General features: G+C 39.9%; 4 protein-coding genes and 1 long non-coding RNA gene across 7 annotated transcripts; 1 reads left to right on the forward strand and 4 right to left on the reverse strand.

The window, feature by feature from the left end:
- Positions 1-10,891: 10,891 nt before the first annotated feature.
- Positions 10,892-34,390, reverse strand: cd82b (CD82 molecule b). 2 transcript variants are annotated; one of them, XM_040026007.1, is made up of 9 exons: positions 34,272-34,390; positions 26,208-26,280; positions 25,064-25,136; positions 20,301-20,425; positions 18,390-18,464; positions 16,778-16,873; positions 15,849-16,022; positions 14,440-14,523; positions 10,892-12,940 (listed from the first exon to the last, which is right to left on the reverse strand). In XM_040026007.1, exons 2-9 carry the CDS (start codon positions 26,268-26,270, stop codon positions 12,863-12,865), a joined length of 768 nt encoding a protein of 255 aa, XP_039881941.1. In that variant the 5' UTR covers positions 26,271-26,280; positions 34,272-34,390; the 3' UTR covers positions 10,892-12,862. The 2 variants fall into 2 exon arrangements, with proteins under 2 accessions (XP_039881941.1, XP_039881942.1); XM_040026008.1 differs by having other exon boundaries at positions 34,268-34,379.
- Positions 34,391-35,806: 1,416 nt separating this feature from the next.
- Positions 35,807-75,840, reverse strand: tp53i11b (tumor protein p53 inducible protein 11b). Of its 2 annotated transcripts, XM_040026010.1 has the most exons (7): positions 75,715-75,840; positions 45,404-45,541; positions 40,945-41,003; positions 40,739-40,787; positions 40,318-40,414; positions 38,744-38,845; positions 38,106-38,239 (listed from the first exon to the last, which is right to left on the reverse strand). In XM_040026010.1, exons 2-7 carry the CDS (start codon positions 45,530-45,532, stop codon positions 38,106-38,108), a joined length of 570 nt encoding a protein of 189 aa, XP_039881944.1. In that variant the 5' UTR covers positions 45,533-45,541; positions 75,715-75,840. The 2 variants fall into 2 exon arrangements, with proteins under 2 accessions (XP_039881943.1, XP_039881944.1); XM_040026009.1 differs by lacking the exon at positions 75,715-75,840 and having other exon boundaries at positions 35,807-38,239.
- A 16,280-nt stretch (positions 75,841-92,120) lies between these two features.
- Positions 92,121-99,781, reverse strand: si:dkey-29p10.4 (E3 ubiquitin/ISG15 ligase TRIM25). The gene is made up of 7 exons (XM_040026005.1): positions 99,477-99,781; positions 96,383-97,335; positions 95,162-95,257; positions 93,994-94,242; positions 93,869-93,891; positions 93,350-93,504; positions 92,121-93,211 (listed from the first exon to the last, which is right to left on the reverse strand). The coding sequence occupies exons 1-7, from the start codon at positions 99,724-99,726 to the stop codon at positions 92,667-92,669; spliced, it is 2,271 nt and encodes a 756-aa protein (XP_039881939.1). The 5' UTR covers positions 99,727-99,781; the 3' UTR covers positions 92,121-92,666.
- Positions 99,782-104,941: 5,160 nt separating this feature from the next.
- Positions 104,942-130,075, reverse strand: LOC120729973 (LHFPL tetraspan subfamily member 3 protein-like). The gene is made up of 4 exons (XM_040026011.1): positions 128,555-130,075; positions 111,283-111,519; positions 109,412-109,440; positions 104,942-105,436 (listed from the first exon to the last, which is right to left on the reverse strand). The coding sequence occupies exons 1-3, from the start codon at positions 128,979-128,981 to the stop codon at positions 109,424-109,426; spliced, it is 681 nt and encodes a 226-aa protein (XP_039881945.1). The 5' UTR covers positions 128,982-130,075; the 3' UTR covers positions 104,942-105,436; positions 109,412-109,423.
- LOC120729974 lies at positions 124,480-127,493 on the forward strand. Its single transcript, XR_005695028.1, has 3 exons — positions 124,480-124,637; positions 125,296-125,307; positions 127,483-127,493. It is a non-coding gene; the product is annotated as an uncharacterized LOC120729974 (long non-coding RNA).
- Positions 130,076-144,179: the final 14,104 nt, after the last annotated feature.

Here is a 144,179-nt window from a genome sequence, read left to right on the forward strand (position 1 = left end):
TGTGATCATGAAGATGTGTTAGCTACAGGTGCTACCGCGGTCTGCAGTTTCTTTGTAGATGATAGATTCAATATTCAGATCCTCCAATTACATTTTCTTGCACAATCAAATTTTGATTATGAGTTAGAGCGACTGCATTAACGTAGTGTAATATTCTCTTTCAGTTTTTGCACTGGCCCTCCAGGGTATCGCACAGACGACTATGCAGTCTATTTAGAATCACCATTTAACCTAACATGTGTGTCTTTGGACTGTCGGAGGAAGCCAGAGTCCCCAGAGAGAAATTGGACAAAAAGGCCTGAGGATTTAAACTCTTGCTGAGGATTTGTACCTTCTTGCTGGGAGGTGACAGTGTTAACCACCATACTTCCTAATCCTAAGCGCCAAAGCTGATGTTGCATGAGACATAGCACTCCGAGTGAAAATACATAAACAGTATGTAAAAGATGGTTGTTTCCTCTAGGTCTGAAAATAAGTCACCATCTGAATCTAAATTATTGCTGACTCAGGTTTAGGGATGGGTATTGATAAGATTTTCATGATTCCGATTCCATTTTCGATTCTGTTTAACGATCCGATTCTTTATCGATTCTCTTATCGATTCTTTTTAAAAAAGGAGAACACTAAGTTCGATTAGCTTAGAACTTTGTTTTATATCTTCTCTTTGAACAAGATAGAAATTTAGGAGTAACATGGCCTTACAAACCCAGCAGTGAGGTCTTAAGAGATCCAGCCTACGGCTCTTCAATGGGGTGTCACAGGGTCCCCGGGCAAAGAAATTGTAAATGTAAAATAATAAAATAAATATTCTTCTGTAGCAATAACAAAGTATAACAAATTATTTTGTAGCAATTACACAAGAATATTCAGTAATGTCCCTGCCTACAATTAAACACATTCACTTACCGAAAATCGGGGCATCTGCTGTGGCAAATAGGTGCAAGCCTTTTACCACAAACTTAGTCACTGCTCGGTGACATTCGTCTATCCTGGCCTGAAAGGAGACGCTACCGGTAGACTGCAGCAAGAACTGCCAGCATCTGAGGCAGACAGACTCTGTCTCTCTCATCATGGTCACCTAAATGCACAGCAATGGCAGGTTTTGTAATAAGGCAGATCGCGCTAACATAATATGCACTGTTAGTTGATTATTTACCTGCCGCATTAACGGGAGAGGACGTGCAAACGTTACCGCTGCTGCTGGGTTGAGATTCACGAGTCTGGAGCGGAATTAAAAACACGACATTCATTTAAGGTTATCACGTGTTTTGTGAGCAAATGCTTTTGCATATTCGTAGTGCTTCCTCCCTTAAATGAAATATCTACTTTGCAAGTATTGCAAGTTGCCCTGTTGTCATCTGGTCTCGTAAAGTATAACCAAACTTTTGAGCGTTTAAGCCGCTTTCGCGCCGTGTTTCCTGCCAGGTAAATGACGCTCCGCAACATGGTGACGTCATTCGGGGCGACTGGACTCGATAAGGGAATCGTTTGCAAAAATGGCAAACAATTCCAAGGAATTGAAACAGTGGGAACCGGTTCTCAACAAGAACCGGTTTTCGATACCCATCCCTACTCAGGTTGGATGAGAGCAGATTTTTTTAAACCTCCATATTGAAAAAAAAAAAGTATAAAATACTGTATTTATGAGTCCAGCGCCTCTATCTAATGCTGTAGCCATGGTAAAAAAGAAAATGAACTCTATTAGTTCCAAAGTTTGTATTTATTGTACATGTATCATGTGTAATAAATATAACACGGTCATTAATAGGCCTTAAAATCAGGCAAATACAACCTCAAATTAACAACCACACATGACTGAATACACCGTGTAATTATTATTATTATTTTAACAAAACTAAGAAAAAATGCAGAGGAAGTGTACAGAAAAACTAAGTACAATGTTACTGCTTCTATCCGGTTGTTCAGTCTGACGTCACTAGCCGTGTCTGGCCCATATATCAAACGATCACTATGGCATTACTGAGAGTTGAAAAACTGTCTAAAGTCTTTCATCTTTAATAAAATGATCAGCGTTCTGCTCTACCAGGTGTAACAATTGAGTTTAACATCCAGGCATCCATGAAAACGGATTTTATGACATTTAACGGAGTTAGAAGTTAACAGGAAGTTAGCTCGCTAGCTTCTATCTAAATACAATATAGCATGTCCTGACTGCGGGGTTTTGGAAACAAATTAAAACGTACAGCTCTGTTATCACTTCCAGCATAAATGAAGACAGAAAACTAAAAAGCAGTGACGTTTGTAGGGTTACTGAAGTTTGGCTAGCTGGTATATAATGATGTGCTACGTGACCGCTAGCGACACAGCTATGTTAGCATAACATAAACAAGCTAACTTTTTTTACACTTGATAAAAGTTAACGTGATTGTTCTCGGTGGTCAGGAACAAATGTAATCGCATGGCAGGATGCTGTAAAAGGACCAAACTTCAGCCAGGAGAACAACTGCATTTTGTATTTTGTTGTACAGTTATTTTATTTTCAACTTTAATTTATATATTTTATCTTATTCTTTCTCAGTTAAATTTACCCTTCATTCTAATTTGTGTTGTAGGGGAGACCGGGGATAGTTGTAACGTGGGTCAGTTGTAACACTTCCAATTTCTCCAATCAGGGCTAAGTTTCAAATGATGTGACTCATCCTGTGCATGCCCAATTCAGTTCTGCTATCACATGTGAAAAATCAGCACATTTTGTCAAACACAGACAATTTAACATGAAAAAAAGTCATTTGTATGCCAAAAAGTAAGTTTTTCTACTTTATTTCAATTTCTAATAGCATTATCTGCTTTGCAGCTAAACTCATCAAACTTAAATTATGTTATTTGTATGTCTATGGGGATATATTCTGTGTAGGTCTTTAGAGCTAGTGTTTTAGCCGTTGGCTGTAATGTTAGCTAGTTCATGGCTATAGGAGTCTGGGTCAGTTGTAACAGCAACAGTCTGGGTTAGTTGTAACAATAATGCAGATGTTACAACTTACGACACTATTACTTTAACTTATATTACACAAGTTGGGGCAACGACATCAGCAGAGAGACGTTCACTGGTCGCATTTGTATATGCGGTTAATGCCATTGGCAACACAATTCCTCCACTGTTTGTGTTCCCACACATACATTATGCAGACCTCTGTGTCAGAGATGGACCAGTAGGAAGTACTGGTAGTGGAACTAAATCAGGATGGGTGCAAGAAACAGATTTCCTCATCTTTCTGAAGCACTTTGCAAACCACACCAAGGTAAGCCATGATAAAAAGTAATGGAATTGCAATGCTGGTGAACAACTAAATTTTTTCAGCTTCATTGTTATGTTCAAAATTGGTGCAAGAGTTGTAGGTTATAATGCCCACTGAGCCAATGAGGCCAAACTCAAGGAAGACCAGTCAAAATTAATGAAATATTCAGTTGCAGAAAATTCCATAATTTGTCTTTTTTGGGGGGTTGGAATATGTTCAAAAGCTAGATTTCTGCATTCTGTCACACACACACACAGCTATATAAATGGATGTAAGTGCATTCATGTGTTGAATAAAAAAGATTACATGTTAATGTTTTGTTAGTACCCTTATTTCATTGTGTTACATTTCACCCCAGGATATGTTACAACTAACCCAGACTATGGGGTTAATTGTAACATTTCACTCTTCGTGTTTGAGACCATACCATGCAATGGGTAATTGTGCTGCAGAGAAAATAGCTGCACTATTTAATAGCAGAGACATGTAAATACTTTGCATTACATTTTGAATCCACTACCTTAAAAGAGCTCCAATTTACAGACAGAAATGTCAAAAATGTTACAACTATCCCCGGTCTCCCCTACAGTTATTTCCTTTTTAACCTTAATTTATATTTTATTCCTTCCTAGTAAAATTTACCCTTTTTAATTTTTCATATTTATTTCCCTTTTTAATTTTTCATATTTATTTCCTATCTTATTCATAGCCTTTTCCTTTTTTGTTTTCTTTAGGTCACGAGCAGTTGTCCAAGCATTTCACTGCATATCGTACTGTGTATGACTGTGTACGTGACAAATAAAATTTGAATTTGAATTTGAATTTGAACTGAGATAATCCATCCATAATACGAGGTTAGTCATTCATATACTGCTGCATGGGCTGGGCTGTAGTTACATCCTAAGGTTTTAAAAACTGAGCTTAAATAAATGATTAGCGGTAATAAAAGCCGAGGGAGGTCAACAGTGATCACTGACTGTTTTAGGAGCTTTTTGAGATCAAATAGAAGAAAATACATAACATTAAACATGTTAACAACACAAAAGCCATATTAAACGCAGACTACTTTAGGCCCAGAAGTAGGATTCGTCGTGTCATCACTGAACAACCGGATAAGTAGAAAGAGGGTAGAAAAAGGGTAGTGGTGGGGTATCCCCCCAATCACTCCCCCTGCCAGTGGCAGACGCCCTCAGACATAGGTGCATTGGTGGTTCTTGGTGTCCGGGGATGGGCGTTCAGGTGCGCACCGGCTCACTCCTGGTGTCTGCTTGTTGGGGCCTGGAGCCTGGGGCTCGCTCAGGCCCCTTCGGAGGGGGGGGCCCTCGGCCTCTGGGCCTGGGGCTCGGTCACTCTGGCACAGCTCGCTGCCAGCGGAGCTCACGGGCACATCACTGCTACCCCCCCTGCCTTCTGCTCCGCAGCTGCTGAGTGACCCCTCATCTGGGGCTCTCCTCAGCTCTTTCCGGGAGAGTGGCACGGTTGCCCCTCCCTTGGTCTCTTGTGCTCTGAGGGTCTCTGGATGTCTGGAGTTTTGATCTCCTCCATACCTGCTTCATGCCCTGGAGGACGGGGCTATGGCTCCCCACACCCTCTAGCAGATCATTTTATGAAGGAACCTTTTAAATACAAGCGCGCTCATGCTCACAGGTGTACACAAGGGTGCTCACACACACACAAACTGCACCCTTTTTGGCTCCTACCTCAAAGCACACTGTGCGCTGACGTGCTGCACAATAATATTCAAAGTTTAGTATTTACTGTTATATTCACATAGATCATCGCGATGATGTTGTTTATTATATTGCTCTCTTTTTTTGCTTGTTTTCTCTTTTTTCTTTCTCAACAGGTGATCCAGGTGATTGATATATGTATTTTTTGTCTGTTTGTTTTTTGCCCTTTATCACTGTTCCTCTTCCCCGCTGTTTTTCTTTCCTTACCTCTCTTTCTTTCTCCCTTTTCTTTCCCCCAGTCATGTCTGTCCCATGTGTAGCAAGTGAAAATAAAATAAAATAAACAATAAAAACAAAGGTCAATCAAATGGACCAATACGGCAAGGCCGGGATGGTCCATTTGGTAAAGTAAATCCGTTGGGCATCTTTCTTGGCCTTTAGACAATAATTCTGATTGCAAAAGAACCAAACGGGACAGGGGGGGGGGGAGGAAGAAAGAGGGGAACAAGGAACCAGGAGCTGACGAGTGGGAGAACTTTCAAAGTAGTTTTGCAGTTTTCTGGTCTGAAACATTCAGATGTGGGTTAGTGAAGATGAAAGGCATCAGCACCGATCTTCCCATCAGTCTGGAAAGGGTTTAAAAGACATTTCTAAACAATTTGAAAACCATCCTTCTACGGTGAGAAGGATGATGAAAACCATCTTTCTACAGGTGAAACACTTTCAAGAGAGTTACCAATCTTTCCAGGAGTGGACGTCCCAGCAAACTGACTCAAGGTCAGACCGTGCAAAAAACCAAACACAGCATATGAGTAAAAACACCTCATACCAGCCGTAAAACACAATGACTGAGGGCCACAGGGCCTGGGTATCTTGCAGTCATTGAGTCGATGACTCAGTGACTCTGTATACGAAAGCAGCCTTGAGTCAAATGTGAGGCCATCTGCCTGATGGCTAATGCTTGGCCCTAATTAGGTCATGCAAAAGAACAAATATCCCAAGCACAGCATTAAATCTACATCAGAGTGAAAATAATCAAAGTGTTGCAATGGTCCAAAGTCCAGACCTCAACACCACTGAAGTTCTGTGGTGAAGAGTGGGCCAAAATTCCTCCACAGCGATGTAAAAGACTGATAAAATCATACAGAAAACAATTACTCCAAGTTATTTCTGATACACGTGGTTCTACAATCTGCTAAATCACAGGGTTTATTTAATGTTTCACACTTTTAGGTAAGATTTAGGTTTTGGGTGAGGTCATTTCAGCATGTGATCTCACCAGCAAGCTAGTTTTGATTTAAATGACAAAATCTCAAATTCATCAAGACAAAATGCTACACCCAGTGGATATGAAGCAATTTCCAGCTGTCATAGGATCCTCCCTGGACAATTTGCCAGTCTATCATAGACTAACACAGAGAGACAGACAGTCACTGACACCTGCTGCCAATTAAGAATCACCACTTAACCTAAAGTCCATTTTCTAGACCGTCAGAGGCAGAGTAATCCAGCCTGTGAGGACATTCTTGCAGGATTTTGTTGCAGTGAACTGATAATTTTTCAAAAATTGGGGACAAAAACTAAATGCATTCACAGTGGCATAATTCTTAATATATATATAAATTTCACATTTATTATATTATCCAGGCGTATGCTCAATATATAAAGTAACAGATCTAACATAGCATCAACTCCCAACATCTGTTTAATCTCTTCTTGAACATCTTATCAGTAAATGAGGCTAATCGCAAATTCCCGATCTAGCCACAACCTCTCCAACAAAGTTCAGATGAGTTATTATATTTTGAAGTAATAATTGGTACGTCTCATTTTGATTTTAATTTTCCATCTTGGGCTATTTGGGAATTTACTTCCACCTTTAGACGTTTCCTCCCATTTTTCATCTGCATAATTGGGCTTAAATCAGGTTTCCATTTAACTTTAAACTTTTTTTTTGTTCACATCAACATGAAATGTTGAAAATAAGATATTTTTTTAAGTACTTATGGACAGGCTGCTGCTTCACAGCTAAACAATTCTGGGTTTGAGCCATCTGGTCAGCTGAGGCCTTTCTCTGTGGTTTTTATATCTGTTTTGTTTCTGCATGGGGGATTTTTCCCCTCCAAAGTCCAAAGAAATGCTTGTTAGGCTCAGTGGTTGTGAGAGTGTGCTGTTATCCGTCTCTGGTTGTTTGCCCTGTGATGGGCTGGCAACCTGTCCGCTGTACACCCTCTATCTCACCCTGTGTCAGCTGGTAATCCCCTCAAATGTAGTGGTTTAAAATATAAAGTGTCAGGTAAAAATAAGTGCTTAAGAGTTGTACTTTTTCAAAAATTTCACCAGCGGAAGTAAAGTTTATGTGGTGCTTTTCTGGAAAATATTAGACAGGGCAGCTGACCGCAGAGTCCAGCTGTAGTTTCTTATTTCTCTCTCTTCCTCCACACTTGGTGCCAAGATTTTTCTCTCCATGCCAGTTTCCCTTTCCTCTATCTCACTGGACTTTAATAAGTTTTCACAGGCTCCCGATGGTTAGCGGAGTGCCAGAGTGATTTCAGCAGTCTTAACTCTCCACAGGCCAAAGAGGCCACATGAAGAGGAGAGCTTGCCCTTATCATGCTGGATTTGCCTGCAGAGGTGGGGGAGAGACAGAGGTATAAAGAGCTGAGGAGAGAGGAAGGAAGGTGGCTCAGTGTGAGTGTGAGTCAGAGTATCATTCTTCTGGTTTCTGCCAAGCTGCTGGGCAGGAAATGAGGCAGAGGACACCCGCTGACCTGCCGCCACTTGCCGCCTATCAGCCTATCACAGAAACAATTTAAACAACTAATGGAACTGGGCCGAACCTCTTTCGATCTCATACAGGGGGCACCGTGACTCATGCTCCTCATTTCTGATTAGAGCTCCTCGGGCTTCAAGTGCTCTGCACCAGACAGGGGATGGACCCAGCTAGTTATTTTATTAAACATATCTTTCAGGCGGACGTGTGCAACAGACTGAGTGCACACAGTTTGTTTACGTATGATCGCTTAGAGAGATTAAAAACAGGAAAGACAGTCACGGCCTGTGCAAGAGGAAGGGAGTTGGCGAGGGGGGTCAGTGTGCAGGTGGAGGTGGGGTCCGGCGACGGGTGACTAAGGGGCGATTAGGGATTTTTGCCTGAGCATGTCCCTGACCCAGTCAGAACAGGATGAGGGGGAAACAGGCAGAGGGGCGGCTGCAGAGAGACCCCAGCAATTGACTGTGTTCCTTTTTCAGACCTTGTGTGTGTTGACTGCAGAGAACACACATTTGATATGACAAATATATTCAATCATCTTTTTATATGTAAATATATTTAACATCCTGTGGGATGAATGAAGTTGCAAGATTTTACAAAAGTGGGTATTCACTAAAATGCCTCCTAATCAAACATTCTCAACAAAGAGATGGATTTAAAGTCCTTCATCAGTCTCTTCATCAATCATTCTTTCATTTCATGCAGTCTCAGTGGGATCATCATCTTTCCTCCTTCCTTTGACCTCCGCTCGCTGATTGACAGCTATGTGGAAAAAAACAGGAACGTTTCCTTCCTCGTTGTGTTCGACCAGAACAATGAGAGTGTGGGTGTGTGATCTGATGAACCAGCAGCAGCAGCGCACCACCCTGCTCTACAGGGGTCTGTAGACCTGTTTCTCACAGCCTATAGCAGAGAAAATGAAATGTATGTAACTGTACATGTGAATAACATGTAGGGCTTCTGTCAGTAGTTGTTTACTTTGTAGAATCGTGTGGGAATAGATGACCCTGGAATAATCAGTTTGTTATTTGGTGTATTAGATAACGGTGAAAAGCACCTTCATGTTAAAGAGTTTAAATGACTCGTGAAATAATTATGAAATAGCCAGCCCTATAATTAACAAAAAAAAACGATTTAAGAAGGCTGGGATCATCACCTCGTCCGATTGTACCAGCGATCCAGTCTGCTAGGTAAACCCCGTTCCTCATAACTTTTATCATTTTATGCCGACATAAAACAGCAAAATGATGAAATTCCTCAGCCTCTGAAAACTGCAAACATTTAAATAATTGATAAACGTGCTGGATAGATTGCTTTCTGATTTATGATCTTCTGCGATGCAAAACTGTTAATGTCAGGACAAATGTAATTATATGACTTTCAAGCAAAAAAAGTCTTTTGTTTCGAGCTGAACGACTCCGTCGGTGTGACTAATTGTCAGCATGGTTATCGTTTTGTTCCTTTGTGATTTCTCTGCCTTTCTTGTAACTACACTCATATCTGAGCACACCTGACGGGCTCATATTATATATGGTTTCTTTTACCGTGATTTAATAGTGTTGCCCAAATGATGTAATCAGCTTTACACCTACACCTATTAACCTCTTCACCTTGCTTAAACTCCTTTTTTGCCTTCAGAACTCATGTAATTCTTCATAGCACAGCTTCAACAAGGAGCTGGAAACATCCACCACATCACAAAGGATACTGGATTGAGATCTGGTGACTGTGGATGCCATTTGAGTACAGTGAATAGTGTTGAGTACATGTTTAAGAAAGCAGTTTGAAATTATTTGAGCTTTGTAACATGATGTGAAATCCTGCTGGAAGCAGCAATCAGAAGGTGGGTACACTGATGGTCATAGATGGATGGACATGGCTGTGGGGTTTCATCAAGCCTAATTACACTTAATTATCGTATTATACCACCAGCAGCAGCATGAAGGATTAATAGAAGGCAGGACAGATCCATGCTTTCTTGCCTCAATCTCAGATCCTACCATCGGGATGCTGAGGCAGAAATCAAGACTCAACAGACCAGGCAACATTTTTCCAGTCTTCCGTTTGAATTGTGGTCTCAGATTCCTGTTATCAGCTGACAGGAGTGAAATACTCTGAAATACTCAGACCAACCATGCCACATTCAAAGTCTCTTTTCTTCTCAGTTCTAATGCTCAGTTTGCACTTCAGCAGGTCATCTTGTCCATGTCTTTATGTCTAAATGCATGGAGTTGTTGCCATGACATTCGCTGATTAGATATTTGCAGTTGAACAGGCGTACCTAACAAACTAGGATGATTTTGAGTTTTTGCCAGCATGAAAATCTTAGAAAAGTTTTGGAAGTTTTAATTCTCGCTCCTTTTGGACTGCCCTCTCAGCAGCCACAGTTGTTTAAGTTCAGTGTTGTGCTTTAAATGATAAGGTGATGTTTGCCTCTTGAAGCTCACTGATGAGATGTAAAAGCAGCCTCCTGAGAGGACACTAAGCTGTACTCATTACACCGAGGTTAAGTGCCTTAGACAATAGTGGATTAGAGCAGCAAGGTCTGTGCTGTAATTGTCTTGTTTGCTTTAAAAGCAGCAAAGGCAGTGGTGAGGTATTAGCTTGTGGTATGACATTACATCATGGGGCTCACTTTCCTTGATAAGAGTCACTGCATTTAGATCTCATGAGACAATCTTACAGGGGAAAAATCCTGTTGAAGCAGCGAAATTTCTGCATGTGGAGCTTTTTGTTGTATTGAGCCATGGGGTAGTGAGACTAAATTAACATAAAAAAAAAAAACTAAGAAAAGAAACGATAATAAAAAAAAAGAAATTAATTAGCTTAGAGGTGCAAAACTGGAAAGGTAGTGAAATAACCAATTTCATAAGAATCTGGATGAATCCCATTAATTAAACCTGTAGCTTTTATAAATCAGGGTTTTAGAGCATAATTAATCCAGTGATGAGAAGTCTTTCATTTTACACATAAAAGGCCATAACAGGGAAATTTACTCATTTTAGCCAAGTGCAAATGTTAGGTGTACACTGCCATCTTCTGGTTGCTTTGAGTAAAACACAAAACAAACAAACGTGACATCTGAACACACAAATAACAAGCAGCCTGCGAAAGATTGACTCCAGTCTGTGCGTGAAGTCGTACCAACTTCTAACTGGAGTTTTAAATAAAATGAAATCAGCAGTCAACAGTTTCTAGTGGGTTCATGTTTATTAATAATTCTCAGTAATAAAAAGAAACAATTAATTACTAACATGGCTTAAAAGTTCCACAAAGGTAAAAGTGTACAAAGTATTCTAAACATTAAGGAAACCTTCATTTTTCTTCAACTTAAATTAATGTTTTCAATTTGGCAGCTTACGCAGTAGAAGCTGACTGTAACAGCTTTTAATCCTCTGTAATTACAGCATGTTGAACACGCTTTCGAAGGCTCATGAAAGTGCTCATTAACCATAAATTGAGCTATAATAGTGTATTGAAGTGAAAAGATGGGATTTTATGGAGAAGACGGCTAAAAAAACAAATGAGGAAGAGAAGAGGTTTTGTAAAAAGTATTTTTAGAGAAGAAAGTATAAGTGAGAGAAGAGTCAGTTTCTGAATATGTAATAACTTACAACTTTTTTTGTCTTTCCTTTTTCTCACGGACTGATACTATAAACTAACTTCTTGGAAAACAGTCACGCTATGAAAGAAATCCACTGTGGTCACACAGCTGCTAAAAGACACACGAAAAAATGACTTTTCAAAATAAAAGCCAAGAGCTGTGTGTAAGTTCAAAAACAACCATGCCATGTTAAGGAAATGAAAATATAGCTTTAAGACTGATGACAATTTACCAAGGGATCCAATTTCTCCGATTCAGACCAAAATAGTGCTGACGGGCAGCCGTGCTCTGCTCTTCATCAAGAACAGAAGGAACCGAAGAACAATAGGACGTCTTAAAACAGGAACATGTGGGTGAAAGCTTTCCCATATAAAACGCTGACCGAGCACTCAACAAGCCACGATCACTATCTAAAGTCATATATACAGCTGTTTAAAAACAACAAAAAAGAACAGATAACATGAAAATACTAAAAAAGAACATAAAGAAATAAAATATTCACTCAACACGTCATACGCATACGTACTTCAAACAGAAAAGTTCATTTCGAAGAGCCGCTCGTTACGAATCATGCGTACCCGAAAGGAAGACAGACATGATTTAGAGATGATGGGTAGGCATGAGGTGGAGCCGGTGGTGGGTGTCAACAGAGGGCTACTGGGTACGAGGAGTTGACGACAGAAGCCAAAACCTCCACCGCAGCAGCCATGCCCTGCATCCATCCTCCACCCACTGCACCAAAAATACCTTGAGAGGGTAGCATGCGCCCTCCCATTTTCCTCTCATCTCCGTGCCTTGAAGTCAGAATAACTGGCTCTCAGCTAACTCAATATCACTAAAGTGCTCTCTTTCTCTCACCAGTTAACCCTGTAGCGCCAGGTGTACATTTGATACATGAGTTTTTGAGACTTCTACATCATCAATGAATTGCACTTTTTTTTTTTTAAAGCAACAGAACATTTTTAAACATAAAAAATGGCTGTGGCAAAGATGATGCCAATTTAAATGCTTACACGCAAATTAATACTTCCTTTTATTAAAAAAATGTGTCTGAATTTTCAATTAAGACACAATAAATGAAGAATTTTCTGGCAGTACCATTTTCTTATGACTTTACAGGGTTAAGCGCATCACTGAGGTCAGCCAAGGGGACACAAAAAAAAAAAAGAAAAAAGACGACGACATACAAATGAACACTTGCATAGTATCAAACGCCAGAAGCTTCCATCAAAAATAAAAACAAATAAAATGAGGAAAATTAAGTAACTTTTCAACTTTTCACAAATATATCGCACTTGAGAAGTGTGTGTGTTTGTGTACATGTGGGCGTGAGAAATCTGTACAGCTGTGCAGACATGAGAAGCTCAAATGGTGGAGACAGCTGTCATTTGTCTCTGTGTGTGTGTGTGTGTGTGTGTGTGTGTGTGTGTGTGTGTGTGTGTGTGTGTGTGTGTGTGTGTGTGTGTGTGTGTGTGTGAGAGAGACTGGGCTGTGAGGAGAGAGAGAGGGAGAGTCCGTCCATCTGTGTGTGTGATGTGAAGCTGGCTCCAGCATCAGCTCAGTACTTCGGCACTTTGCTGTAATCTTCCCGGCCAACGTTCTTGCAGAGACACATGGAGAGGATCATCCCGAGGAGCTGGAGGAAAGAGGAGTTGTCGGCTTAGATATTGCATTTGAAACTGATGAGCAGAGTGTGCACTCAAACATGCAGGTGATAAAACCAAAGAATTTCTGTGTATTTACAACAGGCTACAATTACTGAACCACAGGCTTTGTTTTTTTCTCCAAGTCTGTCTTGAAACAATATTCACATACTTTAGTTATGTCCACTGCAGAGCTTCAACCGCACATGTCCATTTACGCTGGCATGAGAAACATGTTTCCCCAAATTCTGCTTTAATGTAATGTGCCCCTAACCCTAGTTTAGCTTCAAAAGAAGGGTATTTTTTAAAAATATTTTACACTGTCTTTTAATTTTAAATTTTTTAATCTGCTGTTTGATTTATTTTCTTTTTAAAATTTTGCATCGTGTCAGCACTTTGTGATTCCTTTCTGTGAGACGTTTTGGAAACACTACATATCCAGTCTTAGTTTGAAAACAACAGCACCGTGTTTTAGTCTAAAAAGGCAGAAACTGAGACTACTGGAAACATTATTATATAGAAAAAGCAGGGACAGATACTACATAAATAAACACTGCTTGCTTTCTGTTCTGAGGACCTCAGGCCTCTTGCTTTTGAGCCATGATTCACAACCTCAGATGTCAGGATCGTACTTCAATACCTCCCAGTTTTTTTAACATAAAGAGCCAGATTCTAATTTCACCTTCAATTTTACTGCAAATTCTAAAGGTTCACACACTCTCCTCCACCTACATTTATATATTATTCAAAAAAGGTAAGCTATATAAATACGTTTTTGCTTCATTTGTTTAACTTGGTTTTCCTAAAACTTTGGAGGTTTTGTTTTCTAAAGGCTTCTTCACTTTCCTTTTAGTGCCTCTGACATTCAGTTAAAGAGGAAGGAGAAGCTTTTCTTTTTAACCAAACTAGATTCTGCCTACAAGAGTTATGTACAGATGCTGGCCAGCTGTTTCACTCCGCTTCCAGCTAAGCTAACTGGCTGAAGCCAGAGGTATGGTAATGAAGTCCAAACTTTTAAAGGAACAGTACATGTGGCACCTGGGTGTAGGATTAAGCTGCTGTTGTCGGTGTAGTTACACATTCACCTAACAAAACAAGCAAAAGATCCATAAAGGAAAGACCTCGGGAGAAGGCACAGATCTTTTTGTGGTTATGCCACAAAAGTCTTCGACTCGAACTCAAACCCACTTTGGTGACCTTTTGTGAATGAGGAAGGAGTTAAAAGTAGCCTATAGCAGTATATATGGAGGATTATAAAGTCTATCTACTACGACAATCTAAAAACATATGTTTGCTTTCTGCCATCGTTGTGATGAACGAACATAATTTAATGCATTTATTTTATTTATCTTGTGTCTGCCTGACCTAACTTGAAACTGTATACCAGCTACGATCCAAGCAAACACAGACATGGTGCAGCTAAAAACAAATATACTGGCAGCCTTAAGGCACTCTTGATAAAAATCAGAACAGGAAGAGGCGGATACTGTACCTCCACGACTGCCACGGCAGCACAGATCCCCAGAATAACTCCCAAGTTATCCTTTAGCCATGTTTCTATGGTGGTTTTACAGCCCTACAGGAGAGAACAAGAGAGGGGGGGGGACATGCAGAAAGATGAATGATTACAGGATCACAGCCGGACATGAACTGAGCCTTTTGAAAGCACAACTGTTAGCTCTGGGTTGAGCCTGTGAGGGGAGGAATAACAGGTTTAGCTTAGCCGAGGAAGGGAGCGACTGGGGAGTGTAAAGTTTCTCAAACACGCAGACCAAACAACAGAACGGTGGAGTTGTACTGCTGTTTGGATAAATCAGAGCAGTATGAACAATTTGCCTCGGCTGCCACCGATCACGGTGCTGATTGAGTTTAACCACAGTCGTACACCGAGCTGCCAGTCTTAGTCAAACAGTTCTGTAAAGATTAAAGGTGTGACGTCTGTGTCATCTCCCTAACCATGGCCTAGACTTAAAAACAAAACAAAACAAAAATCCAAACTGGTGGGTTTTCATTTTGAAACGTGTAACTTTTGCTATGTTTATGTCTACTGTCCATTCTGCTCCACAGTTTTAGGACCCTTAAAACAGAGTTGTGTTTTAAGATCTCCACCCAGTCTTAGTCTGAAAGCTTCAGTAATCTGTTTGCTAAGACTACTGGAAAATTCAACTCCGACATCTACTTTACCTTAATGCTGATTGGGCCTTATCAGATACAAACATTAAATGTTAAAAATCGTTAAATTCCCTAAAACAAAGAATCATAAATTAAAAATCATTCCTATGCTTACGTGCAGCTGCAAAGTACTTCAAATAAGTCTATACTTCTTGTAGTACACATCCAATCAGTAAGTAAGATACTTTTTAAATGCAGTGATAATAACTGTAGTAAAACTCTGATGACAGCAGATCATCTGCCTCCATTTCATCCCATCCCCAACATTCGCCTATGTCACAGCAACCGTCTACACGTCCTCCTTCACTACATCCATGAATCTTCTTTGTGGCCTTCCTCTTTTCCTTTGTCCAGTGTATCCACTAACCCTCCTCTGCACATGTCCAAACCATCTCAGCCCTGCCTCTCTAACGTATAAAGGCCGAATCAAACACGCAGATCATCAATTCCTTTTTTTTTTTTTTTTTTTTTTTTTTTTTTTTAAATACTGTGATATTATTAATTTTACTACAGTATTTTGGGGCTGTCCCACTGCCTGGAGAAAACATTAAAGAAAATACCAAAAATAATAATAATAATAATAATAATAATAATTTGTATAAGCAGCGATATCATGGTATGGCAATAAAACAATTTCAGTCTTGGTTGTATAATTTAACAGTTGCTCGCCTAATTTTCAACTCTTAGCGCGCAGACAGGAGGCTGCAGACTTTACATTGTGTTATTTACCGTTTCATAAACTGGTGGATCCGGGGACAAGGTTGAACACAGGCCTGCTAGCGCCTTTTCCACTCCAGGCAAGGAATCATTACGACAGGAGCAGGAATACTGCACCAGGGTGCTGTTCTTGATCACAGGGTTCTCAGACCAGTTGCCCGGCCCAGTAAAACCACAGCATTTCATCTGGTAATATGGGAGAAAGCAAGGATGTGAGACAAGTTAGAAACACAAAAAACCCCACAGAGGATGGATTGAAAAGGTTTTGCTGCATTTTATTTCTTTAAAAGAGACAAAAATGAATTGGAAATGAAACTGGATCCAAAATTAGCAAATCCCTTGGCTCTGTGAATGAGTACTTGTATTATGATATTTGAGAACAATGTATTCTTGGCTGCTGCTTTCAGAAAGACCAGGAGGAAAGAGGCTTGGCAAGAAAGAGGGAAAGGTGGAAGAAGAGAGGGAAGAAACTGGGTACAGGCTGATTAGTTTAATGAGTTAGTTCATCCAAAGTGCAAAGCATACACATATTTTCACATATCCCTCAGATCAGTTTTATTTGCATAGTTCTGAAAAGGCTGTCTCCAGAAAACGGTGGATGTGATGGAACTTAGGGAGCCCACCGGATTGGATGAAAGTTAAGTTAGACGAAGGCTGCAGGTTACAGACCTACAACTATTCAGCACAATTAGTCTCTCCTGATGTATGGAAAGATGCAATCACACTGTTAGCTGCTTGCATGATAATTGTTGATTGACTGAGTTACGCATTAAAAAGGATAGAAAAGCTGCTTATAATGTATTGTAATGTGATTCTTGAAGAATTATTTAGAGTAATCACGCCTGCCACCAAAACAATCCAAATTGAAATCTAAACAAATGGGTTTTTTAGGGGGGGGGGGGGTCGACAAGGCGTGGAAACACACTGAAGCGTCAACTCACCGTCCTCTGAATGTAGTCCAAGGGGTGCTCTGTGGTCCTGTTATTGGGGTAGGTGATGATCACAGTCTTAATGATGCTGTCCATCTCATATGCCAACTGGAATTGAATATGAGTATATTATTATCAGTGTCTAAGAATCAGAAAACACACCATGGCTGTACGTAAATAAAAGTGCTTTTTATTTTAGGCATTAAAAAAAGGTTGAACACCAGCCAGAGAGGGGAAGTGAAACAGTGGTGATGAAGGAAAGCAAATAAACAAGCAACAACCCCCCAGAAATCCCACAGATGATCCAAATTTTAAATTTATGCTTCTTCGAGCACCGCCGCAGTCGGTTCTTCTATGTGACGTCTCTTGCTGGGCTCAAACATTGTCCAAATACAGCTTAGCAAGAGAACGACTCCGTGTTTATGTGTGTACGACCACGGAGCGGTGGCAGAGATGCAGCTTCTGAGGGTCTACAGCGAGAGCCTCACCCTATTCTGGGAATGGGCACCACCCTGCCCTGTGGTGAGCCTTAAACACAGGGAGGGTGTCTTGGGCTACAGATACGCAGATACACATGTACGTACACATACATGCATATAAATGCTGGAGGGCTGAAACAGCCACCACCTATCCTGAGCGCAGTGGTGAAGTTTATCAAGGGAAAGGCTTTTTATGTCTTGGAAAAGAAAGGCCATGTTTAGAGAACAAAACCGGTTTTAGATGTTTATGTGCTCCAACTTAACACTCCCTTTAGAACAACACAAAGGTGGTGCTATTACTGGTTTGACCTGTATAAGAAAGGTTTTAAGGGGGGAAAACATTAAAACATCAGGAGTTCAGAAAAACACATTTACAGCTACGCAACAGCTTTTTAAAATTTAATCCAATACGTTTTGAAAATCTTAAGCTGTTTTTTGGTGTTGTTTGTCATGGTTTTTATTTCAGCCAGCTTGTTTTCTAATTCAAGCCCCCCTGCCGAGCTAATAACATCTATCAAAGGATTAAACTTTGCCACAGTTTGGTTGTTGTTGTTTAAAACTTTTTTTTTTATAAAAGAGCAGAAATGGGCGACATGACACTTAATACGATGACAATTTCTGCCTCTGGGGTGAAAAGTACTAACGTATAGAAGATGAAGACAGACTTATTTCATATGATTAAAGCTTTAAAAACATCATTTAATGCGATTCTCCAGCACACTCGCTCCACCTCACTAATGTGATGACGAAAGCCTTCGATTACAGCAACCTACAAACTACTTCCGGTACTGTTATCACATGTCTCCTGTCCTCCTTCTTTATCTCACTTTTCACAATCCAATCACATGACACAAACTCACAAACTGAAACTTTCCATTTGTTGAACTTTGGATTCCTTACAGGTTAATGTACACACAGCCAGCGAAAGCTGTGAAGGGGAAACAAGTACCCAGTGGGCCCAAACTGTACTAGTGGGTGGAGGAGTGGTAGGTGGTAGAATGCACGAGAAGCGGGGGCAACAGGTTAAATTAGGAAATATGGTAAAAATAAAAAAGGAAACAAATATAACACAAAAAGAAAGAAGATGTGAAATTAAAAATATAGGGGAAGAGAGTAAAGCAGGATCAACTAAACTAGCTTCTTACCCGATCTCTCTGGAAGTAAATGAGAACTCCAGCAGTGATCTGGGCAACGAGGATGAGGAGGAGGCAGGTGAAGTACTGTGAGGGGACAAAGACGCATGTCAGTTTTACATAACCACTGATAAGAGATGAAAAACACCGATGCAAATCTTAAAGCAGATAAAATAATTATTTTTTAACAGGAGTGAATGAAGTAAGAAAGCTTGTATTGGTGAACATATATCTGTAGTTCCCATCAGCTTTGCACAGTTTCACAGCAAGTTTCGGTAATTATAGGCTGCTGGTTTAGTTTAGGTTTTTTATTTAGTAGCAGCAGGAAGACTTTCAACGAACACTAACATATCCAGCCACACGCAGCTGATAGATAGAAAATAGATTATTAAGTCCTGAATATCATGAAGCTCGGTTATTTTTGGGCAGCCAAAACACCAAAACAAGTGTTGACACTTTTTCTGAATGAAAAAAACCCTCTAAAAACAGATTCAGAAGAATTTAATGAGGCCAATCTCACGTTAAAGCTTATCTTCTCAGACATGGCTGCTTTGGTCCCGACAAGTTCCAGCATGAATGCTGTTTTTAGATCTTATTCCGTGCTCTATGATTTAACCACAGACCTCAAACTTGCACAGAGGTCAAACTTTAACTTGTCTTTTCAAATCAACCTGAAGTTTGTGTCAGACTCCATAGTTTCCAAGCCCTAAGGCAAGTGTGTGGGGAGAGGTGCGAGACCGGGGGCATACTAGTCACTTTAGTTTCCAACATGGTGCACAGTGAATTCATTCCCTGCGGTGAAACTGTCAACGTGGAGCTCTATTCGAACTTTCTGGGGCTTCTGAAGAAGAACATTCAGCAGAAGTGATGTGAATTATGGTGCATGTCAGCCAGCCATCTCCTGTCAGCTCAGAGCACACTCAAAACGCAGAAGTTTCTGGACCGCTCACCAGTTTTGCTTCCCTACATTTTCATCCTTTTCACGAAAATGACAATCAAGTTGCAGGTCCGCCATTATGACACACAGGAGGTGATCCAATGAATATTGCAGAGGCATAAATGTAAAGAGTCATAACAGGACTTCGACTAAGATAGCAGCCGTGCTGTAAACGGTGTAGGAGACGATTGTGAGATCAGCCAACGGTAAAGCTTTTAATGTTTATAATCTGGACCTGTTCTCTTAACTTTTTTTATTGCATCTCATCCTCACATAGTTAATGTACTGAATAGATAGAAAGTAAACAAATTATCAACTCTAATAAATGGAAATTTATTCACATGTAACAAATAGAAACAAAACAGAATAAGAGAAAAACACTTTTTGGGCAGACACATCCAGCTTTTCCAGTCTTCCCTCAGTGTGTGTGTGTGTGTGTGTGTGTGTGTGTGTGTGTGTGTGTGTGTGTGTGTGTGTGTGTGTGTGTGTGTGTGTGTGTGTGTGTGTGAGAGAGAGAGAGAGAGATAGAGGCTCTACTGCCAGCTGGTCACTGTCACTGGAAGAAGTAGGTCACAGCAGTTATTCAGTTAACCCCTTGCAGGTTTAACGCTGTAGGTCACGCACCCATCCCCACTCTTGTTGTATCCCCTACATTTTACTGGCTTTATCCCCATCCCCCCCCCACCCCACCACCTGTAAATCCACACATGCTGTGATAGCCTGGCAGCACACATTTAGCAGAAATGCTGAAGGGTTTTAATGTCAGCAGGAATATACCACATGTTCTTAGCCTTGAGAGCTCAAGCAGGTAGGTGAATGTTTCATTAAATAAAATTAAGCTTCTGTGTGTTTAAAACGATAAGAGAATAAATATAAATAAGTAGGAAACAATACCTCGAACAGTATTTACTGTTTTAATTATGCACTCGATTGCAGATAGAGGCAAAAGAGATTAAAAAGAGTTTAAAGTCAGTGTAGCTTCTCACCAGACCCAGAAGACAACGGACTTCGTAGATGGATCCAATGCAGCCAAAGAAGCCCATGGCCATCGTCAGGGAACCCACTCCGATGAGGATGTATGAGGCCACTTTCACAGTATCTGATGATTCCTCTGGAGAAGATGGAAACAGGCAGGGGCACACAGAAAGAGATCAACATATAGAATTCCTGAGATCTAAAAGGGTGGCACAAACATGATTTTTATGGTGACAGGCCCCTGACTTCTGTTCTTTTTCTCCACTAACTGTAATACAAATGCAACTGTGTCTAGCAGGCCAAATGAGACCGACTTTTGCACCACATATGTGGGGGCCTTTTTACTTCTGCAAACCCATTTTTACACACACAGGTTACAGTTAGCCAAACCTCGTTCACCGAGCAAATTTTCTATGTTGAAATCATGCAAGCTTTTGTGTGAGAACACATTCTTTTCTCACACAAAAGGTTTTTCTCTCAGAGTAGACTGAGACAAGTCAGTGTGTGGCAAGATAAATTGATTTCCCTTTCTGGTATGTAGAGTGGGAGGGATTCTGCAGGAGGAGGGGGCCGGCACAGGGAAGGTTGGAGAGGAGATAAATTGGAGCCATTATGTGACTCTGTGTGTTATCTGCTTTGGAAGAGCTCCAAAGACTCCAAGCTCAATCCACGGATGAGGCTAGATTTTGAGCTCTGTCAAATGGCTCCATCTTATCAAGGATTCCTGGGCCAAGCAAACAAAACAGCAAATCAGATAACTCACTCGCGACAGTTTGGTAAAAGAGCTGACAGACAGAAAGGCTCCGACACCTCACCTCTAATATCTGTGAATATATTTCTGTGTTGCTTTTCTTTATATGTGCTCTGTCAGATGCACAGTCAATATTAATATCTCTGAAGATTGTTAAAATCAAGCTGAACTTTATTACTCGACTTTATGACTGCAAAGAAGGAACATTAGCTCTTCTTGAACTAGCACCATGTTACTTTGAAAACCTCCATGATACATTTTATCATCTGCACTTATTGGAACAGGATGCATCATTAAACAAAAATAAATAGAAAATCTTTATGGCTGCAGCACATTTTCATATCCTGTCTTAACTATAAATAATATTTTATAGCTCACGCAACTTGTCAGAACACTAAATGGAAGCCTTTACAGCATTTACAGTAATTTCTTGTTAGTACTGAAACACCTTTAAATACGTGATATAAACTTACCAAAACTATGAACATGATGTGACTGAATGCATGTACACTGCTGATTCGACATGGGCTACCATAACAGTGCATGCTGTGGTGGTTTAAGAATACTTTCTGAAAGTGATGAGGTCACCATGTATCGAGTGTTTATGAGGTAACATTAAAAGGGAGGCAGACAACCATGTTGTATGTTCTATATCCGGTATTCAGCTGAGGCATGTTATTTCTGTCTTTCTCATAACCGCACGCCCAACCCTCCCCTCACACACACGCAACCAACTAGTAGCTGCAAAAGCAACAGATGTCCACGGGTTTCAGTAATTAACCTGAGGGATTTAGGGGACATGCATAAAAGTATACAGTAGGTACAGTTAGGAGCCGGAGCGAGAACATTTAGCAACACTAAATATATTAATGCATGTAAGATTTCTAAGGCTCTAGTTAGAGGTGCAACAAATCAACATTTACATAGTCAGACGAGAGAGAAAAGCAAAGAAAAAGTTACATGACACAGCAAGATATGTGCCGACATTTTGCTTCCTATATTGTCATCATTACATTTATTAGTGTAATTCAACGCACTGAAGTAGAGGTTCACTTGAAGAGTATGCAGCTACAGTGGACCGCAAACATGTATTTTCCATGTAGATGGTAAACCGGTGAGCTATGATTATTAACTACAGAGTTTAAATTAGATGTTCTGTGTGTGGTTTTCATGCAGCCCGGTGTTTACGCAAACTAATAACATACACCCAGAAGTTTGAGGAACTGCAGTGCAACTCTAATGCAATAACATGGGTATTTGTAAGAAGCAACATTTTAGTTCACAAACAGAATTATACAATCATGTAGACATCCAAGCCTCTGTATGAAAAATGTCACCAAACAGAATTAAAGCTGTATATTTTAATTAGCCTGCATAGTATAAAATGCTGGCTAATTTCAGTTAACGGAAATGTTTCAACACACTTAGTTTTAGATTGTTAACATAACTCACTACAAAAACCTTGGCAGCAGCTAACTGAAAAACACAATCGGGGGTACTGAGTCTGCTTAGTTCTTCTTTCCATCTTTTCATCACACATTTAGAAAAAGGAAGCCTTTTTAAATAAAAAAAACAAAACAACAGTTTCCTTGTACTCCTAAGACCAGTTGCAGGTGTTTCAAAGGTTGCAGCAGCAGAACAGAAACTGTTCTTTACAAGCTTCCTGCATCTGTGTGCTTCTGGAGTAACACCAAAAACATAGCATCCTCCTGCAGTCAGCATGTATTAGCCTGGTTACTGTGCTATTCTGTCATCTACTCTGGCAAGTTTCTATGTAGGTCTCTGTTAGATATTCTAAAATAGTTACTTCAGTGGTTTCCATGGAACTTTCCATTTAAAGAAGGAAAACTCATGGTGCCCTTCAAGACGGCTGGCGAGGGAGAGCAGGAGTTAGGATTGTTTGGTGCTGCAGGTCCTTCTGTAAACATGACCGAAGCCACACACTGAGCTTCCATACAGATGGCGAAAAGTCATACTTGACTATACGCACAGGTTTAAAAATTAAACACAGGCAGATCAAGTTTTTTTTCCTTTACTTTGCTGAATTCTGAGTTGAAAGAGTCCAAAGAAAATCTTTTTCCAGCATGTTCTCTTTTTCTCTCCCTGTGCCTCTGTAAAAGTTTCTGAATTAATATGAAGCACATTTCCAAACTGTGCTTTGGCGCGCTCTCCGTCTCACATACCTCTTCTCCCTGACTCCCAGGCTGACTTGTCTAAATAATATGCACGCTGTATTTTAGCAAACGCCAGCAAGATAAACTGAAGGCATCATGTTACAGTAAACTATTAACATCAGTGCTCTGATATAGACGAGTATATAGTGAGGGGAAGATGTCTTTTTTAACTTAAAAAGAGGGGGGGCAGGGGCACCTGAAACCACAACATCCTCATAGTTTCCCTGCCTGAAGTCACTGGGACAGCTGCAAAGGCCTTTGCTAATATAACTCATAAAGAATGGAAACTAAAAACACAAAGATCCTGTTTATAGGCAGACCAAGCTTCTGAGGGGAACGCACAAGAGTCAATAAACAGAGCTGGCTGGAGCTTTTGTTCTTCTGCAGAGTGATAAGATATTTTCTGTGAGGTTAGACATCCAAGGCGGAGCAGAGTTTGACCAGTCCTTCGAACATAAATACAAGTAGGGGGGGAGGTCATTAGACTCCTCCTAGCACGAATAAGGTATGAATGAATCATGCTATCTCTTGGGGAACAGCTGGATTATCACAACAATAGGCCTGAAGCTGAAAAGGATGATGCACACTCTACTGCCTTTATTTCCTGAAGGCCTAATTTGAGATAACCAAACTCAGCTGAACAACAACCTTGGACTCACTAAGTTTTAGGACAATAAAGGTCAATTCTAGAGATTGTTTTGATCAAACTCTAGTCTTTTCACAAACAATCGATCAAAATAGCAAATGAAAAAATAACCCCAAACTTCCAACCAAAATATAGATGACTTCTGCTCTACTTGACCTAGAATTTTCTTATCTCATTATCAAAGAACTCAACTTTTATTTTTGATCATTCAGACTTCTATTTAGCCCATTAATCGTACTTGTTAAAAATCACTGGAAAGTTCAACCGATGCCGTAAAACCAAACAATGCAAGGCGCCGAAACAATTAACAAAACCGTAATTAATCTAATTTGACTGATTCAAACTGAGTCTGTCTAAGAGCAGTAAATCTCACAGCCCTTCTAGCCTGGCACAGTGAATCAGGTCACAACCACTCATCTGAGGTTGAGTTAAATGGAACATTAGACCCTGCTTTGGCAAACACGACATATGCAGATCTCCTATAGGAAAGAGGTATCAGAGTCACGTAGAAGAAAGTGCTGCATCTGACTTCCAACATGTACCAAGTTGCCAGACAATAAAAAGAAGGAATTTCTCTTTACAAACTGAGAAAAAAACTTGACTGCTGCTCTTGGAAATGCTCCACTTGGGATGAATACACTGAAAGCATTTATAAAAGAGATTTATGGCAACTAAGAGTTTCCATCCGTGGTTCTCTGCTTTTTCAGGCAAATCTGGACATGGGCTTCATTATGCTTTCTCCAGTCTTCTTCACAGTAGTTGGAGACGTTTCTATCTTTAAGAAAGCTGATAACTGCAATAATAATGTATTTCTTACTATGCAGTGTCTACAAGTAGATATGTGAGAACATCTGTACAAATGGGAAATTTTATCTAGCACCTCTGCCATCTGTAGGACTAAGAAAAACGGGCAAGTTCAAAGTGTGGAAAGTGGAGGAGGGGGATACAACTGCCATTTTCCACCCTAAGATGAAACCTTTTAAGATGCCCTAGTAATCAAGAGCCCGTCATCCCCCCTGAGTAACCCACTTCTCACAGATGTGCCTGTCAGTGTGTGTCTGTATCTCTACAGGGTGCACAGGAAGTCATCAACGTTCATATGTGAGTCACATTTTTAGTAAGGTGTGAGCAGACCCTCGTGACTTTTTAGGAATGCGTCTCAGGGGATAAAATCTGCATTAGTTGTAGAGAGGAGGTACTTACGTAGAACAGCAATGAAGCTCTTGTTATCAAGCAGAACCCACAGTCCAAAGCCCAGGATAAGGGCTCCAAACACCTGTGGAGGTGACAGAGAAAAATCAGGCACAATATGTGCTCTAATGTCTTACACACTGTTTGTAGTTGGTTTGTTTTTTTCTTTTTTGCTCTCTTGGTCTGTCACATGTGGAATACATCTGATTGCATCTTGTCCCTTGTGTTTCTGTCTGCCTTTCTCTTTCTCTCATAACAACATTTGGAAAGAAACAGGATGTGGAGGCAGTCATTCCACAGGCTTTTCTCACAATTAACATCAGTATTCATAACAGAACTGGAAACTGGAACATAGTGTAATTGGTTCCTTAAAGCCTCCAAAAATTATCAGATTTACTTTATATACCCTTGTAATGAGGCTATGAAGCTGAGACTATCAATGTAATTAAGCGGGGCCTTGTTTGGAAATTGTGGGGCACTGTAGAGGGGGCAAATTCTCAAATAAGAGGCTCTGTTGATTCCCCAGCTATCCACTTGTATCGTTGCCCCTCCCCAACCTCCCAGCAGTAATTAAAGCCTTCGTTAAGAGCCGTTCATTTAGAGAGACTCTTGTGCTCCCGGCTGCCATCATTAGCCCACCACTTCCTGGCTTCCCCTAACCTCCCCTAGACTAATCTGTCCACATGGACAAACACTGACACAGACACACACGCTTCCTATTAGACACCAGTGGCGCATTCACATCAAAAGGTCTGCATCAGGTTTACAGCCACAGACCCACTAGAAAGGTCTGGACATCCTCGCAGAGTCAGTTTTAGGAGTCTGGGGTTGTATGAACCTCTGGACTTTATGTTGTGACCAGCCCAAGCGACTAGGAAACAAACAGAAACCATCTGTTGTAATTTAGACCTGACCGAACTTCATATCTCCTATCACAGAGAGAGTCACAGCGACATTTCCCTGTGTATCTCTACCATCCCCTGGCACCATCTGACAGTTATTCAAATATAACCCTGAAAGACATCATGCAACTCTAAGTGCGTCATAAGTGTAGGATGCAGCATACTCGTCTGTCTAGCTTAGCTAAACAAAACTGCTGACAAGGTGAAAGTTGGGTTACTCTAACAGTGTGTGCAATGCATGTGCAGATACTTACAAAGAAGAGGAGGTTGAAGAGAAATAGAAAGTATTTGGTGACTGCAACGCATCCTTTCCCCATGGCTGTGTTTCTGGGAGACAAAAGAGAATTTATTGGCTATTAACGTCAGAGAGTTATATCACAGTAAAGCGTGGGCAAGAGATTAAAAAAAAAAAAAAGAGAGAGAGATCACAAACCGACTCAAGATGAAGAAAAGACACAACAAGGAAAGTTAGCTTTGAGTCAAGGACGTCGAGAAATCTGCACAGCTGGATTCCTGATTAAACACAGCTTCAAATCTTCAAAGCAGCGTTAGCCTAGTTCATTTTTAAACAGTCACATTTCTCCAGGCTTAAATAGCTCAACCGACCAACTTATCCCCTCTTTTGTGCGACAACTGCTGCCCTGTTGTTGGAAAATATCGTGTTTTTGCAGTAACACTTGTTAATGAATGCAGTTGCGTTCTTGACAAACAAGAAGAACCACCCTGGTTGGAAAGAGCAACAGGAGGACCACCACAAAGTGACGAGTGGTGAAGTCAAGACGGCTATGTGGAGAGGATGACGGCTCGTGTGGTTACGTGTACTACTATCTCAAATCGAGAGAGACTAGACCAACCTACCAACTGATATAACACAACACGGAAACAACGAGTTTGGTTAGCAACAGTTTTTTTGCAGTGAATTTTATGAAGGAGCCTATATGGTATAAAACTACAACCAATAAACACACGACCGAACACTGCTGTGATCACATCCTCGAGGAAAGGCCTTCACTGTCTGATATTCTTGGTTTTAGAATAGAATATCATCAGCTGCACTGTTTTACAGTAGTTTACCTCATGCTCACATACAGCCTGTTTGGGTTTCATACATACACAGAGTGCACTTGGTGACTTTTCTCCAAGTAATTTTTTCCCTTTTAAAAAAAAAAAAAAGAAAGAAAAAGAAAGAAAAGAAAAGAAAAAAAGTAGGCCAGGCCAGCACCACACACTCAGTACACTTCATAAAGCCTCCCTGGTAACATGATTCAGCCTGAGCAGAACCAGTCCAACGACAATATTCACCACAGCTTTCTCATACTAAGGAAAAACAGGAAATATAACCAGCTATTGTGGTTATTCGAGGAGTCTGAAATACAACATGGAGGCACTTGTATATCTCATGACAAGCTCTCTCTTCCTGTGTCACTTATTTCATCTAAACCTTCTTCCAGTATCTGTAACAGGTAATTATGTATTTAGTTCTTTTTTCTTTTGCCTATGTTAACCAACAGTTCAAATTAACAATATGTATCTTGGAAATCCACTCAAATGACTTGCAAATGAAGACTATTTACTTTGCTGACATCTCTTAATCACATCTCGTTTCCTCTTCACTTGATAAGAAGTCTGTCTACAGATTATGCATAAAGGAAGCTGCCGTGTTTTTCCAGACAGTGTGTATGTCAAAGAAGAGAACATGAAAATTAATTATAGCCTAAAGATAATATGAAAAATAGGTTCTGCTCAACAATACTTGTTGTTAGTTAAACTTAGCCGGGTCAGATCTATGATACGTGTCACTGCCTCGCTCTCTCCTCCTCCCCCATTTCCTGTCTATCTCCTTCACTGTACAAATAAAGCCAAAAGCTACAAAACAGACTTAAAAAAAAACAAAAAAAACAAAAAAAAAAAACCAAGCCCCAAAGCTTTGATGCTGTTCAGTGTAGTTCAAACTGGTTTTACCATAAAATTTCATTTGAACTACTGGTAACTATCACATGAGTGTGAGTTACTTAGACTACACAAACATAAACACAGACAAACAAATACTTCAGATTGCTTTCTGAAGAATACTTTCAGATTCAACATGCTTTCGTGGTTTTAAGTTGTTTGTCAGATACACAGTCTGTAGAGCAGCTCTATCAAAAGCCTTTCAATATTATTACTTATTAAATGTAGCATAAAAATACTGATAGAAATACCAACACAATTTCATATTTACAAAGCTACACACAATGCAAAGCCCAAACCACACAGCAGATACCCTTGCAAAGTAGATAATCCTTAAAGGAGATTGTTGGTCTTTATGTCTAGATGGTGAGCAGCAGCGGGGATTAAAAAAGGCTTAGTTATGACAACCATTGTTTGCTGACTTAGCCCCCAGTCCATCTGAAAACAGTTCCCAACAATGCCTCAATGCTACTTATTATACTTCCGAAACAACAAACATAAATAAGATAACGTGCTAGCCTAATTTATTACAAGGCAGTAACTGAGGTTATACTCTTTTGGGAGTATAGCTTTCATAGAAGCTCGCACACTGACAAGATCAAGTTGAAAATGCATTTAGAGAATTCTTTTTGCGTAGCTTACACAGTCAAAGCTAACTTCCTGGAAGCATGTGAAAATAAAGGCTCGGCAGTGGAATGGGAAGTGGAGCTAAACAGCCACCCAGGAGTGGGATTTTACCCATTCATTACAAGTAGAAAATATATATATGCTGCTGCTGATGTCAAAAGGCAGTTTACTTGAAAGGTTATTTTTCATCTCTCCAATTTGAACTAAGTGAAGGCTCAGCTTGGTGTAAAAACAATGTGCAGGATAGAAAAAAGAAAAATTCCCCTGAATAAAACCGCGACAGAATTACCTGAACTTTCCGGCCCCGTGATCTCACACATTTTTTCCCCCCCTCTTTACAGCCTCCATCTCCCTCCCTGTGGTTTGGCGTAAGGTGCGAACACCTACTAACAGTATTTTGGGTGCAATAAAAGGTTAAAAGCATTACGCTGAAATAAGTGTTTGTACAAAGGGTCAGTTCACAAGCATGGGTTACAGAGACGAGACAGCACGAATGGCAGATGGCAGCAACTGTGTCTGAAATTGACCCAGCATTGATCAGCTATGGTCGTGTTGAACACAAAATGTCAGGCAGTGTGCCAAGCTCCCTCTACTACCTCCTCCTAACATGGGTCATATTCCCATTTAATATGACCCACTTACGCATCTGTGAGGCCACAGTGTTGGAACGAATGAACCAGACACCATCCTGGTACTACTAAAGCTCTTAATATCGTGCCAGAATCCTGCTTTAACATTTGAAAAACTGTTGATCACCATGCACGAACAGGTTGTAGGTTGTTTGCTGCTGCATTTCAGTGACAAAACAAAAGAAAACATCTTCAAAATGCATGCATTCCTAGAAACAGCCCCTGGAGTAAAATCCGCCTCTGCGGTCTGCTGGTCAGAGAATCAGGGCTGCTAGTATTGATAGCTTTCTCTGTTGGTCTTCCTTGGTCTCTTGTGTTCTGGGGGCCTCTGGATGTCTGGAGTCTTGATCTCCTCCATACCTGCTTCATGCCCTGGAGGACGGGGCTGTGGCTCCCCACACTCCCTAGCAGATCGTTACATGGAGAAACCTTTGGAATGCAAGCATGCTGATCCACACAGGTATGCACACAGGTGTACACACGGGTATTCACAGACGCGGACTACAGCTTTCTTGGCTGCTGCCTCAAAGCACATTGTGCGCTGTCTATCTTGCGTGCTGCACAATATCGTTTATTATTTAGTAACTATTGATATCTATGACTAGCTAGTTTATTGTGATGGTGCTTTGTTTTCTTTATTATTATGTTGCTCTTTGTTGTTTGCTGTCTCCTCTGTTTGTTTGTTTTTTGTTTGTTTTTTCTTTCTCCATACAGGTGACCCAGGAGTTTTTTTTTTTTTTGTTTTTTTTTTGTTTTTGTTTTTTTTTTTGTTTTTTTTCTCTCTCTTCCCCCCCCTTCTCACCGTCTCTTCTCCCCTTTGGTTTTCTCTCTTTCTCTCATTCATTCCCCCTGTCCTATTTATTAAAAAAAAAAAAAAAAAAAAAAAAAAAAAAAAAAAAAAAATGACAAAGGATGAACTGAAGCTCTGCCATCACGTAATGTCGCATACTGCTGTTTCTGATGTCATTTAAAAAAAAAAAAAAAAAAAAAAAAAAAAAGTATTGATAGCTTTCGTCAACATGTTATTTTTTTATGTCTATGAAAGTTTTTAATTCGCCTGAGTCATGGGCTGTCGGTAATATAGACGATGTTTTATCAGTTCAGTTGCTTTATTAGTTGATACACCTCAGTGGGTTTTCAGGGATGGAGGGGATTTCCCATTTTGCATCTATGTAATGACAAGCTGTATGGCAAAAGAAATCAGTAAACTCCCCATCTGTGGTTGGGTGCCTGGTACCTACCCACGTAAATGAAAATGATGACACATCTGTGGCAACAAGACTAAACACAGATTTGGTCTACAGTCACTATATCATGTAATTGACAATGTTTTTATCCACCCATCCAACCATATCAAGTCACATCATTGCCAATAAATCAGAGAGATTTGTTCCCGTTTCTCGGTTTCTAAGAACAGCCAAGGGGTTGAGGTTATCAGATGTGTGATCGCAGAATTACGTCTTTGTTTTCTGGGGTGGGGTTCTACTGTTTCTGGTTTTCTATTCAAAGCTGAGTGTGAAGTGGTGTGGGTGAGATGTGCACCTCTAATTGTGATGTCATGGTTTTTGGCCGGAAAAGTGGTCAAATCCCTGCTCCGGTTTGAAAATAAGCTCCTCTACTTGAGGTAGCAACTTTTAAGTATTTATACAAGTGGTGAAACAGTGGGTGGAGTCCAGCATTGTCAAATAAATGTCGATATACTGGTCAAGATTCCTACAATCTACAGGCTGTGAGCTATGAGAGAAAGGACAAAATCATAGATACAAGCAGTAGAAAGGACTTGAAAAGTGTCTGAGCTCCCCCTTAGAAATAGGGTGAGGACTCCAGTCACTCGGGAGAGGACAGAGTATAACCAACGTTCCTCTACATCAGAAAAGACAAAATGGGGGGGGGGGGTTCGGACATCTGACTAGGATGCCTCCTTGTCCCATCCTAGTCGAGGTGTTTGAGAGATTTTCTAGGGCAGATACAGGACATTCAGCAGAGATGTCGTCTCTCAGCTGGCTTAGGAACACCAAGAAGAGCTGAAGACCGTGAGGATGGACAGGAAGAGCTATATTTACACTGCTGTCCTCATGACACGGACCCTTACAGGTCATAGAAAATGGATGAATGGAATTTTGTGAGATGACAGATTTCAAATTTCCACTTATGTGACATTTAAACTGTCAGAAACCAAAAAAAAAATCCCCCACTATTCAGTAGAAAAGATGAGGCATTTATGGCAACGAGACAATCATTTTGTGTATAAACGAAACAAAACAGAGTAGCAAAAAACCCCACCAAACTCTAAATTCAATGATACATAACAGCAGCCGAATGAAAAATAATGAATGGGAAGAAAGGAATCTAATTTTAACAGAATTAAATATCAAAGTTTAATACCAGCAGAAATTCTTTTGACATCCTTAGACCAAGAAGAGTCAAAGAAAAAAAACAAGAACAAAAACAAAACTGTAATTACTAATCTATTAACACAATGATTTGTGGTGCAACAGCAGTGGGAGAGGGGTTTTTTTAGAGAGACTTCTGTCTGGGAGGTATTTTGCCAGAAAGTTCTCTTTTCTAATACATCATTTTTTAGTTTTCATTGGTAGTTTGGTCCACTTTTTAGAGAGCCCTGCTGGCATATATTCTTAGTTGCTGATGACCTTTACAGCGAGTCATCAATACCTGTTATGGTGCTTCCAAAATTAGATTTTATTCTGTATAGGCTCTATAGGTCCAACAAAACCACTGAGTAACTCGATTACATCAATCTACAACTGTTCTCCAAACCCTGAAGTACAGTTTAACAAATTTAACAATTTGTCCAATCACAAATACTTCCAGAATAAGCAAACAATCAAAATAGTCCCTTACTCTACTCTACATTAAACTTTAGAGAGAGGCGTTTGAGCCCAGACAGTCACTGAGAATTCATTTGCCTACTCAGACTTCAACTTCTTCTCGTACACCACAAAATTGCTTAAAGGCATACCACAAATGCAGAAAGACTGCAAGACTGTATTAACTGGATGTTACCTAGAATTTCAGTAGCTTACTCATTGCTTCCCCTTCAAACTATCTCAGCTTACAATTAGGGCTGTTGCACTGAGAGAAATAAAACAGTTACTAGGCCCCTAACATGTGGAAGGACCACCCAAACCCTGGAATTACAGCACCATTTTTTGGATGTGTTTTTTTTTTCCCCCCCAGTGCTCCCACAGAGCCTCCACGGTGAAAAGTGCAAAAGGTTTAGGCCACTCCTGCTGGAGAATGGCCAAAAATGTTTCTGGTTCTTCTTGTTCTTCTTGTTCCATAGACAAGTATCAGAGCACTTAACTAGCTGGATTAATGAAGAGAAATGTATAAAATTTGAAAAATAGCCCCATCTTCTCAGATTACAGACAATATCAGACACAGACTCAATAAGTGGGTAATTAAAAGTTATTTTATATCCACCACGAATACTGGCTACTGTGTAAATAATACGTTTTAGTGTCAGTGCGTCACCTGTTTTGTTTTTTGTTTTTTTTTACTTTGAATATTCAGACCACAAGTTTATTGGGATTTATTAAGATCAACATGGGAGAAGATTTTGATAGGAATTGTTGGAAACTAATTTACTTTAATTACAATTCATTTTATTTACGGATTTATTTTCTGTAATCTTTCTGTGTATGTGCCAGATGTAGAAGGCTTCCACCTGTATGTTTTGTGCTCACAGGATAACAAAGATGTGAAAACTTTGAACTATTTTACCCTGAAGCTTCACACTGTAATTACTGCATTAAGGGGATGAACTGTGCTCAAATTTCATATTTAAAAAGACTTTGATGCTGATAATCTTGATAACTCTAATAACCACTTCACATCAGTTATTATAATTTTCTGATTAGTATGTGTTTTATGTGCACTTTGCTTTCAATTCAGTTTAGTTTCAGTTTAATTCTTGTTTTTTGGCAATTTTTTTAATTTTCGTTTCAATACTAGCTTTTCTCAATTTTTAAACTGTATTAATGGAAAATGTCAGAGGCAGGATTTAGACACTACTGATCTATTAATATTTAGGGGTGGCTGTAGTTCAGAATATAGAGCAGGTCATCTACTAATTGGAAGACTGGTGGTTCGATCTCTGGCTGCTCCAGTCTGCATGCCAAATATCCTTAGGCAAGATACTAACCCAAAGCTGATCCCCTTTTTAAATGCAGTTGAGCCTCAATAAACACATCTATCAATGTCTTTGCCAAATTTTAATAAAAACTAAACTAAACTAAAAATATTTTCCCTGTAATTCTATTTTAGTTCATTTTTGTTTTGTGTTATATTTCAGTTAACTAAAACTACATGTGAAAATATATTTGAGTGAACTATAATAGCCTTACTTCACATGCTTTCACGTGTTTATTATACCGATCTGGCATGTGAGACCACATACGTTTGGGCCCCAGATTTCATAGGTACGCCACTGGTCTTAAACGCTTGAAACTTTGCATTACGTTGCCTCATTTTAAAAAAGGGGAGTTGTTTTATTAGTTTTTTTTAAACTTGCTCAAGTGTAAAGTCTAAAAAAATAATCACAAAATACCAATCATAACAATTATCCACACTCAGCCATTTTTTCAGTGTCCAGGAAGGTCGAAATAATGTAATTACACCATGTCGAAAGCAGAACCTTGAACATCTGTTTTAACGTTTTCCCTACAAACACGTACAGCTCACACACAACATGTTAAAGTCAATACACCAGCATTAAACGTGCACAAACGACAAAAAGCGAGGACTTGAATCTGGCTGAAAAAGTATTTTTACATCTGAATGACTCCTGGGACTGAAACTCTGGCTCTGCCTGACACTGAACACAGCATCTCGTGTCTTTCACGGCTAGCTGACCGTCCACTGACCAGCTCCTCAAATTTCCCCGACAAAATTAACTACTCACTCTATTAACAAGTTTCCAGCAACTTTAACAGAAAATAAACGGCCCATAAAGACCGTTGTAAACTAAACAAAAGGTCTCAGAACAAAGTACAAAAAAGGGGGCATTCCAACGGCGTGTTTTCACAAGCTAGCGCGGGTAACTCTGAGGTTATTACTAGCTAGATACACAAAAACATCGCAAACACTTACTTTGCGTCTCTGGAGGTGCTCAGAGCTGACAGAGGAGTCTACCGTTGAAACAGAGTCTGGTCTCGGAGTGTGAGAGAAACGAATGATTGTGTCTGTCTGACTGGTTTGTGTGTGGTTTATGTGCGTGAGGGGGCAAATTCGTTACACCCACATTTAACCCTCTCTTGCCTTCCTGGTGCAACACAACTGCAGGCTACAGGTGTGTTTTCTAGTTCTTTTATTACAATTTCACAACCTCAACCTTGTGAGTTTTTTCTTTTGTGGGTGTCTCATTTACACAGCGGGCACATTGTTTTCTTTTCTTCATCAGGAGAAAACAAAAAAACAACAACAAAAAAAAACAAAAAACAAACAGCATTCAACTTCCTGTCAGACATTGCATTTGCGCAGTTTACAACGGCATCTAAGAAAAGTGTAACACCTGTAACACCTTAGGAATCAGTAAAGGATTTTCGTGGCTTTTTCTGCGGTTGCAGCTGCAGTTTCATTCGCAGCGGATGCCAAATGTGGGGCCCAGCATTAGACGAAGCACCGTCTTCTGATAGATTATCATCAATCTTATTACCCTGATCGCGTCAAGACTGTGCGTTTTGCAGACATTTTGCAACTTCTTTTAAACTCTCACGAGAGAAAAAGACTTAAGCCCCAACAGAAAATATCAGTCTAGATATTTTCTCGTTTAGAGAATTGTCTGTATACAGACAAAGACTTTATAAAGTAATGCAGATTATACCATCAGCACGTGCTGATGGTATAAACTTGACGAAACATTTCACACAGCTTCTAAATGAGTCGTTGTATGTCACCCCCAAGCAGTAAACCAGGGTTCAATAAATTAAATGGGAAAATGTGGGGAGAATGCATACAAAACCGGGGCACATGGGAGCCTTTTGCCTATAAACAACCCTAACTACGCACACGTTTCCACAGCCACACAATCCCTCTTTTCAGCCTTTGCACGCTGTGCGTGTGTGTAAAGAGGTAAGAAGAGCCCGGGGAAAAGGTGAGACCTGGAATAGTATGTAGTCGAGCTGGAATTCACCGAATTATATTTGTGCAGATGATCGTGTTGTGACACGCTCGACAGAAAACACCAAACAAAGCGCGGGCTTGCGCAGCTTCTCTTAAGTTTCTTGGTTAAACACATTAAAACAAACGCGTGGAGCTTGTCTTTTGCTGGGTGATGCGTTTGGCCAAGTTGAACGGGATGTTTTGCTGAAGGGTCTAAAACGTTTAAGGCGGTGTCAGACAAGTGAACGGGATGTGTAGAGACTGCACCCTAGCATTACCTGTGCGCAGAAGTCGCTCCCTATTTGCTGGGCGTTAGGTAGGCAAGTATATTTGAAGTTGATCTGCCATTAGATTTAATAACAGGAAATGTGAGGATATTTTTGTTAAATAACTGCAATAGTCCATTGCTAAGAAAAAACCCCAAACCTTTCCCTTTGTGATTTAAGACATACGGTATATTTACAGCCCTATACATATATTGCAAGGACAGCAAAAAACAAGGTGACTGGATACATTGTCAAGTCTTCAAAATAAACAATGGTGTTCTTTATTTCAAACTTTGTAATGCAAAATCAATAGCAATGCATTTTTGAGGTACAATATACCACATAAATACATATAAAACAATGCTACAACTTGAAACAGAGTAAGGAATGCTATTCACAACAGTATAACGCATGATGGATGAAGGAGGGAATAAATAGCTCAACTTGCCATGTCTTCAAACTCAAAGAACACTGGCTGCTTGTGAATGTTTTGGCTAATTTATGTCAGAGAACCAGAAGATGAAAGAGCCATGTCTTTGCCGTCCTCCTCCTGCCTGCCCATCACTTCAAAAATAACCTGCTTTGTAGAGCTTTGAACATTTTCGTAAGGCTGATGATTTGAGGCCTCGCAGTATTGAGGGAAATGGAATGGCATTTCTCTTACACGCCATAATTATCGTGCTAGCCAGGACAGAGCATTTCAGGTTGAGGAACAGAACGTCACGCGGGAGAGCTACATCTAATTAAACCCTGGCAAAAAGGATAATTACTACTTTTCAGGGGTACAGGAGACCTCACCCGTGTTTCGCGTTCCCTATCTGAACTAAAAGTTCGCCCCAAGTAACGAGCACATCTGCCTTCAGCACCGGACTGCAAACCCACAATCACGGGTCACTCCCTTCTAGGGCAGGACTCAGTGTGGTCTTTTGTAACAATACAGACCACCTTTGAAGACCTACAGTATGTTCCCTTTTTTTAAAATTCGAGCTTACAAATGAGTCGCCTGTGTTTGGGAGTGTCTCTCTCTATCAGGTTTTAGGTGCTGCTGAGTCAACAAACTGGATTGCTGGCACCACTCCAAAACCAAGCTGAGTTATGATGTACCTGAGGGCATGCTGAGGATTTGGAGGTAGAAATGTACTCAGCAACGGGCGAAAACTGTCAAATATATGATATATTTGTTTTAAAGCACATACAGTATAACTGTCTTATCAATCAGCTTTTCATTTTTAGGGTTTGTTTTTTTTTTGCCATTTTGGTTCATTCAGCCATTTACTGCTTTGCTGTCTTCTGTTTGTGGCAACTTGCTACAAAGTTTTATGGATTACAGCTCTTTCGGTGGATTACATCGCATGCATGATGTCAAAACACAAATGTCACTTAAATAGGTACAAAATAAGACACGCCATAATTAGGTGGAGGATTAGAATTGAAAATCATTTTACCCAATACTGAAAAAGTTCCCTGTTTGGTTCACAAGAACAGCACAGAATAGTAAATAATTTTATTTACATATGTACAGGGAGCAGGATGCAGTGTAGATGACTGTTCTTTTAAGTAGTTTTAAGGCAAGACTAACGATATGGTGTATATAAAAAAACAAAACTGTGCTACATCACCAAAGTACAGCCAGCTCAGATAAGTTTACCTGCACACTGACGTGGTTGTCTTGTAACACTAGCTTTAAGGTAGTCTGAATGTTACTTGGGATAAAGAGTCCCATCTTGTAGTGCACACACAGCAAAGAGAGAACTACTCTGCTCCTCTTGTATGAGTAACTTCACGTGTTCATCAACATTGCATGTATTAATGTCAGTAGTGAAAATATAGTCCAAAATAGTCCACTCAAGGAATAATAATAAGTCCCTGAAAAGTATTTAGTTCTGAATATTATTAATGGCCATAACTGAGAGTAAACACTGAACTTTAACAGTTTTTTCAGTGTGAAAGCTATCAGTTTAGAACAGATTTCATCGTCACTCATTTGGCCTTTTCCGAATCTTAAACCTTGGATTGTGTATTTTGAGTGTTCACTGGAAAGCCGTCAGAAAGCATGCACAAGCTCAGTTATTAGAGTACATAGTGTGATTTAACGTCAACAGCATCAAAACAACAAACAAATGACAGCACAAACTTTTGGTCCTCGAGTGTGATTCAGAAACGGCGTCGATGCAACTTCTTATCAGACACAAAATACTGAGTCGGGAAATCATGAGCTGTACATGAACAATAGATTCAGGTGTTTAAAACTACTCTGTAATGTTAATTAATATTACAAATCAAAGGAATACAGGATTGGACCTCACAGCCCCAGTGAAAGTAGTTCACTTTCACTATGAGGTTTCTTGTTCTTGTTGCAGAGTCTGGAATATGAGACTGTACCCATCTGTTAAATACTGGGGGTTACATTAGGCTAGGTCCTGTGGAAGGGGGCAGGGGGCATTGACTGGCAAAGTAATGCTCCGAGCCCCAATCAAATCATAATCCAAACCTTCTGGCCCCGCATTTGTGATCTGTGCTGAACTGTCCCCACCCTGGAAGTTATCACACAGTCAGCTCAGATCTTCTTTGGCTTACGGCCCAGGTGGTAGTAGTAAGCCATGGTGACCAGCAAGAAGAGTACTCGACTGAGGAGAAGCAGCATGGCGGCGTTGGGAAGGATGCCGATCTCCACTAAAGTGATGGACGTCACTGAAACCACAAATAGAAATTTACTTAAATTAGATATTAAATGATAATAAACAACAATAGCCTCTGAAAAAAAGCATGAATCAGCACAATTATCAGTATATTTTTGATAAAGACAGTGCGTATATGCAAACTCCCTGCTTGTTTTTCATAAAGTATTAATTACCTGAGCAGCTATGGAAAGAGAGCAACATGAAAATTAACACTTATGCCAACTATGAAAAAACACACACACAAAAACAGCACCATTTATACCCATACACACAATGCTTCATTGTACATAAGAGCTTAAAAGTACCGTTTTAAGATTTAAATAAAAATGTGTCTAAATTTGAAATACAAGGATGTGACACCTCACACTGAACACATGAGGGCACTACCTGCACATTTTTCTTTCTGCAAACACTCCCACATGGACAAAAGTAGCCATCCTTTTTCTGCATGAGGCAGAAAAGGATGAAACAAAACAAGATGAAGATAACTTGTAATCTGTGTTGGAAAACTCACCTAAAAACTGCACAGCAAAGTAGCAAGCCTCACTGAGTAGAGTCCACTGGATGATGACCTTTTCTGCTGTGTAGAGTCCGTTCCACATGATGAGGGACAGGCCTGGAAAAGAATGTAAAAATAGGGAATTTATAGGTTCAGGGGCATGGGAATGAAAACAGAAAATAAGAGCAAGCTCGGGAAGGAAGACTCCTACATGTCCGAGAGAATTTCCACTAATAAAACTACAAGAATCTTGACACCATGTGCACATGTTGCTAACGGGGCCTGTTGATTCAGCTCTGACTCTCTGTCTGTGATGACGGGCTTGCGTGCAATCATTTCAGTGCCTGCTCTTCTTCCTGTTCATTTTCCTGAATTTCACTCCCACCTGCAGAGAACAGTGAGGCTATGGAAACAAGAAGGGGTAGGCTGAAAGGTGGGAGGGCTGATGGACTGTATCCTCTCCCTGCCTGGTTCCATCTGTGCAGCAGATGAGACCCCATCATCCGCCCCCTTACTGCACCTAGTCTGATAGGCCATCACCCTCTTTTGCTAATCCCCACAGTGTGAATGACATTTATAATGAAGAAGCCAGTTCAAGGTCAAGCTGGTTCATTCATGTGTTCTTGTAGTGGTTTAGCTGGGATTTGTTCAGATTTTACATTTTTGATTTATCAAGATATGCATAAAACATAGTATTAAGTCTTTCCCTTAGTATTCATGTTATTGAATGCCTATATGAAGTTTAGGTGCTAGCATTTTGACTGATTTAGTAAACTAAATTAAAATGACAACCTCACAAATTGTACTTAAACATTAAGCCTTCTCACTCTCTCTGTCTCTCCTTTGCATATTCTCCCATCTCCCATTACAAACCCTGCGATCACCCGACTGACAGCTCTGTCTCAAGTCAAAACCCATTAAAATAATTGCTCGCATCTCAGACACGTTGTATGCTATGCGTGAGGTGGGAGCTGAGCAAAAATGGCACTTTGTCTCGTTGATGAAGTGACATTAAAAAAAACAAACATTTTTATGTCACTGCAAAATATGAATGTAGAGTAATACACTGCCTCCTCTTTTAGTTCCAGGGCACCTCATTCGCACACACAAACTTACTGTTCTGCCACCGTGTACCAACTAGATCCAAATCTTATATATAAAGCTGCAAAAAGGAGGTGACTGTGGCCGTTCTGGAGAACTAGTCTTTTACCTCATAGAGAAACAGAACTTGAATTATGGAGCCACCATTTGCAGCCTGAAGGAAGGATTTTGGAGGAAGAAGAGATCCCTTTATACAGTATCTGAATGCAAGAAGAGAGCTCTTTCTACAGTATCTGAATGAGTGCTTGAAGTGTTTGACTCAAAATGAATACATTAGAAGCTGTAAACACAAGAGGCAGGGCAGGGCAGTGCAGTGCAGTGAGGCAGTGTATATTTTTAGCATGTAAATAAATAAATATTAAAGCATCGTGTCTGCATCAGTGCTGCACGGTGAATGCACTTGTTCATGCAAGTATATTCACACTCAGTAGCATAAATACCTTTATGAATGAATTAGCTGCACATCTTTCATAAAACTTTGGACTTACTGAGCAATGCTCCTCCGTAAAGGCGAACAGAGATGTTAGTAGTGGAGAGCTCCTCCTCAAAAACGACCTCATATAGTTGGTTGGGAAACACCAGAGCCTGTGTAGGGTAAAAAAAGGAAAAAGCACAACATAGCTTTGTCATATCAGCAAAACAGCACTGTGTGCTTCCCAAAGTCTCCCTATTTTTGAGCTAGTATCACAGTGAATGCCCTGGAGGATAATGTGAATGTAGATGGTGAGGTTAACAAAGGCGGAGCTGTTTCCCCAGATGTCCCTCACTGATATCTTGGAACAGAACCTACAGTAACTCAGCGCTGCGTTTGCATAACGTTGTTTTCACACTTCTAAAAAGATACATTTCTTTCTGCCTTACATTTGAAAATGAAAAGACTTTGAAATTTATCAGTGCAAAACATCTTACCATCAGAGCCATAGCTGTGAAACCCACTGCAGAGATGAGTATCCACACCCTGAAAAGAGAGAAATATGAAATGCTACACCCATCCTGTGAAAATTACAGATTGTAGACTTTGCAAGACTAGCAATGATGCACGGATGACCTTACACAGTCTGCTGTGTTAACTGTGACTGTTGTGATGTTGAGTAACTGAGCAGCTGAAATCTCACCTCAGCCCGAAAGGCTCTCGCACTGCAAACTTCATCTCATTTCCGAGCATCTGACTGATCTATCAGCAAACGAGGCAAGACAAAAGAAACAGGAAATGAGTTATGAGAAGGTAAATGCAATCACAATCATGTCATCATAACAAATACATGTTATGATAACCTTCAGCAAAACCCCACATAACCAGGAAGAAAGAGTACTCTGGAGGTGTATTTAAAGTAGTTAATGGAGAGAAGCACACAAAACAGAGTGTTCAAGAGGAAGGAACAGAGCAGCTGAGTGTCAGAGAAGCATCTCTTAATGTTAATTAGAGACTGTAAATGTTCTCGCCTTTTTAATCGCCTCCTTAAGACTCACTGTATGTCATAATATCTTTTAGGTAATTCTAGACGAATAACGGACTACCATGTCAATGCCACAAGAAAAGCATCATCTGCAACAAATGACTGCTGGCAACAGTAGCAGCACATAATAATCAATTTATAATCCTGGAAGCCTGAAATCGTTAGTGGGAAAAATGTCTGACAAACTGAAAACTAAGTGTGACGTGCCATTTCTTAATGACCAAGTGTTCATTCAAGCTGACTACAAGGACAGATAGCAGTAAATATTTCATGAAATGCCATGCAAACTGATCTTATCACACAGCAATATTCAGAAGATATACAATATCTGATAGGATAAGCATCTCTTATTACAGATGAGAGTAGACCCTGGAATCCTAATAAGCAGCAACTATATTTTCAAACTCAAAGGACCCAAGAGTTATTGGAATTTAAAACTAATTCATTAGCATGCTACACACATCTGACAATCAATTAATCACTTAAAAGGGACCCATTATGCTCATGTCCGACTTCATTTATTTATTTATTTTAAATTGCTGTAGTGCTGTTTTAAGAAGGACTATTTATCTATACTGCAACATCTCTGTTCACCCACCCCTTCTTCTGATGGGGTGTTGTATGTGCTTCTGCTCGTATGTGCCTCACAAGATCATTTTTATCATAAAGAGATCACAAAAATCTTAGAGCATAAAAAACACATCTGAAAGCATTTACAGCAGGCTGAAGCCTCATCTCATGGCTCAGAGGGATTACTTGCACATATGCTGACCTTATTATCTGAAGGCCTGACCACATTTAATATTAGCATACACCTTTGGAACAGTAACTATATGAAAAAATATGAAAGGAAGCTAATAGTTCAAATTTAATCAAAGAAAAAAGTGAAAACATGCATTTCTTTCAGGATTCATTGTAATTCTATACTGCATTGTTCAGACTGTTGGTTAGATTGAAATAAATAATTTGTGCTTTTACAAACCAAGGTAATTGCTTTTCAATGCACTACATTAGTGTTATGTGTTTACAGAATGTGGATTCGTAGTAATTTTTTTCCTGTAAGAATAAACAGGAGAAACAAGCCCAGAAATGTTGTTAACAGATTCAGGGTCAGGCTCATGAGCAGGAAGGAAAACAAACTGTCCCAGATAACCACAGAGAGTGAAAATAAATTAATAAATAAACCAAGTTTTCTGCCTGAACGGACAGGAACCCACAGAGAAATTACAACTGTTGGCTGGCTGTGAAGTTGAATTCCTTCATCTAAAACCCTTCAGGTTCCATCATATCCTTAACATGAATGATTTCCCTTCATCATAAAACATTCTCTTCCCTCAAAGGGTTCCGGTGCTGGAGCGAGACGTAGCATCACACAGAACTAAAAATACACAGAAGCAAAAGAGCTCTAAAGAAGAGAAGATGAATCATTTTCTGGCTACGAGTGTTTACAGGGAACACGGAATAGCTTTCTGTTTGATAAGCCTGTGAAAACTTAATGTGAACGAAACAATGATCGATGTCATATCAAAACATGGGTTTTCACTGGCTTTTACCTTCTGCCATCTCCCACAAGGTGCATGGTAATAAGTGCAATATCTGGACCATTTTCAAAAGAAAGTGTATTTCAAAGAGTTGATGCATTACATCATACTTATTATGTAATATAACAATATCAGCAAGACCTAATTTCACTGCAGCTGGAGAGAGCTTTTTCCAGGATATCATTAAACATGACTTTTCCTTTTTGCCCTCGGGGCCGAGATGCAGCCATACTAGTGTCTGTTGACTTTCTGTGAAATTCACATCATGACGTGAATTTCAAATGTCACCATTTTGAGCACTTCTGTCAAAAAACTATACCTGTTGTGTTTGTTTGAAGAGTTTCCTAAGTTAAATATGTAATTTGCAACCAGACATTTATTTGTAATGCACAGTAATTTGGCATATAAAAATAACCTCATCATGGCAATGACTTTAGATGCAGATAAAAAAAACACACCACGTTTAAACAAAATATATAAGGGTAGTGATTGATGTGTTTGCATTTGCATCAATCTTTGATGTATACACAAACAGAAAGACTGATGGCCCTGAACTTGTTAAGTAGCTTTAGAGAACCCGTGTTCAAAAGCAGCAGAAAGGAAAACAAAGACTTCATGTGCTTGAAGTAAGATGGGGGAAGGGGATTTTTCTTTTTAAGATTCTTAAATTCCCAATGTCTGCTGCAGTCTTTAATTTAGGGGTAGACATGTACATCCCTCATTGCAGTGCAACTGAAGCACCTGTACACGAATCCATCTGTGCCAGCTGTGGTCACATAACCAGGTGAATCACCCTTCCTGTGCCTTTGGTTTTAGGGGCCGTTTTTGACAAGAACACATAAATATTCATGACTGGCATGAGAAATATTCATACTCTGAAAACTGAGCATCAATTGATGGTACCATGGTGGCTTAGGGCAGAATATTGCAGAAGGCGGTTGAGTGGAAAGAGGGAGAAACAGGAAAAGAAATACACAATGTTGTTTGTGCAGAGAGAAGCTATAGCGCAGCTGTTGTGCCCTTGAGTTGTCATCAATCACTCCTTCAGCTATTTAGTAAACAATGAGCAGCTTTTCAGCCATAGAGGATGAAAAATATTCAGCTAATACCAACTAGAGTAGCAGTACTCTGAAATATCAGTATCTGTCAGTTGCAACATCCCATTACCACTTAAATACAGGATCACTGAATTAAACAAGCTGTCAGTAATGGTGCAGCCAGGTGAGGCATTATCTTTTTGCACAGTAGCACCTAGATAAAGCATTGCAGTAATGCACTACTGTCTTTCTGTCCCTTAAAGAGGAAGAGTATTCTTATCTCTAAGTAGTAGAAGAAGCAGGAAGGCACAGTGAACAGAGTGCAGGAGCACTTCCTTCCATTGTTTACTGAAACCACCGGGATGGAGTCAACTGTTTCCTCTATAAAAAAAAAATTAAAAATTAAAAAAAATTAAAAAAAAACTATGTATGGCAAGGATAAATGGAACAACAAGAGTAAGCACAATGGAGTAGAATAAGTGAACAATTATACTGTCACAGTAACAATTAAATTCTAATTTAGTTCAATGTCAAAGTTAAACAGGGAAACACATTTTTTCAAAACAGCACGTACAGTAGAGCCCATTAACCAAACTGTTGTTTTACTGTGGTTTGTATACCCTGTTGTTGGTTCAGCCATTACAGTGAATATGCAACCCCAAGACTCAAGAGAGAGGAGCAACTGCCACATTCGTTTCTGTCTTTATCATACCATCCTGGAAAGGTTTCTGAGTGGCAGATGTCAGGGTTAGGCTCCGTGCTAAAACATTGAGAGAGAAAACAAACACTCAGGAGAGCTGAGAAAAAGGGGGCTGACATCACATCACGAACTATCAGCCACCACCGTATGCCTGCTCCCTTCTGTTCTGTCCCTTTTTCACACTTGCATGTTAATGAATATTTCAGTGAGGAACAATCTGCTATGCCTATGCTCACTGTAATGAGGTCTGATAATGACAAAAATGTATAATAATAATCTGAAATCTTGAAATCTGAGCTCAGTCAAATGGAATAAATTATTGTCAGTGTGCAACTGTGGAACTTGATATTCAAATATGATACTCTGTCTCCTAACATATATCTGCATGTGTGCTGTTGTGTTTTGGTATGCACCGTCCATACTGATGTGCTAATGCATGGGAGGCAGAAAGAGAATACATATGAGATGCAAGAGGCAGGAAGTCTCTCAAGGGACCAAGCCACATCTCAGTGGAGCTGCCAGAGCTTGTTGGATTACGTGATCTAGATTTACTGATCCATAAAGAGCAAATGCAGACAATGGGACACGAAGAGAGTGATGAGCCAATTAGCAGCCCACTGTGGCTTTTAAAAAGAATCCATAGCTCTTCTCAGGGCTAGTAAACACATTTGTGGTGGAAAGTCATTTTGCTTTTCCAGTAGTTTAACTGGTGATAGTTAACAAATGCACTCATTTCTAACCAAGCTGCTTGTTGCACTAATGCACAAGCCATTTGACTGTACATTCGCGCTTAGATTGAGTCAAACTCGCTGGAATATGTTTATATGATGTAATCTGACCTTTGAGCGGTGCACTTCGCCATCGTCGTCCTCGCCACCGACTCCAAGGATCTTCCGGCTCTTCAGACGGCTTATCAAGTCCGTCTGACTGTGCTTCTTCATTAGAGGAGCAGGAGGTTTAGATGCCATGGTGCACACCTGACACGAAAATAAAAAAGGAGACACATGGATGGTGTCGTTAGAGGAGATAAAATAATATGAATTACTACTTAATAAGTAGGACTGAAAGAGGAATGAAAAAGGATGGATTTAATTCTGTTTTTCCCTAGACCATTTATATAATAAACATCAGTGGAGTTCTCCCGTCATCATTTTACGCCTCTGTCTGAAGACAACATCGCTATCACATGGGGCAGGAATAGGCATCAACCAATCTACAAATAATTCCCTTGAGGATGTGACTTATGCAACACAATTACGTAATCCGGGTGTAACAAATACAGGCAAGCCATAAAACCTTCCTCTTAAGTCAGACTGGAAGCAGGAGCCAGCTGCCCCCTGTATCTGCTGAGAGCCCAACAGACGCAGGTGGCTGCTTAGAGAATCACAGCATCTAATAGTGACACACATATAGACTCACACACGCGCACACAGGGGCGTAGCACAGAACTCTGGGCCCTGCACATAAGCAGTCTATGTGAACCCCCTTTCTTTCTCCTTGTTTTATTTTTATTTTTTTTACATTTTAATTAATTAATCCAACCACTGTATGCAGTAATCTGTAGGGTTCATTAGGGTAGCCCCCAATGAACTGTTCATATACGGTATATGAACAACCTATGATGCGTCTTTAGAATTCAACCTTAATATCTGGATATACTGTAGTCTTTATCACATCGTCACTGCATGTATGCTTCATCACAGAGTAAAGCATACAGGATTGATACAGGTTAATATATTAACCTGCTTTATAGCCCAATACAGTTTTCAATGTTTTTGGCACTAAAGCAAGTCACAGGTCAAGGCAATCGACCTATAATTAATAAATGTGAAAGTTCAATTAAATCTCCAAACATATATGTTTATGAAGCTATAACAGTAAAATTACAGCTCTTAGTGGGAGTAGGCAGAATAACAGTATTTTAAAAAGCACTGGATTCAATTAGTTTTATAAATAGGACATAAAATGGAGATTTCTTGTTAGTGTTCCTTTGAGCTCATAAAACACAAAAGATGTCATATATGTCGGTCTGATATTCTTGCAGATACTAGATGATTAAGTATTACATAAAATTATGGTATTAAGTTGTGCTGGTCCATTTTGAGAACTATATAGTTACATCTGGCAGTGGCGCAATGTTTAACACATGCTTTTTAAAAAAAAAAAACAAATGTTAACAGTCTCCTCTCTTTAGCTTCTTTTTGGACACGGTGCGCATTAGCAGTCACCTAGATGGAATAAATTAGCTATGGTGTAAAGGAGAGTCAAGTGGGGGTCAATCTGTAATTTGTAACAGGTGAAAGTGGAATGAAAGCCTTTTTTTGGTCTCAATTTATTCAGGCAGTTTAGTTATTGCTAATTGTGTAGAAATAACAAAAAAAAAAATCAAACACAATCAAACTCTTCATTGCAAGTTCCACTTCAGCTGAAATTAACCCTTGGTAGTTAAAGTCACCACTTCCCCCACGACGCCCCTGCACACATACACGTGTTAATTATCTTGCAGACGTCACTTACTGTCCACAAGAGTGGATGTAAATGCCAGTGGCATAAAAACAAACAAACATGTAATTCATTTCTTGCCCTTGCTGGCTATGGACTGTGACAGGAGGTTACACTGCAGCAGTCCTATTGATCAGCATTAATGAGAAGTGGCTGCAGACTCGATGGGCAACCAGTAGGCAAATCAAAAGTCATCATCACAGACTCAATAACGTAACCTCCACAGTGATTAAACTGGAACCAAAGAGATACGCACAAACATGCACATATGTACACGATGGAACGGCCTGTCCGAAAATTGATGGCTTCTCTACAGGGCAGCTCTCTGGAGAAGTCCGATGAGAGCAATTACAAAGACAGAATCTTTAACAGAGAGCCTTGTCCACAGGAAAGGAAAACAATTTGTACCAACAGGAGACAGCTCAAAGTATTCAGCTTTCCACCCACTGGGAAGTATATCATCACAGTTAAGCTGACAAGGCAAAATCTGAGTTATAAAACTACTACAGTTGGTTTTTTTCAAGGTCACACTGGCAAGCTAAGCTGCACAGAACCACTTACAACGCACAAACACATTGTTAACACTCACACATGCCAAAGCACTTCAACACACCTCAGCAATAAAATATAGAACAACTGTATGACACAAATCAGGAAGCATACCAACCTTTTAATTTATGAAGCTTTGTAGTTTTGTAAACAACTTGTTGAACAGGTTAATCACAACTCTCCCACATATAAATCAGTGTAGTCAATAATCTTGTGTAAATTTTCTCATTTGGTACTCTGATTATTTGCTGATTTTATGCTATCAGGTGAGAGACATAGATCTCTGAATACTTAATACTACTGCTGACAAAAGTAGCTACACATTTTAGTAATTTTCAGCTTTTTCTCAAATGAAAAGTAATAATTCTTTTTCCTCCACACCATTCCTCCACTCCAATTATTGCATTTTTACTTTTTATATCTTCTCAGCATTTGCATGTTTCAGCTTTGTGTGTAGTTACCATGGTTATGCAGATCTGAACTCCCCCCTCCCCTTGTTTGACATGAATGAAGTTTACAAAAAGTCATATTTCTTGTTTAATGATGCCCCAAGTGTTTTCAGTAGGTGACAAGTATAGAATGCACACAGTCCAAATTTATACCAGAACTACAGAGCCATCATTTTGCAATATGTGCAGAAAGTGGTCTGCAGCTGTCTTAATAAAAAAAAGGAAGCAAAGCTTTCCCTGAAAATGGCACCATCCTCATAGAAGCACATCTCTTAGACAGACACATAATAGCAACAAATGTATCTAATATATATTTTAGGCAAAGGAGAAAACTTTAATTTACCAGTAGCTGCAGTGTGTGACTAAAGAATCAGTTTTTCCACATTTCTACCATGAGAAATTTTTTGTTCCACTTCCCAAATTGTCATCTTAAAAATAATACTTTTTATTCAGTTTTACTTTCCTTTCCATCATCTCAAAAATGAAATAAAATAAAAAAAGCAACACAGCAAATCACACATGTAATCACTTTAACTTGTCTTGATTCATTACATGGCATTCGTATTCCTTTGTATTTTGTCAATACATATAATTCTGATATTTAGTTTTGTGTGGCATACCCAGAACAGTTATATGCTAAGGTGTTGGTCTAAGTGCATTCCTGTGTCAGATATGTGTAGTAGGGCATGGCAGCAATCCCTTGTATTGGTATGCACACACAGAATAGGATTGCAAAGGTCAGTAAAGGTTACACAGCATGTTTACAGGCTTCTGTTGTCCATTTTGTCCCCCACACAGTGAGCGAAGTACAAGACTTTCCCCTTTTTCTGTAACAATCAACAGGAGGAGGCGCAAGAAAGAAAGAACGGGGAATGGAAAGTAATCAGTGCAGGTAAATCTATTTTCACAATGGAGAGGGGTAATCTGTCTGATAAAAGGGCCTCCCCAAACCCTGTATACAATGGCTGGAACTTGAAGCAAAAGAAGTATGCAGGCTTTAATTCCAGCCGTTCCACACACCGATAATCACAACACTTCACGAGAACAGAGGAATATTTTTTCCTCAGTAAAATCTTTCCTTTTTGCCAGTTGTAAAGTCCGATGCAAAAATCCATTAGTGCTTTCACACATTTGCTTTTTATGCTTAAAGGAACTGGTGCCCACTCAGAATAATTGCAGTGAGACATTTGCCTCAGGCTTAATTATATTTTCTGGGGAAATACACAATTAGATTACTTACACCCCCCCTGAAAAAAACAAAACTTTTCTACTTTCCAAGTAGCAAAGTTAAACTGTTGGTGTATGATGATGGTCCCAGTGTGCCAAATTACAGTGCAGCTACTGTAACATGATTACTAGATTACTGCACAGCCACAAGTTGTTAAATTATAGTTTAGTTAATATATTGTTCAGGCTATTCTACCCTTATGCCCTATTCTCATTCAGTACAGAAATACGACCACTTCTATTGTGTACTTCTCACTCACAGACAAGGTAACCGGGCAAATCATTTGCTCCACTTTCATGTGGACTCGACTGAGCCACAAAGAGAAAGCAGACCTTGCATCATGTCCCTGTAAATGATGGAAAACCTAAGCAATGGCTCTAAAGCCCCTCGACTGTTGATTTGCTCCACTATCGTGACCCTATCAATATCTGTAATAAAGCAGTAAATGAAGCGCATTTCACTGCATACATTAGTAAATCCCACATTTCTCCCACATGCAATAATGTCCCTGCATGTCTCTCCCTTTGGATCTCCCTACAGGCGCTCCTTGACTTACAAGAGTAATGCCGATGCAGTTGCTTAGCAACTGCCAATGGACCAATTGCTTCTTCATTATTGAAAGCACCTTTCATGACTGAAGACACCTTTGATGACAACGTCTCTGCCGTCATTCTCCTTGATGTAGGAAGTGACATTTTAGGAATTTTTAGAGAGACTTTGATCCGAATCCCATTAACTGCAGTGGAGGCATGATGTCCTGATGAGTGGCTTCTTGTGACAACCAAAAACCTTAAAGCGGAAATACTTGCTCTTTAAATCTCAAAAGTTGAAACAAGACTGAATAAATTAGGTACTTTGTAACAGCTAAAATTAAATATAATATTTAACAGTTCACATGTAATCTCAGTTACTCAGCAAGACATCAAGATAAGAGAAGTATGAAAAGTAAAGACGAAGGATGAGTCATGTAAAAACAATCAATTATTAAGCAAGCTGGGAAGCACAAATAAAGAAAACAGATACAAGTTTATTATTTTGGCACCTAACAGTGAAACAATGGACCGAAACACAAGAAGAGCTCATGAAACTGTGATATTATATTTTTACAATACTTACAGGCATGTGAATTTAATACACAACAGGTGTGTGTCAGGAAAAAGACCAGATTAGTCTACCAGAAGTCAAGAATGAACCAAATCTCCCATAGTCTGGGACTAGCAATATGAGAAACAAACAAAACCCTCTCAGTTCATTTGCAGGCTTTGTGACAGAACATGTGCCGTAGAAACGAAAAGCTGCTAAACACACGGAGGAAGATATTGTGGAAAAGGTGTGAACTCCGGACAAATCTCTGGTTAGCAACTAAAAAGATGCTCTGTAAAATATAACTGTATCATAGGAACAAAGCAATGTGTGGGTGTGAAGGAGCAACTGTGAACAAATGTGCTACTCAAAATAAGAAAGCAGATCTTACAGCCTGCTCTTCTTCTCTTTTTCCACAAATAACAGAAGACACAGTTGCTCAGTAGCCTCCAAATCCCCTCACCACCACATTTTGAATATCGACAGCACCATATAGTGCCAACAGCAGACAGCACACAAATTAAAGCCTCCACTAAACAGACTCTAGAAACAAGAGTGAGTAGTTTTTCCCTCAATGAAATGTCCATCTCTTATAACCACCAATAATCATTTACTAATCTTCATAAACATATTACTGCATGGATTTCTCATTGCTCTGATGAAAACTGCAGCTTCCACAAAGGTAAGGACAGTCTTTTTCTCGCCAACTAAGATAAAGCTTCCTAGACCCTTATTGGACTTCAAATCTTCTAGGCCTAGAGTTACTTGTCTTTTTTTGAATTTGGAGCCGCAAAGTGGTGACTAAAATCAGAAGTGGGGGTTGTAACAGTGGAACGCAAAGATTTGAAAGTAGGATACTGCTTCAGCCCTAATCTGTGTATGTCAGTCGCATGGTTCACACTTTAGGACGACTGCTATTGGTTACCAGAAGATGAATAACAGATATTCAGAATTTTTTTTCAGACTAAGAATGTCACAGTCACAACTTTATTGTGCTATAGGGCTGCTCGATTATGGCAAAAATGATAATCACGATTATTTTCACTGAAATTGAGATCTCGATTATTTGACGATATTTATTTAACCCTTTAAGACCTACCATAGAACCAAGTCCGCCAGAGCTTATATTATTATTATTTTTTTTTTTTTACATGCTGTAGTGCCATTTTTGGGAGCATTTCAAGTTGCTATACATCAATACAACTGTTATAGCCCATATTTTAATAATATGTATGCATATTTTAATAATATGTATGCATTAATATGTATGCATTAAGTCCATAGTAGTTAATTGCAAAAAAGTGCAATAAACTACAATAAACTACAAAAAAAATTGAAAATAGTTTTTGTTTTGTTTTTTACATATATTTCTACTTGGAGAAATTTAAGAGGCTTATCCCTCAAAACTTTAAATACAAAAAAGTTGCAAAAAATAGTTTACAACAACAGGAAATTTATTTTGAGTGTCTTCATAGTTTTATTTTGGAGATACAGCAATTTTTATATACTGCAGGAAAAACAAAAAACAATCCTATGATGCAAATTTGCAAAGAAAACAGCATGTGCATCAAAATAAACTATTTCCAGCAGTGCAATTCGAGTTCTAAGCATCCCAGAAACTATTCAGAAAAGTCAAACATGACTTATAAAAACACCAGTATAGCCTTTTAAGGCCTACAAGTAAAAAAAACTACATTTTCCGCGAAAATGACGTCACTTCCGGTTTTGGACAGGAGATGGCGGACATGCGACAGTTCGCGCTGACGTCTGTTTCAATGTGGGAAGTGTTACGAACAGCTGATCAGATCAGCAAAGCGTGTTTCTGGAATATTATGTTTTTGTTCCTGCAAGCGCTTTTTATGCAATTTTTGCAAAGCTTTATGTGGAAGGAAACGTTGACCGAGGACAAGCTGATGGCATAAGATGTAAGTACAACTCCTCCAGTTTCATATGCAAAACAAATTATTGCGCTAGCTTATGCGGCTCCGGTTCTACAGGGATTTAAAGGGTTAACAATAACAACGTATTGAATAATGACTTTAAAAAATAATATAAAATACTGTGCAAATACTTATAACAGTGCAAATGTTTGCAATATAAAAAAATTAATGAAAAATGTAAACATCTATGTTTAGTGAACTTTGTAGTGTTGCTCTGTGGTGCAGCTATGACACCATAGCAAAGTTTACACACTATGTCTACTTGATCCACGTCTGACTCCGCGAACCCATAATGTTTCCACACCACTGAAGTTTTTTTTTTTTTCCTCTCTTTTCAACCAACGGCAGTCACTCTCCTCTCCAAATAACTTCTGCTTAGCTTTCCGAGCTTCCCTTGGGTCCTCTTAATTGTTGTGATGAGTGTTCGAAATGCAGAGAGGTGCGCTTGATTCGCCACACGGAGCAGCGCGAGAGTAAAGCACGAGGGAGGGGCTAATAATCGGCTCAGTCATTTTTAATGATCATTGAAAGCCCAGATCGTAATCGTGATTAAAATTCGATTAATTGAGCAGCCCTATTGTGCTATTTTTCTTTTGTTAGTGAAATATCACGATGACTCCTGAATGAACTGGCAGATAATTTGTCAGAGATATTCAAACCTGGAACGTGTTAATTCTGAGACATTTTTGCAAATGAACTCCAGACCATTTATGGAGAATTAGATCCAGAACAAAGCATAGTTCATTTTAGCGCTGTTCGATATCGGATGACAATATAAAAACGTCTATCGTTTCATTTTACGCTATTGTTTGTTTCGTGGTGTCGCAAAATAAACTGTTTACAGCAATTTTTTTTTTTCATCATTTTGATGGTCACTGTAGTGGTTATATTAATTGCTTAAAGTTCTCTCTTTCTCTTATATTTAATATAACCACACTACGGACGGACAAGCGCCTGTTTTTATGCATTGTCGTTAGCAACAAAGACTGTAAAACCACCGCGTGTCCGCTTGTTTATGTTCCACATAAACCTTTCACAATAAAGCTCAAGATCCTGTTGAGACTTTTCAAAATAAACTGAATCACGTGAAAGAGTATGCAGAATCTTTACAGATTAAAAGCAAAAAAGAGCCGTCAGGTGCTAAAAAATAAACCTTAGACTCAAACGTTAGAACAGGCTTTTCCCCGCAGTACGCAGTGTAATAAATACAAAGAAACGGCGGCCTTTACACCGTGTGTCTAAAAATGTATCGTTTCATGCATCGGTTAAAACACTTTACTCCAGGTACACGACGCCCAGCTGGAAACACTTCACGCAAGTCGAGCTGCCCGAGATTCACAGAATTTACAGAAAATGTTAAATTTTGGTGATTTATATCATTATCGGGACGATAGAAGTCTTATATCGGGATATGAGATTTTGGTCATATCGCACAGCCCTAGTTCATTTTACATACTTAGTAACAGGTGGAAATCCTCTGGTTTAGGCTATAGGAGTGACATTAGGAAGCAGAAGACATAACTCCCGCTCACTCACTAGACCTTTTACTATAGCACTGACTATTTTATCAGTCGGTTCTCACATACAGCTCTGTCAAGAAATAGCTGACACTGAAAATAACGGCACTGACTTTCTCTGGTAGCATCGGCAGGTCAAAGTTGTCATGTAATCGGCACCATTACACCATTACAAAACTTTATACAAATTCAGGTATCAAGTATCCCCTAGTGACTTGTCATTCACTGACATTTGTGCAGACATTAATGTTTTTGAACTTTAGAGCCTGATCCACAGTCCTAGTTTTATTTATTCTACTTCCTTGCAAAAAAGACTCAAAAGGCCAACTTAAAAGCCACAGGCAACACACAATATGCTTGAATATGGGAATAACTCATATTTTGAGACAGATTCAGAATCCATTTATATTACTTACATAAGAAGAGATAGACTGTGTCAGGAATCAAAGAAAGCCTCTCTCTTCTCACTTGTGTACATCACACAGATGGCCCTGAGGGATTCAAAGCTATTCCACTATCTGACCCTCATTTCTGTCAGAGTATAGTGGCTCCTTTCTTCTTACATTTTTTTTATATTTTACAGTGAGCATTATAACCTCACAGAGCCTCACTCTTCATCTTGCCCACTCATTGATGAAATAGTTTACATCAAAATGACATCTGGCGCTTTCATGTCTTACTATTAACATGCATTATCACCTCTTAGTGACTAAAAAGACAAATTAAAAATGTGCTGATTTGCTTGTTGAAGGACAAAGTAAGTGGAAAATTATTCTGACAACAATTTGTAACTGCATTACCGCATCATGGTATCTCTGATTATGTGTGACCACATCCAATTTCTGGGGAAGACAAAAGGCAAAAAGGTTTTCCTTCATGCAGACTAGTGCTCCAGTCTCTCGTCTTTAAGTGTTCAGTATTTCCCAAACACTCTCAGTTACTTAATGGTAATGAGATAATTCACTCCAGCAAATTCCCAGAAACATTCACAAGATCTGTGGACAGATCTGCTCATGGTTTGACTACGAGTTGGATATTCAAGGTTTATTCCAGGGAGACTAGCTCTACTGGCTTTTGTGTTTTGACATAACCCATAGCTGAACTGCAAACTGCCTTCAGAGTACATTAATCCAGGGTTCAGTAAACGCCTGCAGTTCGGTTCCAACTATTCATACAAAGCAGAGAAAAGCCTTATTGTTTTCTGATCTGCTCCCTTTTTAGCTGATCTCTATCAGAGAAGCTATTTAGTCAATTTCTCCCTTGTAAAGATTTATTTTTGGGGGAAAAATAACTAAGGAATATAATACACTTACTTTTAAGTACTAAGCTGGCTTTCTGTGATATAATACAAAAAAAAAGTGGTGAAAAACTCAGTAATTCTGAGTTTTAACTGCTTTAAAAACAGTCCATTTAATTTTGTTGATAAATCAACACAATCCTGACACATTCAGAACTAAAATGGATCTAGTTGGATTTACTAATACTATTTACACATTATCAGTACTCTTACCTGTATCCATTTTCTTAGGATGGTAGCTTCCTGTTAGCTGTCACTCAGTTTTATAGCTAGCACCTTTAGCATTTTTAACTGCTCAATAAAACTATACCTGACTACAATTAATTACAGCACACTAATGATTCCATCATCAGTGGTAGAGCTAAGTGATTTCAAGAAAATTTGCGATTACAATATTTCTGTTGATATTGAGGAAAAAACTACAGACTCACCATTTCATTGACGCGCGCAGCCAACAGCATTTATAAGTTCAAAGAAAATAAGGGAATTCACCCCCCATCCAATGAGCTATCATCACTGATGACACTACCAGGTAAACTCTTAGGTTGATAAGTGGAGGGCATGGATCCCAACTATATGTCTATAATATCCAGCGGTAAGGGTTGGAAAATAAGGACCAGTTCCAGTTAAGAGCCGCCACCAAATTGCCCAATTCCTTGAATCCGTGCTGACATGTTTTCCTGAAAGTTAAGCACTGCTAAACAATGACGTCAAACTCATGTGAGTGGAGCCACTGCACACCTGACTCGCACACACACACAGGCCTGTCTGCTCTTTTTCCTACAACATGTTCGCACAGTTGAGTTAAACCAGAAATCTTTGAGGGACTACTCCCAAATATCCACCAAACACACAAACCGGTAACCAGAATCTATAATGACAAAGGTATGAAGAAAATCTTCAACATCCAAGTACATTAAAACTCAGACTTCTTTAAAGTAATTATTCCCTTTCTTGACCAATGCTGGCTCTGATGTAGATGAAATTGCAAATGAGATTCAGTTGTGTGGCAAAAGGGCAGAGAAAAGAAGATGGGCAAGGAAGCAACAAAACTGATAGCTGGTGATACACAAAGGACAATCGAGAAGGCCAAAAATTCCTGTCTTGAGTCAAAACAGACCACCAACACAGGCCCTGGATACTTTACTCTTTACAGCACAGGCAAGATCTGTACACAGTTGGTCTGAGAACAGAAAAGCTCCTCGGTTACTATCAATGGATTATTGTGCTGACTCAAACAGATGATTACTGTCAGATCATCTGAGGACAGTTACCATGGAATGAACTTGCCCTAATGATTTCTGGGATTTGGAGTTTCCCTGTCCAATATTCAGTTATTACATAACCTAGCGGAGGGGGAGTATATTCTTTTATAGGATGACCTACTCCATCCCAATTACGTAAGGGAAGCTTATTGTCCCAGTCATCATTGTTATTGTAAGATGTTACCACAAAATCTTTTTTTAAACAGTATAAATCTGTTGTAAAACCTGGTCTCACATATTGTGATATATCAAAGAGTGCATCAATAAATTTTGGCTTCCAGTGGTTATGAAAGCAAAATATTTGGGACAAAAATAATTATTGTTCAAAGTCTCTCTCTGTTTTCAGTTTGAGCTAATATGACCCCCCTGGTCATAAAAAAAAGTAAAAGTCTTTGATCAAGAAGATCCATCTAAAGGAAATAAAACTAAACATTGTAACAATGAACCATTAGAAAGTTCATTAAGAGTTCCCTGTAGCTGCCTTTGTCTCTGGAGCATTCAATCTCTCAGTCCATTTTTGGTGGCACGAAACAGTCTGTTGTGATCTTTGTCTCTTATGTGGCTACTGTGCAGGTCTCCTGAAGTAAACAGGTCTGATGGTGCCTGAGGCTCTCTTCGCTCCCATCTGCATCCATGGATATCCCGCAGTGAAGGCAGGGACTGAACTTGGCCTTGATAGGTTGGTTATATTTTAAGAGACACCCCTTAGCCAAAGCCTAATTTTTTTTTTAAACCCCCAAATGTATGTATTTGCATGTCATTCACATGATCTCTAAAGTTAAAGAAAATCCCCTATAAAAATATGTTTTACACTTAAATAACGTTAATGAATACCTGATTTAAACCAATAACATCTGTTGCTACATTTGCTGTTTGATTCAATTGGTCTTGCTGTTACTCTCCCCACCACTGGCTCGTGCCCATGTATACGGCAGATAATGCATGCATATTATTTAAGAAATGTGGCAATCAATTTTGAACATTCTGCCTCATCAGCCCTGGACTTGAGAGCACAGGCTGTAAACACAAAGCAATATCAAATGTGATCTCTCAACACCAGCAGCTTCATTACTGGGAGAAGAACATCAGCTATGTTAGAATAAATTTACTTTGCATTAATTCTAATTGTGGCACCGTTTGTCAAGGCCCTTATTTATACTCCAGTACTGAACAGTCTGGAACCAGTACCAAATTAATGCCTGCTCTCAAATGATAGGAGATGCACTGACTACAATTTGTGTTTTGTTTTTTAATAAAGGCTAACCTGCAACTTTCACCATGATTTTCTAAGAACCATTACTGTCAGCGTGCAGTCAAAATTTTTAAACTTCTTCTCTAATTTGATTCTCTAATTAGAATAACACATTGCTCAGTTAATATTTTCTGTACAGTGACTTAGAGTAACCTCTACCTCTTTTACTCAAACAAGTTGCAATGTTACATAGTTAAACACTTTTTTAACAAATAAAATCCAACTGAGAATGCACTATTTTACACTTAAGGTTTGTGAAGCAGCTCAGCGCCTACAGCCCTAGCATGAAGTGGAGCTTATACTTAGAGACACCATCAGTCCATACTTCTTTGAAGTTTGATTGAAGTCCACCTAAAGGGTTCATGCATAGCTTGTGTACTATAATGTTTTCTCTCCATGTATGACAAATAAATGCAGACATCACAAAAGTGAGGATTCACATCACTCAGAGCCAAGCAGACTCATCAATCTGTAACATATGCATTTGCATTATGAGTAAAATAGATATATTTATCATATTATGTATTCTATTCCCCCCCCCCCTTAGACAGGGACACAGGTAAACACAGTTAACCAAAGTTACACTACCATGAACAATGCCGTGAATAGGAATGGGTATCGAAAACCGGTTCTTGTTGAGAACCGGTTCCCACTGTTTCAATTCCTTGGAATTGTTTGCCATTTTTGCAAACGATTCCCTTATCGATTCCAGTCGCCCCGAATGACGTCACCACGTTGCGGAGCGTCAACTTGCAATACTTGCAAAGTAGATATTTCATTTAAGGGAGGAAACACTACGAATATGCAAAAGCATTTGCTCACAAAACACGTGATAACCTTAAATGAATGTCGTGTTTTTAATTCCGCTCCGGACTCGTGAATCTCAACCCAGCAGCAGCGGTAACGTTTGCACGTCCTCTCCCGTTAATGCGGCAGGTAAATAATCAACTAACAGTGCATATTATGTTAGCGCGATCTGCCTTATTACAAAACCTGCCATTGCTGTGCATTTAGGTGACCATGATGAGAGAGACAGAGTCTGGCTGGCTCAGATGCTGGCAGTTCTCGCTGCAGTCTACCGGTAGCGTCTCCTTTCAGGCCAGGATAGACGAATGTCACCGAACAGTGACTAAGTTTGTGGTAAAAGGCTTGCACCTATTTGCCACAGCAGATGCCCCGATTTTCGGTAAGTGAATGTGTTTAATTGTAGGCAGGGACATTACTGAATATTCTTGTGTAATTGCTACAGAATAATTTATGTTATACTTTGTTATTGCTACAGAAGAATATTTATTTTATTATTTTACATTTACAATTTCTTTGCCCGGGGACCCTGTGACACCCCATTGAAGAGCCGTAGGCTGTGGATCTCTTAAGATCTCACTGCTGGGTTTGTAAGGCCATGTTACTCCTAAATTTCTATCTGGTTCAAAGAGAAGATATAAAACAAAGTTCTAAGCTAATCGACCTTAGTGTTCTCCTTTTTTAAAAAGAATCGATAAGAGAATCGATAAAGAATCGAATCGTTAAACAGAATCGAAAATGGAATCGGAATTGTGAAAATCGTATCAATACCCATCCCTAGCCATGAAGCTACTCTTCCTTTTCTCTCCGTCTTATGACTAGGGCTGCCACAAACGATTATTTTGATAGTCGACTAGTCACTGATTATTTTTGCGATTATTCGACTAATCAGATCATGCGTCCATTGGACGTAAAACGTACAGCTTATTGCACCACCACCACCCGAGCATCTCACACTTCTGATAATCAGTTGTCTCCTTGACGTTTATTCAGCTGTGTAAAAACTATAACTTTAATCTCAGCCAAACCGATTTACTCAGGAACAAATTAAATACTGAAAAAAGCCAAACAATAACATTTTTAAGTTATCTAAGTGACTTATACATCACGTTTAACCTGAGTAGCGAAAGACGGCGGTGGGTTTGAAAATGATTTGCCGGGAGTCCGGTGTTCTCGCCGGCTCTAGTGAGCCTTGAACCCCGGCTCGCTATCGAGCTGGTGGGTAACAGACGTCTCCGAAAACGTCCGAAAACGAATATTACACACCACCTCTTTTTTCAAAAATAATTTCTGCCAGATATTTTCATCTAATCAGCCCAATTTACTAGTTGCATGCCACAAAAAAAAGAACAGTGAGGGACAGCAGTACAAGTGAAAAAGCTTTGTTATTTATCAAATAATGTGCAACACAGCGGTGTGCAAGTAAGGTAGGTGGCTTATGTTTACCATCTGTTACACTGGGGCAATGTGGGGGATGGAATTGAGAGGGAGAGACTCTTCTAATATGAAGCCACAGAGGGCTGCCAGGCATTGTTGGGGTTTCTATCTCTGGAATCACTCTTTACACAGCAGGCTAACTGTGAAGCTATCGCAGAAGCTGCAGAATAGAGTGCCGACACTTGGCGTACACGCACACCTGGGAGATGAATGGTCTCCTCCCAGGAACAAAACCATTGGAGATCAGTGTGTGTGTGTGTGTGTGTGTGTGTGGGGGGGGGGGGGGGGTACATTTAAAGGCGGGAGCCTTTTAATGTACACACGACAAAAATAACACAATGCTCTATGACGCCGTCTCTGCTGTAAGACACCAACCAGTAATTATTACTACTTACACATAATTATTATTTTTGCTGTTTAATTTGCTCATCTGTGCAGCAGCAGCATATTATTACACTGACACTATGATTTTTGGACTGTACTACATTAGTTTTAAACAGGCGTACCAAATAAACAGGCAACTCTGAAATCTGGAGAGTTTACTCAGGAGAACTGAAGGCCCTGGTGGTGTAGCACAACCACAGGTAGCTTGAAATACCAGACGTCAAATGCTTGTTGTCCAGAGTAACTGTTAGCCAACCATAATTAAACGAGCTAATGAGGCAAGCTTTAATGACGCACTACAAATGGTCATTAGTGGCTAAAACTCTGCATGCCCAATTTTCCCCAAGAGACTACTGCCACATTACAGGAGAATTTTGAGTATTTCATGGGAAACTCCAAATGATTCAGCATTAAAGCACTAAAGTAAAAAAAAGGGTTGAGTTAAATCACCTCATCCATAATGATAACAGTTTACCAACTACAATCCTGTACGCTTTACTTTTTTTTTTCTTTCGCTTGTTTGAAGACAGCTTGGGGAGGGAGCAGGCTAAATAGGGTATTAAAGACTCTCTCCCCCCCCCCCCCGCAAACAACATGTTATAGTTCCTCCTGGAGGATTTTAAAACACTCCCAGGCCAGACAAGATATCTAATCTCTACAGTGAGTTCTGGGTCATCCACTGGGTCTCCTGTGAGCTGGGTGTGGCAGGAAACTGCCAAAGGGTCAAATACCTGAACCAGCTCAGCTGGCTGCTTTCAATGCCGTGTCCTACATTGGTGTCCCTATGGCACAACTGAATATTGCAGCCCCTTCTTTTAGCCACTACTCAGAGTTCATGACCTCCGAGTGGTAAGTGGTGGAGAGTAGGTTGGCTGGTTAAGCAGAAACATCGCCTTCTAGCTCCGTTCTCTCGTCTCCACAGAGTTAAAGGAAGCACCAATCAGATGGCCAATCTCTAGCTCCATCTTGCATCACTTGAGAAAAAGATCCTGGGATACTTTATTGAACTCCTTTATTAAAACTTTGTGTTACCAGTGAAACATAAGCAGTAAGTAAACTGGAAGTTCTTTCATTTTATTCTCCACCACTGAGAGAAACAAACTAAAGAAAACAAACCACACAGGTCCAGGGGACACAGCAGATATTTTAGTAGTTTGATGTGGAACAATGTATGATCTACATTGATACTCCAATATTATACTTGCACAGCATATTTAGGAAACCTAAGGAAAACCCACACAGGCTGTCTAACAATTTAATCTTAAATAAAGTCCTGCTAGTCCAACTTTCCTGTTGACATTTTCTGTGTTTCTTTGATCTTGCTTTTGTGCAGAGAAGCTAAAAATGGAGTATGATAATCTGCAGTTTCTAGAAGTGAAGCAGATGTTACCGCCCTCACAGGAAAAACACAGGGTTGAGAACATTTACTTTGTCCAGATGAGAACAAGGTCCAAAATCAACACCTGGTAAATGCCAAATGTGGGTAGAATTTTCATTTGGTATGTAAATGTGCCACACTGGCTATTAAATATTAACAAAATGAATATTCAAGGTTTAAAGCACAATGTACAAAAATCTCTATCACATTTTGGCATTCTCCTTTTCTCCGTCATCCTCAAGTTCAACAAACAACGAGCAAATACTCACCAATCAGACGCGGAGTAAACTAAGAGGTTGATTTCTATAGATGAAGAGTTTAAGCCGATTAAAACATCTAAAAATTTAAAACCTTACTATTCCCTTTTGTACTGACCACTGATAAATAAACGGTATGTCAAAGTTTTAGTTTTAAAGTATTTCAGTTAATCAATTGTTCTGAGGACAGAGCCCTCAGCTGGCACAGTACTACTATTTCAAGACTTCGACTTGATCCTTGCTTTCTCAGCACGTCTTGCTTTCTGAAGCGTTACCTGGTTGCTAAGCAGCACTGCTGGATGACGAAGTGTACTCATTTGAGGTTTCAACTTGCGTCACTAAAACCATGTCCACGTGGAATTAATGGCTCAATAAAGATAAAAATAGAAATTCTTTAAGTACCCAACACGTTGGTGTTGTTTCAACATCTATTAATATGTATTTTAGTACATCAAAGGTGTGCATTTATGTTCTCTGTGGTCTCATTTAGCATCCTGAGCGAAAGCAGTAGTTCTAGTAATGACTGTAAACACACATAATCTGGTTTCCACAGAAATGTATCCACTTTTATCGGCTATAAAGCTAAATCAGGATTTACCAAGCTATTAAGGTTCCCACGATAATTTTGTTATGATGATAGTGATTCTATCACACTTAATACACTGCAAGGCAATTATCAGTGATACCTCACGATATCTGTAAAGTGACTAAGGAAAAATGGGCCTAGAAAAGCCAACAAGCACTGCATTTTATATGCATTACATTCGTGCATCATTATTATTCCATTTTGATAATAGTTTGATAAGAGTTTCCTCTTCACAACAACAAGGTGGATACCTTTCATTTAGTTTAGCTTCATTTACCTGACATGCATGAGTGATGCAGGGTGCCATAAAGCAGCAGCTCTAAGCCAAGTGGCTGCAAAATATCTATTCAGTGTACAGCCATACTGAAAGAGGAAGTCAGAATGTATTGCCATATCAATATTTTGTTCCATCTCTAAGTACTACCCTGCAACACATTCGAGTATGTATAGGTGAGTGAAACCAAGCACAACTTCCTTGTTGTGCCATAAACTGGGAAGCAGTCTTTTGAAGCACAAGATGATGTTGACGTTACCATTATTACCTGGCAGCATGACAATCACCATGTTCTGGGGCTCACACTAAACAAGCAATGAAGAAAATGTCAAACAAAACAAGTGAAATGGTCTGCAGTTATACAGCACATTTAAATCTTAGGAGTTATCCAAACTATTCAAGCAAGAAAGCATTACTTTGGCTGGCTCACAAAAAAAAAAAAAAATACAAATACATAAATAAAATCACACAGTATTTAAAAATGTCTTTAGAGACATAAGAGTTCAGAACACAGAGAAACAACCCTGAAACTGAAAAGCTGACTACCATTTTGTTCCATATGGGAGAGCAGCGTCACACACTGCTACCTTTCTCACGTTCACATCTTTTGTTAATCCTGGTTCTAACGTCATATACTGGGCTTAAAGGGCACATCAACCAGGTAGGTCCACTAATTGGTGGGATGGACTGGGATCCTTGCCAATCTCAGCGAGTGCAACCAGAAAGCAGAGTGACTGGCACTATTGTCACAGATGAGGGACTGTACAGCATGCCCACATGTGCTTAACTAAATCAAGTTAAGCGCATGTGGACAACAATGGTCACGGCTGTAACAAACCATTTCATTATTTTGAGCTGCTTGTCTTATTCTTTTATGTATGCTGACAATCTTCTGCAGCTTTCTTTAGTCTGAAGAACTGCTATGATTATTACTTCTACAGTGATCATCAAAATTAACCGTTTCACACTATAAACACTATAAACCACTGTGTATTATTAGCAAACCTAAAATGTCGAAAGTAAAGTACGTCCTGCAGAGAAGTGATCCATGGCAGTTTTATAAAGATTAATGTTGCTGATAAAAATCTTTAAGGTTAATTTTAAATGCACTGCTGTTTAATCTACAGTAGGGCCAGTGACCGTAACGATGCTCATTAAAACAGGGTTTAATGAGCACAGAAAGAGGCCTACACCCTGATTATTAAAATACACCGACATAAACAACCAGAATGTCATTGATGCAGTGGTTCATCCACCTAAAGATCCATCACATGTCACAAGTTACTTCCCATTAATTAACAAACATGACCTTGGATTAACACAATTTGGATGAATCCCCTGAGGTAATCACTGTGTCCAACTTTCACTCAAATCTGACCATTATTCTAAGACGAGGAGTGATTCTTCTGAAAACGGGGAAAAAAAGTGCCCATGAAGCAACACATATGACCCTGAGCACAATTTGGATGAAGTAAATAGACTAAATTCCATTCATTATGTGATAATTTTGTATCCGTTTGCTTAAATTCTGCACTGCTGAAAACTGCTTGTCCCACAAGCATGGCTAATGTATACTACTGTTCTTTTTGTATGGGCTATAGGAATAAATTACTTTTTACTAAACCTGCTTGATAAAGCTGACAGAAATAATACTTGTGAGATGTCTGTTTTTACGCTGATAATGAAAATTTTTCCGAACCCAAATTTCACTATTACATGGATGTTTCTTTACTTACAGTGTGCTTTACAGTGTACTATTGTGCTTTCACAAGCAGGTTTTCAGCTACTTTCTCTGTTCCTGCCCACAGCTCCTCTTCAGCCCTGGCGGCTACTAAAACAGGGAAGGCACGATTAGTAAGGCTTTCCAGCTGTGATGACCAGCCTCCCTCAACTGCTGCTCCTCCCCTCCCTTGCAGCTGAGCCACCAACCACACCTCACCGCATTAATAACAACAACAATAATAATAATTTAAACATTTCATCAAATTATGAATGGTTCTACATAACCAAGCTCTGACTCATTGTCAGAAATACTTGAATCAATTTCCCCTGTTAGTAAGAAAGCCATCTTCCAATGATAGAGCAATACCCGTTAGTGGTCCATGCCAACAGACTCACACACCATTCTTGTTAATATTCAGACTCTGCGACTGGTTTGTCGATCTTGCTCCCACACAGCAGACTCAGTGCAAATGATAAAGGTTCTCTGTGGCAGAAAATCAATACTTGGAATAATGCATTTTACAAATGGCCTTCAACTTTCCTCTCAATTCTATGCAGAAAATACAAACCAGTCTTTACAAATGCAGTGATAAGGCGAACATTACTCTAACTTCTTAATTACACAGACAACTATATAAATAAACTTTGTCAGCAGACTGCAATAAATTGGACATAAATGGTAAATGGCCTGTATTTATATAGCGCTTTACTAGTCCCTAAGGACCCCAAAGCGCTTTACATATCCAGTCATCCACCCATTCACACACACATTCACACACTGGTGATGGCAGCTACATTGTAGCCACAGCCACCCTGGGGCGCACTGACAGAGGCGAGGCTGGCGGACACTGGCGCCACCGGGCCCTCTGACCACCACCAGTAGGCAACGGGTGAAGTGTCTTGCCCAAGGACACAACGACCGAGACTGTCCAAGCCGGGCCTCGAACCGGCAACCTTCCGATTACAAGGCGAACTCCCAACTCTTGAGCCACGATCGCCATAATTATGAGATGACAGATCAGAGATTATAATTTTGAGAAATCTAAAGCAGCCTACAGTCAAAATGACTATATGCTGCCAATTTAACAAATGGCACTAACAGGAATTAACTTTTTTCTCAAAGGCTACTGGTTTCATCTGACTGAAGCTTTACTCTAAGTCGTCAGAATGTCCCCAAACTCAGTGTGTGTGAGGCCTTTGATGTGTGGATATCACCCTTTTATCCCAGATGCTTTTAAGCTTTATTAAAGTGCCAGAAAAATCACAGCCACTTACTTAAATCGTGTTCAATAAACTTCACCAGCAGAAATCTGTGTAGACCAACAGCTAATTAAATTGATTTTTACTTTCAGGTTGTGGGGGAATATAAACAGTAAAACCAATGGGCAATGAACAACGCTGTCACTGTCTATGCTCAGGTATATGATGTTGGCACTTAATGGCAAGACCATGCAGCCAAATGTTTAGCACATGTGGAAGCAACAAGTGACTCTATACCCTTTGCCATAGCCTACACTGTAGCTTAAGGTACACTTTCCCAGAGAAGTAAACAATGTATAGTGACTAGCAAGCAATACAAATCAAAAGGGATTTCAGTAAAAGCAACTGTTGTTTAACATTTATAAGCTCCAAGTCCAAGATGAACATTTCACTGCAGAGTAGATATGTCACTAGAAGAGATGCTTACGATACTTTTCTATACAAAAATTATATTAAAGAAAAAAGTGACTGTACTTGTTTTTTTTCCTTCTTCCAGAACTGAGAGGGGCACTGTAAGCCTATGACCTTTGTTTCTTTACATGCTGAAGATGGACAACCACAACAAGAGGAAATACTACACACAGAGATAGCAAGTAGTGCAACTGCCACCCTGACTCACTGATAAAGAAGGCAGTAAGTAGAACATAAAAGTACTTTCTGTTGTTATTCCTTACTTGTCAGTGTAATATCAATTACGCTCCATAAGAATTTATATAATGCTAATGTATTATAAATGCTTAAGCTAATGTAATGCAACGTTGTAACTAGTAGTAACATTAGTAGGCTACCTAGCAACAATCCTAATATTTCAGTCTTTATTCCATTAGGCCTAAAACATTACATTTTAACTTTCTTCTCTATGTCAGAGTTTTTTGTCCCCATTCCTATCTCTACATTGCAATCTTTGTATACACCAAAACCACTTCCTAATAAATGTAAGCACATCTGAGCAACTCGCTAATCAGGTTTTTACTGAACACCACAAAGACCATGTGGGCTCAGCTGAGTTTACACAGAAACAAATGAGGGAATCAACCTTGCCAGTGGCAAATCAATGCTTGGATAAGATGGTTGATGTCCAAGCACAATGAGGTAGACATCTAATCATGAAGAAGGTTGCATTTATCTCCTAGTCCTTACTTCAATTATTCCCCTGGCAAAAGTCTAGTTGTGACTGCACTGCCTTAAACCATTTAGAAGAAAATTAAACCTTTCAATAGAAAGAAGAGTCTTGACATTTTGCCTCACCAATGTCAGCAAACCACGTCGGGTATAGTGCAGATAGAAGTATAACACCATTATAGCTGGACAACATGATTAAGAAATGTTTATGATACCCTTTAGATTTAATCACAGCAGGTCAAATAGTGAAAGAAATTCAAAATGATGAATGTACATTTTGGTAATACAAAAATAATATCTGATGGCCCATACAATCACCAAAAAAACAAAACAAAACAAACAAAAAAAAAACCCTCTTCCCCGTCACATCATGTCACGCTGCACTGATTGCATAATTTGTAATGTAATCAACCAATAACCATCCTGTAGAGCTTAATCACACAAATTGGAGACATCTCACTCAATTTGGATTCTCATTTTCAACTGTGTTTCTACTTTTTACTTTAACATACAGAAGAATTATTCCTGGTGATTTCACCTCTAAACAAACTTATGAAGTGCTATTCAAAGTAAGCACTTTAAATTGGGTGATTTTATGCAACTTCGTGCACACATCAGGGTTTTAATGGCTGCTATCAAAACGATGGACGATATTTAAATGAAATCAACATGAACTCAAAAATATCTGAGAACAAGTGAAAAAAAAAACCAAAAACTGTGGTTGTTTGGGCTGTACCCAGCTGTTTTGAATATTCAGATATTCATCTGTTGGGTTTGGTATTCAGTTTTGGATAGTTTTCTTGTATAGAAATACAACATCTTAGATTGACCATCACAAACCAACTCTGAGATGGTCTAAATGTAAATCTCTGGTGCCCTACTGCTTTGCAACGGTGCCTTGCTCTCCTTCTTTCTCTACTGTGTTTCTTGGGTGAGGATTCAGAGGGAAAAGAAATGAGAGGTCTAACTTTCTCTCTGAGCAATCACAAGCAATTTACAAGTAAATACAGCCAAAATCACAGCACAGTCATTGTCTGAACTGTCACACTCAGACCCTAACAGAATGGAGTTATTTGCCTATTTTAGACAAAATAGGGGAATGACATCAATAAGCAGGGTGACAAGCCTGAGCTTTTATATGCAGGATGACAAAAACTACCCTCAGCTTGACATTTTATCAGCAGTCATCTGAGAAGAATTCTCAATAGAGCCACTAGCCAGACCAAATGAGCAATGTCGATCTGAGGAGCAAGACACAACAAGTGTCAGTAGAAAAAGAAACTGGAACAAGGTGGTAAGGATGAATTGGGAACATGGTACTAAAACTAGCCATGCATGCCCTGACATAGAACACCCCCAAGCAGGGCCAGCCATCCAAGAAGCACGTGGTAAAGACACCTTTGGCAGGGATAGCTCAGTAGGTAGAGTGGTTGCCCCATGATCGGAAGGTCGGGGATTTGACTCCACTGTACGGCTACCCTGCAGTACCCCTGAGCAAGGTACCGACCCTACACACTGCTCCCCGGGTGCTGCATTGGTGGCTGCCCACTGCTTCACTGGGTGAATAGGTTAAATGCAGAGTAGCACATGGGGTATGTTAGTCCACTACAGGGACTAACACATTTACATTATTATTATTATTTTTATTATTATTTAGCAGACACCAAGAAACTAGATCTTCCTTGGAGCCAGCTAGAGGCAAAGGCACAAAGGCCTCTTGCTGATGGCGCCTACTTCCACAGGCACAAATGGCTAAAGAAGAAGAAAATGAGCCTTCGTCTTTAACCAATTTAAATAGTGACCTGCTGTGACCACTGTGATATGAGCTGCATGTGCATTATACAGTCAAAAAACAAAGTGGTCAATGCTCACTTGATACTTGTCTTTATGCTTGTGCTCTGATCTAATTAATAAAAATAACAATAATCTAAATATGATATGCTAGCTCATTACACATTTAAAGTTTAAGGCAGAATTAATAATCAAGTAACTAATAAATGTATTTAGACTGGTCAAGAGCACTGGCTGTAGCCTGGACAGTTATATAAACACACAATTTGCGTTTGAAAGAGTCTGTGTGATTACACCAACTTGCAAACTCAAAGTTTGTGAATCGCGTCATAGGAAATGAGACTCCCATCCTTATCTAAACCATCACAGCAGGAAAAGTCACTCACTGCTGAACAAAGGTTGGCCAACTTGGACCAGGGACATCTTTTCTGCTGACAAACACAGTCGCTACCAGATGTGTTTGCCTAAAAGTAATAGGCAGCTTAGGAAAACTGGATGATAAACATTTTTATAAGCAATAATTCCAGCCTTTTAGGCTTACTTTGTCCCTTTTAATTAACAACTGCTTAATTATTTGTCCTGCTGAGTAGTCATATGAAACAATATAAACATAACAACTTTGAAAAGAGGTGTAAAGACATGTTTTACTCTTTGGCTACTGTCCAGAAAAATCAAGTAAACAACAAAAGAATCAACTGATTAATGAAAACTTTATCTTAAATGTTGCTCAACAATACTTAAATTAATCATCCAAGTTTGCTATTGGAATAGAAATCTAGTGACTTTGGTAGAAGACCTGTTTCAGTGAAAAGACCTTTAGATGAACCTGGAACGTGAAAGTAATGCATAATGAAGTAAAAGAGTAACAGTTGTGAGTTTAGCAGAATCCAAATGTTCAGTGGTGAACTTATGATGAGGAATCTGTGAGTGAATAAAGAAACCAAACTATACCATAGGGATTACTGAACCTCCACAGGGGTGGCATGGATGTGACACTGTGATCCTACAGGGAGGTGAAGCTGCTGCCTCAATTCTCAACATTTAGCAGAGGAGATCCTTTCTTTTCTTTCATCACACTGTAGGTTTGAATCCTAGCAGTAAAAGGGTGCCAGGAAGTCAGCTAACCAGACATACGAGGGTGTTGAAAACATCAGACGTAATGTCTGTGTGCTCCTGAGGATAAATGAATGGAGACTTTGTTCAAATGGCAAAGGTGAAACCATGGGGGGGAATGTCTCAATGCAGGAGCACATACGAGCAGCCAAAACAATCACAATGTTCCACTGTGAGCACGAATACGCACAGACTCAATTAACCCAACTCCACAGCATAGCTCTGTGAGCAGCTAACCAGCACAGCATGAATTAGTTCTTATTGTGAAAGGCAGCAGGTCTTTTACCAGACATACCCATTTCTATTTCATTTCACTGCTGACTTCTTTCACTCCTGTGCTATTGTACAGGAGTGAAACAAACCAGCTGTAGTGCTTAACACAGATTTAGATTCTATTGGTTATTTATTCTATGAGCATATGCACACCCATGGGTGCATACTGTTCTGTTACAGCTGTGCATGCTTGCACGTGTACACTTGCTCACTGTTTATCACAGCTTCAACCAAGATGACTAAAAGAGAAATCTCAGTCAACAAGCTATTTCTAAAGGAAGTAAAACTCACAAGGTTTCCATTATTAACTGTTGTCCCAAGATCGCTCAGGGTCTCTCACATGGTCTGCTTTCTGTACTCTGTCGCTCACCCCTGCGCTGCTATGCAAGCCAGTCTGCTGCTGCAGGGGGCCCTTTATAACCACATTTGTACCCTAGGGATCCCACAGTGGAGGCTGTTGACCGACAGGCACCACTGGTTGGGGTGAAGGGGCTTTAGAGTCAGAAGTCCCAGTCAGATAACCTGTGTCCCCTGGAGCCCACATATGTTTTGTTTTTTCTGGGGGGGTTTTCACATACGAATTATATTTAAAGTATAAGGAAATCCCCCATATATAGGGATGGGTACCGGTATCCGGTGCCATGATGGCACCGGTTCTGACATAAACGGTAGTAACCAGACCGAAAAGCAGCGCACATTTCGGTGCTTTTTTTCGGTGGTTTTTTTTCCTGAGCTGTGATACACTTTAGATTCTAGCCAATCATTTTACATTTCCAAGGATAGTAGGCGGGTCCAGGTACGTACGTTCTTTTAGAGCAGAGCTACAGATTAAAAACGCCCAGGGCGAAGTGGTCAAAAGTCTGGCTGTACTTCACAGCAAAAGATTCAAACTCAGCAGCCTGCAACAAGTGCTTTAAGCTGATACTGTGATACTGTCAAAGGAGGTAACACCTCAAATCTGATGAAACACCTGGCGACGCATAGCGGTTTTTTTTTTTTTTTTTTAAAGCCGAGAAATGTGCCGTATTTGATAGCTTGCTGCGAGACCTCACACCGAGCACATCTACTGCGGGTGTGGTGCCTGTTATCGGACCCGGAGTTTGCAACATCCCCAAAAACCCGAAAAGGAGAGTCCTGGCCCCTAGCCCTGCCAGTGTAGCAGAAATGATGACGGATGATGATGGCAGCAGCAGCCGTTCTTCTCTGTAGCTTAATGTTGTTCATGTGTAATTTACGTTGAGTAGGCTAACCACGTTATTAAATTAATGCATGTAAGGTGAACTAGCAAACGTCATCATAGTTACATGCGGCTGTCTTCTTGTTTGATGGCAGATACTCTCTTCACCCTGGCCAAAAAGGCTAAAATGACCAAAGAAAAAGTGGAAAACAGTTAAACATGAGGTTTTTGGACAAAGTTTGTGTTTTTTTCCATTGTTTAAGCACTGCTTCCAGCTAAGAGTGATACCATATATGCCCTATAGCTGCAGAAAAGGCTAACATTGTTATCTTTTTACAAAAAAAAACAAAACAGCTGAACATGAGAGGTTTTTGGACCAATTTTGTGTTCTCCATTCTTTAAGCACCGGTTTGAGCACCGTTTAAGCACCGGCACCGTTTCAAAAGTACCGGTATCGGATAAAACCTAAACGATACCCATCCCTACCCATATATAGTGCAAAACTTTTAAGTTTATGAATAATCAAGATGACTGACCAAAATAGTTGTGTTTATGATTTTTGCTGTAATCAAACAGGCTTAAAGCTTTAAAAAAAACAAAAAACAAAAACAGAGCAATATAATCAAGGGTCTCTTCTGTAAGCCTCTAATCTTGCTGATGAATTCAATCTTCACCGTCTTTGACTGCAGTTGCCGATGGCAGTCTTTGTTCTGCTCAGCAGTCTTGCTAAGCTTGGCATAGCAGCACACGAACCAGCTCTCCACCTGCTGCCAGTTCTGATTAGAGTGGCCTCCTAGCTCCCTGTGGAGCTCCGAGCAGAACAAGGACTACCACCACCAGCTGCAGTCCAAGATAATAGATAGATGAGATCCTCTCTTAAAACACCTAAAGGATAACTGGAGGTGTTTGAATCAAACTGTCCAGTAAGCCACTCTGTAGGCATAACAAAGGGCAGAGGAGAGCAGGTTAGCAGCAAAAATGAGACAGGAGTTGTGGACAATTAAACTGATAATGAATGGCATCGCCGTTTCAGAAAACAAAACAAAACAAAAAAACGTAGCCTGTGTGTAAGAGGCTTTACTCTACTTCCTGATTATAAATACTATTAGCTATGGTCACACCTTGAGCATAAGGATGTAAGTGAGTCTGACAAAAGATTACAGTAATATTGCAGAAGGAATTACAGTGCTCATCAAGGAAATGGACCCAGGATGAGATTTTGTAGAGTCTGTGTGGAATTCTCAAAATGAAAGGCCTTGCCAAATATTCACTAAAATTGTCCAGTCTTTTGCCAACATTCAACCACAGAACCACTTTTCTGCGTTTCCTAGATCAATAAGTCTACAACCTCCATAAAACGACAAAATCTAAAAAGCAACATGGAGTCTTAGCTTCTCTAATCTTGTCCACTAGGAATAAACAGGGACTCATCTGCTGAGTCTGCTAACCCAGAGTCACAGCAGACAGAAGGAAATTAAAAGCAAAGACACTAGGAAGAAAGCCATCTTCACTGGCATGACAATATTGCTGGTGCACAGTAAGCCCTGGAGACAGACCAGAAGTCAGTAGAAAAAGATTAAACTAAATATAGCTTACCACAGTTTCGCTCAAGTAAATCATATTTGTTGCTATTTTGAGGATAGCCTACATCTAAAGAGACGATTATGAAAGGAGCACAGCAGAAGATGCCCTCATTCAGGGATGTGGTTTGAACAAAATTCTTACTCTAACCATTTACACAACACTTAAAAACAAGGCTTAAGGCAAAACTCTGATTGTTCCCTTACAGCAACAACGTGTGCTACATTTTCATTTTTAAAGGATAATGCAATAGAAACAAATGTTCTCTGTGTTAAAAATGGAATAGCTAGTTTGGGTCCATGCTGGTGCACAGTGTTGTGAACTGAAATATTTTTAAAATCACTGAGAGGTTAATACAAAAAAATGCTACCATGTGCTTTCCTTACCCATCAGGCAGCAAAACAAGAATGTTTATGTGCCTGTGGGACTGCCTAGAGCTGTACTCTGTGCTGCTGCTTGTCTCAGTGCGCTCTGATATAAGACTACACAGACACATCTACATATGCTTCTGCTTAACTCTCACAGGATGATGTTGGCCTCGCAGCCCAACTCCACTGAGACCAGCCCAACTCCCTATCCAGCCTGGTGGAGTGCACAGGGACACAATCAAAACCTGCAGTTCTGCACTGCAGGCACCCCTCTCAGGATTTCATTGGTCAGACAGATAATAAGCACAGTTGCATGACAGTGTGTGCTACTTCTGTGTGACACGGTGAACCGTGATATTGTTCTGCATGAGAGCCATTAGTGAGAAGGGCTTGCAACAAAAGCCAAAACAGTCTTTGAGGGTTAGCTAAGGTGACGGTATCCTGCAGGCAGAAGCGTTCACAGGAAAGGCAAATTGCCCAAAAGGTCAACATCGAGCCACATCTGACCTCTTTACTAGAGCCACTACTTCATTCAGAGTGCTACTATGTTAACAATAAAAATACCTGATGGTTAGATTATCCTCACTTAGCTTAAAAGATTGACTAATTCTGAGCAAGTACCTCAGCTGGAAAACATGTCTACATCAATACAGCCACAGTATCACAAAAAGGCATCCAGTGCTGCCCACTCAACATCAGGTTTTTGTTGCGGGTTTTTTTGTTTGTTTGTTTTTTTAAATTTGACAAAGCTGGGAACTTTGTCACCATGACCACTAAGAATAAAGATCGAAGCGCAGTTTACCATTTCCCATTTCCTTGACCAATAAGAAACCACTGCCCACACAGAGAGCCTGGATGAGATGTCCAAGTGCAAGATGATTAGGGGGAAAACAGTGCGACTCAAATGCATGCAAAAAGGGATTGGGGGGGGGGCTCCATTCATGAGAACAGCAATCCAGCGATGCAATTTTAAAGGATTCAAGCTGAGAGGAAAAGCCCTCATTTGTCTCCTCGTGTGACATTTTGAAATATTAGATTTTTTGCAAAAGCTTCTGAGGCGCTTTCATCATGCTGCTTTTTGTCTGACTCATACCAGCATCATGAGTTAGGTGTTCAATCGCTTGTTGCCTTGCAAACAAGGGCGTGTCAATAAGCACGCATGAACCGAGTAGCGGTATCACTGAGGGAGGGGAAGGGGGAAAAAAAAAAACAAACAAACAAAAGAACCCCCCCACACACACATACACACACAACTCTTCACCATCTACCCTTCCAGCTCAACATGTTCAGCAAATTCAGCAGGCAGAAAGTGGAAAACGTACTTTTAGTTTAGATTTCAATCAGCAACTCTCAGGAGAAAAAGAAGCGAGACTTTCCCCTCAGACAACTAAACACTCACAGCATGACTGTTTATTCAGCGTCTACTGAGGGATTGCTGAACTCTGCTTGGGACAAGTCTTGACACACCAACCACTAACGTGACCCGCAGGCGTTAAGCAGGCTCCCACACACTGAGGGATTTTTAATTTCCTACAATGAGGGGCAGCTCTTTAAACACACGTCAAATCAGTAGCCAAGCTTCATCTTAATTCATCTTAATTACAATTTCAAAAGAAAGCATAAATGTGGACAGTGTACACTTGCAGAAATTCTTTCATTTTTATATTACAAACACTGCAGCACACTGAGGCATGCATGCATGTGTCCTCTCTTCTCTTTATAATAAACACAGCTGCTTCTGAGGCATTTCTCAAGAATACACATTTAGATGTCATTCTAATCTGCCAGTATACGAAGATATTAATTTGTTGTGGCTTTCAATGCCCAACCACTCTAGTTAAAATGAGTTTCCACCTCTGTCATTAAGCCAATGCCTTAACTTGTTTAAAAATAATAATAAATGTATAACGAAATCCATAAACTTGGAAGACTGCTATTTAAAACCAAGCCAAAAGAAATACAGTATAGACTGTGTCGTGTTGAATAACGACAGTAAAATGCTTTTAAGCCGGATAACCAAACAATTATTAGCTGCTCCCAAACATGTACTGGGTGGGGTGCAGCAGCTCAGACGTTCACACAGATAGTTAGGAAGCTAATGTATAGCTAAAAATTAAATACTAACACAGCCTTTTATCCCTATAGCTACAACGCTACGCTAGGAATAGCGTTAAACTTAATGAGGTGGGGTTTGACAGAACTGTTCACCACTTTCAACTTCATTGTCCCCCGGCTGTGGTAGCATACTATTAAAGCTTTTAAGAAAATTGAAATAAACGACTCATACAACAGGGAAAAAAACTAACGGGTGCGAACAAAATTTAAAAAAAAAAAAAAAAAAAAAAACCTCTTTCAGGAAGAAAAAAAAGCTTTCCGAGTCATGCAGCGCGTAATGACTTCTATTTTATCTGACAGTTAACAATTAACTCTCCGAGACGAAAACAAAGCGTGAAGCATCTTAAAGTAAAACTGTAGTTCGTTAAAAAGGAAGAGGAAAAACGGGAAATGTGCCCAAAACACGAGGACGTGTGTGTAACTTACAGCTGGAAGCGGAGCGGTATCCAAAGTTTGCCTCAGAGGGAGACGTTAGCTGCGGTTACAGCGGGAGAGCAGAGCGGGCTTTGTGGAGGTTCATCGCAGCGCTCGGCGCTTTCACAGACCCCGGAGCAGCAAACAATCGTCAACCGCGCTACCGTAATAACCGGCGCTCACACCAGGGCGCACACGCACATTCTTCTACCGTAATACACAGAGTAGCAAAAGCCCGCCAGAGTGATCCACAGGCCAAAAATTTTAAAAGCAAAATAAAGAATGGTTTAATGAGTGTGCTGATCTGTTATTCGTGGTAAGTAAAAACATAAAAAAAACTTGAAAGTATTTTTACTTCATTTGTTTGTGTGGGTTTTTTTTTTTGCTAAGTTAGTCTTTAACTTAGAAAAGTTAAGTCTAGTAGATGACCAGTGGCTCCCTGTGACTTTGGGAAAAAAAGAGAAATGTGGCATTAACGTAGTTAAAGTACAAAAAATCATATAAAACCCACTGCAGAGTAGTCATATGTGATTAAAGATTATAAGTGCCACCTATAAGTAATTCTGTAAGGCTAAATGTGCTTATAAGACTAAGGAGCTTGAAAAGAAAGCTGCTGGACTTCAGTTTTTTGAAGACATTTCCACCTCCCATCAAAGAAATTTCTAAAGTTCAAGGTCATTGAACTACCATGGCTAGTACACAAACACATGCTTAATAGACTGCTTCAACTTCATTATAAGGCTCATATATTTTGAAGCTCCATAAAATCTTGGGGATGGAGGGAAAAAAATACCAAAAATACCCAAAGAATATGCTAGATAAATGGGTTTTTTCCAGTTGCTGAAGACTTTGTGTAAACTCCGAATGTTATTTAAGTGAAAAACAAATCAACACTAAGAAACATAAATAGGCTATACTGTATAGAGCCTATGATAAGAAAGAAATCAGAGAGAAAGCGAGTTGCTTCCTTTGCCTCAAAGTTTTCCCCCATATTTATGTTGTGATTCACAGCTTTTCCCCTAGGTTGGGAAATAAAGTAAACACCCCAATCCCACAAAACACCCTGCGCACTCACTGATGGCATGCTTCTGCAGAACTATGAACACTTTCATTTTGGTAATAACATTTCTCTGCTCGTACTTTACTCGTATTTTACAAGCTATATGTGTATACATATGTACAATTTTGCAACCTCCTATTTCCTCATGCTATTTTCACAGCTTACGAGGAAAAAGGCAGGTTTATTTGTTTTTATCTTCTGCCTTTGTAACAGCTTCAACAATACTCATCCAGGTGCTAATAAAACACGCTGCGAGCTTTGAACAGAGGTGCTGAATTAGTGTTGGAGGAAGTATCTCTGAGGATTTGCCTGATGTAGCTGCCAGAAGTGAAGTAGCACACATTAATCAGAGCGGCTTCACGTTGCAACGTAGCCCACACAGATTTCTCTCACATACAGCACCAGAAACACAGGTTTCTGTACATTTTATTGCAACACCACGGAAAGACAAAATTAACTGGATGTGTCACTTTTGGTGCATATCCCCCCCCTTTGTTTTAAAGGCTGTGGCTTATCTTTCCATGAAAAATGCCAAGCATCACATTTCTGATTTGTGACTGCTCACGTAAACTCCAGTTAAACACTGAAAACAGACTCGAAGCCGATGTGAGACAGATATCGTCTTCCATTAATAGCAAAAAATATTCGCTTAAACACAGCAGGGTGTTTGCGTTAACTAGTAATCGCAGTCATGGAAAACATCTCTGCAGATCAGATTTATTTCTGTGGCATTTTTGCTCGCCTGATTATTGCGCACACACACACACACACACACACACACACACACACACACACACACACACACACACACACACACACACACACGCAGTTCCACGGTTCAGCCGGATATTGGTTACTCAAGGGAAACAGTCACATTTGACACTGAGCAGTGACAGGACTGGTTGTTACAGGTAAATGGAAGAAGATGGTAGGTGTTGGAGTGAGCAGATTGGTGTGAGAGGACTGAAGATATGGGCACATAATGAGGGAGAAGACACTGATGGAAAGCCACAATGGGTTGAAATAGAGATTTTTCTCTTTTATCCTGTCCATTTTTCAGTGCGTGCCTTTTTTAGCCTGCAGACACGGGAATGCAAGCATGTTCTGTGTGCAATTTGAGCAATGAACAAGAGAATATGGGCTCTAAGAAAAGGGGCTGGTATGGGGGAGGCATGTGTGCTTTGTCTTCACCCACACTCAAACCTGTCAAACAAACAACACTCTTCTTACACCCCCAATGTGTAGCGAACCAATCAGGTTCCAGTATCACAAAACTCAATGTTTCTGCCTCCTGCCAACTCTTTTCCATATGGGATTGACTGGAACAAGGTGTTTGATGAATGTGGATAAAGGCACGGGGCTTTAAAACCTATCTTGTTTTCTCTCACTGATTTTAAAATGTAGGGTTCACGTCAACAAAGCAATTGGGATGGCAACGGGAAGAGAAACAGTTTTCTGTTTTCACTGAAGATAAAAAGATTAAAACAAAACATATATCCTGTAATCCTGGAAAATCAGGGTTTGTAGCCAAGACAGCTCGATTTCTTTACTAAACAAGAGGATACAAGGCTAACAAGATTCATTAACAATGATGGAGCACACATGGTCCAGATAACAAATCCTTAAAGACTAGACTTAGGCCATAAGCATCATATACTAAACACCTCAACAGCCCCAGGTAACATTGGGGTCTTGTTATCAGCTCTCTTCCAGGCTCCCTACGTCCTCATCTAATCAAGTCTGACAGCCTCTCAGGCATTAGTCCTACATTCTCCTGCTGTGCTTCATCTCACTTCATGTCGTACGATTCCAGGGTGTTTTAAAAAGCACGATGACTCCTCGCATATGGTAATCCTGTTCCCTTAAAAATGTATGAAGAGATTCCAAAAAAATAAAAAATAAATCTTCCTTTCCCCTTAATCCTTCCCTTTTTCTATAGCGAACAGGATATGCTGTTAAGGAGCAATGCTGTGATGGGCTATTTGCTTTATTTTGAGGCAAGCATCGCAACAGGAAAACTGTGCAAAATCGATGAGAACAGTGACTTCCTGAAAAAGAGCCAATACTGTCCACAGCCAATAATGAAAGCTGAAAGATATGATGAAGAAGACAATGAAAAAAGGAAGAGGTGATATGATATGTGAACTTTTCGAGCAAATGTACTGGAAGTTATTGATTCTGGTGGATAAACCTCCTTGTTTTTAGAAGCAATACCCGATATTTCTAATTATTAATACAACTGTTCCGGTCTCCTCTTTCTTGTATAACAAATAAGAGGGTTGGAGAGGTTTCTGCTGGTTTGGATGTTTATCAGAGAGACTCTCTCACGAGGCTCGACTTCAGTCCAATAGCTGCTCAAAAGTGAAAAGAGGCAAAGGTCAAGTATTAGTTAAATGCAGTTTTGAGCTACAGTGCCTCTTCCCCACCCATTCTCTCTGCTTACAAGCTTGTTGACCCCTCTCCCACCAGGTTGGACCAGTGCACAGCGAGTTAATCATTTCCTTGGCTCATTCTTTGCTTTCAGATTAATCATTATTTTCTCTATTTGATCCTGGCGTGAATTGGAAGAACCTATAAATTCAATAATAATCAGGTCATAAGCTGAATTACTGCTCCACTGAATAGTGTCCACACAAAAGGTGACAGAGAAGAAAAAGAGAAATGCTGGAGCAGTTATCATTGGAGTACACAGATGAGGTATTCCAAAAAGCCAGAGATCTGCAGCCAATGAGATTACACAACAGAGTTCATTTAAAAAGACTTCAAGCACATGGAAATAATGTTTCGATACAAAAATGAACGCTCGGTGTGCCGTATTGTGCTGCTGCTGGGGGGGAATCCAACTAAATATTTAAGCTTCACTTCTTATGGAAACAATAGGGGTCCCTCTTTCAAGTGTAATTAAATTTCCTCTTTACTCCAGCCAAGAGCTATTTTGAGACTCATGTGCCTATTTGTTCCAAGAAGGATAAAATATTAGCAAAAACATAGGTCTACTTTAGATTTAATGTGATGATGAATCACATTTTATATGATGTATGAAACAAACGGAGCAATTTCCCAAGAGTGTTAGGAAAAAAATTGAAAAAAACAAACAAACAAGAAAAATGGGTTCTTTCATTTTAGGTACCTACACATCTCACCGGTAAGAAATGCTAATAACTTAATTAAAAACAGATTAATTCTAATTAATTCCAGTTTGAAATGAAAAGAGGTGTTGACTGTGCCAGCTGAATGGCTGGACTCAAAGCTTACAAAAACCAACAGTGTTTGAACCTTTTAAAGCAATGAATGCAGGTATAAAATATATTTTTAAGTCTTAAAATATCAATATTTGTTCAGTTTAGGGGGAATAAAGCCAGGGCTGTGCAGTGTTTTCTAATGGATCAACACGCTCATCGCCTTCTAGGATGAGTATATGACTTCATGCACACAGCTACATGCATTGTTTACTTAATATTTCATCATTAAGGTAGAAAACTGCTTGGTGGATCATTTCACAGGCGATGTCGGTAGATTTCTCCACTCCTTCCAAAAGCACAGAGGATAAATGAACACCAATGCGGCATGCACGGAAACGGAGAGCCGTTTAAATATTTTATTAGGCCCCTTTTGTTGTGCTGGTAGGCTACAACACAGTGTTTAACGAGATACCACTTTGTTGAGACTAGACCAAAATACTTTGGAAAATACTGCACGGATAGACAGGCAAGCCACCCCCTTCCTGCTCACTTTGATGACTGCTTCACGTTTCATGTCAGCCCACCACGATAACTCCGCTGTTTAGAAAAATGTCTCCACAGCTCTTAGCCACCTACGTGCTTGTCCTAAAGTTTACACATAGCCAAAGTTGAGCAACATATTTTAGGAATATTGAATTTTTTCTAAAAAAGCATAACAAAAACTAACAATGTTTAGTGTCAAGTAAGATCAGGTATTTAAATATACCTGTTGAAAATGTGCATCTTTCAGCAAAACATTAAAACTGACAGGTCATTCGATAACCTGGGTTATCTCCTCTCAGTGCAATGTTCTGTTGGGAAACCTTGGATCCTGGCACTCATATGGATGTGACCACCCATGGAAGGGAAAACTACACAAAAACAGTTTGAAAACTTCAGTGGTTCATGGATGTAGTGAAGGAAGATGCTACGGATCAGGTGAGATGAAGGCAGAGGATCTGCCTGATGACCCCCCTAAAGAAATCAGCCAAAATAAGAGAAGGGGACCAAGTTATTGACTTTGCCTCAGAACTACCTGACCTGTCTACAGAGGTCACATCCAGCTCAGAGGATCAGCTACCAATGTCAGGCTATTCCAACAGGGGTCATAAGTGCTTTGAGGACATGAGAGCTACTTGGGTAATATGACAAAATGAATGGTTTTAATGTTATCGCCGATTGGTGCATGGTCACCGCATAATCCATGTATAATTTCACCAATATCACTGGGAGATGGTTAATGGTTCATGTTATTATTTAGTTCAAAGCACCGCGGAGCCACTAATGTAGCCATAGAGTAACTCGCCTGCATGAGCACACACAACATTAATGTGTCATTTCAATATCAAACAGCTGTTAGCAGCTAATAGGTTGAATTGTCAACAAGTGAAAGTGCTTGGATGATAAATGTATGCAGGAAAGAAGGAAATAATGTAGCCCTCCATCAGCAATCAGTGAGCATTTGATTAAGACCAAATAAAAGTATAAAATATGTGTCAGTGAGACACCAGTGAGGCAAGAAGATAAGAGCGAGCAGCAGAATATAGCAGATTTAAAACATTTTTTTTTAAAAAGTCCAGCCTGGCGCCCGCGATGAACTTTTAAAGTTGGGGGGATGAATAGGAACAGACCTGCAAGCTTCGATCTGGTGCCGTGAGTGTCTGAACAAGGTTTTCTTTGTCAGAGCTCACACCTCAGCAAACACTTCACAGTTCAGTTCAGTCCTGTTTGCATCAGTAGGAAAGTGGCATTTTGCCCTCTGTCCACAAAAAAACGTGTAAAGTTGCATTTCATCTTACTTAAGCTCAGAAAGTAAATGCTTTCAAAAAAAATCTGCATTTCAGGAACACAATAGTCAGTAGAACCTTTAAGTCTCCACCAGGCCCAAATTGGGCCTTGAAATACAGCTGAGCAGGGTTCAGACAACCTCTACTCATCAAAGATGTTCTCATGTAAAGGCACACATTGATTTGTTCTGTACCCTGCTGACGGGGCGGGCGTTTTATTGATGAGGATAGAGAAGACTCGGGGAACTGTATCTTTCTTTCCTCTCCAACAGGAGGTGAAATAAGATCCAGGCTGACACTCTGCAGGTCCCTTTGCTGCCTGGTGGAATATATGACAGCTCTCCAAGGATAAAGAGGGACAGGAGTCTTATCATATACTTTGGTTCGCTCCCTGCAGTTCTTTATGCGCAGGTCAGGATGCTCCTTTGAAGCAGAGTAAAAACTAAAGGCAAAGTCCATGCAGGCTGCTGCTGCTGGGTCGAACCATATTTGGAAATAGTTCTGAGTCTGTATAAACCTCAACAGAATGGAATATTTTTCATTTTTTCCCCCAGTAAAAGCATGTCAAATCAAATTTCAAGCGCTTTAAAACTACAGAAGCTGGCAGGGAAACAATAGCTGTCTTGATATCAAGAAACAATGCTGCATGAATAATAGAAAAATACACAAAAACATGAATGTTTACTCGTGGCTTGGTTCTGTGGGTTGCAGTGTAAATATGTGCTTTGTCCTTCAGAGTGAAATATCTCAGCAAATATTGCACAGACATTTTTGGTGTCTCCCTCTCTAGGTTTAGATCCACACATAAAAAACATCCCACTGCGATCAGCCTGAGCACTTTATGTTTTACTGCAACCGTCCAATGTCTTCATGCTAACGTGCTAAACTTAGATGGTGCTTGGAACAAAAAAAGGACTAGCTTCAGAACATCAACACGTTCAGATTATGACCGTGAGCTTTTTAAGCTTAGAATCTTATCCTCCAGGAGCAGCTATTTGGACTTTCTTATATGCAGAAACATTAAATGTGAAAATACTGAGTCAAATCAACAAAATACTTCACTGCTCTACCTTTCTGACAGCATCCGTATCTACGTCTGCAACCCGATGCTCCAACACTTGCCTCTTTCACTGCCCTACTTTGTGATTTAGGTTGTTAAGATGAGTGCTGTTTGAGTGCTTCGTTAAGTATATTACTTTTACATAAAATCTGTTGCCTAATGCATTGGTAAGGCACTCAGGGCACTCCAATGTGCCATACTTTGTGGCAAACACCATCTACACATTTGTGATAAAGTCAGTTGAAATAAAAAGATATTTTGTGCACCTGCTGAAGTGCAATAAAATCTACCCATGCAGTTTGATGGTGCCGCGCTAGTCCTGGCCAGCTCGTTCTCCTTTGTAGAGGTGATTTTTATTCATTCTCAGGTATATAAATGACAGGCAGGGATGGAAGAACGTGGGCTAAGAATGTATTCAGCTGTGACCAGCCAGCTGCCCTCGGGGACACAGACATTATTCACATTTCACCAAGAGGCTAAATTTGAGATGTGAATAAATCACTCAAGTCAGCAAAAGCTCTGAGGAGATAAATGAGAGTATGAAGAGGAAGCAAGAGCGAGCGAACTGTGAGAATTCATAATGGGCCAAAAGATATTTGAAGGGGGAGAAATAGCAGAAATAGCAGGAGAGGTGAAGATTTCATTCTAATGAGCTTGCTTCATTTTAAGAATTGATTATACATCTGCGTATTACAAAGACAAATACTCCACAGTCCACTGAATGGTAGCTGTTGAAAGGCCGGACTTAACGTGATCTGTTTGCAATATGTGAATTATTGCTTTTCATATAGACAGCCATAATGTCATGATTCATATCGAATATTTCCGTCTGCAGGCTCACTAAGCAACATGCCAATTACCCAGAAAACTGGAAGCTGTTCGCCTCCATCAGCGATAGAAAAACATCCCAGCTAGTTGAAAGAAGGCTCCGGAGGCAGGCAGGAGGAAATAAAAATGGTGATTGAGGATGTATTGCTTTTACACCTCCCAAAAAAAAGAGGCCTGATTGCAATGGGCAGAGCTGATGGCTTCATCTCCCGGTCACAATGCTGCTGTGTGTAGAAATGTCAAACATTTTTTCATCCACAGCATCTCTTACCGCCTTGTCAATCTGCTTCGAGTGAAGAGCTCTCATCGCTGACATTTTGATGGTGTAGGTGTGAGATAAATGTGATAATACTTCTCCCAGATTTCCCATTAAGAGTTATGTTCGTGTAATCAACGAGCGTTTGCGTGTATTGATTGTTTCGTTTACTGTAACTGATTTATCATAGCTGATATAACCCTGCATGTTGTTCCCCAAAGTACTTTAAAACATTATTAGACCAAATGCAAAGCAACCAGCGGGTGAGCGCCAGACTGCAGAAACCAGTACCGAAAATGTCTACACACACACTGGCCTGTCTGCCTTTTAATAACATGCTTTTGTCCAGCTGTAACATGTTTAGAATTTTGATATTTTGGGTAATATGCTGAATTCCTCGCCAGGAGTTAGAGAGGATTCAGACTGAAATAGCCCTGCAAGGATGGTTTGTTGCTTAAAGATGATTTGTGTGGTAGTAGAGTCAAAGTAATGTGCTTAATAGCTTGAAATGAGCATAATAAGGGCTCTATTATGCTCAGTTCAGCCTTCACATTTTAATTCTTGAACTCTACAGCTGTAACTTTTCTTGTGTCGCAGTTCAACATCACCTGTACCATGTTTCACTGGATCTTGGTGCAACCGCACAGTTCAATCACTCTCAGAAACACGCAGGGTTTTTCTGTTTGTTTGTTTGTTTGTTTTATTCTTCTCCCTTTAAGTCAATTTTCCCCTAATTGGTTGCCTCAGGGAAATAGGAGGTTTGTACAGAGGGTGGGTGGAGCTTAGCTGTGTGACAGAGATGACTTTTTCTGCTCTGTTTGACATCAAAAAGAACCAAGAGCTACACATTGCAATTAGCTGCAGCAAAAGTTAGCCAAGTTACACTTGTTGCCTGATGACGCTGCATTATTTCATCAAAGGCTTTCGTACACTGCTGTGTCAACAGACTGGGTCCTATTCTAATGAATAAATGCATTTTTATGCAGGGCTTGAGTCAGTCTGCAAATCAATGCAGTCTCATTTGTTCACTACAGCCAGTGACCAGACTGCTTAGCAAAGCAAATAAACTGGAAGTAATGGGCTGCAGCTTGCCTCTTCCACAAAATAGCAAAATACACAAATGTACACAATCTCTGAAGTATGAATTTTATAAATAATAACAATTTTTGAATTTGTTATAAAGTTCTTTTTAAAGTTGAAAGCAGTCAATGCCAATACCTTCCAGGCCCTCTGCCTTCTAAAGTTATATACTCAAACACATCCTTGCCAGATTTTAAATGTTAAAAATCAAACACATGGAAATATCCATAAAGTTAGAATAAGATTACGTGCCAAAGGTTAGACTCATGAAGTGAAATCTGCCTTTTAAACTCTCTTATATCCAGGGTCTGGTTTTCTGTTTGCTCTGAAGTATGTGGTGCCATCACGCCAAGATCTAAAGAGCTCTCCAAGGATACTTGAGTCAGGCAAAGACTTTTAAAAGATCGCCAAATTATTTCAAATAAATCAATATGGATTTCAGTCATCATGCAAAATTAGCCCAAGACCAGACTGATGGAAAAAGAAGTTTCCAGGAACCTCAAAATTTCACAAGACTAGAGGTAACTCTTACAATGTTTGGTGTCAAAGTGCATTTTTGTTTAACAAGAAAGAAACTGGATGAGTCTAAACTGTTTGGGAGGTGCGCCAGGGCAAAAAATAACTGCTGTCAAAACATGAAGATTAGAAGAAAAAGAAGAAAAATATGTTAAAAACCCGACGTTTTAGAAAACTTCTTTGGACAGACAAATTTTAAAAGTGTTTAGGCACAGTGACAGGAAATAAACTAATATAATTTGAGGCCAGTTTGGTGCTGCTTCTTTGCCTCAGGGACTGGACAGCCTGCAGTCATTTATTCATCTGTGAATTTTGTCATATCAAGTCGTGCTTAAAAATAACGAGGCTGTCTGTCTGAAAGATGAAGCTGAAGCAGAAGTGGAGCTTTCATCAGGATTATAAGCACACTAGAAAATTCACCAAGAAAAGCATCAAAAAGAATAAATGGAGGGTCATGAAATTGTGTTGAAATGTTTTGTTGGGAATTAAAATGCAAGAATACAACACCCTTAAAACATCAAACTTGCAGGTGAGGGGATCTTTAAAGCAGGATTGGTCAAAATGTCCAGTTAACTGATGTCATGGAGCCATTAAAAAGGCAAGAAGTACAAGAAGTAAGGATAAAAGGTACAAACCTGCTTCCAATTTCCATGGATGATCTTACTTTTCACATGACTTCATGATGCAGGTCATAGGAGTCCATGTCTGTGATTGAAATAGCAAATTATAAAAGGTCACTCATCTAAGACACTCTGTCTTTGACTGTCATATTAATGAATTAACAGTAGTGGAGACATTTTTATTTGTGAATGTAGTCGTAGACAGTCAACAATTAACCCAATACAGGAAACATAAAACAGTAGAAAGACACAGAAGGTCTGTTTCTCTGTGTCTGAGTATGGAACAGCCAGCTTTGGTCAGAACAAGACACACTTCTAGAGGTTAAAGCAGAGACATCAAGAGCCACTCCTGTTTCTGCTGCTGGAAATGAAGTTGATTAAGATTAAGTGCCAAGAACAGCCTCATCTCTGCAAATACTGTTTAATTAAATGCTAATAAGGTCAGTGCAGTGTGCCAAAGGACAACAGATGGACAAAAAGAGCCAAAAAGTTTATAAAGGAGCACAGATGGTTGGAAAGAAAATCTGTCCAACTCTTCGCTGACTGACAGTTCAATGAAGTGTAATTATCATCATGGATTAAACCCAGCACATTTGGCACGCCATATGAAGACAATATTCTTCTTCTTAGCATAATATAGGGATTATCTTTCAATAAAGCCAACGATGAAGGGGAGTAAAATGTAAAATGAGACACAATGCTGTATCACAACAGAAAGCAATAATAAATAAATATGTATAAGGGACAGCATGTATACAGAGTTTTGGGGAGAGTTTTCATGCATGCACTTTGGGGTTTGTTTTGTTTTGCTCCAGGACAGTTGGACATGAAAAGTGGAGAAGGCAGAAATACAGGTTGAGGTCAGGCCAGTCAAGTTCTTCCACACCAAACTGGTTATATCATGTTATTTTGGAACAGGAAAGGGCCGTCCCCAAACTGTTCCCACAAAGTTGGGAGCGTGAAATTATCCAAAATGTCTTGGTATGCTGAAGGATTAGGAGTTCCTTTCACTTGAACTAAGGGGTCAAGCCTGAAAAACAAACCCACATCTTAATCCACCCTCCACCAGATTTATACTTATATTTAATGCAGTCAGACAAGGAAACCGCCAAACCCAGACTCATCTGTTAGATTGCAGGAGTAGAGAAGCATGATTGGTCACTCCAGAGAACATGTCTCGACTGCTCTAGAGTCCAGTGTTAGCGTACGTTACAGCACTGCGTTGACTCTTGACATTCTGCTTGGTGATATGAGGCTGCGATGGAGCTGCTTGGCCATGGAAACCCAGTCCATGAAGCTCTCTACGCACTGTTCTTGAGCTAATAAACAAAGTGGAAGCTAATTCCCAATCGTTTCCAATTAACAGCTGAAGGGTATGAGAGCAATTGTGTGACTTGCAATTGTGACAAAACAACCAAAAATTAAGAATTTTTAATCTCAGAGTTAGAAATTATAACAGGCAGCAACATGTAACTAAATAAAACATCAAGCATACTGAACGTCAACCTCTCGAGACAGCCTGAATCCCTTCTACTAACACGTCCTTGAACGAGACACTGAATCCCAGTCACTTCCTGAGGCTCAGTCTGAGCCTCTGACCTGTATTCTGACCTTCCTGCTGAGGGGCAAAGTGAAAGAGCAGCAGGACACATATATAAATAAACTATGTGAAAGATACTGCTGATATTCTGAGTGATCATAGACTGGGAGAGTGGGACGGTAGGTCGGATGAGGAGACAAACTGGCACCGCAGCTGACAACAAAAAGAGGGTAACTAATGGTGCTGCTGTTTCTTTGTAATCTGCTACCATGTCAATCGTTGAAGACAGAAATAAATTTACATTATAAAGAATCTTATTGTCGAGTGTCTGCACTGTGCGTGATTCTTAATTCTCCACAGAATACAGAATAAAAACGTTCTTTGTACATTTCCATCATAGTGACCAGCCATGCAAACAGATGTGAGATTTGGATTTTTATCACTCGCCCAGCCCTGCCTGTCGGACAGATGCAGCAATAGACTTTCTCATGAAAGTCGTAAGGCGTTCATTCTGTAGAAAGTAAATTGATTTGCCTGGGGAAAGGTGAAGGAAGAAAATAGGCACGCCACTCAACAATAGGCTCAGCATTTCTTGTGTCTCAGATTTCCATGAACTGTTCCAAGCCTGGCAGATGACCAAGTCAGACACGTGAGTCTCCCAGCTCACCTGAGCTCACCAAGTGTTGCCATGCCAACAGAAGACATGGCCACATGGGTAATGTACAGACTGCACCAACCACTGGTCATACTTGCACATTAAGTTTTTATAGTTCCAAAAATTCTATGGTTAAAATTCACACAGAAAAACACAACACAGAAAAAATGTTTTTGGGGAATGTGTGTAACTCTAACATTAAAGAGTTATGTGACCAGTATTCTGCCTATGATGTTTCCTTAGCAGGTACTAAATTTATATCCTGAGATAAAGAGCTCATAACATATCAAACCATGATTTATTTGATAGTCACACCCTGACTTTTTTCATGGGAATTAAAAAGGTAAGTGCATTCATTCATTAACTGATCATTAGCAGGAAAGACATCAGCAATAATCTGAGAAACAATTGTTGCTGCCCACCAATTTGGGAATCCACAAGTGGGGGACATTCAAGACAACTGCCAATCTTTGTAAGAGTTTCAGACTTCCCAGCAAAATCACCCCAAGGTCAGACTGTACAATCCTTCAAAAAACCCAGCAGCTACATCTCAGACTCTATGGGCTCAATTCACCTTGCTGAATGTTGAGGTTCATGGCAGTAAAAGATTGAACAAGCAGTCTTTTTCCAATTGTACTAGAGAAAGACTTGCCTCTCAAAAAAGAAGCTGCATCTGAACAAAGCACTTCTGGAAGAATGTCTTTTGGACATCTCATCTACATCACATACCAACTGTAAAGCACGGTGGTGAACGGGTGATGATTTGCACTTGTTTTGCGGCAACAGGGTCTGGCCACCTTGAGATCACTGAGTTGACCATTAACTCCTGTGTTTAGTACTCTAGAGTCAATGTGAGGTCATCTGACTGACAGTTAAAGCTTTGCCTAAAGTAGGTCAAGGAACAGAAGAAAGGACAGAAATGAAGCAGCAAATATACAACAGATTGGCGGAAAAGAAAATAATCAAGGTCTTGCAATGGTCCAGTAAAGGGAGACTCAGAATATAATTACTTCAAGTTATTGCTGCTAAAGGTGGTTACACAAGTTACTGAATTGTGGGGTGCACTTGTATTATGACTGCACATCTAGTTCAAAGTAGTTGGACCATTTTGTTCAAATAAAAATGATTTAAAGGTGACTTATTATAGTCATTTACATCGTGATATTTATTTAGAGTAGCTTTGCATGATGGACAGATCAAAACCTTTAGAGGGGTCACAATAACTACCTCCTGTCTGAAAATTTGGTCACATAATATGAAGTTTTCATTGTAACAGAACAAAAACAGTAGCAGAGCAGAATTAAATACAATTTTAAACACAAGAATGAGTTCTTTAAGGTTAGCTTGATTCTTAGGATAAGACTATTTTTTGTAGTTATGCTCTAGTCTTTGCACATCACTGGCAGGCACTAGAGTAGCCAGTAATGCATTCAATTAAAAAGACGTTTATTCAGCCTGTTTGAAGGAAAACATCAGATCAAAGACTTTTTTTAACGAGCACCCCATGACACACGTGTCTTCTTTACACCAAAACTGAAATTTAGTATCTTTGGCTACAGTAGCTAAGTTTTCTTAAATATAAAATAATCAGAGTATTTGATAGATGGATTAGAAAGCACAGCCGCACCATGAGAACGTTTCTGTTGTAGAGAATACTTTTTGCATCCAGATTGTTAGAAAAGTGTTTGATAATTGAGGAAAAACCTTGAGGACAACAGTGAGTGCTGTTTCGCTGTGATTCATACTGAAAGGTTATACATAGGAAGTGTAAAGAAAAACCATAGAGACACCTAATTATGCCATGTTACTGTACCATAGATGTAGATTTTCATATGCTCCAGGGAGCTACAGTATCCCCATCAGTATAATGAGAGTGTTTGACTTATCTTGAGCCAAGAGGTAAAGGTCGACTCAGGCACATTGCCCCATGAAAAATGCAAATTGAAGTGGTTACTGGTCCTAGCTCAGTAAATGAGGCAATTTGTGCTGCACGGTCCTATTATTTCCAGTTCCACAAAGAACAACCTTTGATGTGACCTAGAACAAATTTAAATGTTACCAAATATCAAACTTTGAAAGCGAGCTTGTTTAACTTTTAAGGGGGCTAGCACAAGGTCACCAGCAAATAAAAAACAAAAAAGAGAGAGAGAGACACAGCGGAGGAGGAGTGACATTCTGTGGCATTAAGAAGACAGTTTAAGTGGAAGTCTTGCTGCCTTCCATCTGTTTGACCATCTCTGACCCTCAATAATTTCATGCAATTCCACTTTCTTCCCTGATAATGATGATAGATAAAAGCTTGCCATAAAAAGGGAGAGTGCCGACTCAGAAGTCGGAGGTCTTGCAAATAAGACCTGTTTTGACCCACTTATGGTGCTACTTTACTATGAACGAGCAGAACAGAAGAAGCATGTTCCTACATTTGCACAGGAGATTATTGCAAAAGACTTTTCTTAATACTTCCCCAGGTTTAGAGCTCTTCGAATTAAGTATTGATTTTAAAAGCTGATTTGAAATTGAATGTAAATAGCCATGCGAATGGCTTTCTTTACTTTGTAGGTAATCTGTTTAAGTCAAAAAACTATTGGATACAAACAATGCATTTCCCAAAGTAAGCTCATTACTTTCCAAGTGCTTATAGTCATTTCTGTGCCTTTTCAGTCACATCGACAGAATTAAGTAATTACCGTGCACTGACATGCCACTGACATGGTAATTAAGGGATTTGATTCTATTCCCATAGACACAGCAGCCAGATATAGAAGAGGGGATCTTAATATGAAGACATTTTGAAAAGTAGACACTTTGGCTGTTATGTTTTAGATGTGGGAAACAATGGGGATCATTAATGAAGACCCTGTCCCTTTATTTAGCCACACAGAGATTTTTAGGGCTTCACATCACATTCATTTTATTTCTTAAAGAAGATGTGCCACGTTGTTCTACACCAACATACTATGTGCTCTCAGCTTATCTTATTGAGGGATAACAATTCCAGAAAAGCTTGCTGAGCGTGGCTGACAGACCACTAGATGGACAGGGAGAGGAGAATTTAATTATCCCGACTGTTTAAGCCTCCTCCTCCTCTTGATCTCTCACAGAAATGTCTCGCATCCTGCCTCCGTGTGCAGGCTAGAAACGACTGAGAAATAAAGAAAAACCCACGTAGGGTTTGTGATTACCTTTGGATTGTGTGTCTGCAAGTGTGAAATTGCTGTCATGCTTGGCTGGAGCACCTGCTCAGATTCAGGTTTCTTAAATGTTTGAAATTACATCAATAAAAGTCAGAAGAAGCTGTTGACATTGTGGGGAAATGTTTTTGTTCAACTATGTAAAAAGAACTGTAGCCGTTTTCCCCAGGCCCCATTTAGACTTTGATTCGTTTTCAGTTATATTACATTTGCTACTTTAATAAGTTTGTATCCACTGTGATCCACAGACAGCTGTCCCTGAACCACTGGCATTCAGTCGCTCGACCAATCATCCAGAAGGAGTTTATGTAAATACCACTTTGATCCCACTCAATGACGTCAACAAATGACCCCTAGTCAGAATAAATGAGCCACAGACTTTGCAAAGAAAAGGACAATTTAGCATCTGCTTCGGTCTGCCATCCTATCAGGGGTTTGTGCCAAAGGCAGTGTTTGTTGTCAGTAAAGCTCCCATGCTGTGGGAGCAGTGAAATTTAAAAGTTAGCACGCCAACTGTCACCTGTTGTGGGGAAACACATCACCCACTCGCACACCTGTGTTTCTATTTAAAGGCCCATGGGAAGAATCATGGCACGCAGTAACGCAGCTTTGGAAACTCTGACAGTTTATTCCAGTAGAAAGACAAATGAGTCACAACAGGAGCAATAAGGATGACAAAGACGAGATATGTAAAGTACAATCTGAAGATTTAAAAAAAAAAACAAATATTCAAAATAGAAACACTATACAAAATATTTGTGTATTGATCATCATTGATAACTTGCCTACCACTTAAAAACGTTCTCATTTGTTGATACATGATCTCAAAACAAAACCATTAAAAAATTCTGGTCTTTCTATTAAAAAAAAAAAAAAAAAAATACTACCAGTGATTGACTGTTACATGTAAGGTATATTGAATAGGATTTCTATTTATTCCAGTTCTTTCAAATGATGTAAAAAAAAAAATCACATTTACAGATCTTTGCAGAAGTCAGGGATTGTATGCAGTGTACGACAGATCTATCATCCATGAGAAAGTTACACAACAGCACATTTTACTAAAATAGATTAACACTTAAAAAAGGCACCACAGATTGATGAAGTTTGTAAATCAATCAGCAGAACTGATATGGTGCTTCTGTGCAGTTTAAGACTCGAACAAATCACAGATAGACAAGTGTGTTTTAGACACAGAAAAGGCTGGGTAAAGAGGATTAGTAAACCTCTGCTTGTAGGAATGCATTAAAGCTAGACTGCCCCCTGGTGTCACATTAAAGAATGATAAAATACCATCTTCAAAGTCAAGGAACACTCCTACCCTTTGCAGTCCATCTGAATCCACAGGAACTGATACTTTATTATGGAGGGCCTCTACCTTCCTTTTGTCACAGGCCAGGCACCAGGAGTAACTGTTGAACCCCAGACGAGAGTTGTCCTTTTGGCCTTTCCTCTCCATCTGAGCCTCACACAGCCCCACCTTCCATCGGCCATCATCCACGGACACGCTCACCTCCCAGTACCAACGCCCCCCCTTCATTGCTAATGAGGAAAGGACCTGTGGGAAGGAACTGAAGCGAGCCTCGTGCTCCGTGTAAGCCTGCTGAGCATCGCTGTAGGTCACCGTTCTGCTGTTATCAGACAGCTGCAACTTAGGATGGGCCGTATCTGAATCCAAGAGGGGTATGGTGCCATCTGTTCACACGATTAAAGAGGAAGAATTTAGATGAGAAAATTAAGACTAACTGAATATCCTAACACATGTATTTAGTGCTGTGGCGTAATTAGCTGTGTGAGCTGTATAAACAGTAGTATAAACAAGACATGACTTACAGAGGAGCCTGTTAAGATCTCTATCTTTGCTTTGTGTATTGATGACAACTGTGTCCAGTCTCTTCTCTGTCCACTGCTGCAGACACCTCAGCTGGGGACGATTCACTTCCTCCGGGGCCTCAAACTGCTCCACATAGCTCCCCATCTCACCACTCCTGATGAAGGAGAACTGAGTCAGTAATGAGCCCTAAGACTATCGTGCAGCAAATTGCACATATAAATCCAATCTCCATTTCTTAGATGTGTGTACTTAGTGTGTGGGATTTGTACCCACAGCACAAAAGTGTCACATCGCTTTCCAAATCAGCATCCCTGCTGATTGCATTGCAAAAGAACTTTTAAAGTCAGCTTTTACCAACTAGGGTGAGCTAACTAGTACTTAGTACTTACTACTTACTAAACGACTATGCAGCATGTTTACAAAACTGATTTTCTGGGAGCACATTCAGCTAGTGAGAAATGTTCAACAAGCGGACAATTTTACTGCTGCAAAGCAGAAGTTAAAAGCAAATTACTTACAACTGGGCAATCTTGCTGTATTCCTGCAATGTCAGAAAAAAGAAAAGGCATTTTACTATGCAAACATTAATAATTCAGCAGTAAATATATGCATATATTTTTTAAGCCAACAAAAAGGATCTGACCATGATGAAGGCCTGGTCCTTAAAAGAGTTGTCGCCTCTGGTGTCAGCCAGATTCTCCAGCGTGTGAAGGCCTTGTTGGATGGATTGAAGGGAGCTATGGAGGTGGCAGAGTTTCTCCTCTAGTCCCCCCAAAACTCGGTTCTCTTCCTTCTTCACACACTGAAGAGCCAGTTGCTCCTCCTGCTCCAAGGCCTCTTTGATGGTACTGTACTGCTGCTTCACTCCTGCTTGTGCTTCACTCAAAACCTCCTAGACAGACACAGTATAAATATATGTAGTAGTATTGCGGTAGTATTGCATTTCTTTGTAGTTAGTTATTACTCATTTCCGATTACTAGTATACCGTACAACACTTCAGAAATGCAAAGATTTCAACGCAAGATGCTTTTCCAGTCTATTTAAATTTCAAACATGGCATTTTTATGTTTTCCTTTTTTGTATTAACTGGTTTCCTCAGCTCAAAATAAAATCCAGATTGAGCAACAGAAATGACTCAAGGCTGCCTCCTAAGAGTCGGAAGGAAGTGGCAACACTCGGTAAGTCGTAAACAGAATGGTCTCTGCAGAAGAGTTTGCACGGTCAAAATAACAGGCAGGGAGACGGACATCATGGCATGAGACGGCATGGACCCTCACAGTCATGGTAACATTTATCCCACTTGGACTTTAGCATACTTGCAGATGGGAAAAAGAATTACTTTAGTACGGCCACTCACTTCAGTGTTAGATTCTATTTAAGTGTTGCTGCAACTTAATAAAGCTTTGTGCTGCAATGTAGCACCCTGGGACTAGTGCCCTAAAAATACAAAAAAAAACAGCTCGTCAATTAATCACTTGAATGAATGACTATTACTCAAGGAGAAGTATTTAGTTGGGGGCAGCAATCAACCATGTAACCCTAACCTAAAAACCTTTCTTTACATTTTCAAACAAAGCCACCTAATATTTGTATTACTTGTATAAAGTCTTCCTATTCTGACATGAAACAAAGAACTGGAGACGTTTATTAACTAATTTTAGCCAATTATATGCACTTCTAAAAAAAAAAAAAAAAAAAAACACCTTAAATTTCAATGCAATGGGTGTGAAAGAAAGTCTCTTGTAATTCTTAGCGGCTAAGCAGAACGAACGTATGTATGTATATTTAACAACAGACTTAGCCAACTCACTTTGAAAGTCTCTTTCTTCTGAGCGAGCTCAGTCACTCGGTCCTTCACTTGCTGCTCAGCCTCTTGCAGTCGTTTGATCTCGTCTTTCAGGTTTCCCTGAGGAAAAATGTCCACAAAGATTTAAAAACAAGTCACGAGTCTATGGCTTTGATTATATCTATATTTAGCCACAACTGCTGTATGCTCACAGCTGGATAGTTACATATTTTTTGTTCTTCAGGCTATGTTCTTCGCCACTTTGAATTTGAAGCAAAGTAGTTTGAGCAGATTCTCCAAAATATAAAGTCCCAAGACGTATTTTGAGAAAAGCCTAAAATGATGAGGGTTATTTTTAACAAGCTGGTAGCTTAGATCAACTGAAAAACATTATTATTTTGTACTAAATTAGATACAAATGGCTGTTGCTTGCAAAACCATTAAGGTATCCCTCTAAATCTCTGATTGTCATGTTCTCAACTTTGTGAACCATATACATTTTCCATGTGAATAAACAGACCTGTGTTTTCTCTGCTAGGGGCAACAGTGTAAATTGGAAGATAACAGACTTCCTACAATACATCTAGAAGTTACATGACGAATGATTAGTTAAAAATGGCTGTCAAAATAGCAAGTAAACTCATAGGAACGGTCATTCTATATTCAGATAATCAGCTATCATAAATGGTCAAACAAAAGACTGAAGATACATGACCACACAGAAAGACAAGAGAGACAACTAGATAATTTTGAATAAAATTAAGAAACCAAATATCAGGAAACAGAAACAAAGATTACTTTAGAGACCGGCTCACCACTGCCAAATATAACCCTGCTTACAGATCATTATGGGCACAAAAAGTGATTACAGTGGTAATGATTTTGTTTGTTGCCTATCTGCCTTGTGTTTGTGTGTTAGACTGCGTTATTCTTGCAGTGTTTGTTTTAACGTTATGCTTGTCGGAACAAGCAGATGAGTTGAAATATTTTTGGATGTGTGCTTCTTTTATACTCCAGGGGCGCATTAACGCAACCAGTCCAAAGTTAACCCAGCTCAGCACCTCATCTTCTGATATCTATCAGATCAAATATTTCAGATGCTCGGTCACTGCAAGGGATTTCCCACAAAACACTATATTTTTGTTTTTACCCCATGTGTATCTGTGTAAGTATTCCTCATCCGATTATCTTCAGGTACTATGCATTGAAATCAGATCTCACGTGCATTAAGTCAGCAGCACTCACCCTGAGCTCTCTCTCTGCCTCCCTGATGCTGACGCATTCGTGGTCACGATGGGAACCTATGACGGTACACACAGTGCACACACACACTGCACACTGCCGACAGTAGATACGGTTTATCTCATGGTGATCCTGACACCTCCAGAGGGAAATGTCTTCCACTGGAGAAACCAGGGTGTGATTTTGGAAAACTGGGGTGTCCAGGTGGGGCCGCAGGTGCTCTGAACACATGGAGGCCCCGCACACCAGACAAGTCTTCACTGCAGACTGACACCGAGTTTTAGGACAATAATGACAGGGCACAGGGCTGGCGCTTTTGTTTTCTGCCCTGGAGAAGATGCCAACATGACTTGAGGATCCTGAAGCAGGTAAATTAATTTTGCTTGGAATCGGAGATGACTTGCCAGCATGGTGCACAGGAGGCTTATCTTTTCCTGGAGTTGAGGTTGCAGGAAAACTGTGAGAGGTGGGAGTTGACAAAGGCTTCTTTGGTGTCACACATACCCCAGTTACTTGCGGGTCTTTCTTGGGGGTTGCAGGAGGAGGTGCATCACATATGTCGACTTCATTGTCAGAGTCATCCAGTATGATGGCCTTTTCTGATTTATGCTGGACTGAGATGGCTTGTGGCCCACCGCTTGCAGATGCTCCATTACTGTCAGAGTTCTCCTTGGAGGTTGAGCCATCACCCTCTTTAGATTGGGAAGATTCTGGTTCTACTACTTTCTTAGATGTTTCCACGGCAGTTGACTTCCCAGTGTTATTTGACAAGGAAGTGGTGGGAATCTCTGTGTCACTGGGCCATGCACGGGGGCTCTCGACAGTTGTTCTCTTTGCTTCAGGCTGTTCAGGTACAGGTGCGCTGGCCTTCCTCTTTCCGAGGAGTCGGCTGGTGAGCGATGGCCTCCTTAAACTCGAGTCAGATGTACTTTCTTCATTGTTACTGGTGGATGAACCTTAAAAAATACAATAAAATATAAGCAAAACTGTTTTTAGAGAAGGCTGAGTTTGCACCTTCATAGCAATGTTTCATATAAACACCTGCATGCTGCCTTCTGCAAGCACACCTGCCCTCAACTCCACTTTAAGCAACTGAGGAGAGTGTACTAACTACTTAGGAGTTCTGTGATGATGTTGCCTTGTAAGGAAGGAAGGTAAGCAACACAGATGTAACTGTTCAGTGCATTAAAGCTTTAAAGGTGCTGCTTACACTCATGATCACACGTCAGAAACAGACTTTTAACCCTGCTGTCTATTTGCTTTAAAAGAGTTCAAACTTTGATCTCAGAGTTTTAATTGGACTTTGATCTGTGACACTGTAAACAAATGCCGAACACTGCTCCCATTAAATTACACAAGAGCTAATGTTTTGTTTAAGATATTCTGTTTTAAACCTTGTGACAGCAAGAAACAAAGGAAATTTGCTCAAGAACTGTAATACAATCCAATTCTGAGGTACCTGTATTTCACTTGAGTGTTAAATGTTATACTACTTCAATTAGACTTTATTTAAGAATGCATTATGGGTTTTTACTCCCCCAACTTTTATATGAAAGGCATTTTACTGGTGATTACTAGGTGAATAAGTTATTTAACTATTTACAGCTTTCTCGCTCTGTGTTAGTCCTGGCAACCAGGATGTACCTCGTCTTTCACTCGTTGTCAGAACGGTTAAGGATAAGCTCTAACACTCCCGTAGGCCTACGTCGGATAAGTAGTTAAGAAAATGGATGGACATTGAAATGCTGAAAATTGTTGCTTAGTACATCTAACAGTCTCACAAAAACAGTTAAAGATGAATATTTCTAACTACGACAGATTAGAAGATTAGAGCCCAAATGGTATAGCAGTTGGCAATGATGTATAATGTATCATAGATAGAGTGGTAGTCCCCCGTCTGTTGTGCTTTTTAACAACATAATATAACACCAAAGAAATGCTAGAAATAGTATTATTGATTTTCTTTCCTGCAGGCTGCATCCATTGTTAAGCACATGTATTTGTTTACCTTTATTTACCAGCACATCCCATTGAGATCAGATTTGTTTTACAAATGAGACCTGGCCAAACAACATGACACAAAACACAACAACTTAGCACTGTTTGCAGTAGGGATGTGCATGACTACTCGACTACATGACCAACAGACAAGTGGTGCCTTCACCTGAAGATGCCACTGGTACAATTGGGCTCTAAAAAAAAAAAAAAAAAAAAAAAAAAAAAAAAAAAAAGGACACCAAAAATATAGTATTTTAACCTAAACTGCGAGTTCTTCATTTCACATAATGATGCGTCATTGTTATCCATCAATAAATGAATACAATCGAAAAATATGTTACTTTATCTGTCACTGGTCATACATGCAAATAACAAAGTTCTGGTTTGCTAAAACCATTTTTACCGCAAATTAAAGATTAGACCATAGGTGTCAAACTCTGGCCCGCGGGGCAAATTTGGCCCGCAGCCTAATTACATTTGGCCCGCGAAGCCATACCAAATTACTATTAGAGCTGGCCTACTGGTATTATACAGCTAATATATATATTGTTTAGTATTAAGCTTTGCTTGTTCCATATTCAGTTTTTCAGCAAAACGTGTTTGAGTCCATAAGAAAAGATTCATTCTCATATCTGGAGGAATAAATATATTTCAATAAATATTAACGTCAGCCCGCGACTTTGTTTCAGTTTTGAATTTTGGCCCACTGTGCATTTGAGTTTGACACCCCTGGATTAGACCATCATGTGCTACTAGTTTTATAGTACTTTTACGTCCCCTAAAGTTGATCAAATGGTACCTTCCATTTAGAAAGCGCAACCTATTTGCTATTTATTAAGGTCTTTGGATTAGAAGTAAACTAGTGAACATTTACTAGCTACAGCTAGAATGCGATTATAAGTATGCAGTAGTCTGTCTAGTTGTCTAGTTTACAGTACTGAACATATGCGTAACACCCATTTTGCTTGTGAGCGGGAGACCTCTGACGTTAGCAGCTAGCATTAGTTTATAATCCCGCTTTCACGTTTGTAGTTTTAAGGGCCGTTATTTCACTCGTCCGGTTACAATTTAAATGTTAACCTAATCATCTTAACAGTACCTGCAGTGCTGCGAGGCTGTGCTTGTCCTCTGGGAGTTGGTGACCGTATCAAACTGCTATGAAACGGCAAAGTCTGGTACTCGGTTTTACACCTCCACTCCGGACAATGGTACGGCCCGTTCGGGTTAATGCTCCACAAGTCTCCAATGCATCGCTGGCAGAAACTGTGGTTACACTTCAGAGTAACCGGGTCCCGGGTCAGCTCGTTGCAGAGAGGGCACCTCGTTGGAGTATCCAACGATGCTCCCATTTTGTTTTGCCCTGTTTAGTTTCTATTTCCGCGACGACGTGCAGCAGAGGCGGAGCCAGATATTTGAATCTCGCTTTCCCCCTTTGGCAGTGAGTTAAAGGTACAGTCTGTCGAATGCAGATGCATGCAGATGTGATATCTGCTCTGAAGTTTGATCTTAATTTAAAAAAAAAAAAAAGAGTCGGGGGGTGGTGGTGGTGGTGGTGGGGGTGGGTGGGTATATTTTTAATATAAAGTCAAGGGTAGGTATGTCATAAAGAAACACACTATGCGTGAGTTTCATAATATTGTTAGAACTGACAAATGTGTTGAAAAGAGATGCAAAAAAAAAAAAAAAAAAAAGATGATTATCAGACAGAACAGCCACTGGAAATAAGTTACTAACAGTAAGAGCATAAGAAAAATAAGACTATATGAAGAGCTCCTGTTATCCTTATTTACTTAGCAAGGGTGTTGGAAAAGTTGAATTCAAATGACCTATACATGTCTTTAACATACTAATGCAAAAGCTGTACACACATACTTTGTTGTGTGTTTATTTTTCTGATGTATCCCACATTGTCCCACACAAACACACGCTTGCCCTACTTTTAGTTTGTTGGGAAATTGCCGCCCTAGTTCCTGTGCAACTTCCTTCCAGTTTTTCTCTTCGTTTCCTTCATGACTCATCCTGTTGCAGCGAGTTTGACAGAAACTATATTTTACATTAAATGATCTGTGTTTAAAAAAAAGAAAAGAAAAGAAATGTACAGTGACAGAAAAGCTCAACATAACACTTGATCATTCAGTTAAAATAAAAATTACTGCAGTGATTTTATGCCCTCACACACTGAGCTACACTGGAATATAATTAAATCTAAATGAAGCTATTCTTCATCTCACCCCCGTATACCCCACAGATTCCCATAAGGCACATAAGCCATACACAGCACAACTCCTGAGTTGAAAATCTGGCAGTACTGAGTGCTTGAAGTCTGAGCTGCCATAAGGGGGTTGTTGGTGTTACTCCTTAAAACACTAGATGGGAACAATAATTCTCTTCTTTCTTTCTTTCTGCGTGGAATTTCTTTTGCTTTTCCGGTCAAAACATGTGACACGGATAAAAACGGACTATTGTGAGTGAGAGGTTAATCTTTCATAATCTCATAGTGGTTGTAGCTCTCAAACATAACTGCATTTTTCATTCGGGTTGCTTACAACATGAAGTGAGATGTGGCCTTTTATGGCAGCTGAATTATTAAGGAAAGTATTTGGGAAAAAACTATTACCCTTTTACATTTATAAATAAATAAATAAACATAAATATAAATAAAGAAATACATACATACATTTATTTTCAAATACTAATGCTAAACACTTAATAATTTTCCTTCTTTTAAATCTAAATTTGTTCTTTCAAAGCTTTTATTTTGTAGTAGCAGCTTTATCTCATTCAGTGATAAAGAGTTCAGTGTACTGGCTCCTTAACTTCTATTTGCATTTAGTTTTTTTTAGAGTGTAGCTGTTGCAAAGAAAATTTCCAGAAACAAGACCTGACCCAAGTGTACCCCGTGCACTTGCAGATGTGGAAACCATATCACTGATGTAATTCTGTTTCTTTTCAAAAGAAAAATTATAATTATGAAAGAGAACCCTATTGAAAAATGCAGTCCCTTAAAACTATGACACTGGTTCGATATTAGTTCCTTGTAAGTCCCAATCCTTCAAACAGCAATTCTTTCTGCCACTCTGTGCTCCTGGAAAATGAAGGAATGATTGCAAAACCAAAACAGGAAGATGGTGATTGTTTGTTTTGTTAGTAGCTATTGAAAGCTTACCATAGATTGGTTGGATTGTAAAACAACTGGAATAAGTGTGGAAATTCTACCTGCAAAAGAAGAGCAGCTCCAATATGGAGTCAGTTAAGAAGTTTAAAGCAAGTGTTACATTTTTAGTGTCACTGAGTTGAGCGAGTCCACTTGGGTTTGAGTAAATTTCATCACTAGAGCCTGAAAGTGAAACTCTGCATAGATGTCCATGTACCCATTCATTTTTTGTGACCACACTGAATTTTCTGCAACACTGTACATTACAATGCACCCATTATGCATTCATCCATACCATATCCTTCCAATAGAGCTCTTTGATCCTAGATTACTGGCTGACTTGTACTTCTGAGTTTGTCTAGTAGTAGAATTAAGGCTTGTCTTCTGTTTAACCAGCTCCTAGTTTGGATTCCTACTCTTCCACAAAATGTCTTCTGTCCTGCATCTCTCCCCTCACCCCCTGCTGGTCACCGCAGATGGCTGTCTCATTGTAAGGTCTTTACCTTAAAATATAAAGTGCCTTGAGGTGACTGCTGTTGTGATCCGGTGCTATATAAATAAAATACAGTTTAATTGAATCCTTCTTCCAAACTCCAAGCAGATTTGAACAAGTAATAATGAGACGTACTAACCATCTAAATGTATACAATGCAACAGAGAAGCCCAAGTCCCAGAAGAAAAGATGCTCAAAAGTGAGCTAGTTTTAGTTTTATTAGTAACTAAATCTGCATAACCTAAATGATACAGTGGGTAAATGAACGGACAGGGGGGAGGGTGCAAGGCTGCTTTAGCCATTTAAACAGCAGAGAATAAACCATAATGTGTATTTTTTATTATTATATATACTGTCACATGTCTCATCCATTTACATGATTTGCCCTTGAAAAACTTCATAGCTTTGGTTAAAATAATAAATTTTAAAAAGCACAACAGAGATTTACAGTGAAAACCTTTATTAAGTGTTAATATTATTTTTTAAGGAACCTCTTCCAATGCTGTAAGTTAATCATCTTTTCCATATTTGCTAATTGGCATCTACAGAATATCTATTTACACAAGAACACACCCACAGGTGAGGCTGGGACAGGCCTTACTAATTCATTATTACTTGAGTTCAATACTCAGGCACACCAGTCACCCCACGTTATACTCCCACCCCTTTTATGTTACCCTGTATGTCCCAACAAAGCAAAGAGACAAAAGGAGTCAAAGAGGGAGAAACAGAAAGAGACCTGGACTAAGACATAGACCCACAGATTTAGATTAACAACAGGACAACTGTGTGTGAGGCTGGCATATTGGTTCACTAGACCAACAAACTATTGCACACACCACATTCACACCAGCACTCACATACGTGCATGCACTCCCTCAAATACCCACTGACCTCCTTACGGTATGCACTCATACAGAACCACACAGTCATACAGTAGCTAGGAGTCCTGCAGCAGTCCTAATAGCCACCATCACAGTGTAGATACACAAACTATAAAATATTAGATTTCTTCTTAAACTGAAGCGCTGTGCAAAGTTAGCTAGCGGGGCATTAAATGGACTTAGTTAAAATACCTATAACATCTTAAATATTTACTGTACATACTTTGTAATACAAGTTGTGTCTGTTTTAGGTGACAATATTCTTATAAAAGAGTCTTAAATATCCTTTTCTCTAGTAAAGTGAGGGGGAACAAGGGGGTGGGGGCACAGAAGCAAATAAAACTCTCTTTTAAGTGTCAAACCTAAACACAACAGATTTACATAAACCCGATATTATCTGAAAATGAGAAGTTTCTTCTTTTCACAAATAAAACATGATAGGCATTCTGACGGTGACACACACAGCTAAGTGTTAACATACTTTAATACTTGTAATTACAGAATTTTGTTTATGTTTTGTTTGAATGTAAAGTTGTAGTCAATGTTCCCTCTAAGCTGCGCGTGTGCGCAATTGCACACTGCTGGCACGGTCTCTGCGCACAGAAAATCTGCGTTGTGCACAAAAAAAAAAAATCTAACCTGAATTGAAATTAAAATGAATACTTTAACAATTCTGTTTTGCAGTGTTAGTCAGTAAGTACTGGCTGCTCCCGTATGGGATTACAACGATGCCACCTTATCCCATAGTCCAGCCAATAATGCGATTCACATTTGTATATACAAAGCTAATCAACGTCGTTGACAGGCTATGACAGCGTCCTTATGTGCCAACATGTTTTAGCTAGCAAAGCGGTGTGGCTGATGTGGAGTGAAGCCACGTCAATGACAACGTGTACAACCATTGGAGATGTGAGCAGGACAGACGGAACAATTGACGGAAAAGGTGTGGACTTTATACCAGTTTTTAAATTGTGTTGATAGGCCACGTAAAACCAGAGTTATGATAAAAAGAAATGCAATGTTTGGTTTTCTTCCTGAATATTATCGTTGTTTATATTTACTGCGGGAAGAAACGGTAAAAACGGCATTTTATAAGGAAAACGCTCGAAAGCCCTCTCCGCCTGTGAGCAAACACAAAACCAAAAAAACCCCACTCCTTCCTATTGGTGGAAAAATGTACCATGTCAACCAATCAAAAAATGATATGGCAACATGGCATTTAGTTGTTTAGGAAGAGGGAAGTTTTAGGAGTGACGGCGGTGTTTTGAGATGTGAGAGATTTGCGACATTTAGCGCAAATCTTGTGTAGTTAGTGTGTAGTGTAGTCAATAGTTTTGTTGTGTGTCAGAATAATGAGGCTACTGCTGAATGTTACAGGTGTTACAGCAGTGATACATCTCCTGTTGTCAGGCCTGCAGGTATCAGGCTATTGTTCTCCTTTATCTCATAGTGGACAGAAATGATTTTTTGGAGCAGCACAAATGATTTGTGTGGCATCAGATTTGATGCAGAACAGCTGATTGTTCTGTAAATAGTTTGAAATGTTTATTTAAAAAAACGCCTTGGCTGCATTTTTGGGTAAACAGCTGCAAAAAATGTTGTTGTTTGCAAAACTCTGTTACTTTTTTAAAGAAGTAACTATATAATTAATTGCCCAACATTGGTCATTATATACTGTATTTGTCAGACAGAGAGTTACAGGACTCTCTCCCAGACCACAGACTCATAATACAAGTCAGAGCTTTATAAAAAAGAAAGAAAAAAAAGAAAGAAAAAAAAAGAAAGTTGTGTTTTCAAAATTGGAGTTCAAGTTATTTTTACTTCCAATTGTGTTAACATGCTACACAGGTCATGAACAAGATTTCTTTTTAATTTTCATTGTAAGTGGGCTAAAGCAGTTAATTAAAAGTAGTCTAACATAAATGCTGTAATTTGATTATTTTAATAAACCATGTAACTTGGATGGATTCAATGCTGCCGTGACCACAGTGCACACGTCTGCTGTTGCTCACAGAGGTCCAAGGGACCGCTCAGGGAGTTTGTGCGTTCGCTCAGACACATGAAAAATTAGAGGGAACATTGGTTGTAGTGTGTGTGTGTGTGTGCGCGTGTGTGTGTGTGAGTGTGTGTGTGTTTGTGTTTTGTCTGTGCTCACAATGCAAGTGTACAATGTCAACCCTGTGTCTTTGCAGGTAGGTAGTGGGTAGTCCATATACTTGTCGACAGATTAACAGTCTCTGCCCCTTGCCATGGTCTATGAAATGTTGTGCAAGGCTCGGACACATTAGGATAGAAGTGCTTTGGGCTCCATCTAAATGCTGGGGATGACGTAAGGACTGTGAGCACAACGGTGAGCACAACATCAAAGGTAGGTTACATTGGGTTTTTTTGGCAGGTAGTTGCAAAAGGCAGGCTGGCTGGTTCAACAGAATTCCTTTCCACCACACACTCAGACCGCCTCCCTCCTTTTTAAGCTGATGTTGATCGACTGGTACTTTATGAAAACAGACACGTGGATCTTCGGGAACCTGCAACAAAGGAAGTGAAAGACAAAGTGTATTTTGCAAGCTATTCCAATTTTTACAATTGTTATTCAAGAGTTATGCTTACACATACGTACACCATGACCTTGTTAAGATGAATAATTCTGGATGGGGAAAAAGCATTTTATCTATACTTCATTGCCTTGCAGAGCAAATGTGTGCAAATTATGCTTAATCAGCAGTGTTGCTCATTTGTCTTTGTTCTGTTTTGCATGGCTGCATGTAGAGTATTGTGAATATAATCACTGAGCTGTTTTTTGCTTTTAATTGTTACTCTGCATGCTTTGTGAACTGTTGCTTGCATGCTTCTTTTTAATCCTTTCAGTAAGGTATTACTCATTTTTGAATAGCTTAAACACTGTACATCGGTAGGACTTTATAGAATTTTATAAATGCAAACCACTGACGTGCTGCAGCTGCACTGATTCACTGATTTTTTTATATTCATAATTGCAGTGGTTGTATTTATGCATAAAGCATGGTTCATTTGACACATCCTGACACATTAGAGCCATTTATGTCAGTTAATTTCTCAGTTCGCTGTCCATGTTTTTGCTATATATTGCCTGCACGTGCATCTTTGTCTTAAGACATTACAATGTTTTTTTGAGTACATTTGTACGGTACTGGGTTTTTTTTTGGTAAATGGACTGGTTCTTATATAGCCTGGCACCTCCTCCTCTGAGCACTCAAAGCACTTTACACAACTTGTGCATTCACCCACTCACACCCATTCGCACAAGCACATTGTTCTAAGTGCTTTCTAAGTAACGTTCACACACATTCATACTCCAATGGATGTATCGGAGAGCAATTCGGGGTTAACATCTTGCCCAAGGATATTTGGCATGCAGACGAGGGGAAGCCAGGAATCGAACCACCAACCTTCTGATCAGTAGATGACCTGCTCTACCGCCTGAGTTACAGCCACCCCTGTCACAACATGATTTGAATGTGGACCCAAATGCATATCTGAGTCCTGCACTATAAACCCAGAGGTTACCTAATTATGCTGTGATGCCAAACTTCTTTGGACTAGGTTACGTTCAAGATTAGACATCAGTGGATATGAACTCACCACCTTGTGACCAGTAGGTCCTCTAGAAAATACCATCACCATTCCTGGAAAGTCCCTTGGACATTTGTATCTAATGTCTTTTTGCTTTCGTGATGATTATCAGCAATAAAATATAGATTTTTGAATCCAACTTTATTTCTTGATTTTCTTTTTTCTTTTTTCTTTTTTTGGCTCCAAACAAATTTACAACAATTTTACTCTTTGATAAACAATATGATCTTCTAACAGGGCACCTATTTGTGATCACTGACCTTACATTAAATTTGTAGACTAAGCTTACAATTGTATAAAAATTGTATTTTTATAAACCTTGTACAAAAAAGTTTTTGTTTGATCAATGATTTCTAGGTTGTAACGATCCTTCATGGCGGAAAATTTTCTATCATTGGAAAGTCTGTTTATTTTCCCTTAAATGGTGCCACATTTGTACGGAAAATACATTTGTGGGTTGAGCATCTGAAGGGAGCCATGGTACCATGTCCAAATTAAAGGAAAAGTTCCATATAATGAGTGATGTCAGAGACGGGCCGCAAGGTGGGCATTCTAAGAAGACCATTTCCTCACCCTGTTAGTACTTAGGAACTGTAGGCAGTCTTCTACAGATTTGCAGTCAAGTTTTCGCACAAAGCCAATCTCTGGTCTCGTAGGACTGCCAGGAGACCTGTCATAACTGCCCTTCATTGTTGTGCCCATTTATGCTGGTGTCAGCAACATGTGCACTGGAACCTGAACATGTTAGGAACGTTATGTTCAGCGATGAGTCCAGAACAAGTCTTGTCATCATTGGAGGCAATCTCTCTTCAGAGAGATATCGAGATGAGATTTTGCAGCCAGCAGCAATCCCATATCTCCACAGTCTGGGACCTCCAAGATGACAAGTGTCCCCCACAGATCAGGGTTTAACAGTGACTACCCTCCAGAATTGGGAGTGGAGAGGATGGAATGGCCTGCCCACAGTCCTGACCTCAACCACACTGAATAATTGTGGGATCAGCTTAGTTGTGCAGTTCATGACAGAGGGACCAACAAAGCCACACTGGCTGACTTAAAAACAAATGTTGGTTGAAGGATGGGAAGCCATGTAGCTCAGGCGGTAGAGCAGGTCATCTACTGATCGGAAGGTTGGTGGTTCAATTCCTGGCTTCCCCTAGTCTGCATGCCAAATATCCTTGGGCAAGATACTAACCCCAAATTGCTCTCCGATGCATCCATCGGAGTGTGAGTGTGTGTGAATGTTACCTAGAAAACACATAGAAAAATGTGCTTGTGCGAATGGGTGTGAATGGGTGAATGCACTACACAAGTTGTGTAAAGCGCTTTGAGTGCTCAGAAGAGTAGAAAAGCGCTATATAAGAACCAGTCCATTTACCATCTTAGCATGAGGAGGAGGTGCCAGGCTGTTGTGGCTGTGTACAGTTCCTCCACATGCTACTGAGGCAGCTGTGTGGTAATTGAATACAATTGTTAGGTTACCAACGTCTCTTGTTTCCTCAGACTTAAATCGCCCTAACCCTAACCATATGTCACACCATTTAAGGGGGAATAAATTCCAATGGTAGTTTTATTGCCAAGAAGCATTGTTATATCAACGATTTGTCAGCAGCAGCTGTGTTGCAAACTATTTTATGTGTTTAACCTCTTCATATATTACAGTTTTATCTTCTTGTGTGACATTTTTGGTTGATTAGATCAGGGGTGTCGAACTCCAGGCCTCGAGGACCGGTGTCCTGCAGGTTTTAGATCTCACCCTGGGTCAGCACACCTGAATCAAATGATTAGTTCATTACCAGGCCTCTGGAGAACTTCAAGACATGTTAAGGAGGTAATTTAGCGATTTAAATCAGCTGTGTTGGATCAAGGACACATCTAAAACCTGCAGGACACCGGCCCTCGAAGCCTGGAGTCCGACACCCCTGGATTAGATGTTGCCAATGTCACCTCTTTCATGTGAATGTGCAGGAGAAACTGTCAGTTAACTGGGTTAACGTTATCAGGGTGATAACCAGCTTGAAAACAGAACAATGAGCACTTATCCTGATTGCCACTGTTAGACTAAGTGAATCCAGATAACAGAAAGATATCCTGGGTATGCTGAACTCACTTTGTGCTAGAGGACCCAGGACACAGCATAAGAAACAAAAAGCAAGCTGTACTGCAACTCTCCTGAGAGTTCATGAGAAAGCACCACCAGGTAAATAAACAAAAAAATATCTTCAAACCTAACTAAATACAAACAAACCCACAAGCGACACAGAAGGAATAAACAACACACAATCCAACAAAGGCCACAGAGAAGAGAGGAATAGTTAAACACAAACATCTGATTACTGATGGGAAACAGTAGGAAGGAAAATGCACTTAACAACAGGTAAAAATAACCAGGGAATCAAGGGAAGGCAGTGAGGGAACAAAACTGATGCAGGAAATGAAAGAAAGCAAACCTTCAAAGTAAAATGGGAAACAACCAGCGGAGATGAACACCAACCTGAATACAAACACTTTACAACAAGTATGGGGACAGGGAAACACAAAGGGACTGACGCATGAACACCGAACGGGACACGTGAGATCAGATAAGGACACACTGAGGCAACCAAAACACAGAAAATATAGCAACCTCAAATAGGAACCCACTGATTCTTCTAGCCAAGAAACATTTATAACCCAAGATCTTTCCATTGATTTGAAATATCGTGTTATTGTACATTAAATTAACGATCCATTAAGGAGTGAAGTGTAAATTACTTTTTTCATTTACACTGGATTTACACCTCTATGGTGCCTAAGGACACAGGTAATATTTCAAACATTAAAGCACAATCAGTTCATTTAGGAGGCTTGTGTAATATAACAGTTAAAGATGTATGTTTGTGCTTACTCACCTATTGAGTTGATTAGGCATTCCCTCCATCTGAAAAAACAAACAAACAAAAAACACCAGAGAAAAATATAAAACACTTCTAAAAAATATATGAAAGCATGTCCAACCAATGCCACGCATATGATTTGATGCATTGCACACAGACACCAGTAGATGGCACCAGGGATGAGAGAACTGGTTAAAGATTTTTGAGCTATAATGAAAAGATTCTCCCACGCCCTGAAGTAAGAGAGAAGTAAGTGGTGCATTATCATCATCAGAGTATTATTGGTGTGGTAAAGCTAATGATAATGATAATGCTAAGTTTTCATTTCTATGATTTTGTCTATAAATCTTTTATAATTTATTTTTACCTTTAACTGTAACTCGAAGGTCACCAGAGTTTAGGACAAGATAAAATAAATTGCAGATCTGAATAATTTATTATGATTGCTGTTTTTATTATTACCAGCTGCATTCACAGGCCATCAAACATAGCACCCGATGATGTTACACACGCCAGTTTTTCCAAATCCCTTCTGCTGATTAACAAGTCTTTTCTTTTACTAGTTCGTGTCCATCCTTCCTCCTCACCTCTCTTTAACAGTTTGCCCATGGCTGTCTGGTTCCATTACAGACTACAGGGCATGGACATGCAAATCGCATTTCCCACTGGGAGACATTCCTTTACCCAGGCCTTTCCACAGTACCTCACTGTGTCGAGCTGTGCTCGTGATGCAGAATTACATACAGTATGCATGCATGCTTACCAGTACAAGACAGGCCTTTTCTACATGTTTCGTAAGAAAGTGAGGTTATATTTTGATAAGAAGCTTGCCAGATACTCACACAGTCACAAAACCGTTGGAGACGCAGCAGAAATGTGACTTGCAAGTTTGACTAATTTGGAAACATATCTGACTGTATCCTCACACATGTTCAGAAGCTCAAAGCTCCTGTTATAATATTCCCAAAACAATAATAGAAATCAGTTTAAAATAATTAATTTACCTTGACAAATAGGTGCAAAACAAACTAGCAAAAGAGATTACAATGGCATTCTCTTGCAGAAGAGATAGTGTTCATAACTGTAATCAAAAGAGAACAAGAATCATTTTTTTTAGCTGCCTAACTCGCAGGGATGTGGTGGGGAAAAAGCTTATTAAGGGGTTAAAACGGGTGCTCATTAATGGTTGTAATTATCCGAAAGAAGGCTTATGCCAGTCCCTTCGTTATATTCAAAGTGTGCATCTGAAGCTTTCTAAATTTAGCTTTGCTTTTAAAAAGGCTGCATCAAAAGCTCATTACTTCAAAACTTTCACTGGGCGTGAACGCAAGAGTGCACTGACTGTAATCCTTTCATGGATTTAGTTCATCTCATCTCTTTTCAAGCCTTGTTTATATTTTGTCACCTTGTTAATGAATGTGCATTTTCTATTTTCAGTCTGGTGAAAGTCACTTGGGCTGTGATGAATCGCGAGCCGACTCTTGAAGCAAGCTTTAAAACGTTCTTGCTCTGTGTGTGTGTGCATTTGGCAGTCCCCACCAACACAAACTGCATTAAGATGCACTTTCAGAGCAATTTATATGGCACCACTCTGCCAAAAAAACAACAAAACAACAACGAGAAAGAAAAACTGATTACTTCTCAATTAATGATAAAAATGTTAAAATATTTGGAAATTTAGTGGGATCAGTGCCTAGTTCTAGAAATATTTACTGTAGGTTTAAATACATTTTTCAGAAAGGAAAAATGAGCTTCAGCTATTTGATGCGTCATGGATGAGGAAACTTCTCCAACTATGATGGGTTTAATAATTTTTTTCACATCAGCTTTTATGAGTAAGATGTTGCTTTAAGTTTTCAAAGGAGTCAGTCATGTCTTATTCTCACCCTTGCTTTCAGCCAGCAGCTCCTCTGTCATGAGGCCGTCCTGCCGGTTCCCCAGGACAAAAGCCAAGAAGGAGAGGATGAGGGCGTCCAGGATGCCCATGATAGCCAAGATATAAGCCCAGCGAACGGAGCACGCACCCAGGCTGTACTTGTCAGTCTGCTCTCCGCACATCCGCCGGACCTCGTCACTGTCCCATCCATCAGGATAGATCATACAACCCAGCACCAGACAGACACCTAGTCGGAGGCAGAGATGGGCAACGTGAATCAAACGAAGAAAAATAAGGACAAGCCAAGAATACATATGAGCATAAAGGAGGAGAATATAAGGGTGGGAATAATGGTGTTTAATAGCAGTGACAGATTTAAAGTGTTTTGACTACTCAAAACATTATGGATTTCCCAGCATCCTCAACCTTTTACATTGGTGATAATATTAGATTTATTGCTCATAATTCTCTGTTTTGGCCCAAAGTGTTTAACTTAATTTAACCTAACAGATTCTTCTCTAAGGTAATGTTGCATCAGAAAAGCACAAGAAAATGAGGAGCCCGTCTAATTCTTTCTCACTTATTGCCCAAAGGGTAAAATTTCTCTCATCTTCACTTTGAATGAGGTCCTCCTCTGAGGTGGTGCTGCAGCAGAGCAGCAGTAGACCTGGAAAAAAAAAGCTGACTGCACAATTATCCACAGCGCATTGCACATTAATAATAAAACAGACTCCCCACTTCTTTATTCCCTGAACACCTAGTTGCTTTCAATGTTTTGCCCCTGAATGCTGTTTGTTTGTGTATTAGGTTTGGGGGTTTTGAGCGTTTTTCTAGTTTATTACCCATGAACTTTCAAACACTTACCTGCAATATGTGTGTGCCACTGTTAGGTTTAGTATGGTATTACAAAATACCAGGGTGATCTTTTCTTTGTTACACTACAGGTAACAAAGAGCATTACAATTTGTTTGACTCACAACACGAAGAGTTGTGTTCAGCAGCAAATATCTCCGAGAGGTAGTTTGATGCTGATGGCGTAAAAGAAAAGAACTACAGCTGCCTCTGAGTTTCATTGGCTTGAATTTAAGACTCTTAGACTCACATTTTCTCAGTTGATTGATTCCTGTGGCCATTTTGGAAAATTCTTATCTTAATATTTTCCCCCTTAAAAAGAAAACACAAAAAAATATATAACCAAATCTGGGGTATATGACAGTTTGCTTTAACTCTTAAATGTTCACACTTTGATTGGTTCGTTGTTTAACTGACTGATGTTGCTTTCTCGCAGAAAAGATAATAATAGTTTGTAATAATAGTTAATAATAGTTTTGTTGTGATTAGTATAAAAGACTTAAGTAGCTACTGTGAAAGAGATGAGCATTTCTTACTTGGTTGTGAAAAACCAGATGTGAAACAGAATGGCAGTTCTGACTGGTAAACTGGACACTGATTGGCGATTCGCAAACCATTAGCCAATGAGCATGCAGTTTTGTACCACAGATCCACAAATACTCCCATTTGAAATATTTATTTCCTAACTAACTTCATTAAATAACGTTATTTTTCTAAACCAAAGCTACATCTATGTTTTTGTAACATCTGTGCTTATGTCAGATCTGTTTCCTGTATGCACAGCCTGTGCATAGCAGCTAACAGTCACTCACACAGCCACACACTAGCATGTCGTTAGCAAGGAAGGTTTTCACTGTAAGCGAAGACACACCAGTTAACCAAAGAGCACTAAACCTAGTCAAACACCTAATGAAAGCACCCTTAACCAGCCAAGTTTAGCATTTTAAAGACGCTAACTAAGGGAAAGTGGCTAAAGCTAAATAATTCAGAGTCAGTCAGAAGCTAGCAGCCTTGTTATGAGCAAAGGATCAAAAACGTTATAAGGAAAATTATGGAGAGGTATAAAGCAGAAAATAAAGTTGGGTGTCTGTTATCTGATGGGGTTATAAACATACTGGAGAATAATGCAAGCAGGTCACATCTGTTTTGTTGCATAAATCTGTTGCACCTGCTTTTGTTTGGTAAGGTAAAATATGCTAGGTGCAGCGAGTGTACAGCAGCTTATTTTCCATTAATTATTTGTACCGCTTTCTGACTGCAGAGCACTTTATTTTCAATTGTACTTAAGTGAAAACAGATCATGTAAACTAGTGTAGTTTTGAGGGAAATGGTTAATCATTTATGTTACTATGAACCTTCTTGTTTATTTAATTTTACTTATTTTATACTGAAGAAAAGTTGATTTTTGTTTGTGTACACAGTCAGCTATAGTTTTTTAGAAAGAAAATCAGTGAACTCTTACCAACTGTGCTTCTCCTAGCAGGGGGTGTGTTGTGTACGTCATTCATCGAACAGAGGGAGTACCAGAGAAGGCCATTTTCGATATTCACCCAGTCAATACGCATTACTATTCTTTGTCTCCTTTTTGATGTATTTGCTACAAAGGTAGCAAGCACTTTTCTCGATCTTTCTGGCTGTCTCCTGTGTCGCTTTGGCCCAGTTCAACAGGATCATGAATATTAGATTGAACCACAGGAGGATCCCTCTTAATAGTTTTGTTGCCAGTAAGATGGAATAGGAGACAAATACTGAACGTGTGATGGGAAGAAGGACAAAAGATAACACTCGCAGTAAAATATGTCTCAGTCACTACTGAACTCTATTTACTACAAAGTCTGCCTCTGCTGATAATCATCTCAGAGGGATGCACTGGACAGGATTATACCAACAGAGGGTGCCACATATGTCACTCTTGTTTCCAGAAACAGCTTGTGGTTAGAGGAGGAGCACATGTTCCCTTCATGCACTGTAACAGAATGCCTGCTATGAACTAATCCATAATCACACAACACTACAGAGAAGCCCCATCCAGCACAGCACTGCTTACATAATGAGACCTTTTCTGTGAATTTGGATTCCCATAAAGGTTACCATCAAGCAGTCTACACCCATATCATAATAACACCAAAATAAGCAAGAGCGTTGACTTCTTTCAGTTAAGAGGCCTTTAATAATAATAATAATAATAATAAAAAAAAAGATTATATGATTTACGAATGCTCTACAAGACATGTGGGAATTCTGTTAGTGGATCAATTATTAATCAGAAGTAATATGTAAATAATACATGTAATGGTGCTTTAGCTGTAATTATGGGCTCTAGAGTGACAGTGGATTCATTAACACAGGAATTTTAGAAAAGAGAAAAAAATTATGACATGGTTACACTTTTTATCTACACTGACAGGCTAAATTCCACCAAACAACTTGCCAAACGTGACAACATGTCAGTACATTAAGTGATATAAATTCTAGTTGCTTAAAATAATCAGGACTGAGTAGCTCATTGGTTTTTCTTTTTTACCCCCGTGCTTAGAAAAACTAGTTGGTTAGCACTTGTGTCTTACAGCAAGATGGTCCTCGGTTCGAATCCACCATTTCACATAAGATCAGGTTAACTGGCAATTGCAAATTTGAATACGGTACCCTGCCACTCGCCCTATGCCAGTTGGGATGGGGTTCAACTCTCGAGTAACCCTGAACTGGCGAAAGAGAATGAAAGGACAGACAAAAAATGTTGGAGCAATGGAAGGTTTTGGCTTTCCCCAAAGGGACAGCACCAGGATTGTTTTTCCATATACATTTTCCATATGCAAGTTACGCCCCCAACTCTCAAAAAGAAAAAAAAAAGTTGTATATAAACCACATGAAATAAATGAAAACCTGATTGATTGTTTGTTTTCAATGTTTTATCTGATCTGTTTTATGTGATGCTAATTGGGTGTTGAGTGTTTGGTTTGTGGACTGTTAATGGGACAAACCAGTAAAAACACATCACCTTAAAAACTGTGTCTGCAATTTGTAGCCATGCACTCGAAGTTCATAAACGGTTAATAAATTCATTAAAAACAGAGTTGGCTTGCGGATATATTAAAGTGGGTTAAAAATAAATTTGCTGAATGCTCATAAACTGCCCATGAATGATAAATAGGCTCTCATAAAGTTAAAAAAAAAAGAGAGACAAAAACCATCTCATTATCTCTGTGAATCTGCTGGCTGCACCCGCTTGCACTGCACTGAAGCAGAACTTCATGCTGCAGTAATAAATGGTGTGCTCCGGCTCCTCGCCACAGAAATAGCAGCACACCTAACAGAATGCAGCTGTCAGTCGGAGCGGAGACGAGACATTAACTGACGGGCATTATCCTCCCTTTTGGCTTTTTTTCCTTGTCTCCATCTCGTTCCAGAGCGGCAGACAGGCGCAGAGAAAGGGAGAGACGGATGATGAGGCAGGGCGAGGCAGAGGCATGCAGAGATATATAGGGAGAGGATGGAGGAGGGGACGTGGTGAGAGACTGAACCCTTGCCATGTTCCACTCCTGTGTGCAGCCGCCAGCAAGTACCCAGCACCACTCCAACGTCATGAGCGCTGGCTACCATATGCTGGAGCCCCTCGACAAGCAGAGCTATTCTCAGCATTTACTTGTTTTTGTTTGGAGGGTTTTTTTTTTTCTTTTTTGCAGGTTCCACACAAGCACACACCTTCCTCTGTTTGTCTTCTCCTTTTGGGGAAAAGTGGGATCAGGCAAGTGTAAAACTGGACTGTGAAATGCTTGTTGGCTAACAGCAACTTACGTAAGAGACTGTAGGTAGGGCAGATTAGGTGCAAACAGCACTACAGTAGAGTTTGAGAGCAGACCGACAGATGGTACAGAGCCGTGTGATGGCAGCAGATTTGTCAGAAGCACATTGGCTCATTTTTCCCAAAGAGACAAGTAAATCCCATCGATACGGAAAGACCTTTTATTTATACTTTTCCCTTTTCATAATCTCCGCATGTCATTTAAGAGTCAAGGTGAGCAGAGGTCTGAGCAGAGGTGTGACCACCAATGCAGCAGCTTCATTGGATTTGTGCATCTGGTTCGAGAACAAAGAAAAACAAACCTGTAATCTGTTTTGCTGTAACGCTGTCAATGCGGCTGCATGTCTGACTGCATCATTTCACTGTTACGGCATGTCATTGATTGACCTGGAACTAAACGGTTGTGTGTATTCCCGACTCCCTCCATCACTCAAACGCCTGCGACATATCTAAGCCATGAAAAGGGATTGACAATTTTCAGCTCCCACAGTCCTTTGTGGAATGTGTTTTCTCCTCTCCTCATTTAAACAGCTGCGACAAACTTAATTATGCATGCACGCATAGTAAACTGTGCTATCTGACGCTGCATGTGGATATGACCCTCGCACATAATCGAACACGTGCACGCTTCTTTTTCGTTTAACATAGTAACACTTAATGTCTTTTTCACAACGATCAAACCCCGATGATGAGTGTCGGTCCAGAACTTACATTAGTGAAATGGTGACCTAATTATTGAGGAAAATCTAGTTCTGCTCAAGGCGTTTATTCTACACTCTTTTATGCTCTTTCATATAGAAATCGACTATGTTTAAAGTGGAAGCAACATAATGACTTAAATCCAAGCTGGTTCTCCAAACCTACAGAGTCGCCCCGTGTGAAAAAGTAATTGTCCCTTAAACGTAACAGCTGACTGTGACGCTGATTGCAAGAACAGCAATCAATGAATTTTGGCTCACATTCTTCTTTGCAGAATTGTTTTAATTCAGCCACATTGGAGGGTTTTTGAGCATGAACTGTTTAAGGTCATGCAAAAACAAGTCAATCTGATTAAGGTCCAGATTTTGACTAGGCCACTCCAAAACCTTCATTTTGTTTTGTTTTAACTTCAGTTCTTGAACTCCAGGGCGTGAATTAGTGGCTTGATATTCACCTTCAGGATTTTCTGGTAGAGAACGGAATTCATGGTTTAATTACAGGAAATCGTCCGGGGCTTGTAGCAGCAAAACAGCCCCAGATCATCACACTACCACCACCATGTCTGACTGTTGATATGGTCTGTTTATGAAATGGTGTTTTAGTTTTAAGGCAAATGTAACGGGACAGAAACCTTCCAAAAAGTTCAACTTTTGTCTTATCAGTCCACGGAATATTTTCAGAAAAGTTAAGGTCTTTTCTGGTTCACTGTTCTGGGCTGTTCTGTGACCTCCTGGATTGTTTTGTTCTTGGAGTAATTTTGGTATGCTGGCAACTCCAGTTTTACCACTGTTCCAAGTTTTCTCTATTTCAGTGTAATGGCTCTCACTGGGGTTTGATAAATCCTAAATCCTTAGAAATATCTTTGTAATCCTTTCCAGACTGATAGATGTCAATGACCTTGTTTCTAATCTGCTTTTAAGCTTCTCTTGATCTTGGTGTCATGTGTTGCTGATCTTTTAACCTGCTTCACTTTCACACAGTTTTTATTTAACTGACCTCTTGATTCAACGGCTCTGGCAATAATCCGACCCAGGCTTGGCTATTAAAATTGAACTCAGCTTTCCCCCAAAATTTGGTTAATCACAGTTAATTCATGATTTGACATGGGTGGAAATTGCCAGGAAGATTTGGAAGGTGTTTGTCCCTTAAATAAAATCATCATTTAAAAACTACATTTTGTATTTAATCAGGTTATATTTTTCTAATACTAAAATTTGGTCATCTGAAACATATGTGTGTTGGTGTATCTGATATCCTTGTGGTGGCGTTGTTCCTGCCTTGTAGGGGAAAAAAATCCTTTGTTTATATAAAACTCTCTTATAGAATAAATGGCAACTGTTTTCTTTATTCATTTATACAATATAATAAATATATTATCAAGTTAGGTTTGGTTTTAGTCTAATTTACGTTACTCGTCTTGGCTTTCTCGTGATTGTTTTAATAGAATTAGCCAGACTCTGGGCTAATGCTAACCACATGCTCAGACAACGTTATTGGTCAGTGGCAATTTTTTCCTGGATCAACATCATTATGATGACAACAACAACTGGATATCAGTGCAGTAAGAATAAAAAACATGCAAAAAGAAAAAAAAAGGAAATCAGAAAGGGGGTAAATACTTCTTCACTGCGCTGTATTTTCATTTGTAGTCTACATCTCATTTATCTCAACAGATTATCAATGTCAGAACTTCTACATCTGAATCCAAGAGCAAGTAAAAATAGATAACAGATGCCTCACGGTACCATTGAATGATCACAAAGAAACATATGTAGGCCTTGATATCCATGTGACGATGATCTGCACTGTCATAATTTAATACTTAATTTACTCAGTCCAATTCTGTAAGCTTAATTTTCAAATGACGAGGCTGTAAAATGAGACTGATTAATACAATCTTTCCCATGGCAAATTCAGCCTCTAATGTGGGCATGATGAATCCCCTTTTCACACTTGACAAGACTTTTCTCTGGCTCTATAGACGAGTGAATGAGTACCCAAGAAAGATGGCCTAAAACCATGACAATGATATGCCATAATTGCTATTAGATAAATGGGGTAATTAAGGATGTATGATCCATATAGTGTGGCTAAATGGAGTGTGAAAGTGTGTCTCCACATAGTATAAGCTTGCTTCATGATGCGGGTTTATGAGGAGGAATTATACATGCAATGAGAGAGCTATTAATAATATTTAGATAGAAAGTGTTACTGTTGCAGCGTTTATATGTGGCTGTAGGAGAACTGATCCTCTTATATCAGGATCTTGATATACTTTAAGACACCCCAGCTGGGCACAAATATAAGAAAGTTCTTTAAAAACATATTTCCAAAGTGTCTGGGATACAGTGGAAAGTGGAGCGAGATAAACTTTTAAAACTTACTCTGACAAGCTCCCCTGGAAGATGAGGAACATGCTCATCGAGATGAGCTGTCTACAGTCCAAATCTATTTCTGCTTCAGTTGCTGGCAAAACTTGATGGTTGCTGGAGGGGAGCAAGGAGCTTCCAGGCACTCTGAGTATTCCCCTCTGTCAACATCTTCAGCAATTTTCTGCACATCGAGCACATAATACCCACAGCTTACCTATCAATTCATTTGAAAGGATTAGAAGGAGCGGGCGATGGCTTATTTCATCGCGTTATCTCCGTTCTGTGTCAGGGCAAGTCTTGCAAATACTTTTTAACCATCTTGTAATGTAGCAAATAACCTTCCTTCAAGAGCAAATTGCATTTACAGCATACAGGATATGCTACGGCAAGCACTCTGACTTCTGCTACAGGGAATAAAACTCTACAAGAAGGAAATCGTTCCCAATATAATTTTGGCTACAGCTTCAGAATGAACCTGAATCCCAAAAAAAAAGAGATGGGGGAAAAAAGCATTTCTGTGTAAGCAGAGAGGACAAAAAAGATGCAGTGTCACTTCCACCACCTACGTGCTAATACACAAAAAATCATTTAGTCAATCACTTACAACAGGCAGCTGGATTGCACTGAATAATAACTCTATTGTGCGCATGTGTGTGTGTGTGTGTATTCCTCCCTAGAGCCCTTGTTTTGGGTCAAGGTCAAGGTCATATTTGTTATATCAACGCATCATTTTCAAAGGTTGAACATTCCCATAAGAGGCTACCCACTATTACTATGACTAAAATAAATGTACGGTGCGCTTAATTTTCTGTTGCATCAAATCTGAAAGCACTGCAGTTCAGGCTCAATAACATCAGTGATGCAATTTTTATTAAATAAAGTAGATATACTAAACAATAGATGAGGGGTTAAAGGGTTTAGTTCTTAGTAACTGTTAGTCTAGCTATCTAGGATATTGTTTAAATCCCTCCTCCCCGTCAGAGTGTATGGCGTAAGAATCATTATGCCATCTGGTCAGAGCCTCATTATTACACATCAATTGAAGTTAAAAAGAAGATCAGCATGTAAATGCCCTGCAGCAAGCTAGACATACAGTAGAAAAGGCTTTTCTTGGAAATTATCAGTTGACTGCACTTAAGAGATATGGCAGCTTAGGTGAGGATACAGAGGTAGAGAATGCAGGCAGCGGGGGAGACGAATCATGGGAGGAGCGCGGAGTAAACTGCAGTGAGCAGAGCAGGAGGGAGTCAGGCTGGGGTGATGGGCTTATGTAACAGGTCCAGATGCAGCTTGTACCTCCACAGAGGATAAAGATTGGCAAGGGCAATGGGGATCAAAAGAGACCTTTGAGTTCTCTGTGACAAATACTCACTGGGTCACCCGTTCGGGGACGATGGAGGCAAAACAGCAATGGCTTAGGCAGGACTGTGATCTCTCAGTGAACATTTAACAATGGGAGCATTCACCCAAGACAGAATGAGAGTCCAGGACAGAGCATCATCCAGCCAGGAGACAGTGGTTTGAGCCCAGCTGGAACCTTTTTGTTTTGGGTATGCTTAGCTTTTTTCCTCTTGAGTTGTTTAGGTTTTCACTTTCACTTCACTCACTGATTAGGATTAGACACCAAAGTTACCGGTCAGGTTAGGGCTGTGCGATATGACCAAAATCTTATATCCCGATATAAAACATCTATCGTCCCGATAACGATATAAATCACAAAAATTTAACATTTTCTGTAAATTCTGTGAATCTCGGGTAGCTGAAGTGTTTCCAGCTGGGCGTCGTGTATCTGGAGTCGAGTGTTTTACCGATGCATTAAACTACACATTTTTAGACATAGGTTGTAACGCTGCCGTTTTCTTTGTGAGTATTTATTACACAGCGTGCTGCAGGGAAAAGCCGGTTCTAACGTTTGAGTCTAAGGTTTATTTTTTAGCACCTGACGGCTCCTTTTTTGCTTCTCATCGGTAAATACTCTGCATACTCTTTCACGTGATTCAGTTTATTTTGAAAAGTCTCAACAGGATCTTGAGCTTTATTGTGAAAGGTTTATGTGGAAAATAAACAAGCAGACATGTGATGGTTTTACCGTTGTTGTTGCTAACGACAACGCATAAAAACAGGCGCTTGTCTGTCTGTAGTGTGGTTATATTAAATATAAGAGAAAGAGAGAACTTTAGGAAATGAATATAGCCACTACAGTGACCATCAAAACGATGAAAAAATATTACCGTAAACAGTTTATTTTGCAACAGCACGAAACAAACAATAGCCTAAAATGAAAGATAGACGTTTTTATATCGTCATCCGATATATATCGTTATATCGAACAGCCCTAGGTCAGGTTTTACTTGAGTCGGTCTAAGCAATTAAACCCACTTGGCTATTTTCAAGAAAAGATCATTGTTTGGTCATTGTGGTGCAGTGGTTAGCCCTGTCGCCTCACAGCAAGAAGGTCCTGGGTTGGAATCCATCATCTGGCCAGAGCTTTTCTGTGTTTCTCTCCAAGTACTCTCAGTCCAAACATATGCAGTTAGTGGAATTAGGTTAATTGGTGATTCTAAAGTTACCATAGCTGTGAGTGTGTTTCTGTATTTTTGTGTCTGTCTTGCCCTATGATACCTTGGATACGCTTCAGCTGGATAAGTGGAAGAAAATGGATGGATGGGATTGGTCAAAGCTCACTGAAAAGTGGTGACTTGAGAGTGGCATACCTGTTTTACTAATGCTGTTACTCGGTGTTTGATGTGCCAAAGAACACATTTGGTGTAAATAAACCAAAGCTAAAAAGCATTAATGAACACTGATGAACTGAAAATGAAAATAGGCTAGTCAGGCCTGCTGTAGAGAGAAAAATCTGTTGATTAAAATATGCTGATTATGCATGGTCAGTGTTAATGTTATCATATATATATATATATATACACACATATATGCTGCATCTGCACCTCCAAAGCAAATATTATTTTTAGCTGTTAGACAAATGCACTCAGAAGTTACATGTGCATCACATATTCATCACTACAGCATGCAAAGTTTTTTTTAACACTCTAGGTCACTGTGCCCTTGCCATCCCACCTCATCCCTCCCCCTGTGGAATAAATCAGCAGCCTCCCCTGCCGGAGCTCTGGCCTGAGCTAGGCCACTTCTGAGATCACAGAGATTAACTCCAGCAAATCTATACTCCACACCCTGCAGCGCTACAGGGACACTGAACACAGGGGAGTCATGATGATGACTTGGCTGGCATTTTGAGTTTTGTATTCCACGCTGCTACATTCAAACTCACAAAGTGTGGGCTAATTAATCAGCATTGATCTGTTGGTTTTTATCTCCAGATAGGCAGTCTTGCGGTTTTTAAATTAAACCAGCTGTTCTGTAACCACATAGTAGAATTAAATCAGCAAGTATGCATTACAAAAACAGCATAGACCTCGCTTTCGTATGTGCTGTAATCACTGCAAAGAGGAGCGAGTGCATTGCATGCATGCAAATTACCATGCTTCAATGTGCAATGTGCATGGTGGTGTGTAGATACGGACTGGCATTTATATGGGGCTTTTATAGTCTAACTGACCACTCAAAGCACTTTAATCTATGCACTGTGTTCATCGCTCATTCACTGCCAACAGTTAACCAAACATGTCTCTGGACTGTGAGAGGATATCTGGGCACCCAGACAGAGACCACGTGGGCACAGGGATAACATGCAGTGTCCACACTGGAAGGTCAAACCCAGAACACTTGTTTCTGTGAGGGAGCAGTGCTGACCACTGCACCACCACGCAGGATAAGATCCTTCATCGATCTTCTTTGCCTGTCCACAATCAGCAGGAGTGTGAGCTGCATACATGATAGTTTAGTTGCCTCCCTCTGACTATAATTAGATGGTTCAAGTGGCCATGTGTTTTTTAATTACAAAAAACTGGGGGATGGAACAGTGTTAACGGAGAGGTAATTTGAAAGCAAAGTACCTGGGTGGACGTGAGAAAAATGGGTAAGAAAGCAAGCAGATCGTTCCTTGATTTTTTGATGTGCAAGGAAGACAAGTGTGCCAAATAACAGCGTAGAAACAGAGCTAAATACAGACTGTTTCACCTTCGACTCTTGAGCCGGGTGCTGCAAAGGTGTGGATTAGTGCATAAACAGTGTTGTGCATCCAGTTTAGTTTGCTGCAAAAAGGTTGAGTTTCACTGCTGCGCTGAGAAGAAACAGCAAGAGGATAAATCAGTTCTGTAACTCCTGAGCCAGTTTGTTTCACTTTACGACCTCACCGCTACTGCCAATGTTCCCACACGGCCTTGGTAGATTTCAGCCAATTTTCAAGCCATTTTTAGTCTGAAAAAGATTCATATATCTGTTTCGAAATCTCTCAGATCTCCTCCTTTCATTTGTCATTTCACTCCCGGTCCCCTGGCATAAAGAGGTATGCAGTTTTCCTTTCTCACTGGTGTTATAGTGAAAGGCACTACTGTGTGTTACTGCAGTAACAGCAGAGAGTGCTGTCCTGTGTTGTTTCATGTTGTTTCTCAAATCTGCCACAGTGGGTATCTATTTTAATGTACTGTTGAGACACATTACTCTGTTTAGTACAGAGTTGCAGCAGTGCAAGTGACTGGGCACAGGGCTGTCTCTGTCACGTGTTTAACAGACTGCAGCAAAATCTCAAAAAGGTCTAAAGAAGGATAACTTTCTGTCACAGCTGCAATCATAGTTACACAAATGGAGTTGTGTGGATGACATAAAATACTGATAGAAAAAAAAGAGATGTCAAAAATGGACAAACAACAGTTGCCGGGAGACAGCTGTAATGTGCCATAAACCCAATTCAACCTGCAGCAAGCAGTGATCAAAAACTTTGAAAATGCTGAAACTGAATGTATAATTTTGAAGAAAATGTATTATCACGTTTTGAAATTAAATTTAAAACTTCTAATATTTGAATATAAATGGAGGTCTTTATATGCTGTATGCTGCTATAACATAGTGATTCATAACAGCAGCTTGAAGGAGTTGGACCTTTTTAGCACAATGCTAAAAAAGTGTATCAGTCCCCGAGGAGGGATGGACATGCATTAACATGTAGAGAAGTGGAACACATCTGAAATGTCTAGAAAAAGCATCAAAATCAGTCTTTTCCTCAGATTGCTTTTGAAAGTCTTATTTGTATCTGGACAAAAGTTCTCATTTGCAGCGTTTACTCCAGAGAGCTAGAGCATTTCTGGTCCAGCAGCAGTGACAAGTGCAGCTCAATGACTGCTGCTCTCATGCTGAGCTCCAACCACTTTCCACCTCTACATTCAACCAGGATTTAAAGCTCCTTTCACAACAAGCCTCTCAATAGAGCAGATGGACTATGGGAGTAAAAGCCAACAACAGCGAACGGAGATAATGATACAAAGAGAAATATGTGGAGAGAGACTGAGGTGACCAGAAAGACCAGCTCGTCTTCGCTGAGCTCTGTCGTCTCATTTGTTTTCTGTCTGCCTTCTGTCTCTGACCTGGATTTTTTGTTTACCTCAAAACCTTTTGTTATTTGGTCCTTATTATTTTTTCTTTTTCTCATCACCTCGCGTGTTCCTAATATTCTCACTGTCCTTTTTCACCACTGCTTGAAGCATAGAGGTTTGAAGTTTTGATGTGATGATCCTGTTTGATCTGTTTGAACTCGTGAGTTTGGTTTGATGAGAAGCTAATCCCATATTCAACATGTGACACTTTGTTCCTTTTCTAGCTTTCTGTGACTCACGCTCAACTACTGTGACTCAGTGTGCTTCAGTGAGAAAGTTATTAACGAATGGATCAGGAGTTGCCAGTTAGTTAGGCAGCATGGTGGGAACTCTCCGTGTACTCCGGCTTCCTCCCACATTCCAAAGACATGCAGTTAGTGGCGATAGGTTAATTTGTAACTCTCAATTGCCCATAATGGTTGTCTGTCTCTATGTGTTAGCCCTGCGGCAGACTGGCGACCTGTCCAGGGTGTACCCGCCGTCTTGCCCTAAGACAACTGGGATGGCCATCCCCCTACCCCCCGTGACCCTGACAAGGACAAGCAGAAGAGAATGTGTGGATCAGGAGCTGAAAACTAAACTTGGGGTGTGGTTGAAAAACCACTTTTGCTAATAATACCTAAGTGAAGTGACCTAGAAGTCAGTTACAGGAAGATGGCCAGACTGCTTTGAGTTAAAAATAAGGTGGCAACAGCAGCTCAAACAACTGCTCTTTGCAACCAAGTCATGCAGAAAATAAAGAAAATCTCTGAATGTATAACAACTTCAAAGCAGACTGGCTATGGCAGCAGAAGAGCACAGTGGGTGATATATTCCTGTCAGCTGAGATCTAGAAACTGAAGCTGCATTTCACATTGACTCATCAAAATTGGACACCAGGAGATTGGAAATACATTGCCTGGTTCGATGAGTCTCGATTTCTGCTAAAACATTCAGATGTGTGAGAATTTGGCATAAACAACATGAAAGATTGGGCAAAATTGGGCCCAACCTGGTTTCTATCTAATACAGTGTCCAGTGAGTGTATATATTAAATATTTGATCTAATTAAGCATAAACTGTCTTTTTATGGGACGCTAACTTGCCATGTTAGGAAAGCAGGAATACAAGCCTTTACTATTATTTTTAATTATTGTGATATAGCATCATCTTATGCAAAATAGAACTACCTCAATATATAACATAAAAACCTCTTGAAAACCCATGACTCCTGATTGTGCAATAGGTCCTCCTGGCAAAGTGTGTCATTTATGTATCAATTAATCATCAGAGGTAATTATGCAAATACTACAAAAAGCACACAATTTTGCACATACGTTACTAGGAATGATTTCTTGTTCTTGAGTTATTCTTGAGTATCAATAAAACAAAGAAAGAAATATTACAATAAACAAAGAAGTCAGAAAAGTAGAAACCTGACCTTTATGAAATTGCAGTCCTTTGAAAACGAACCTGTTTATTCCAAATAGGTCACCCTCTGTCTGCACATTATTTCCTGCTTTACAGAGCTTTGGTGTTGCTCATTCACGTGTATGACTCACACTGTTTCTTCTCAAAAACAGACACTGCAGCGCGAACTACAGAAAAAGTCTGTCAGCCCGGCCGACAAGGCAAAGTACGCACGTCAGTCTATAAAACAGTGAAGTAATTATCGCTGACCTTGCTGTATATGTAGTTAATTGGTGTGCAGACCCCTGAAGAACTGCAGTTAAAGGCCAGAAAAGCGTGCATCATATATTTTGCTGTCTTTAAGCTCTATGAGGGGGGGTAGAAAGGTTGTACACACCTATAATTACATGCCATGAACTTTTGCAGGGGCACAGACAAAAATGGCTCTGCTGAGGAGAGTATAGAAGGGTACGAGCCCATCAAAGGCCGGCTGGATGCTTGAGCACTCTCTGCACTCAGCTTTGTTTGGCCACGGTGGGCATTTTGAGACTTCTAATGTGTCCTGCTGGTTCACTTTCTCATCAAACATTCAATGTTTCTACCTGGACTTCACAGAAAAGATGGCTAGAGATGCGTTCTCACACGCTGATTCGCTGGCGAGGAGCATTGTGCAACAGCGTGAGTTTTCTATGTTAAGTGTTTTATCCATCATCCTCTGACCTCAGCCCAAGGGGATTTATGAAAGCTCCTGCAAAACCGGCATACAGAGTACCACTTAAATTACGTATACGCGTCAAGTATGACCTTGATTTTCAGTTAGTGTGCCTGAATAGACCTTTTACTCAATGAGGCATGGTACTGTTACATGCTGTGTTTTCATACCAGTCATATCACCCAGTAAAAATGTCTATAAGACACCCATAAGGATGATTGCTGGAGAAGAGAGAAAGGCTGGTGCCATGGAGCGGAGAGTGCTCTGAATACTGACTGTGTCCTTGGCCAATCTAGCAGCAGGGATGGGTGACAACAAGCTACCGCTGACCAGCTGACAGGTTTAATTTCACTTTGCTTTACAGGTATGAGATTTGTCATATACTGAGCTACCAAAATGTTTTAAAGTGAAAAATATAAGATAAAAGGAAAGAATTCAATGAACCCTTTTGTATTCACTTTATTTTGTACTGAGCTGCCATTCATCACCATCTATGACTTGCACAGGAACTGCCAGTGGGCCACCTGTCTTCTATAAGTGAAGCCAGCTGAAGGTTAAGCTGATTCTAAGCGTAATAAAGTTTGACAGTGCTAAACAGTCACACTTGCTCATTAGGCATCGCTGTGCCAACTTGCTGTGGTCAGGGTCTCTCCTTTTGGCTTTCTCTTTCATCTCTTAGCTGCAGAAGCACAAAGCCCAGCGGTCTTCTTATTAGACGGGCTTATTGCGTTAATTCAGCCCAAACATAACACACTGAGCTGGAGCCTTTCCAAATACCCCCTCCCCTCCACTTTGCCTCATTTCTGTTTGTTGCGAACAGCAAGCCGACTGCTTTGACCACTAGTGCAGCTGAGCTAGGACCGATGTTTGGCAGCATCTGAACTCTTCAGATGATCGAGGCCTCTGCTGCCGCTGACATCAGCCCACCGTTAGTGAGAATACACTGCCAGCGGCTGAAAGGCTGACCTCGACTTATTTTGAAAACCAGCTCTGACATATAAGAGCACACACGTCTTCTGGCTGCGAGGACAGGCTGAAGATCATTTGCATATAACAAGTTACATTAAATTGGGCTGCATTGTAACTATGCATGTGATGTGCTATATTACCAACATACCAACATAGCATGTGATTTAATGCTTATGTTATGTTGTTCTGTGGCCTTTAGCTAAAAGAAACTTTTTAATCTAAATTTGTGTGTGCCCGCCAAGCTTCCTGCACCAAGCTATCGAATCACTGTGGGAATAGGTGTGCACTTTCCATGTGGTTTTGCATTACAAATAAGACAAGACCGCATATAAACATTTTCAGTTGCTTACGCTAAAACACTAGAGACTCTGCTGTGATTATATTATTACAACATATCCCATGAAATCCAAAACACTGGATTAAACTTGAAGTCCAAAGGTTCTCATTGATGCAGGCACGAGGTTTTTGAAATTGTTCAAATGTAAGACAAATACAAAGAAGAAAATGAATCAAAGTTTTTAATAGTTATTAATAATAAGCAGCCTTGTTTATTTATTTTTAATCATGAGCTGGACAATGTTTCATATGTTACTAAAACTGTAATCCATGCTTTCAGAAAGAAACTTGTTCGGGTTGTAAATACCCCAGCGATGTTGGTCATGCATTCAGCAGCCCTTCAGCACCATGGACAGCACGGTCTGCTCGGGAGGGCTGACTGCCAGCTCCCGGGGAGATCCTGGAGACTGTTTATTTTCACCCTGGCCGCTCCCAATTAATTTATCTCATCAACTCATCAATCAAAATTCGATCCATCCCAGTGTTTTGAGCCTAGCAGAGCATACACAGAAAACAGCTGGCCAGCTTCTAAGCTCTTGTAGGCATTTTACATTTAGGCAATATATTCATACTTAAAAATACGTTAAAAAAAAAAAAAAAAAAAGCAGTGGCGGTGAGCTAGCCTCCGAAAGGACACTTACCTGATGCTGCTTGCATCCAGCCACAGATCTTGTACACGGTGGATGTGCTGAGGAGGAAGAAGAGACTGAAGCAGCCGATGCAGGTGACGACCAGCATCATAGACATTCCAATGAAGAAGGAAGCGGCCTTGAACGCACCAGAGGGGATAGCGGAGAACTCAGTGAAGCTACCCTGGCAGGTCAGGTCTCTGGAGACTCCGTCTCCAATACAATAATGAAAAAGGCCGAAGTAGCCGACCTGCGGCGTATCCATGCCATCTCCAATCCAATAGGGCTGCGAGAAGATGGTCACGTTAACAATACCGAACAGAATAGTGAAGATGGCCCACAGAAGTCCGATCACACGGGAGTTGCGGACGTAATTGGTCTGGTACAGTTTCGCGGCTTCTGCTGACGGTAGCATTGATGCGGCGGATCCAGGTATCATTTTATGCAATCACGAAGACTAAATGAACGCTGCGATCTGTCCGAGAGCAAAGCGAGGGCTTAACATTTAGAATATAATCAGCTTCTTCTTGTTATGATTATTATTATTTAACCTAATCAACGCTTAAACAGCAGCGAGAAGAACGTGAGGAGCGATGCCTGTGCATCTGCAACACAGCAACATCTGTCAGGCGCGATCAACTCATGACGTCGCATAAAACCAGGCGGTGAACCAAGTGAGGAGCTGAAGCGGAGAGCCTGAACCCTGCCTGTGACCGACAGCTGAAAAGTCAAAGACTACAGTGGAACAAACGGTCTCTCACTGCGCTCGCTCCGTGTGGCCGTCGGACGTGCACATCGCTGCCGCACTTTTATAGCTCAGTACTGCCCTCGGAAAGCCTCCCGACATCTAAAGGCATGTATTCACATGGACCTCAGCTATAGCCTATAACATATGACGCGCACGTATCCTCGAAGAAACGGCTTCAGCCTGTAACGAGCAGCCCGTTATGTCTCCGAAGGTGGTCGCACATACATACATAAGGCCCGTATTCTGCTTAGGAATCAATGCAACCCGATCACAGTTACCATTCAGAAAACACGGCAGCCCCTCTCTGCGTCGTCAACGATAAACGTGTTGGTTATGACAGCATCGCGGGGCTGTCGGTGATGCTGGGACTCGGAGAGGGAGGGGCGCAGAGACGACGCAGAGGCAGTCCGTGCACATAGTGACACACACCTTCTGGATAACGCTGCGTCAACGGCCAGTGGACTGACGAAATATGAGTGCGACTTTAATGGTCTAAAAGTGGAAAGATTCAACGCGTATAAATGTATTTTTTATTGCTGGATGATACTCCACCGCCATCCTCCCGACCTCCTGCTACCAGAGGCACCTGCCGTTTTGCAGGGGAGGGGCAAAGAAAGGAGAAAAACGACTAACACTCCTCGGTTTCATGACGTGTGCTGGTCTAATGCCGAGAGGTTATGTAACAGTTCATGAAACTGCAAACAGGGGGGTGATCAGCTTAATGCACAGTTTGTGTTTTGCTACTGAAAATGCAATAAAATTGCAAAGCCATGTTGACTTTCATGGATTAAATACTAAAAAAGGGGGAAAAATTGGTTACACAGTCCCCCTTCTTTGGAACTAAGGGAACGATCAAATGATCAGGTGAAAAAAAAACTTAGAGAGCACATTGCCATGATGGGTTTTTTTTTTTAACGCCACCCTTTGTGTAGTTTCAGGGTAAGACAAAAAAAAAAAGCAACTAAGCAACTAAAACAATTCAAATATGCCGCTGTGGAACTAAAATGAGCAGCAACATGCACAGCAAGCTATGTGTGTCATATATTGTTGGACACCTATAATAAACATGGCAGAATTATCAAATAAAGAGGTCAGCCTATGAAAAAATCATCCCTGTGAGCCAAAACATGATCATTTTTTTCTTTTCTTTTCTTTTTTTATGGTCAGCACAACAGGCCACACACCTATTCAGCAAACCAATCAACAACCAATCAGAAGAAAGCTGACCTGAAGGGAGGAAGCTGAAAGGAGTTTATTTTTAAACAGTGGATGAATTGATGGACTACATCAAGGTCTAGTTTAAGGTTTATGAGGCTTACATTGAACTGTGAATTATGCAAAGCTACACTGTAAACCTGAACAAGTTAGCAGAGCTTCTTCAGGTTTTTTAAGATGATGAACTTAAAAGGTGAAGCTTATCCAGACTCCAATATTTTGACTATATTTGACATCCACCTTTTGACTACAATAACTTAAAATGCAACCCAAAACAACAAAGCAAAAAAGAAGGAAAAAAAAAACAATTTGTTAAACTTTGTGCATAATGTGAGCAACTGATAAAAGACAAAGACATTTTACTTTTACTCCACTGTCTTTTCTCAGAATTAAAATCAATCCAGCTGTTTAATCGGAGTAAAAACTAATAACTTTCAGGTTTAGGGTCAAATCGACCTCAGGAATCAAAACTTCCCAAATATGACTGCCACGGTATTTAAATAAGTAAAATGAAATTATGCAATGTTTATGTTTTCTCTTGGGGGCTACTCTGCACATTGCTAAGGGATTAATGTTTAAAGGATTTACTGTTAAATGCAGAGTTGTTGAAAGCACAGACGGAACGCTGTGCATTCATCAGGCTGAGATGCTGCCTCATGACATTAGTGGTGTCACGTCCCGCTGATGTTTTATTCCTACAAAAAGGCAAAACACATAATTCAGCCACAACATAAAAATCTCTGACAGATGAAGTGAATAAAACTGATAGTCTTACATTATTATGATGATTGAGTGAAAAATCTTGGAATACATATAGATGTTGACTAAAACCACCTCCAGAAATATTGGTGCAGATCTCCTGTCCATACTCTGATGTGTTCAGTAGCACAAAGAGGATGTAGGTGGTTTTAATCTTGTAGCTAATCTGTGCATTTTCCACCTGTTGTGAAATGAACAGTGAGTATATGTGTTTTCATCTTCCATATCCCGTGGATGCATTAGCCTAACGCAGGCATCCTCTGAATGGATGCCAGAGAGATTTAAAAGCAATGATGGAAGAATGTTTTGTTAAGATTAAAATGCATTCTTGAAAGCTTTATTGAGAGATATTTTACATATATAAAACTACATACAGCATAAACGGTTAAACTTCAGGTTTTGTTCTTTTTAGAAATTACACTTAAATTACACATTCACAGCAGCATAATGTCAGAGCATTGTGTACTGAGGACTTAAAAGCAGGAAAGAGAAGCCAAAAGCACACTGCAGAGATTAAATCCAAAGACCATCACAGAAAAACTTGGCTGAAGGAAAGAGGGGAACAAAACAGATGTCTGTTTTGTTCCCAAACAAAGGAACCAGGAAAGACGGGGCTATATGAGACCAGACACAGGGAACAAGCTGAAAACCAGCTCCCAGGTTGGATTTGGGGGACAGGCATCCTCTCTACCTCCTCTCGATCAGGCTTAAATCGTTCCCTCTTCATATCTAGTTATTTAGCACATGTAGTCATGGCTGGATCAGGTGGCCCTGAATCCTCACTTACTAACACTGCAGCAGGGCACAACTTCTGGGGGCTTCCCATGATGCACCGTTTCTTCTTCACTGACCTTTTTCACACCTTTCTTCATTTTAAAAAATAGTTATTATTAATCTCAGGCTCTCTTCCACAGTATGTCTTTGTTCTGTCTTCTTCCCCTCACCCCCAACTGTTTTCTCTGTCATGCAAGATGTCTGCACCTACCTGAGCCTGGTTATGACAGAGGTTTCTTCCTGTTAAAAGGGAGTTTTTCCTTCCCACTGTCTCCAAAGCACTCACCTGATTGTTGGGTTGTTTTTCTGTTTTCTCTATATTATTGTAGGGTATTCATCTTAAAATATAAAGTACCTTTGGGTAATCATTGTTGTGATTTGGTGTTACATAGATAAATCTGATATAAATTTGTAAAAAGTTGAACTGGACAGAGAGGAAGCAAAACTAAGACGGGACAACAGAAACAATGATGTTAGCATATGTAAATATTTTATCCTCGATGCATATTAACAGATGATCAATAAGCACAGGTGGACCAAGGCATACATATAGAAATAAGACAAAGGGAAGCACAAAGAAATATTAAGGAAACTAATGGCAGACATAAACCAGAAACCAAACTTAAAACTCAACACCAGGATATATAAATGAACACAGTAAGAGCATTTCACAGTTGCACAGTTGACATGAAATTGAAGGTTGAATTTGAACCTAAAGTCAAAAGTTGAAACACCAGCATGCTATTGCCCATCGTCCACTTTAGTTCCTGTACCACAGTCTTTTCCTTTTAAGATGATGTAAAATACTGTACACCTGGTCTTGCCCAATAGTTTTCCAGGCTTTCTGCAGGTCTTCCAAAGTTGGACACTTGGAGATTTTCAGTAAACCACTTAACTTTGACCAATAAATGACTCAAGCAGAAAAAGGCACCTAACTCATCAGTTGAAGTTTTGTTGTATTGACACATAAAAAAAAAAAAAATTAAAAAAAAACTTAGCAAAGGTCCAGTACCTTTAGGAACTGCAGAAACACATAATTTATTCCCATTTCTTTGCCAACTGAATCTATGGAAAATGCCAAAAATAACACCGTCTGACAGACTTAAAATAGTATTTATGCATCAACATTCTTCATGAGTGAAAAGACAAAAAATGAATTGTCTTAATACAACAACAACAAAAACTTTGTGCAGCAGATGAACAGTATCGGAAATTCAAGTCTGTAACATACAGTGGGGCAAAAAAGTATTTAGTCAGCCACCGATTGTGCAAGTTCCCCCACCTAAAATGATGACAGAGGTCAGTAATTTGCACCAGAGGTACACTTCAACTGTGAGAGACAGAATGTGAAAAAAAAAAAATCCATGAATCCACATGGTAGGATTTGTAAAGAATTTATTCGTAAATCAGGGTGGAAAATAAGTATTTGGTCAATAACAAAAATACAACTCAATACTTTGTAACATAACCTTTGTTGGCAATAACAGAGGTCAAACGTTTACTATAGGTCTTTACCAGGTTTGCACACACAATAGCTGGTATTTTGGCCCATTCCTCCATGCAGATCTTCTCGAGAGCAGTGATGTTTCGGGGCTGTCGCTGAGCAACACGGACTTTCAACTCCCACCACAGATTTTCTATGGGGTTGAGGTCTGGAGACTGGCTAGGCCACTCCAGGACTTTCAAATGCTTCTTACGGAGCCACTCCTTTGTTGCCCGGGCGGTGTGTTTTGGATCATTGTCATGTTGGGAGACCCAGCCTCGTTTCATCTTCAAAGTTCTCACTGATGGAAGGAGGTTTTGGCTCAAAATCTCACGATACATGGCCCCATTCATTCTGTCCTTAACACGGATCATTCTTCCTGTCCCCTTGGCAGAAAAACAGCCCCATAGCATGATGTTTCCACCCCCATGCTTCACAGTAGGTATGGTGTTCTTGGGATGCAACTCAGTATTCTTCTTCCTCCAAACACGACGAGTTGAGTTTATACCAGAAAGTTCTACTTTGGTTTCATCTGACCACATGACATTCTCCCAATCCTCTGCTGTATCATCCATGTGCTCTCTGGCAAACTTCAGACGGGCCTGGACATGCACTGGCTTCAGCAGCGGAACACGTGTGGCACTGCAGGATTTGATTCCCTGCCGTTGTAGTGTGTTACTGATGGTGACCTTTGTTACTTTGGTCCCAGCTCTCTGCAGGTCATTCACCAGGTCCCCCCGTGTGGTTCTGGGATCTTTGCTCACCGTTCTCATGATCATTTTGACCCCACGGGATGAGATCTTGCGTGGAGCCCCAGATCGAGGGAGATTATCAGTGGTCTTGTATGTCTTCCATTTTCTGATGATTGCTCCCACAGTTGATTTTTTCACACCAAGCTGCTTGCCTATTGTAGATTCACTCTTCCCAGTCTGGTGCAGGTCTACAATACTTTTCCTGGTGTCCTTCGAAAGCTCTTTGGTCTTGGCCATGGCGGAGTTTGGAGTCTGACTGTTTGAGGCTGTGGACAGGTGTCTTTTATACAGATGATGAGTTCAAACAGGTGCCATTCATACAGGTAACGAGTGGGGGACAGAAAAGCTTCTTACAGAAGACGTTACAGGTCTGTGAGAGCCAGAGATTTTCCTTGTTTGAGGTGACCAAATACTTATTTTCCACCCTAATTTACGAATAAATTCTTTACAAATCCTACCATGTGAATTCATGGATTTTTTTTTCACATTCTGTCTCTCACAGTTGAAGTGTACCTCTGGTGCAAATTACTAACCTCTGTCATCATTTTAAGTGGGGGAACTTGCACAATCGGTGGCTGACTAAATACTTTTTTGCCCCACTGTATAGTTGAAGCAGTTGGGCATCAAATCAGATTCAATTCAATTCAATGCCGTTCAATTCAAGTTTATTAATGTAGTGCCAAATGACAACAAAAGTTACCTCAAGTAGCTTGACCATGTAATGTCGAGACTACAATAATGTGGAGAAAACCACAATAAAAAAAGAAAAGAACATGACAAACAAAGACATGTTAAAGATTTAGAGCAACAAATTATTAAAGTTAATTTGGAAATAATGATAGAAGAGGAAAAAGTCAAAAATAATTATTGGCAGTTATTAAAGTAGCATTAAAAATGCTTACACAGTAACGAGTTCCTTACTAAATGAGTTTAGAGGCTGAGAAAGTGCTTTGGCACCTTTATGGTACTTACAGGGAGTGCAGAATTATTAGGCAAATGAGTATTTTGTCCACATCATCCTCTTCATGCATGTTGTCTTACTCCAAGCTGTATAGGCTCGAAAGCCTACTACCAAGTACTCCACAGCGTGGCTGGCAAGAAAGGGTATAAAAGAAGAAAAACTAATGACATGGCCTCCTTGTTCACCTGATCTGAACCCCATTGAGAACCTGTGGTCCATCATCAAATGTGAGATTTACGAGGAGGGAAAACGGTACACCTCTCTGAACAGTGTCTGGGAGGCTGTGGTTGCTGCTGCACGCAATGTTGATGGTGAACAGATCAAAACACTGACAGAATCCATGGATGGCAGGCTTTTGAGTGTCCTTGCAAAGAAAGGTGGCTATATTGGTCGCTGATTTGTTTTTGAATGTCAGAAATGTATATTTGTGAATGTGGAGATGTTATATTGGTTTCACTGGTAAAAAATAAATGATTGAAATGGGTATATATTTGTTTTTTAAGTTGCTTAATAATTATGCACAGTAATAGTCACCTGCACACACAGATATCCCCTTAAAATAGCTAAAACTAAAAACTACTTCCAAAAACATTCAGCTTTGATATTAATGATTTTTTTGGGTTCATTGAGAACATGGTTGTTGTTCAATAATAAAATTATTCCTCAAAAATACAACTTGCCTAATAATTCTGCACTCCCTGTATTAAATCAGTCCTTATTTCCTACTGAGCACCAGTGTTGGTCAAGTTACTTGAAAAAAGTAATCAGTAACTAATTACTGATTACTCCCCCAAAAAAGTAATCCCGTTACTTTACTGATTACTTATTTTCAAAAGTAATTAATTACTTAGTTACTTAGTTACTTTTTAAAAACACGATTTACAACCTGAATAGGTGATAAAGCGATAGATCTTTCAGCCCAATTCTACTTTTTCTGCATAATCCATCATACAAAATGTAATCAAATGGAAAAGTCTCTTTTTTTAACTTGTTTTATCAGTTTTAATCTTTTAACTTTATGCATATGCAACATTCTCTGACTTGAATAAATTAGTTTAACATTTAAACCCATTTTCTGCACATTCCAGCACATAAAATAAAATATTTTTTGTGTTTACACTCACTCTTTCAAATAGATGCAAGTAAAACACAGCAGAAAATAAATAAAGTCAAAGACTCAGCGGTCCTGTTGCTCTATTTTCACCTGTAAAGCAGGACTGGGGGTAGGCGGATGTTTACCCTGGTGCAGGTGTGCTGCGGTCAGTTGAAGAATCCGCGAGTTTCTCTGTGAGTTTCCCATTACGTCATAGCGCACTCTGTGCTTGCTTGGAAGTTTAGGGTTTTTTTTTTCGCTGTAAAAAGTTTTCTTCCCACGCACAACGGACGCTAATGTTTTTGTCACTTTTTATGGAATCAAACTCAAAGTAAGGTCAGTACTTCCACACTTTAAACGCTGCACGCTCATACTCTCTCCCACAATCGATATATGATCCATTGTTGATCTGCACACAGCTGTTGTCACCAACGGCGCACTCGCTTACGTCACTGTCATGAGACATTCTTGCAAAAAAAATCACGGTTTTAGTAATGCAGCGTTCCTACGGGAAAGTAACGGTAATCTAATTACCGATTTTGCAATAGTAATCCCTTACTTTACTCGTTACTTGAAATGGGCAGTAACGCGTTACAAGTAACGCGTTACTGCCCATCTCTGCTGAGCACTATGGTTTATTTTAATGTTACAGGTCACCATCTGCTTTCATATAGGCTTGAACATCTCACCAGTTTTAACCCACACATTTGAATGCCTTATTGCACTTTTTAATAAAAAATCAGTATCATAGTATAGTATTATGTCTTGCATACATGACATAGTATTTGCCAATTTTAACTGCCATTCTCTCATATTGTGTACAATTGACCGTGATTTGCCTAATTTTTATATTGCTTTGTAGGAAATGTTTACAATTTAAGTGTGCTGAGGATGGGAATTTGCAGCTTAGGCCAGCCCTGCTGTACCACTGAAGTTTCGAGTGGACTGGTTGGAGCAAAGCTTAGCTTAGAGTTATTTACGCATATTATAATACTGTACAATATAATTTTAGTAAACGTTTTTTAATTACGTAAAAAAAATATGCATTTACTATTTTTCCCTCCACACTCACCACCAAGCTGGAGCATCTGGGACTCAGCTCATCTATGTGTCAGTGGATCTCCAACTTCCTAACTGGCAGACCACAGGCAGTAAGGATGGGCGGACATGTCTCAGCCTCCACCACTCTCAGCACTGGAGCCCCCCAGGGGTGTGTTCTGAGCCCCCTGCTGTACTCTTTGTACACATATGACTGTGTGGCCACTACCAGCTCCACCACCATCATCAAGTTTGCTGACGACACCGTCGTGGTGGGCCTGATCTCTGATAACAACGAGACGGCCTACCTGAAGGAGATTAGGAATCTGGAGAACTGGTGCCAGAGGAACAACCTCCTTCTAAACGTCAGTAAGACAAAGGAGTTGATAGTGGACTTCAGCACTAAGCAGGAGAGGAACTACCAGACCCCTGTCATCAACGAGTGCCCAGTGGAGAGAGTGGACAGCTTCAAATACCTCGGAGTTCACATCACGCAGGACCTGTCATGGTCCTGTCACATCAACACCGTGGTGAAAAAGGCCCGTCAGCGTCTCTACCACCTCAGACGCTTGAGAGACTTCCGACTGCCCTCCAAGGTGCTCAGGAACTTTTACTCCTGCACCATAGAGAGCATCCTGACGGGAAACATCTTAACCTGGTTCTGGAACAGCACCATGCAGGACAGACGAGCTCTACAGAGGGTTGTGCGGTCAGCTGAGCGCACCATCCGCTCCGAGCTCCCTGACCTGCACTCAATCTACAGCAGGCGGTGCTGGACCAAGGCCAGGAAGATCGTGAAGGACCTCAGCCATCCCAACAACAGACTGTTCTCTCTGTTGAGGTCAGGAAAGCGATTCCGCTCCCTGAAGACCAACACAGAGAGACTGAGGAGGAGCTTCTTCCCGCAGGCGATACGGTCTCTCAATCACACCACCACACAGTACTGACCCACACATATAGTTCTTACACACACACTGGACATTGTTTTCACTTCATTACTTAAATCACACTGCTGTTATTGTGTATATATTTATTTATATTTCTTCATACATTCTTATATAGTTCTATATTGTGTATTTTGTTGTACAGTTATTTTATTTTCAACTTTAATTTATATATTTTATCTTATTCTCCCAGTTAAATTTACCCTTCATTCTAATTTGTGTTGTACAGTTATTTCATTTTTAACCTTAATTTATATTTTATTCCTTCCTAGTTAAATTTACCCTTTTTAATTTTTCATATTTATTTCCTATCTTATTCATAGCCTTTTCCTTTTTTGTTTTCTTTAGGTCACGAGCAGTTGTCCAAGCATTTCACTACATATCGTACTGTGTATGACTGTGTACGTGACAAATAAAATTTGAATTTGAATTTGAATTTGATTTGAATTTTTTTTAATTGGCGTTTTCAGCTTTTTATCCATCTGCAGGGGCGCCACCCACAGTATGGAAACCACTGCATTTAGCTAACTTTTAGCAAGGGAGGGATAATCGCTTGTGCCACAGTGGAAATGTGTGTCCAAAATGTCTCCACAATGCAGGTAAGTGTTGTCAAGCCTGCACGACGTTTCAGAGTTTATATTAAAAAAAGAAAAACAAACATTTAAGCTAACTCAGCGAATGAAAACGTGTCAATCATGATTTTCATCAGCCGTGGAAAGAGCCTGTGAAGGTAAGTATCACAAGTTTGTTTCTTTTGCCTAATTAATGGATGCTGACAAGTGTTTCCACCACACCAGATTTAAGCCACAGCTGCTGGTTTTCAGAACAACCGAATTAAGAGTTGGCCGGACGTTTTAGAGCAAGAAAAACACATGTATTAGTTAATTACCTGGTACCCTTATGTATGTATTTATTGTCTCGCATGTTAGTCTGCTGACAAAAATAATAATAATAAAAAACAAAACACAAAACACTGTGTTCTTTTAGTGCTATTTCTGACAGTTTGATAGAAAAAGTCTCTTATGCTGGAGTACATGAACACAGTTTTAAACAAATCACATTAAGCTAGCCCTTTATCGCAGCAATTATTTTGATATTTGAAGTTGTAAACACAGGTGTCTAACGAGACAAATCTTTAATTTATAGGCAAGGAGGCACACAGTGGTGTTAACAATGAAGTGGGAGCAGACGAATCATGAGAATTTAAACAATTCACGAAACAGGGAACAAAATAAAAATCTGGAAAGCTTTACTGGAGAAAAGCAAAAGGCAGTGATTGGCTAATAGGAGACAGATGTGGAAGGCCACGCAGGTGAGACTAATCGGGGTGGGGGCATATAATCACAAAAGAGCGAAAACTAAAAAAAAAAAACCCACGAGGGGTAAGATTAACAGGGCTGTGGAAGAGTTATAAAGTAAATCAGTATCCCTCCGCTCCTGTGCTCTCTTCACCTGGCTCTGCTGTTTTAAGAAACTCTGTCATCAGGCTCCCCTTGGAAGCTTCCTTCAGAGTGTCGTGTTTTTTTGTTTTTGTTTTTTTAAATGAACTGCTGAAAAACAATTACACCGTTTCTGACGTGTCTCTCCGTTTGTGATGAAAGTATTTTTTTCACAGCTTTGTAGAAAGAATAGCCAAACATAGTGCTTTCCTACTGTTTCTAAATCTGACCATTATTTTTTTAAATTACATTCCGAGGTAAAAATGTGTTGGGTTTTAGATTTAATATATTTATTTGAATATAAATATACTGAAATGTTCTAAAGAGATTTACAAACATTTTTTAAGATCTTTAATCAGCTGAAGCTTGATGCAATACTTCTTCTCACCACCAGGGATCAGTATAGCCTAGCATTAGATAGCTGCACACGGTAGACTCAGAGATTGCATATATACATTATTGCCAGAGCTCAAATATAGAATAGCTAATGTGCAAAACTGTTTGTGTGACAAGCTTTATGAAGCTTTCTCTAGAAGATGATTTATGATGTCACTAATCTCTTGTAATCTATCATCTGCTCTGTGTGAGAGTTGTGGCTCAGATAGAAAGGTCGTGCCCTTCGTGCTCTGTGCCTTCTGGGCCATGGCGCTTCTTTAAGCCTGGTGCGCTGCAGAACAATATTGGAATAAAGAAATTATTTGGTACCAGACTTGACTTTCCTTTCCATTGCATAATGATAATTGGCAACACAGAGCAGTTAATAGTACTGTAGCAACGTGCAGGGTGTTGACATCACGATTAACGTGATTTTGGACACGTGGTGCAAAGCAAACATGCAATTTCAGATGCTCACAGGGTCAGAATTGTCTGGTATTGAGAAAAGTCAAGCTACTCACAAGGCTTCCGCAGTTAAATTAGATTACTTTAGATGAAAAATGAAAATGGGCTGAGACAAGGTAGAGAAAGGAAAGGATGCAAAGTGTGTTATGACTGTGAATCGGTCAGTGTTGGCTTGGAAATCGGGGAGAACTTAGAGGCAAGGCTGGGAACAGTGCCTGTGGGAGTTGAAGAGAAAGAATGGTTGGTGGAGGATAAGAGAGATCTGCATCCAATTTTAGGATGAAAGATAGGCTTGTGTGTGTGTGTTTGAGAGAGTGAGTGAATGCCAAAAAGAGAGAGCCTGGGCATGCTGAGATAAGCATTGGTTGTTGGGCGGTTGTTGTTTTCAGGGCATATGAGCACGTTATGGTTATGTTTAATTGTTGTGTAGTGATACGGGGCTGCAAACAGCTCTTTCTGAAATGTCGACCCACAATGGCGCCATTCTCGATAAGAGTCTTCCCGTGTCTCAGTCTCTCTCTCCCTCCATCTGCTGCTTCTCCTCTGCATCCCACAAGCTCTTTTTTTCTCCAGGAATTGAGTTTGTTTTTTCTGATGTTGTTTACTTGTTATTTTTAAGCGTAGTCACAAATGTTTATCTTATCATCTTTATTCTGGGAATAGTACATGTTCATGATCTCTTGCGGCGGTGCTGCAGTCACTGCTGACAGGTCCACTTCATTGCGTAAATCCTGTGCTGAGACTATTTTGGACAGTATTCCAGTGCTCTTGTTTTGCTGTGAGCAGGCACAAAACACTCAAAGTCATTTGCTCTGAATTGGATGTGCTGTGCTGAGCCAAAAAAAACAAAGCAAATCGTCCTGCTTGTTGTCCTGACCTGTTGCACCATCTCTGGTGTGGGTTCTTCCAACTGTGGGTTCTTCCATTGGAAACTGCTGTTTGGTCTCTGATTTGGTCAGTCTGAGACAGAGTTAGCTGAGCTTGAAGGGAAATATATATATATATATATATATATATATATACATATATATATATATATTTATTAGGGGTGCAACGATACACAAAATTCACGGTTCGGTTCGGTTCGATACTTTGGTGTCACGGTTCGATATTTTTTTCGATACAAAAAAATGTTCATGCATTTTTAATTTGTCATTTATTAAAATTATAAATATATATTTTAACTCAAAAGTACAGTTTTTAAATTTAACCCTAACCCTTGTGCGTGTTTTTTATTTTGACAGCGAATGCGCACCTGCGGACCACTTATGTGCAGCCCTGGTTATTTAGCTCATCATATTGCAGCCACAGAAATTCTTTTGTCCATGAAACCATAAAGCTGCACTTTCTTTTTGCCTTATAGTCTGATTTGTCATAACTTCTCCGTTTTGTGGTAAGCTTTTCTTTGGCTGTCACTTCTTCACCCTGACCTGTCTTATTTGGCTCAGCAGAACTGAAATGCTTTTACACACGCACTCACATAAGCTCAGCGATTCTCTGCGCGATCAACCTCTCACATGTTTAAGCTGCGGGAGATTTCACTTGTCATGTTTGCATAGTAAGCTAACGATTAATAAGACGATGTCAGAGGAATTGGTGCACAAATTATCATCACTCACAGATCAGTACTGTCGCTCTCTATACACAGTTCGCACGATTGCAAAGTGAAAGCAAAAAAACAAGCGCAAATTCAAACGAGACTTCAATATGTCACATATTGACAGTGGCTCACCGATGCCAATGACATAATTACCCAGCTACATTTCTGAAAGAATGCAAAAGCATTGACATATATTTTTCCTACAATAGCCCGACGGGCAGGGAAGAGATAGATTTTGGTAGCCCGACTGAAAAAATCGCTAGCTCCGGGACGTCGGGCTAGCGATATTGCAAGCCCTGTATCTGATTGAGGAATCACTCATCTTTGGAAAAGAGAGTTTATTACAGAGAAATGGCTCTTTCCAAAATAAAAGCTATACTATCCGCTTCTTCTGGGCTATATTCTCAGCAGCATAAGGAGAATCATGTGCTAACAGCTGTCTAAATGACTCGGCTAAAGTTAGTAGCATGCCTGCTTTTTTTTGTCTGCTTCCACTTGTCTTTGCACTAGGATGATGTCGGCGTAAATGTGCAGTCATATTCGTTGTGTTCCCACTAGTGCTTTCAGGTTAATCTCGTTGAAATGACCTTAACGCCACAACACGGCAAATCTCCGTTAACGAGCTACCGCCGATCGCCCCGTGCATGGGGCTAGACGGCCAACACGTTAACGAGCTAACTGCGCTAACACACTAGTTCCCACCCATGTAATTGAGCATTGCGTGGCACATCCAACATACTGTTTTACTTTAGTCCATGACTCGCTTACCTTCAGGGTCATACGTCACATGAAAACCAAAATAATTCCAAACGCCAGATCTGAATGAGGGTGGGGGAAGGTCCATGTTAAAAGGAGAGCTTAACTTCTGTCTCGCTAGCTTGCCCTGTGCTCTTCCTTCTGACGATGCTGTCTGTGTTGAGCGCTCAGTGAATCTGCGTTCGACTACTCCGCCTAGGCTGCACTGTCGAGCCTAGGCGGAGTAGTCGAACGCAGATTCACTGAGCGCTCAACACAGACAGCATCGTCAGAAGGAAAGTTGATAAAATAAATTACACATTTTGTATTGTTCGATACATATGCGTACCGAACCGAAAGCACTGTATCGAACGGTTCAATATCGATACGAATATCGTTGCACCCCTAATATATATATATATATATATATATATATATATATATATATATATATATATATATATATATAACCTGGAAGTCCCGAGGTCAAAATGGGAGATGCCCCCAAGGGTGGTGGAGAATGACCGAGCTAAGATCCTGTGGGACTTCCAGATACAGACGGACAAAATGGTGGTGGCTAACCAACCGGACATAGTGGTGGTAGACAAACAGAAGAAGACGGCCGTAGTGATCGATGTAGCGGTTCCGAATGACAGCAATATCAGGAAGAAGGAACACGAGAAGCTGGAGAAATACCAAGGGCTCAGAGAAGAGCTCGAGAGGATGTGGAGGGTGAAGGTAACGGTGGTCCCCGTGGTAATCGGAGCACTAGGTGCGGTGACTCCCAAGCTAGGCGAGTGGCTCCAGCAGATCCCGGGAATAACATCGGAGATCTCTGTCCAGAAGAGCGCAGTCCTGGGAACAGCTAAGATACTGCGCAGGACCCTCAAGCTCCCAGGCCTCTGGTAGAGGACCCGAGCTTGAAGGATAAACCGCCCACAGGGGCGTGCTGGGTGTTGTTGTATAAGTTTTATGGGCAGAATCATGTTTTCCTATCCAGGTATGCCTTTTATTGCATTGCCAGTGTGTTTGGGATCATTGTCACGTTACAACATGAATCGTTTGCCAATCAGACACTTTCCAGATGGTACTGCATGCTGAATCAAAAATCTGATTGTACTTTACTGCACTCCATCAATTTTGACAAGATTCCCAACACCACCGACTTAAATGTAGCCCCAAACCATGACACATGACCGTGTTTTACAAATAGTTGTAGACACTTGCTGTTGTGCCTTTCTCCTCATCTCCTACAT

Source organism: Simochromis diagramma, unplaced genomic scaffold, assembly GCF_900408965.1.
Source record: "Simochromis diagramma unplaced genomic scaffold, fSimDia1.1 OVJJ01000293.1, whole genome shotgun sequence".
NCBI classification, from domain to species: domain Eukaryota; kingdom Metazoa; phylum Chordata; class Actinopteri; order Cichliformes; family Cichlidae; genus Simochromis; species Simochromis diagramma.

Excerpts from the sequence above, each read along its gene's own strand:
- cd82b (XM_040026007.1), bottom strand. The coding sequence starts at position 26,270 with ATGGGGAAAGGATGCGTTGCAGTCACCAAATACTTTCTATTTCTCTTC. Across the intron at positions 25,137-26,207 it reads TCTTCAACCTCCTCTTCTTT|GTGTTTGGAGCCCTTATCCT; the intron begins GTAAGTATCTGC and ends TCACCTCCACAG. Across the intron at positions 12,941-14,439 it reads CTGCCGTGGCAGTCGTGGAG|CTCCTCGGGATGATCCTCTC; the intron begins GTACAGTATCCG and ends TCTTTCCTCCAG.
- tp53i11b (XM_040026009.1), bottom strand. The coding sequence starts at position 45,532 with ATGGCATCTAAACCTCCTGCTCCTCTAATGAAGAAGCACAGTCAGACG. Across the intron at positions 41,004-45,403 it reads GCGAAGTGCACCGCTCAAAG|ATCAGTCAGATGCTCGGAAA; the intron begins GTCAGATTACAT and ends GTTTGCTGATAG. Across the intron at positions 38,240-38,743 it reads CTTTGCTGTGCAGTTTTTAG|TGACGTCCATCACTTTAGTG; the intron begins GTGAGTTTTCCA and ends TTGTGGTTTCAG.
- si:dkey-29p10.4 (XM_040026005.1), bottom strand. The coding sequence starts at position 99,726 with ATGGGAGCATCGTTGGATACTCCAACGAGGTGCCCTCTCTGCAACGAG. Across the intron at positions 95,258-96,382 it reads AGGCAGAGAGAGAGCTCAGG|GGAAACCTGAAAGACGAGAT; the intron begins GTGAGTGCTGCT and ends ATTTTTCCTCAG. Across the intron at positions 93,892-93,993 it reads AGGACCAGGCCTTCATCATG|GAATACAGCAAGATTGCCCA; the intron begins GTCAGATCCTTT and ends CTGACATTGCAG.
- LOC120729973 (XM_040026011.1), bottom strand. The coding sequence starts at position 128,981 with ATGATACCTGGATCCGCCGCATCAATGCTACCGTCAGCAGAAGCCGCG. Across the intron at positions 111,520-128,554 it reads CTGGATGCAAGCAGCATCAG|GTGTCTGTCTGGTGCTGGGT; the intron begins GTAAGTGTCCTT and ends GCCTCCGACTAG.